The sequence below is a fragment of the Ochotona curzoniae genome, unplaced genomic scaffold (assembly GCF_017591425.1).
Source record: "Ochotona curzoniae isolate NIBS_2020 unplaced genomic scaffold, NIBS_Ocur_1.0 scaffold_2587, whole genome shotgun sequence".
In the NCBI taxonomy this organism is placed as follows: Eukaryota; Metazoa; Chordata; class Mammalia; order Lagomorpha; family Ochotonidae; genus Ochotona; species Ochotona curzoniae.
Window position 1 is genome coordinate 16,763,590 of NW_024467096.1, and position 111,572 is coordinate 16,875,161.

Consider the following 111,572-nt stretch of genomic DNA (forward strand, 5'->3'; position numbering starts at 1 on the left):
TGGTGGTGGTGGCGGCAGGTATAGTGTTTGTAGATGATAGAAATGTATCCCACCACCAAACCGCCCCCCTTCTCCTTCAACAGCATCCTTGGCCAGGGATCCAAAAGCTTTCTTTAGGTGTTGCTTAAGATGCAGACTTGGGGGGGGGGGGGGCGCCCCAGGAGGCTCAAAAGGCAGAAAATGAGCTTTGCATCCTGGGAAACCACACTCCCTTAGTGGTCTCGGAACCTGCTGGAGCAGTTGGGAGTGGAGCTGATGGAGCACAGAGATTTCTCTCTGTAATTCTCAAGATGATTGCAGAAACCCAGGTTACCAAAACCACTCGTTCCGGATGTGACTGCTTCTGCCACTGGACCAGGTGGCATGAACTTGGCCAGGCCACTTGAGAACCGGCTGTGGCAGACAGCAAGCGGTCGGGAAACAGCTGTAATTGCGGCTGGCCACCTTCGAACGCCTCCGTTGTGAGGGGCCAGCCCCGCTGCGCGGGCTGTGTGGCATCCTGTCCCGGGGAACTTCAGGTTGGTCCCCAAACACCCGCGGGTGACTCCTTCTCTAGCACCTCCCTTCTCTCGCCACTAGATGGCAGAAGAGTCCAGCAAGAGAAGGGGTCTCGCCGCGCTTCCAGGGCAGGTGGATTTGGGCGCGGGGATGCGAGGGGAAGCCCGCAGGCTGCACCGAGTGCTGCACCGAGTTCTGCACCGAGTCGCGGCTCCTCCGGGTCAACCTGTCAGGCTTACCCCGGGAACCACCTGCAGGCTCTTTGCAACAACGCGCTGCCTGGCCCTGGTGCCTCTTCGCGTGTCTGCTTTGGGATTAGCGAAAGGAAAGGAAGAAGTAAGATACTAACCCTAAGCCCCCACCCAGCACCAGCGCTGAGCGCCGTCCTCAACACCGGGCTCCCTGGCGCTTGTCCTCCCACCCCCGGCAGCCAGCTGAAAAGGTCCTGGCCTCCTCCAAGGATGTGAGCGGGCAGGGGTGCGGGTGAAGGCAAGAGCATCTCTGAAAACCGGGTTGTGTTTCCGAGGGACGGGCCCGTTCAGAGCCACCCAAGGATTACAGCCAGCCGTGCTTCTTCGGAATCAATACATATAAATACGATCGAAAAGTAAATTTTCAGGATTTTTTTAAAATTGGGAGCGATGTTCAAGAGAATAGAAAAGCAAAAAAAGAAAAAGGAAGCCAGTAAAATATTTAAGATGAAAGGAATGGACAATTAAATTATTGCAGTCAAAAAAGGAATCTCTTCACTATACTATTGTAATAAGATGGGGGAAATCAGGCAGAGGAGGGGAATTTGGGGAAAGGGTAAGGGAAAAGCCCAGAGCCTATGGAATTGTATCATAAAATTAAAAATCAAATGGAAAAAAGTCCCTTCAAAATTTAAAATCTTGAGAAATTAAAGAATTTTTAATTTAAAAAAATGCATTCTGTCTTAAGTTAAAACTGCTGGGTGGCACAGCATTGCATCTTGCTGAATCCCAGTTGTGTAAGCTCCACATGTACACAGTGAAGTGCTGGGAGGGAAAACATTTAAAATGCTGACAGTGTTCACTGAATAGTGGAATTAGGGTTCATTTACATTTTCTTCTTTTAAGTTTCTCTTTTTACTTAACATTCCATAATAAATATCTGTTATGTTGAACTTTCTAAAACCCATTCCATATTGAAAAGGCAGGCTTAAGAAAAAGGGGGATTCCATTCTCTGGTTCACTCCCCAAAGGGCCCCAACAGCCAAGGGCAGGCCGGGCAGAAGCCAAGAGCCTGGGACTCCATCTGGGTTTCCCGTGTGAGTGCAGGAGCTCAAGGGATTGGCTCATCTTCTTTGTTTGCCAAGCACATCAGCTGGGAGCTGGTTTGGAAATGGAGTAGCCTCACTTTGACCCAGTGTCTGTTTGGGATGCCAAGGTTGCAGGCAGTGACTTAACATCCTGTACTATAAGACCGGTCCCTATGTTGAACTTTAATGTAAAGAAAAGTGAATTAAAAATTTAAGAAATACACATTGTCCCCATTCTTCCTTACAGCCATTATAATGATGATTATTTACAAATGTTTACTCTGAATCAGCTACTGGACGGAGAGCCAGACTGCACATACTTTGATTAAATATCTTGCTGATGCTCTAAGCAAGACTATCTCTTATTGTACATACACATATACTTCGGAGATTTTGAGTAACTTAAAGTCACAAAGCTATTCAGCATAGAACTGGAATTTAAATCAAAGTCTAGATTGGGCATTTGGTGCGATAGATGGGGTACTATGTTAGGTGCCCTCCTGCCATTTCAGAGTGTGGGGGTTCTGAAGCCGTCTCGGGCTCCTGCCCCCAGTTCCTGCACATACAGCTCTGGGAGGCAGCAGGTGTGTCCAAGGGCTAGGCTCCCTGTCCCTCAGGTGGGAGCTTCAGCTGGGATTCTGGACTCCCGGCTCTGGTTTGGGCCAGACCTCGCAGTTGCAAATGTTTGGGGAATGAAGCCATGGATGGAAAAATTTCTTGTATGTCTCCATCTCTGCCTTTCAAATAAAAATTAATCAAGTTGCCAACTTAATGTTAAATTTCGCTTTTGAAACAGTGAAGCAGGTATTTCTCCCAATTCCATGAGCCTTTCATTATATCAGAACCTGAATCAATGCAACTCTCAACTTATGAAAAGATTTGATATTGTATTTATTCGGAATTCATTTATTTGAAAGTCAATCACAGACAAAAGAGAGAGCGAAATGGACAGCAGGAGATCTTCTATCTGCTGTTTTATTCCCCAGATGGCCACAATGGCCAGTGCTGGTCTAGGTCGGAGCCAGAAGGGGGTTCAACCAGGTCTCCCATGTGGGTGGCAAAGATTCACGCACTTGGACTGCCTTTTGCTACTTTTCCCAGGCCATTAGCAGGGACACTGGACTGGAGATGGAGCAGCTGGGACTCCAGTCAGCATCCACGTGGGATTCTGGCTTTGCAGGCAATGATGTTATGTGCTGTGCCACAAAGCCATCCCCTCTGTTAATAAACTTTGTATTGTGTGTTTTCATTGTGATCACTACAATCCTTTCACTTCTAATCTAGGAGTCCCTTTAGGATTATTTATATATACAATATGAAATATGATTCAACCATAAAAAGAACAAAATCCTGTCGTTTGCAGCCAAGTGGATCAGGCGTGCCTCTGGGAGCAGACAGGGCTGTGAGGTCCAAATGGCTGATGGGGACGTGGAGGACAGAGGCTGTGGGGCTGAGTACGGAGCTGCATGAAAATCTAGGGAGCCACCGAAAGCTCCTGGGGCATCGACCCCACGCATCTCCTTTCCTTTTCTTTCTCTCTTTCTTCTTTCCTTTCTAAGAGGTCGCAGTCTCTCTTTTTAAAAAAATTTTAATTTTCATGATGCAGTTCTATAGGCTCAAGGACTTACCCTTCCACCCTCCGTCCCTCCTGCCCATTATAACAATAGTATACAATAGTCACAAGCCCATCATTCTATTTATGCTGAGACATTGTAGGTACAAACAATGGTAGAAGGCCCAGCATTCTACTGTCAGGATACATTTAACAGTTTCATTGTGGATCTAGCTTTTATTCAGGAGTAGAGCTGTGTCACTGTATCGTCACTTCTCAGTGCGCTAGGCTCTGTTACGCAGTTTGTGTATGAACAAATGTATATATGTTTACCTATATATCTATGAATCATATACTTTGCACGAAGGTTGCCTTAGATCAGAAAGAACATATGAAATCTGCCCTTTTGAGATTGATTTATTTCATTGAGCGTAATGGTCTCTAATTGGGACCATTTTATTGCAAAAGGTAGAATTTCGTTCTTTTTAATGGCCGAGTGGTGAATCATAGAGGAGATGTGCCGCGGTTTCTTTATCTGATCCTCTTTCTATGAGCATCTGAGTTGTTTCCATGTCCTTGTTATTGTAGATTGTGCTGCCGTAAAGATAGGACTACAGGTCACACTTTCATATGCAAACCTTATTTCTTTTGGACATATTCCCCAAAGTGGGTTAGCTGGGTCATGTGGTAGATCCATTGTCAGTTGTCTGGCATTCTCCATACTGATTTCCATAGTGGCTGCACTTGCCTACATTCCTATCAATTCTCATTGACCAGGGCCTAGCACAGTAGCCTAGCGGCTAAAGTCCTCACCTTGCATATGTACCAGGATCCCATATGGGCACCGGTTCTAATCCTGGCAGCCCCGCTTCCCATCCGGCTCCCTTCCTGTGGCCTGGGAATGCAGTCGAGGACAGCCCAAGACTTTGGGACCCTGCACCCAGAGGGAGACCCAGAAGGGGCTCTGGGATCCCAGCTTTGGATTGGCGCAATTCCAGCTGTTGTGGCTGCTTGGGGAGAGAATCATCGGGTGGAAGATCTTCCTCTCTGTCTCTGCTCCTTTCTGTATATCTGACTTTCCAATAAGATTTATATTTTTATTAATTGTATTTGATAGGCAGGATGGTGGGGGGGAGGCTGTAGGGTGAGATATGCCATCTGCTGGTTCACTTCCTAAATGGCTGCAACAGCCAGGGCTGGACCAGGTCAAAATTAGGAGCCTGGACCTTCATCTAGGCCTGGCATGTGGGTAGAAGGGACCACATTTTGAGGAGACCATTTGCTACCTTCACAGGTGTATTAGCAGATACTGGACCAGAAGTGCAGCTTCTGAGATATGCATCAGCATTCCCACATGGGATGTTGGCATTATTGGCAGTGGTTTAATGCACTGTGCCAAACCTGTCCCCTAAGAGGAAATCATGGTGGCAACACAGAAACCATCCATCCTAACTTGTCACAGCGATTTTTAAAATAGTGCTTTTCTGACCTCTGAGTTAACACCTTCAGATTTTGTGGCAAGGTCAGGACTTGGTGAAGCTGTGGATATTGTGGTTAGAGGACCTGGTAGGAGAACAAGATGTGAGAACAAGGCTTCCAGGTCCCCCTTGGGACAACGGCCAAGGGGGTTGAGGAGCTTGACTGTGGCCAATGCAAGCAAAGCATTCCTTTGTTGTTTCTAGCCAATGCCGGGCTATGAGAAGGCAGCAGAGAAGGAGCAGTTGTTAAGAGCTGCTCAATTTCATAGTCACCACTTCACAGAAGCCTGTCATCTGTTGGCACTGCAGGTGTATGTGGCAAAGACCAGCTAGGTGTTCGGCAGTCTGTTCCTCTTCTCGTGCACACAGCAGGACCTCGCTTTGGTGTTCTGGGCAGTGCAGCCATGGGACTGGGCTCCAGACACTGGGGGAGTGCAGGTGACAGGGGGCACCTCCAGCCAGGTATGAGATTTTTCCTCTCACTGGAGTCTCTTATCTGCTTCTCCTCCATTTGTATCAATGTCTACAAGCCTGGTGACCCTGACAGCCATGTTCAAAAAATGGGGAAGTCTGGTCACCCAGATGTTGTCTTGAAGGAGGGTGACTCACAGACTAATGGTACCTGCTTTGAATTTAGGTAAATCAGAAATACACTTCTATAATGCTGGAAGCAAGTGACTGTGTGTGTGTGTGTGTGTGTGTGTGTGTGTGTGTGTGTGTGTTTAGCAGCTAGCATCATCTTCCTCCCTCAAGTGTTTTAGACTCATTTCAAACAGAAGTAAATTGAGGTTCACAGACCTTAACCGATTTGCTCAAGTTCAAGTTCACACCATTGTGAAGTAATGAGTTTGTCCAGCTCTCCCACCAGAGCTCTTTTTTTTTTTTAAGGTTTATTTTTATTTATTTTTTTTTTATTGGAAAGGCAGATATACAGAGAGGAGAGACAGAGAGGAAGATCTTCCATCCGATGACTCACTCCCCAAGTGAGCACAACGGCCGATACTATGCCTATCCGAAGCCAGGAGCCTCTTCCGGGTCTCCCACTTGGGTGCAGGGTCCCAAAGCTTTGATCCGTCCTCGACTGCTTTCCCGGGCCACAGGCAGGGAGCTGGATGGGAAGCAGGGCTGCCGGGATAGAATCGGTGCCCATATGGGATCCTGGGCGTGCAAGGCGAGGACCTTAACTACTTGCGCCACCGCGCTGGGCCCCACCAGAGCTCTTTTGATCACAGCATCCTACTTTCAAAATAATCAGTTGGGCCCGGCACGATGGCCTAGCGGCTAAAGTCCTCACCTTGAATGCGCCGGCATCCCATATGGGTGCCAGTTCTAATCCCGGCAGCTCCACTTCCCTTCCAGCTCCCTGCTTGTGGCCTGGGAAAGCAGTTGAGGACGGCCCGAAGCTTTGGGACCCTGCACCCACATGGGATACCTAGAAGAAGTTCCTGGATCCTGGCTTAGGATGGCATAGCATCGGCTGTTGTGCTCACTTGGGGAGTGAATCATCGGACGGAAGATCTTCCTCTCTGTCTCTCCTCCTCTCTGTATATCTGATTTTCCAATAAATAAATAAAATAAATCTTAAAATAATCAGTTCATTATGTCATGTGATTTCTTATCCTACTGTGACCACTCAACCCCCAAATGGATGGGAACTCCAGAATATAAGCAAGTGAGAAGAAAGAGCTGGAATAAAGGGAGTGAAAATTCAGATCTCACTCGTTGGGACCAATCCCAGGACCTGCTCCTGAGGCCAGGAAAGGCCGGGCAGACAAGAATGGGCCTGCAGCTTCAGCCCACCATCAGGAGCCTGGAAACCATTGCGGAGGGGGTATGCTTGCCGGAGCTCTCTGACGGCCCTCTTGTTCATTCACATCTGTGTCCCTGCAATTTGGGCATGGGCTTGAACTCTGTGAACTGCTCATAGAGGCTCTTGCTACCTCTTTGTTCAGCCAGACAATGGTGGCAATAACAAAGAGGAAAATCAGATGCAGGTGAAAGTTTATTTTTAACATTTCCGAGGCCAAATGGGGATTGAACATGAAGCTCAGAGCTGCCCCTACTGCCCGCTGTCTCCAAATGTGGCTTGGGGGCCTCTGTCCAGCCAAGACACCACCACCTTTGAACCCTTTTCAAACAAGTGCACCCTTCCATGAGCTCAGCCTTTGCTGGGAGCCTTCACTGGCAAGAGGTAGACATTATACTTGGAAATGAGGCTAAACTCTGGCCCAGGGAGTGTGATCGGTGGAGGAAACCAGGCTGCTCTGGCCACCCCTGAACAAACATGTGATAAGACAGAGATTACTCAAAGCTACTAGACTGAAACCTGTCTCAGGGGTGGCTGCCTAGCCTACTCTCTCTTGGGGATGCCCTACATCGGAAGGACCCGAGGGTGTATGGGTGGTGTAAGAACCTCCCAGGAGCTCCCACGTCCCCTAAAGCGCTAGGCTGCTCTACTCAGCGCTACACCATGAGCTAAGGGTACCAGGAAGGCACAGCCAGCCCATCAGTTGTAGTGCATACCTAAGGTGATTCAACTCCAAAGTTCATTTTCTTGGCACTATACCAGAGTGATAATGTAAGTGAGGTCTCCCCCCTGATGTGCCATGTACGGGTGGATGGGGGAGCTCTGTGCTTCTTCGGATATCTTATGGATTCCAGCAGCTTTGCTTGCTTTCCTGGTCCAGAAATGAGCTATGGGTTCACAATGGCCTGCTTGTCATAAAGCATTTCTAGAAAACAACCTAAAGCTTAAGCAGCTTTCCTACATTCAGATGGCTTTCCTTTCCATTTCAAGCCTTGCCCTGGCAGATTTGGGGGGGGCAATGTGATTGAGCAAGAAAGGAAGCCAGGAGAACAAGCAACCCCAAGGGCCAAGAGCTGTGTTTTTCCCTTGGAGACATTGAATGTACTCTTGCTTTTTTCTTTTTTTAAATGTGTTTCTTTGAGTAGCAGGGGGAAGTTGGGACCCTGAAGAAAAAAGAAAGAGCATGGAAGAGCAAGGTGAGGATATAGAAAAAGCAGGGATATTTGAACAAATGGTAGACTGTGAAGCCAGGTACATGAGACAGGTTGGGACTGCCAGGCTGCGAATAAAAGTTTTGTCTGCCCCACAGCTCCTCCAGGGTCCTTGGACTGGTCAGCTCCATCACTCGCTGCACACTTACCTCTTCCCAGAAGAAACGCTCCTTGAACTCAACTGGATTGATTCTTCTTCACCCTCCCCCAACAGCTCCATCCAGCACTAGCCACTGCGCATGAGCCTGGAACACCCTGTTCGGATCACCAGCAACAACTTCTATGAAACTCCACAAGGACAAAGCCAAGTATGAATCTATTCTTTCAAACCAAGCTCCCCATTCTTTCTTCTCATGTTTATCAAGGCATCACCAGTGCCTGGAGCCCAGGCTTGGAGTCAGCATGCACCTGTCCCCTTCTTTCCCCCAAGAACTCCCATAGTTTCTTGCTCACAAGGTGCTGTGTGCCCCTTTTTCCAAGTGTTTCTTCACCCCCATCCTGTCCCAGAGCCTTGCATCTGCCTGTTGGCTCATCTCCCTATAACTGTTTAGCTTTTGAACCATCCTTCCCCTCTATTCATTTATTCCTTCAGCAGACTGTTTACCAAGCATCCGCTTAATTGCCAGACCCTGCTCAAGAAACCAGAGGCACCAGGCGCAGCTGGGAACCAGCCAGAGGGCCAACTACAGTGTCCTGGGATGAATAAGGTGAGAGAGGAAGCCCTCCGGTAAGGTGCTAATCCAGACAAGGGGAGGCCTTCCAACACCTGCCAGATTTGTCGTCCTAAAATAACACTGGTTTCCTGCTTCCACTGACGTTCACTTCCTATTAGCCTTGCTCCTCTGGATCAAGTTTTGCAACCTGATATTCCAAGACTTCTCTCACAGGCCCAGTCTCATCCCCGGGACACCCCGGTGGCAGAAGTCATAGCTGCAATAATAGCGATGGTTGTAAGAACAAACATTCATCAGGACGTGAAGAGCCTGGGCCCACTTCTGAGCGCTTTCTCCTGCTGCATCTTCGCAGCACCTGCTGCAGCAGGTATGTCAGGGTCACCCCCACAAAAGAGCACACTGAGGCACACAGCAGCTAGAAGGCAGAAATAGGTTGGACTCTAGGTGGTGTGGCTCCAGGTCCAGTATGTGAGACTGTGACATCCTGCCATGTCATTGTCACCAGCTGTATGAATGTTGACCTCAACTTTGTGCCCCATATTTTCCTGAGGACCTTGCCCTGGGTTCTCTCCTTCTGGCAGTGCCCTGATCTTTTTTCATGAGTCCCCACATCCTTCACAGAGCCTCCCACTGTGGAAAAGGAACTGAATACTGTGTTCACCTTAATCTCCCCTGACAAACCACTGCTGAGAAAGAGAGAAGACAGACACAGAGAGAGACAGATCTTCAATCTGCTAGTCCACTCTCCAAATGCCCACAATAGCCGCAACTGAGCCAGGCTGCAGCTTGGAGCTCCATCTGGGTCTCCCACATGGGTGATAGGTCTCCGAGCACCGGAGCCATCACTGCTGCCTCCCACGGTGCACATGAGCAGGAGGCTGGGTAGGAAGTCGAGATGGGACTTGGACTCCGGTGCTCCATGGTCCCAAGCGACAGTTTTACAATTCCTGTGCCACCATGCCTACCCAACCCTACCTTTTATTTTTATTTATTTGGAAACCAGAGAAAGAGGGAGAGAGATAAAGAGATTCTTGCGATCTCCAGAGGTGATTAGACAGAGGTCTCCAGAGGTGAATGACAATGCATTCTCGGAGCTCCTGATTTGATCTGGAGAGGACACTGCCATATTTGTTTAGCAAAAAAAAAAAAAAAAAAAAAAAAGCCTCCCTGCTGTGGCTGTGTCCCCCTTGCCCACATCCACCAGCAGTCCATAGCCGATTCTGAAGCGGTGTAATGTGCTCTGTGCGGCGTGGCTTGGAGGCCTGCAGAACGCTTGTTCAGCTGAAATTGCTTGTGTCTGGCACAGGCCCCTTTTGATTTGGCAGCGCTTGTGGGGAATGAGAAAGCCAGGTTAGTGCGAGGGCTGGGATGAGAAGTTGGGACTCAGCAGATCCCACTGTTAACACTTCTGCTCTTTGCTAACTTTATGAAGTTCAAGAAATGCTTTCTGGGGAAAGACACCAGTTTATTTGCCAAAAGCTGAAATGGGCCAAGGAAGCTGGAGTCAGCATTTGGCATCTCTGTGCCTAGGAATGTAACAGCCAGGGAGAGACAAAGGAGACTCGGGGGAGCAGAGCCGTGCAGAGCAGGGTGCTCAGCAGCCTGGACTCCCGTGCCTGCACCCTCTACCCCACCTTTTGGGGCTCTCCAGCCCTCCTGTCCCCTGCATCCTGACCCTCTTCAGCCTCTCCCCTCTTGTCAGGACTAAGAAGACTGCTGGTTTTACCTCTGTGCTTAGAAATGGCCAGGGTACCTTGTGCTAACCCCACATACAGGCGTCGCCTGTAACACAGCCCAGAAGGACAACACAGCTCCGAGGTGTCCCTGTCCTCCCTCACCACCCTCCCCCGCCGTCCACAGAGCGTCTATCCCAGCCAGGGAGACATGGACCTGCCCTGTCGGCTCTGGGCTATGGCTGTTGTCCAGCCTGGTTCCTCTGCCTGGACTGCTTGCCCTTGGCTTTTGGCCTAGTGGCTTTCTGCTCAACCATAAGGCCCCAGATCAAATGTTGCTCTTGCGAGGAAAGTTTTTTATTATTATCATTTTTAGTAAAAGGGAAAGCTAGATATTGGTTCATTTTTCATCTGCTGGCTCGTTTCTTCAATGCCCTCAATTGCCTGATCGGTGTCAGAACTCAGTCTGGGTCTCGTACATGGGTGGCAGGGACCCAAGTACTTGAGCTGTCACCTGCCGCCTCCCAGGGTCTGCAGTAATGGGAAGGTGGCATTGGGAACAGAGCTGGGGCTCAAGCCTAAGTGTACCGATCTGGATTTAGCACTATGCTAAATGTCTGCCGTACATGAAAACCCTTCTGAACTCCAGGTGAAGTTGAGGCCTCCTGGTAACTATGGGAACAGGCCTTACACTGTTTCATGCTATTTTGTGCTTTCCCCGCCTTGCTCAGTGCATATTGCTGTATTAGAATTTGTGGGGAGCTGATGGGATCGACTCTGGTTGAGCTGGGGCAGTGGGCTGGGTTTTGGAGCCTGGTAGGCTCACTGATCCTGTTTCTTGATCTTCAGAAAGTGTACATGGAATGACAGTTGGCTGAGTGTCTTCTGGTTGGCCATGCTCCCTGCAAATGTGTCTGTGTCTGAGAAGGTGTCCTAGCTGGCAGGCACATCAGTCAAAAGGTTTTTGATAGTTATCTCCGTTAGGTGAGAGACCCCGTGTGGAACTCTGGGGGCATCCATGTGACCCTGACTTTGTCCCTGCCAAGCAGATCCTTGTCATAGTGTGGGTAAGACATAGCCAAGACACAAACTTGAGGGACTTAGCCAAGCCTGAGAGCATCAGAGTAGGCTTCTTGGGAAAGGTGACAAGTGAGCAGGGTGTGAAAGGACAGACAGGGCCAGACAGGCAAAAGGCAACAGGTGTAACTAACACAGCCCTAGCCGGGAGCATTTAGGGGTGGGGAAAGGGATGTGATGAAGAACAAGGTACAGCAAAGGAAGATGATGCGTCTGATTTGGGTTTTGAAAGATGAGGGTTTTGGCTATCTGCATGTAGGAATAGGGTGCAGCATAGAGGGTTGTCCAAGTAGAGGAACCATGCTGGAGCAAAGTGATTGAGAAGTGATGCTGCTGTAAGTGTGTCCATGAGCTGCTCCACGCTGGTTACCCCTGGAGCCTAAGCTCAGGGATGGGTGGTGGTGAGAGGGGGCACTGGAGAGAGCCAAAAGGTCCCAGTCACAGAGGGTCTATTGGGTCTCCAGAGGTGAAGCTGCAGTGATAAGGCAAGACCTACATTTTGGTCAAACTTTGATGATCTCTTGCTGTCGGGAAGGTCTGCAGAACTGGAGTCAGCTCTAATATTAAGCAGCAAAGCTCCAAGAGGCTCATCACTTCCTTCATGTTTCCTCTGCCCACATTGATATGATCAGTGTGGTAGGAATTAAAGCAACCTAGGCTCTCACGAGCTGAGGTTCTGCCTGAGGGCAAAGTGTACATCTCTGTCTCTGTGACTTAATTGACTCAATAGTTCCGCCCTGAAAGAACAGCCTGGACAAGACTTTCCAGACAGTCGTTTTCTTTGAAAGTATGGTTTCCAGTAGTTGAGCAATTCTGGTGTGGCCGAGTGGCCCCCAGCCTCTTGCACACAGACTGAGGAGGCTTAGGTGGGGGCCCAAAGGAGAAGAGTGTGATATTGCACCTCTGCTTTCAAGTGAGCTCCAGCTGGTCCAGAAATTCCCTCTACCTTGAGTTGCAGGCTCTGTGGGAATGTAGCAATCCTGACAGGTTCTTGTACACAAAGATACATGGCAGTCCAGGACCCTGTACCTCAGCTTTCATATAGGACCTCCTGTCCAGCTGCAAAAAAGAAAGAAAGAAAGAAAGAAAGAAAGAAAGAAAGAAAGAAAGAAAGAAAGAAAGAAAGAAAGAAAGAAAGAAAGAAAGAGAGAGAGAGAGGGAGGGAGGGAGGGAGGGAGGGAGGAAGGAAGGAAGGAAGGAAGGAAGGAAGGAAGGAAGGAAGGAAGGAAGGAAGAAAAGAAAGAAAGAAAAGAAAGAAAGGAAGGAAGGAAGGAAGGAAACTCTTTTGGAATCACCTATGTTTCATGGCCTATTGGGAGAGCGTAGGCATTGAAATGGGTGAATCCGACCCCTATGGCTCCAACTAGAATCTTCCAATTTCAGACTCAGTAATAACCTATTCTGTACTTTTCCTCAAGTTCAGAATCTTTAGACCTCTGCTAAAGATTCAGAAAGGGTCCCAAGTTTGCCTCTCCAGAGAGCAACAAGACTCTCCTGACTTCTCAGAGCTCTGGGCCTGATTAGAAATGTCGGGGAGGCATCCTCTAGCCCGAGCAGAACACTCTGCTTTGGAATCTACTTAGATGCTGGGCACTAATGCAAACAATGGAGATACAACTGCAGATGAGATCTAGTTTGGGGGGTGGTGTTTAGCCCAACTAGTAGCTGAGACACTGGCTAAGATAGCTGCATCCAGTACAGATACATGGCTTAGAGGATAAGTCACTGCTTGGGGTGCTGTCATGCTATAACAGTTACTCATCTGAGTCCCAGCGACTCCATTTCTAATCCAGTTTCCTGCTAATGTGCATCCTGGGAGACCACAAAAGATTGCCCAAGTACTGGAGACCCTGACACCGCATGGAGTTCCATATTGCCTCCTTCGGCCTAGTTCAGCCCTGACCGTTGAGGGCATTTGGGATTGAACCAGCAGATGGAAGATTCTGCCTTTGTGTGACTCTGACTTTCAAATAAATACTTGTTATTTATTTGTTTTTATTTTAACTGAAAAACAGAAAGTGTGTGTGAGAAAGAGAGAAGCAGAGAGAGGGAGAGCAATCTGCTTCCCACTAGTTCACTCCCTCAGATGGCTGTAATGGCCGGGGCTGGGCGAGATCTAAGCCAGCAGCCAGGGGCTTCATCTACATCTCCCACATGGGTACAGGAGCCCTAAGGACTTGGGCCATCTCCTCTGCTTTACCCAGATCATTGGCAGGGAGCTGGAAGGAAGCTGGAGCAGCTAGGACTTGAATAAGTGCCCCATGGCTGGCATTACAGGCAGTGATTTTACCTGCCATACAGTGGTGCCATCCCTATATGTACTTTTTTTACAAGCCTTCATCTCACCTCAGGATAGAGTCTGATGTCTGGCTGTGGCTCCTGACTCCAGTTTCCTGCTAATGTGAGCCCTGGGGCGCAGCAGGGGTAGTTCAAGTAATTGGGTCACTGCCTCCTCTATGAGAAATTCGGATTGAGTTCCAGGCTTCAAACTTCAGCCTTGGCCCAACCCTGATTGTCAAGGGTATTTGGGGACATGAACTAGACGGTAGGAACTCTATCACTCTCTGTCTCAAAAACAAAATAAAACAAACAAAACAGTATTTCCTCCTCCCCTTCAAAGAAGAAAAAAACCTACCCAAAGCCTAGTTTTTGCTTTCAAAAAGCATACTGTCTAATTGCAATGGGAGGAGGATTGGGGACTTAACTTTTACTGTTTTGCCTATCTATAATAAAAGAAAAAATGTTACCTCCACCTGATGGAAGCAAAGAAAGAGAACAGACACAGCAAGGGGCTTTGTTGCTCCAAGGTAGCTCCTAGCAGCTGGTAGGCTACCTATCAGGATGGCATGTGATGGAAAGTAGAGAATTTTTTTCCCATGATTACTAGCAAAAGACACATCACTGGCTTTAATCAGGTCACATTCCCTTTTCTTTCTTTTCCAAAGATTTATTTCTTTTTATTGGAAAGGCACATTTAAAGAGAGAAGGAGAAAGAGGGAAAGATCTTCCATGTGCTGATGGCCACACTTGTTGGAGCTGAGCCAATCCAAAGCCAGGAGCCAGGAGTTTCTTCCAGGTCTTCCACATGGGTGTAGGGTCCCAAGGCTTTGGGCCATCCTCTTAATGCTCTCCCAGGCCACAAGCAGGGAGCTGGATGGGAACTGGAACAGCCAGGACATAAACTGGCGCTCATGTGGGATCCCAGTACATGCAAAGTGAGGATTTAAGCACTAAGCCATCACTCCAGACCTACATTCCAATTTCTTAACCAAGCAATGCCGTAATAGGAAAGAGGAGGCAAAATTGATTAATTTAGGGGCTGGCACACTGGCATAGACAGCTAAGTCTCCAATCTCAACACCTACATTCCATATTTGTGTCTGTTAGTGTCGCAGCTCCACTTCCAATCCAGCTTCCTATTAATAGCCTAGGAAGGCAGCAGAGGATGGCTCAAATCCTTGGGCCCCTGCACTCCATGTGGGAGACCTGGAAGAAGTTCTTGGCTCCTAGCTTTGGAACAGCTCAGCTCTGGCCATTGCAGCCATTTAGGAAGTAAACCAATAGATCTCTCTCTCTCTCTGTCTCTCTCCATCTCTCTGCAACTCTACCTCTCACTTAAATAAATAAATAAACCTTTAAAAAGACTTTTTTAAAAACCGATAGGCTTAGGTCTAGGCCACCTGTGAAGAAACAGTAGGAGGCCACATAGGCTATGTTTACCTGAAGGATGAGTGGAAGTTAAAAAGAAACAAACAAATTAAAAAAGAGAGATACTTCAGTAGAGACTGAAATAATCAGTCTAAATTGCAATGAACAGCTACCCCCTCTACTCTTGGTTTGACCAGCCATGGAATGAGGTGAGGGAAGAAGAGAATAGACATTGCTGTTGAGGGTGGATATCTTATTGCATCTTACCAATTAGTACAATGGTTTCCAAAGAATAGTATGTAGACTAGCTGCAGTTGTAACACTAGGAAGATTATTAGAAATATACATTCTTGGACCTCACCTCTGATCTCCTGAATCAGAAACTGAGGTGAGGTCCAACAAGCAAATGTTCTGATGCCCGAGAAGGTTTCAGGGCTATTGGACTACAGTAACATAGGAATCAAAACCAGAGGGGCTAGTGGCTCAAAGAGGAAGCCGTACTGTTTGGTCAGAGAAAGGAAAGTCCTAAGAAAAAAGGAAGTCTTTGAGACAGATTTTGAAACCTGGGTAGATGGCTTGAAATTGGCATAATCTCACCACTAATATTGTGTAGTCAATGAAGAATTGTGAACATCACCCGTATAGACAAATCAATTGTTTCCTTATACCTAAGGTCTTCTCCATTCTTGGCCCACTAGCATGTAAACATATGTGTTATTTGCAACTTAAAGATAAAATTTTACTTCTTTAACATAATATTTGTCTTCATAGTACAATATGATTCCTATTTCATGAGGATTTTAACCATTTTTGACATATTTGAGCAAATGCATTAAAGGAAATGTCAGGTGTAATCTATGAATCTACCACCCTAACTCAATAATTATGATAATTTTCCTTTAGTATTTTTCTTAGGAAAATTACTCACATATTGGGGCAATGGCGGACATGATACACACACACACACATTACTCGATAGCTTAAACAGTCTTCTTCATTGCTCACCACTTTTCATAGGTACAATTTACATTACGCATAGAAGATAGGCAAGTAAACTCAACATGGTTTATCTAATCAGTCTCTCATTGTTGGACATGCTAGTTGCTCCCACTTTCTGTTGCAATAAATACCTTTGTGTGAGAAGTATTTTTTTCCCCACATTTTGAGTTAGTTCCTAAGAACAAATTTCCAGAAGTGTAATTACAGGGTCACAGGATACATTTTTTTTTTAATGCTTACTGCATTTTTGCCAAACTTCTTCCAAAAAGTTTATACCAATTTACATTGCCACCAGCAATGTGTGATGGTGCCAGCTTTCCCACATCCTTGGCAGCTTTGGGTATTTTAATTTTAAAAAAGTATTTTTTTGCCCATTTAATAGAGGAAGAACTCTACTTCATTTTAATTTGCATTTTTATTACTTTACCTAATATTACATAATAAATTTTCCCTATGTTGCTTCAAAATTCTTCATGAGCCCTTTTATGGTTGCCAAATCCTTCTATGGTTGAGATTTAATGAAGGGATGAATATAAGAGTAGGGCAATCCAATTTAGAGACCACCAGGTCCAGTAACCAGGGTCAGGAAACTTCAAACACAGCCTATGGGGAGCTGACTCTATGTTTTCAGCATCCTTCTTCTCTGGGTTCTTCTTTCTAGTGAAGAGTTTCACCGGACACTTAATGGTTCAAGCAAAATCTACCTGTCATTATTGATCTCTACTCGCTTTTCACTACCTTTATCCAATCTATAATCAAATGCCCAAATTGTCCTTGCCACTGTGTCTCTATCCCCATTGCTACTACCTGAATTCAGGCCCCATTATCATTTTCTGCAACTGGTGCACAAGCTTGCTAGTAGACCTTGCTTTTCTCTGCACCAGGCTCTGTACCACAGGTAGAACTCTCTGAATCCAAATATTACTCAATCAGGTGTTTTTTTTTTAATTTAAAACATTTTCCCATTGCTTTCAGGACGAAAACTCATAATTCTTTAGCTCATTGTACAAGCCCTTTATGATCTAAACCTGCCCACTCACTCCTTCCTAAGTGATACAGCTGGGGGTTGTGTACTGCTGATTTTCTAGCAGCCATATAGTGACCTTACTCAAGGCTTTGGGGGTACCTAAGTGTATTTTCAAAGCGGGGCCTGCAAGGGAAACATTATCTGATTCCACAGGCAGCCTGACTACAGTGTATTCTTGTATTTGGATCAACCGCCTGGGTAGTGCTTTGCCCAGGAGCTACTCAAATACCTCCAGGGTTGGTCCGTAAGGTGTTTATTACAGGTGCAGGAGAGATAGGTGCAGGAAAGGGAGTAGGCATTTAGAACCTAAAACAGCAAAATGATAAGATAATTTTATGCTAATAGTGGAATAACTTTAAAATTTCTATTTTGTGTCTTACAAAATTTTATCTGGGGTCAACCTATGGCCTGGTAGGGAGGATGCTGGTTGGGGTGCTCACATCCCATAGTGGATTGCCTGAATTTATTTTTTTTAAGTTTTATTTATTTGTTTTATTGTTATTAACATTGTATTATGTGATACAGTTTTATAGGCACTGGGATTCCCCCCACTCCTCCCACAACCCTCCGCCCATAGTGGATTCCTCCACCTTGCTGCATAACCGCAGCTCAAGTTCAGTTGAGATTCCTTCATTGCAAGCATATACCTAGCATTAAGTCTAGCATCTTATTGTCCAGATAAGTTCAGTGGCTTCTTGGGGAGACCTTCTCTGGTCTGAAGGTAGAGCTAACAGAGTAAAGTTCCGGTCAGTTAAAAGCCCCAACAAAACATCAGCATCAATATACAATGTTATGGAATTAATTGACATAGTATTGAGTAAATAATATGTTAAAAATAATGCAAGTTCAATTCTTCAAAACATCTGGGTTGAGACAGTATCAATGACAGGTTCAAAAAGTAACAAACAACCAAACAAAAATTACAGGTTAAATCAAGGCAAACATGTGGTATCTAACCTTTTGGGATTCGCTCATTTCCCTTAGCATTATAGTTTCCAGTTGGGCCCATTTAGCCACAAAGAACTGCATTTTGTTTTTTTTTAATAGCTGAGTAGTATTCCACGGAGTAGATGAACCAAAGCTTTCTTATCCAATCTTCTGCTGATGGGCATTTCGGTTGCTTCCATGTTTTTGCAATTACTGATTGTGCTGCTACGAACATAGGGGTGCATGTTGGTTTGTCATGAAACAGGTGTTTGGGATATATTCCTAGGGATTGCCTGAATTTAAATACTAGCTCCATTCCTGGTTCCAGCTTTATATTAATGTATCCTGTGAGAGAGCAGGTGATGGCTCGAGTACTTGGGTCCTTGTCATCCACGTGGGAGACCAGCTTCTGGTATACACTAGGCTCAGCCGTGGCCACTGCAGCTACCCAAGAAGACAACCAGCAAATGAGGACATCTCTTTTTCTGTATGCACTGCATTTCACAAAAATCTTGGTCTATAATGTGATGAATTAGAAATGGAAAAGAAAAGATTCTTTAACCAATAATAGCATGATTTGAATTCTTAGGAAAAGTTCAGTCTAGACCAATTATTTCTTAAGTTTGTCCATGTATTTTCTGCAGTAAAGAGGTGTTTCAATTCCCAGCTGGGTATCTGTGTTTCAAAGCTGGAAGAAAGTCACAAAGATGGAAGAAAATCACAACTTTGTATTTTAGCTGTTCATGATTTTTGTGACAGAACTGGTTAAAATAGAAAGTTCTGGCTTCTGACCATCAAACTGCACTTCATATATTGAACAGGACAGTAACTTGGAACATTTATGAGCAAGAATTGGTTTCAAGCATTTGTTGGACTTCCTGGCCTGAAAAATGAGGAGTTAAGATGAAAAAAAAAAACAATTATCAATAATCCCTTCAGCTCTGCAACCATGTATGTTCATAATTCTGTGCTTGACTATTATGTTTAATGCTTTTAAAATAAAGGTGTTTGCTTACATGAGACACAAAAGCATGAGAGGGCTTGAGAAGTAGATGAACAGTCACTATTCCTAGCCATGCTTATTGTTGTTCTTTACTGCCTATAAGTTTAGCAAAAACAATTTTAATGGAAGAAATGCCACATACTGAATTATTTGTGAAAGCTTGGGTCCTAGTTGTTTGTGCCCTCTGCTTTGCAACAAGGGTATTGAACTTTGCTGCCAGCATCCTGTAAGTGTCCAGGTATGCAGGACAAAAGGAAGGAGAGCCAAACAAATTGGGCACTTCTTGAGAATCCCCCTATGGTCAGCAGGCACAGCTCATGTTTTGTATTCAGAAATGGATCTTTAAGCATCCTTTATTAGAAGAAATACTGCACTGCTTTCAAAACCTGGGAACATAGGAGTGCCATCTAAGCGCTGTATGGTGGCCGATGTTTCCGCTGACTTTGTGTCTGCTTATATGCATTGTGCCATACAGTGGCAGATGTGAAACGCAAGTGTACTGTCTAGGTGTGAAGGTTGAACATTGCAATTTATACCAGACAGATAAGCTATGTCAGTAAGTGAAGAAGGCTCTGGAGATTTCAGTAGGGAGCCATGAGGACTGTGACGAGGTGGGAAGTGTATGCCCTGTCTCAAGGGGCCCCTGCCCATGGTGGCCATGCGGGGCTGTGGGGCTTGTGCCAAGGCCTGCATCCAGTGTGTTGTTCTGGGAGCTAGTTGTGACACCTCTGCCTCCAGACTGTAGTTCACCTGCAGGTCTTAGGATGTTTAGTACTAAATAAATATCCCACATGAATTAGCAGATTAGTGAGCCTCATCATCTATTTTCCCAATTGCTTTGCTCCATATCTGGCACATGGTAAACAGACTATGGATGTTAGCTGGGCTTATTATGATCATCATCATTATTACCTAATAATGATGTTGTAGACTTGGAGCTGTGAATAATTGCAATGGAATTATAACAGAATTATGCAATTTTGTGCTATTCACATTTAATCCCTTTGAAAGCCATATCATAAAATTGGAACATTTTTGAGAATTTCTGACAACAGTGAAAAGGAGATAAATGAAGCCTCACTGTGAACTTGAGTCACAGCCAAGGAAGGTCCTGTGCTACTCTGCCAAGGATGGCTCTTCAGACTCATCATGGCTCACAATGAAAAGCGTGTGGGTGTCCAGCACCATCAAACACTTGGATGTACTTGCTCTGTGTGTCTCGCAGTCAACCCTATTCCAATGATAATAAAACCACACAGTCACACTTGGACTGGTGCCTGGATCTGTGACTTCTTTCTTTCACATAATTATTGTAACTTTAAAAAAAATTATAGTGTCTGTGGGATAAGACTCTGTTCCTTACTTATCTTCCAAAAGTGTCTTGTCTTTCAAGTTTACAAATAGCCTCACTTACTTCAGATAAACTTACTTCTTTATTTGGGATGTAAATGTCCAGAGATACATTTCAGATAACCATGTTCAGATCCAGTGCGGAATTGGCTCAGTCTTGAGAAGAAGGGGGAAAAAAAAATGTGTGAAGGAAAACATAAAAGGAAAATTTTAAAAAATGCAACTCTCAGTTCTACCAGCCTAACCAAATTACTGTCATTCTCTCATTGTGCTACATTCCCTCTCATGCAAGCTTCTAAGTCAAGATAAGTAAATAAGTTATGACTTCATTGAACCAGTTAGAAGCAAGTAAAAGGGTATGCCCTTATAAAAAGAAATAAGACATAGTTTTGACATGGGGAAGGAGAGAGGACTCCTGAGAGGTAATCAACAACTTTATAAAGGAATTAAGAAAGCAGAGTAGGGGGTAGGAAGGAAGAAGGGAGAAGGGCTGTTTAATCCCCAGGAAGGCAGGAGGTGATGGCTAGGTATTTGGGCCCATGCCATCCATGTGGGAGACTGGGATTGAGTTCCAGGTTCCTGGCGTTAGCCTGAGTCAGCCCTGGCCGTTGTGGGCATCTAGAGAGTGAGCCAGTGAACAGAATCTCTCTTTCAAATATATAATTAAAAATAATAATAATACAAATCTTTAAAAATAGTGACTCTTCAGCAATAGTTTTTATAGCCATATGGGTTGACTGTCTTTTTTAGATCTTGGTTCAGTTGATTTGCTGCACTTCCTTGTACTAAGTTCATATCTTCATAAGGATGCCCATTAGGCTATGCTATAATTATCAACTCACTCAACTCTTCTGTTGAAAACCGAACTCCTTTTCAGAGACCTTACGCAGGACCTGGTAGGTCAAACAAGTGTTCATGGAGGTTTTAAAGAAACATGAGTGAAAGAATCAGGAGAAGGTGGTCCATGAGACCACCATTTTGAGTTCCAAGAACTGCAGGAAGACTTGATTTTTCCCTTCTTGCTTTCAGGGAGGTGTAAGGCAGCCCCCGGCTGACCCCACAGGGGAGCCCCTTTGGAGAAAAGGGTTTGCTCTTTCCTCAGGGGCCTCATCCACCACTCAGACCCTCATGGAGATTCCCTGGGGGCCTGGGTGGGCAGATGCTTTCCTATGGCTCCACTTTCTGGGCAATACATTCCAATGTTGGGATTTTATTAGTCAATAAAATTAAGGGGAAAAAACATTGGGAAAAAAAAGTCCTAGTGCACTGTTGTTAACTCTTGTGAATGAAAAACATAACTTGCAACCAGACTATTAATGTCTAAATGGATTTTCTGTGCTCTGAGCCAAAACACATTTCATGAAGTTACACAGAAATGGGCAGTGTCCTGGTTAATCAAAACAGTCGTGGGCGAAGGATGCCTGGTCCAGCCAAGTGGGGCTGATGCATGGTTAGGTTGCTGGAATGCTTGCACTTCATGTGATTTTACTTTTAAAACTAGTATGTTTTATTAAATAGTTGAATCTATTGGCATCAAACCATGTCTCTCTAAAAAGTATACTTACTGAACAAAGCTTTTGGTGATATAAATATGTAGGTGAAATTTTATGAGTTATTTTGAGTAATTTACAATGTTTTAATGTAAACTTGTGTAGTCCAACTTTAGCATGCCCCTAATTGTAAGTAGGAACACTTTCTGTTTAAATCACATATAACTTATTTGTCAGAATAATATCCCTCCAAGATTGACATACAGCACTAAAACTGTGGAGGGGGGAGTCCCCAGATCTATAAAATCATACCATAGAAAATAATACTAACAATAAAAAGTATTAAAAAAATATTTTAAATAACTCTATAGGTCCTGGTTCTTAGGATACCTTAGCTCCAAGATTTCTTCCAAAACAACAATCCTTCACAATCTACTATGAAAACATTATTTCAGAGTTCACCTTCCTCAGGAACTCCATTGCACCCAGCCAAGGAACAAAAGAAAGAATGCAAGTCTCCTTCAAAAGGCTGGAAGACCAGAAGGTTCATCTGAAAAGGGTGACTTTGCCTTTGAGTCTCAGAGATCTGCCCTCCTAATCCCTTCAGTGGAGATTTCACAGCTGGCAACTGCGTACCACTTGCAATTGCTACCACTCTTTCACCAAATAAGTAGGAAGCATGTCACAGACACACACTGCTTTGACAAAGTAGGAAGACTTCTATACGCTTTCTTCACACATCCAGTACAGCTATAATGTAGGGAAAAATGAACAAATACCAAAAAATAAATGTGATGCACGTGTGGAAATGTACCAGATGTAAACAGTGAGTTAGTTCTGGGTCACTGAATAAAGAGTGACAGCTACTTGTGTATTATTTGTTTGCTGCATTTTTTCCCCTGAATAATCCTGCATTTATGTTACAAAAAAAGATCTGTTTTTTTTTCTGTATGTACTTTTTTATTATTATTTTGAAAATGCAGAACTAATACAACAGTGAACCTAAACTAACGCATCTGAACAGTCATCTAGATTTGTGCTCCAGGTTTCATGCGTGCTCAGGACTCCTGACTCCATTTTCCCTTCCTATTTGTTTCAGAATGCCTGTCCCACGCTTGTATTCCAGAGCAGATCATGGTCCTTTCTGATTTCACAAGTCCACAGACAAGCCAAATCTTATCCATAACTGATTGAGTTAACAAAATTTGCAACATTATGAGTCAATGATATTTAGATAAGAATTTGGGCTTAGAGTTGATGTTTAAATGGCTTAAAACTTGGGATGAGTGAGTGCATTTTGCCTGTGAGATGGAAGTGAATATTTTGGGGTCAGAAGACAAACTCTATTGGCTAGTTGGTGTCAGTCACCCCCCTCCAAGTTCATGTCTTTTCTGGAACCTCATAATGCAGCCTTATTTGAAAATAAGGTAGTTAAGATATTAGTTGAGGTCTTATTTGATGGGGGTAGGCTTAATCCAATATGACCAGTACCTTCATAAGAAGAGAGAGAGACAGAGAGAGACAGGTAGGGAGAAGGTAAGGACTAGAGTGACACAGACCAAGAAATCATGTATTGCTGGCCACACCAGAAGCTGAAACAAGGCAGGGAAGAGGTTCGTCTAGAGCCGTCAGAGAGACACGGCCTTGCCGACATCCTGACTTGATTTCTAACCTTCCAGACTATGAGCCAACACGTTTCTGATGTCTTACCTCATGTAAGAAACAAATACTCACATAGCTTATATATCTGACAGCATTGACATATGTAGTATAAAACATGCCTAGAAATGGGTATTGAAAAATGTATGAAGTTGAAACATAATTTTATTTATTTATTTATTTATTTGTTTGTTTATTTATTTATTTATAGCATACAAAGGATTTTTATGGCAATGATATAGACTATGCACTATTGCAAAATGGTCTTATTTTAGAACAGTGTTGCAATCACAGAGAAGTTGCAAAGATGATACAATTCTCTACACCTTCCTGATGTGAGCAGGGGTAGCAGGATGCTAGAATGCTTGGTAGCTATGACACCGGGGCAAGTGGTTCCGGCCACTCTCCATGTCACAGCTGCCTCAGTTTTCTCATCTGTACACAGGGATGAACGTGTGAATATGAAGCAAATGCTCGTTCTGCCCTGTGTTGGCCTAATGATGCTGGTGAACATCTTGGACTCTTGAAGGCAGTGACCAATTCTGGGAAGCGAAGCAACTTGTCCCTTCCCTCCAAGCTGGGCCACTTGTGCAGGTCTAGGGCACCTGGTCTCTGTTCCTCTGTTCTTCCCTGTATTTACCCCTCAGGGCAAATACAAGGCTTCTCAAGCTGAGCTCCTGCTTGTAGTTGGCAAAATGTCAAAAGGTAGATCAGGGGCAATGGTGCATGACACAGCAGCTAAGTCTGTGCCTATGGCACGGGCACCCCTTTGGGCACTGGTTTGAGTCCTGGCTGTTCCATTTCCAATCTACCTTCCTGCTTATGGCCTGGGAAAGCAGCAGCAGATGGCCCAAGTACCTGGACCCCTGCACTCAGTGGTCAGTGGTTTTGGATCAGCTCAGCTCTGGCCATTGTGGCCATTTAGGGATTGAACCAGCAGATGAAAGATCTCTCTCTCTCTGTAAACTCTGCCTTTCCAAATAATACTAATAATACTACTAATAATAAAGTTAACAATAAAAGATCAGATAGCCAAATGGTATGTATGTTCAGGCACCCTGAGAACACCACTACAAAACATGCCTGGTGATTCTATGATTGCTGTGTCCACTTACATAGAAGACAAGAGACCAGCAATCCCTGATAGACCTTCCATCTTGAAATTCTTCGCGTGAAAATAGGCGGGATCCAGGAGGGATGCTTCTGCAATGGGAGGAGGCCTCAGCTCTGTCTGGAAAACTCCAGGATGAGGCTTTTGGTACACATGTCTGAGAAGAGCTGATTTGTTCTAAAACTAGCAAGTGCGTGGGTTGCTCCGCATCACGGCTCCCCACACCCTCCCCTCTCCCCCGCTGCTGCCAACACCAGTCTTGCCTTCAGCCTAGCAACCTCTGCCACCACCTCCCCTACTTCCCAGGCTCCTTCAGGAAACAGGGTACACCCCAGGGGCCCAGGGGGAACAAAGAAATCACAAAACACCCAATTTACAGCCTGCTCTTCTTAGATCTTTCAGACAACATTTTTTAATCCTGATGACACTTCCAAAGGATGCAGGTTCCTGGGTCCTACCCTCGCGGATTGAATTGGCACAGGGGGAAGCCCAAGCAATACTGGGGAGTGTGTGTGTATTTTTTACCCAAAACCCCCGAGGTGAGTTGAGAACCATTTGAGCTCAGGAAAGTGCAGACCTTCTCTAATAAAAGGCAGAAATGGGATCTCCATGATTCACTACTAGCTCCTTATCAGGGCAACAGTTTATGGAGCTCTGGAGTGCCTTGCATGCTGGGAAGGTGGGGGATCAAAGGGCCAGTTTGCTGGACTCTAGGCCCCTGGCCTTGGTCAAATAGGACAGTTCATTTTATTTGTCAGTTATTTTTAATACTCTCAAGTAGGGGGCACTACACCTCCCTTTCCCCTGTGTTACTGATAAAATGTAGAGTTCCCGATTCAAAGAATTGGAGAAGTTTCCCCAGATGCAGCCAAAGGGCCTGAAGAGCAACCCTGCTGCAAATCACATGCAAATGTTAGTTATATGGTTTTAAAATAATTTAGTGACATAATTGTGGAGTTTTAGTCTAGATTATGACCATTTTCCCTAATAGATTTGATTAATTAATTAATTAATTGTGCATCTTTAGATTTGCAGGAAAATTATAAAGGCAATAGAGTTTCTGTATACCACATTCCCACTTTCCCCTTCCAAGGACCAGAAGTGACACGGTCTTACTAACAAAAGTCCATGTTTTGCCCTGATGTTCTTTTTCTGGTCAGGATCCCTTCCAGAAACCACATCCTGTCTTCCTAGGCTCCTCTTGGTTGTGATAATCTTCCTGGGTTTGAAGACCCTGACCGGGGTTGAGGAGCGCTCGCCACGTTCTTCACAAACTCCTCTCAAGGAGTTTTCTTTGGCTGTAGCTAGCCTGGGCTTGTAGGTTTGGGGAGGAAGACCACAGGAGTCAAGGCAGCGTGTTGTCCATGGGACTTCTGCCTGCTGACATCACCTGAGATCACTGGTTGGGTAGAATCCGTCAGCTTTCTCCCCTGAGAAGTGACATCGCTCCTGTCCCCCCTTGCATACTGTATGCCTCATGAGGAAGCGTCCATGAACAGCCCACACTTAGAGGGTACAGACTTACACAACCTTCGTTTGAAACTCTCCAGAGAGTCCCTCCTCCCCTCCTTCTTCTGTCCTCCCCTTCCTTTATTCTTTCCCTCATTTAGATCAGCAAAGACTGGATATTTATCTTATACTTTGGTTTACAATCCACTATTTCCTTATTTTGTGGCTTAAGTCATTCCAGCTATGGCCATTGGGAACCCTGTCAGTTAGTTCCTTTATCTCTAAAATTTGACCACCGTTTTTTTTTTTAAACACTTCCTTCCTTGTGGTGCTACTATTTCCTGCCCCCAGATGGAAGCCATTTAAAAAAGCATATTTGAATTATTCTCACATAGTTCTTTTTTTTAAAAAAAAAAAAGATTTATTTATTTTTATTTGACAGAGAGAGGAGAGACAAGAGAGAAAGAGAGAGATCTTCCATCTGCTGCTTCACTCTCCAAATGTCCTCAATGACTGAAGCCAGGAGCTAAGAACCTCTCCTGGGTCTTTCACATGGGTGCAGAGGCCCAGGGACCTGAGCTTTCCCAAGTGCATTAGCAGGGAGCTGGATTGGAAGTGGAGCAGCCAGGAGAAGAACTGGTACCCTACGGGATGCTGGGACAATAGGCAAAAAGTTAAACTTTCATGCCATGGTACCAGTCTTGCTTATCAGTGCTATCTTACTCATCATATGTATAAGTCAAATCTCCCTTATCCAAGGTGCTTGGGACCAGAAATGTTTTGGAGACTTTTTTTTTTTTTTTAGATGTTGAGATCTGTGCACATAGTGGGACCTTTTGGGATTGGGACTCAAGCCTAAGCATAAAATTCATTTGTTCATAGCCTGAAGGTAATTTGGTTTGATATTTTTAGTGCACTTGCACTTAAGAACTTATCAATTCGAGAGGAAATGTGAGAAAGAGAACACGTGCTCCCATCCTGTTTCACTTTCCAAATGCCTGCAGTGGGAAACAGTTGGGCCAGGGGCAGCAGTGAGCTGGAACTTAATCCAGGCCTCCCATGTAGGAGGCAGGAACTCAGTGACCTGGTCATCATTACTTCCTCCCAGGGTCCACATTAGCAGGAAGATAGAGTCAGGAGGCAGAATTAGCAACCAGCTAGCACTCACGTGAGATGCAGACATCCTAACCAATAGACTACCATCCACCCTCTTGCACCAGCAGTTTGAGCTGTTATATGATATTAGATGTGAAAATTTTCACTGATGACATCCTTTGGTGTTCAAAACCTTTAGTTTTTGGATTATGGATGCTCAATCCGCATCTGTGATTTGTACGCTAAATGTATATCAGAACAACTTCCTTGTGTTTGGGCAACTTAAGGATGTGGCCAGTTTCAAGGGCCCTACGGTACAAAGGGAATGACAAGATAGAAGAGAATGTAGATATGTATCAACAAAATCCAACAGGTTCTCTGAAGATCTTCAGGACAGATTTATTCTCTTTACAGTGACAGAATAGGATGGGCTTGTTTGGGTTGAGTCTTGACAAATGAGACATCTGCCAGGCAGGGAAAGAGTCATCAGGCTGGGGAATGGTGTTGGGCTGCAGGAGGAAGGCCTCATGTAGTCAAAGTTCCTGGCAGGTGCACAAGGGATCGTAGGGAGGCCAGACAGCCCAAATTGGAACTGTGATTGCCTCAGTGTCCTTTCCTAGGTTCACAGTTCCTGTGTTGGATTCATCTTTGTAACTCTAACGTCGACAGGTCCTGGTGAATTGTAGGAGCATGAGAGCTTTTGTTGAGTGATTAAAAGAAAATGTAGCACTCATTCTAAGTTGATTTCTTCAGTGTTTGTATTTACTGTGAAGATGGGCAGGCTAACATGAGCTATAAGAACAAGAACCTGTGGGGCCCGGCGCGGTGGCGCAAGTGGTTAAGGTCCTTGCCTTGCACACCCTGGGATCCCATATGGGCACTGGTTCTATCCCGGTGGCCCAGCTTCCCTTCCAGCTCCCTGCCTGTGGCCTGGGAAAGCAGTTGAGGATGGCCCAAAGCTTTGGGAACCTGCACCCGGGTGGGAGACCCGGAAGAGTCTCCTGGCTTCGGATAGGCATAGCATTGGCTGTTGCGCTCACTTGGGGAGTGAATCATTGGATGGAAGACCTTCCTCTCTGTCTCTCCTCTCTGTATATCCGCCTTTCCAATAAAAAAATAATAAAAATAAATCTTAAAAAAAAAAAAGAACCTGTGGGGCCTGTGTGTTGGGGTAGCAGGCTAAACTTGTACCTGCATTGGCAATGGCTCATGTGGATAGCAGCTTGAGTTCCAGCTTGTTCCACATCTGATCCAGCTTCCTGTTGGGCCCTTCCACCCAGTGTGAGGCCAGAGAAAGCTCCTGGCCCCCAGCTGCAGACCAGCCCATCTCTGCTCATGATAGCCATTTGAAAGATCTCTTTCTCTCTCTCTCTTTTAAGTAAAATTAATACTTAAAAAAAAATAAGAACCTCAAAAGAACTTAAGTTTCCAACAGAAGTGGATTATTAAGAAAAGTATGATATATTCATTAATACAATAGAATTCTGTTTAGATAGTAATATTAACATTAAGCATATTTATGAATATGTATAACATTGAGGAATGGAAGTAGGCAATTAAAAATACATATAGTATATACTAGTTTTGTGGATTTTTTATGTGTTATGCATATATGTACATGTATACACATAACTACAAATGCATACACAGTTTTGACCTCTTAAATAACTTTTGAGTATGGATTATTTAAATTTTTTCCTTCTTGTTAATCCATTTACTCCATTTTTTGCCTCACTTAACTTTTCATAATGCATATACACTAAATACATAACAATAAAATGTCTTTAGACAACTAAAATATTGAGAAAAAGTGCTTCATAAAAAACCCAATAGTAGGCTTGGTATGATAGCCTGGTGGTTAGGGTCCTTGCTTGCATGTGCTGGGATCCCATATGGGTGTCAGTTTGTGTCCCAGCTGCTCCACTTCCCTTTCAGCTCTGTGCTTGTGACCTGGGAAAATAGTCGAGGACAGTCCAAAGCCTTGGGATCCTGCTCCCACATAAGAGACCTGGAGGAAGCTCCTGGCTCCTGGCTGCTGGTTTCAGATTAGCTCAGTTCCAGCCGTTGGGGCTGCTTGGGGAGTGAATCAGTGGATGGAGGGTCTTTCTCTCTGTCTCCATCTTTCTGTGAATCTAACTTTCCAATAAAAAAAAAATCTTAAAAAAAAAAAAAACCCAGTAGCCAAAAATGTTCCTATTAAGCAAAACACTAGTATGTGCATGAAAGAGTGTATGTATGCGTGTGACAATGATGTCATTGAAGGGTTTTTGCCTACCAAGGTGCCCTTTGATTTTCACTTTAGCCTGGGTTAGAGATGAGGCTGGCGTTGGCATTGCTGTGGGTGAGAAGCCTCAGGATTCTTGCTCTCACAGCTGGTAACTGGCTTAGCCAGACATCATTCACAGACCTCTCTCTTTTCTTTTTCTTCTTTGTTTTTTTTTGGGGGGTGGGGCACCTTGTAGTTTTCAAAAACAATACATAAAAGAATATTTGAAAATGTGTAAAGATGCCCAGAAGACATTCCTACCTTAAAAAAAAAAGCAAGTTATACATAATGTGAACCTGTTTTTGTAGAAATGGAAATGTTTGCATAAACATGTAAAACAATGTACAATAGGGTGCGTTGTCAAGTGCAAACACTGAAGGATAGTATGCTGCCTCTTGTAGTCAGAAAAGCATCCACTGAGGATTCATGTTCATGCTTATGTCTGGATTAACAAACATTATATACAAACAGCCAAAATGAGTTCGCCTGAAAAGGTAAGAGTGGGTGGCAAAGGTGATGGTAGGAATGAGAATATTGACAAGACATAGCTCTGTAACACTACTTAGATGTTGAACCATTCCAAAAAGTAAGATTAAGCTTTGCTTATTTAGAAATAGTGTAAGGTGAGCACCTGGACCTTTCTCAATGTTGCAGACGTGCAAAAGGAGGTATTCTGCCATGTTTTTCTGAACTTGTTAGTCTTTGCTCCCGTGGTTGAAAGGAGGAACGGAACTAGATTTCTTAACGACAGCAGAGATGCATTCCGTAGCATCCTCCAAAAATGGATCCTTTTCCCCTACCCCCCTACTTCCCCTCCTGAAACTGTTTGTTTCTCCAGACTTGCTAGGCTGTCAAGATGTGTTCTGGGGCCTGCTTTCCATTTTAAGATGGGCCGACTCTCTGGATTCACTGTGGAATTGCCTTCAAGAGACAGCTCTGCTAAAAGGTGAAAGGCAGGTTTCCCACTGCGAGGCCAGCCCTTGACCCAGGGGTTGCTTCAGAGACCACTTAAAAAAGGAATCCCACAGCACCTACTCACTGAGAAATGGAAAAAGTCCAGTCCAAAGATACTCTCTGCGGCTTCAACCGTTTTGATTGATTGTGAGTTTAATATATTTTTAACTCAATTCAAGCACTCTCTTCTCTAGAGACCGCCTCTTCTCTGGCTCCTGGCTGTGGTGCGTGGCGATGGTCGGTGACGTTTGGCTGGGGGGATTGGTGAAGATGTTTTTCTGGGCAAGGCTATTTGAGAAACACTGGCATTTCCCCTAACTTCCTCTCCAGGCATCAACCCAGCTTATCTCCCCCATCCGTATTGAGGGCTCCGGTCCTTTTCTTGGAAGAGAGAAGAATCTGCTTTAGCCTTCACAACCACTTTCAGAGGGGTTTTTTTCCCCCTTTCTTCTTTTTCTTTATTTCCGCCTCCAGACTTGTCTCTCTTCCCACAGCCTGGACTTCTGCCCAGCCAGCTTCCGAACCAGGCTGTCTCCCTGAGCGCTCTGCTGGCAGATTTGGAAGGGACCTCAGAGATTCTTTTAGTTTTTGTCAGTCGGGCACCTCCTCTACCTCGTCTTTGTCATATGGTCACCCACTGTCTTCTTAAACACTCAGTGGCAGAGAGCTGCCATCTTTTAAACCACTATTGATGACAGGAGGTTGGTGCTCTTAAGCTGAGAGCAGGCTGGGGGTTCCCCAGTTTGCTCTTTGGCTAGTTTTCATGCGGATAGAAAGAAATGACCATGGTAAAGAGGATGGGGAAGACAGGAGACCAGCATTTTCTCTGAGGGTGATGGGGTGGCTGGGAACGACTCCATATTTGGCTTCAGAATGCAGTGCTTGGTCCCAGCCCTACCTTTCCTATACTGACTTGGTCATCTCGGGGTAAGGCATTCATACTCTGAGTCTAGTTTTTCTCATTCACAAAATAAGAATCATCATGGCTACAGAAGGACTGGAAGGACTAAAGAGGACTGGATGAAATGAAGCTGGTTCCAATGCTTTCTAACTATACAAAGGATTGTCATCTAGAATGTCTTTGGTGAGTGACTCTGTGAACCAGCCCAATCCAACTGAGAGTTAGGAGAGAGGGGCAGGGCTGGGGCTTTACCCTGCCTGCTTCTGTGTTATTGGCAGAATCAGTTGTGGTCAGTGCTGAAGCCCTCTGTGGATCATCCAGGCTGTGATAACAGAACCCTGGGCTCAGGAGGTGACTTCTCATGACACACAATGCTTATTTTCAGGGTGAATGAGAAGGACTGGTGACCTGCCAGGTCACGTGGCTCAGGAAATGGTGGCCTGGACCTTGACCTCGTTAGCCTGATGGTGAGAGTCAGCAACTGGATAGAGGGGCAGTTGGCCATTAGGACGGTACATCATCCATGGTGCGGGCTTCCTGGGTCCTCACCCCCTTAACAGCAGCAGTCCTCCTTAGTCTGACAGTTGTCAGAAAGGCTCCCCTCCCCCCGCCCCACACATAGGCCATTGCTCCAGGGCTGGGACCTGTGGGGGGCCCACCACTGCCAGCTTCAAACAGAAAGAGCCTAGGCTTCGGAGTTGCCCTTGACCTGCTCCATGATCTAGACAGAGTGAGCCATGGCGTCTTCATCTGCACAGGGCAGGTGCTCATTCGGAGCCAATAGAGATCTCATGCCTCCATTCCCCAAGCCACTCTGTCTGATCTGCAGGTACCCCATGTGCCTGTTACCGAGCCTTCCTTCATGGTGGGTCTTGCTATTTGTGACGGATGATTTTTTAAAAAGATATATTTATTTTCATTAGAAATGCATAGTTATACAGGGAGGAGAGAGAGAGAGATCTGTGTGCTGGTTCACTCTCCAAATGGCCACAACAGCCAAATCTACACCAGTCCCAAGCTAGGGTCTTCTAGTGGGTGCAGGGGTCCACTTACTTGGACCATTCTCTGCTGCTTTCTAGGCGTATCAGCAGGAACAGGATCAGAAATAGAACAGCCAGGACTTGAATCAGCACCCATGCAGGACACCAGGACCACAGGCAGAGGCTTAGCAAGCTGTGCCAGCATGCCAGCCCTGGAAGATGTGTCTATGTGTTTAAAAAAATAATATTCTATATTTTATTTTTCACATTGAACCAATACTGGTTTCTGTTAGCATTTTAAAGTATTCACTTTCTCACACTTTGGCATTCTGTCTCCCACCAATTATTTATGCAGCCCCACCTTTCCACTGGCATTTCAATACACTCAAGTTTGTCCCTTTAAAAAAAAGTTCTACCAACTGACCTCTCTTCCTCATTGTAATCCAAGTTGTTTTCTTTCCTCATAATGTCATACCTGCAGAAATTTGTAAAAGTAGCACAAATTCCCACATACTGTACTTTCCACCTAGACTTCCCACACATTCATATTTTGCCACTTTGCCTAGGTATCTTTCCAATTGTGTAGTTCAGCGTAAACAAGTGAGTGTATCTATATTTTTTCCTGTACTTCTGCACATAGAATTAAATATCCAAGTGAGTGTATAATTTCTCTATAAATCTAAGAATGTTGGGAGCCAGTGTTGCGGCGTGGCAAGCTAAGCCTCTGCCTGTGGCACTGGCATCCTGTAGGACATCAACTTGAGTCCTGGATGCTCAGCTTCTGATACAGCTGCCTGCTGAAGTGCAGGGAAAGCAGCAGAGGCTGGCCAGCACTTGGGCTATCTTCTGTTGCTTTCCCAGGTGCATTAGCAGGGAGCTGGATAGAAATGGGTGGGATGCTGGCACTGCAGGCAGCAGCTTAACCCATGCACCGCAGTGCTACCCCCTATTGGCTAAGATTTCCCATTGTAATTAATAAGTACCTGGAGAGATAATTCTGAAAATATGCAAATATTATGTTTGTTCACAAACTTTTCACCTTTACCTTTAGTATTCATTGATGATACTTGGCTTAAATCAATTCATTATTATTATGGTTGCCAAATGACAGTCTTCTGATTTCCCTATTCTTTCTACATTTATGAGTGATTGAAATGTAAGCTTTTAAAATTGTGTCAAATGCCTTCTCAGTGTCTGTGGAAATGATCATATTATTTTTGTCTGAGATCTATTAATATGAGTTATACTGCTAGTATCGAACCATCTATGCATTCTAAAGCATTACTTAGTCATTACTTTTTAAATGCTATTGGAGTCTGCTAATTTTCTATTCAGAATTTTTGCATCTATAAGTTAGATTGAGCTAAGATTTTGCTATTGATATCTTTGATGTCGCTAAAATATCAAGGTTTTATTTTTATTATAAAAGCATGTGCAGGGGTTGGCATTGTCTCACAATGGGTAGAGAGAGCCGCTACCTGCCAAACTGGTAATCCCTTAGGGCACAGGTTTGTACCCCGGTTACTCCACTTGCAATCCAACTTTCTGCTAATAGCCCAAGAAGAGCAGTAGAGCATAGCCCAAGTGTTAAAGGTCCTGCGACAACATGGAAAGCCTGGCTGAGCTCCTGGCGCCTGCCTTTGGCCTGACCCTGGCCCTGCCTCCCTGTTGCTGCTACTTAGGGAGTGAACCAGCACATGGGAGACCTCTGTCTCCTTCTCTCTCACTGTAACTCTGACTTCCAAACAAATAATTTTTTTTTTTAATGTGCAAAGTTCTCCCTTCCTAAGCAGTGGGGCGGTTTACAGAGCACTGGCATTAACACCTCTCAAGTCTGGTTAGAAATTTCCAGGAAACTCTGAGCCTTCTGCTTTTGGAGAAGCTCTCTGACAAATTTCCCAACTTTTTTTTTTTTAATAGAAATCCCCCTATTTTTATTTTCTTCGTGTTCTAGGATTGATTTGGGAAAATTATGTTTTCCTATAAACTTAGCCATTTTGTTCAGATTTTCAAAGTTATTTGTATACAGTGAGTAAAATCATGGCAGGGTTTTTCTTTTTCTCTTTTCTTTTCATAACTTTAGGTTTGTTTCTCCCTTATCATTTTTTATAAAGTTCAAATTTGTCCTTGTATTAGTTTTCTATTGCTGTTGCATCAGATTACCATGAACCTAGAAGCTTCAACGATTCATATTCATTATCTGACATCTCAGGAGATTGCAAATCCTACATGAGTGTCACCGGGCCAACATCTAAACAGTTTGAAACATGCTAGCTTCTGCCATGTAGGCATGTAAAATCAATCTTGTTGTCATCTTCTTGGCTGCAATGATTGGGTCGGGGTGGATAGTGACCCAAGCTAAGCCAACCAGAAATAAGGACACTGAGTTCTAATTTTACCATTAGAACTCATTGTTCAGTTTCAGAAGAGAATATCTTCCTCCAATGGACTTGAAGCTCTGAAGGAGTGAGTCTGGGGGTTGCTGGCCAAGAAGGAAATCAGCACAGTGAAAAGCAGGCCCTTGTGCATAGACAAGGAGTGAGTCCTCAGAAACCGCCTGAGCCTCTGGATTCCGCCATGTCACATCCTGGATATGTCAGCGGTATGTGTCAAATCCCTTCCCCACAAAGCCACTAAAAACAAATAAAAAGGCCTACACTGATTTTACATGCTTTTCTCATGTGTAACATTCTGATGCTATTGTTGTTTCATTGTGAGTGGCAGCTGGGAAGAGAGCTCAGCTTCTTCAGAGATTTGCTCCTGGCCTAACAGGATGTTGTGTCCTCAACTCCACCATGAACTCTGTTCGCAACTGATTTCCAATGGGAGTGCAAGGTGATTGTCTTGCCCTGAAGTGAAGCTGAGTTGGTCTTCCAGAACCTTCTTTCTTAGCCTTTCTTTGTACTACACTACACCTGAGAGAACTTCTCAATGAACCAGAGGAGGAAGAATCTCACACAAAGGCTCTGCTTCTAGGGAACCTGACACAGATGGGAGAGGAGATCTTTTCAGCTCTATTTAACACTCTGTCACTAACTAGGAGGAACAACAACCGGAGCAATGTAGATTAAGAATTCTGATTTTAGGGCTCAGTGCTGTAGCCTAGTAGCTAAAGTCCTTGCCTTGCATGCACCAGGATGCCATATGGGTGCCAGTTCTAATCCCAGCAGCCCTACTTCCCTTCCAGCTCTCTGCTTGAGGCCTGGAAAAGTAGTCGAGGACGGCCCAAAGCCTTGGGACCCTGCACCCGTGTGGGAGACCCAGAAAAATCTCCGGCCTCCTGGCTTCGAATTGATTCAGCTCTAGCTATTGTAGCCAGTGGGAGAGTGAATCAGCAGACAGAAGATGGAAGATCTCTGTCTCTTTTTCTCTCTGTAAACTTTCATTTCCAATCAAAACAAATGAATCTTTTCAAAAAATCATTCTGACTGGGCCCGGCGGCGTGGCCTGTGGCTTAAGTCCTCGCCTTGAATGCGCGCCGGTATCCCACATGAGCGCCAGTTCTAATCCCGGCAGCTCCACCTCCCATCCAGCTCCCTGCTTGTGGCCTGGGAAAGCAGTTGAGGACGGCCCAAAGCTTTGGGACCCTGCACCCATGTGGGAGACCTGGAGGAAGTTCCTGGCTCCTGGCTTCGGATTGGCACAGCACCAGCCGTTGTGGTCACTTGGGGAGTGAATCATCAGACAGAAGATCTTCCTCTCTGTCTCTCCTCCTCTGTATATCTGAGTTTGTAATAAAAATAAATAAATCTTTAAAAAAAATAATTCTGACTTAAAAAAAAACTTATCTGCAAAGTGTTCTGTGTCTGCTGCATTTTCAAAACTTAACAGATAACCAATACTGGGAGTGACCTTATTCAGGGAAAAAGCATCAGAGGAAATTTAGTTGGAGAATGCCTTATTGTTAATTACAAATTGGAAAAGGTGTTCCTCCTCCTCCTCCCCCCCTCCCCCGCTTGGGGCAGATAGAGAGAACTTTAATTTGTTGTTGGTTCATTCCCCAAATGCTTTCTTCAATGGCCATGGTGGGTCCAAGGCAGGTCAAACCAGGAGCTCGGAACTCAATCCGGGTCTCCCATGTGGGTGGCAGGGATTCAAGTACTTGAGTTGCCATCTGCTGCTATTCACAGGAAGCTGAAGAGGAGCTGAGACCCTAACTCAAGCACTCTGACGTGGGCTGTAAGTGTGTTAACCTCCATGGCACCTGTTAGGCCAAATACTCCACCTGAAGAGATCGCATCATTACCCTAGAGAAATCAATCCAGAATCAGTGCTATTGGGGCACCCTGACTTGTGCAATGTGATAGGAACTGTACAGCAACACTTAAGCAGCATTCCTGCCAAAAGCATTGAAACCTGATTCCAACCATGAGAAAATGTGAGACATATCCAGCTGGTGCGGCATGCTACTAGGCAGTAGGCCTGGAGAATGTGCTTGCATTTCATTAGAAAGTACATAAAAAGATAGGAGAATAGATTAAGTGAAATGTTTACATGTGTTCATTCTATTATTCTTTATTTTCACAGGTTTGAAATGCAAAAAATTAAATTTGAAAACAAAATGAGGTATTATTTACATATACACACAAAACAGATAACTACATAAGAATCTCATGTGTTTTCAAATTTGGTGTACATCATTTAGTTGAAACCTACTTTATCAAATCATATTATGAAATGTGCATTACAATTATAGTCAATACCCATCTTATTTCAGTTTTATAATAAGATTTCCTACCTCCTAGTAACAAAAAATAAAATTACATGCTAGCTGCTGGACCAATTACTTTTGGCAATATATACCTTTCTTTTTCATTAAATATGTGGGAAATTTAATCATACTATCTAATGGAATTAACAGGGCTATTTTTGGTTTTTTAAATATATTACTTAATTGCATTGTTTCCAAAAGCTGTCCACCAGAATTCAATGCCTATATGAACACACAGTTACTGACAGAGTGACTTGCCTTCAGTAATACATTAAGAGTAATTGACAAGCTCAGCCAATTTTATAATTCCGAAAGCTGTAAGTCATGAGGACCACCATTAGTGTGTTTTGGTCGCTTGGGTATGATTAGTTATATCAGATCTATCTCATCTTTTCTTGACTTGTTAGTAGCACTCTGAATGCTTGTGATAGTTCTCAGAATATGTGATGCAAAATATATTATTTCAGTTTAAAAATTTTATTCTTTAAAATTGCTGCTAGCAGTTGGCATCCTAAGCTGGAGTGCTGGTTCAAGTCCTGGATGCCCTGCCTCCAAGCCAACCCCCTGCTAATGCATGTGGGGGAGGCAACAGAGGATGACCTAAGTATGATCCTACAACCCACATGGGAAATCTGGGTGAAGTTCTAGCTCCTGGCTTTTGCCTAACTCCTGCCTAGCTCCTGGCTGTTGAGGCTACTATGGGAGGTGAACCAGCAGATAAAAGATCTTTCTCTCTCCCTCTTTCCTTCTTTCCCCCTCTCTGTCTCTGCCTCACTTCCTATTGTGCTGCCTTTGAAATAAATAAATAAATGTAGCTTTTTAAAGTTGGTGCTAACACTTTTGGAATTGGAAAATGACAGGAGGCTGACTCTCTCTGTTAGAAATTATGTCAAGAGACTGATTTGGTCGATTGATTGACAACAAGGCCGTCTTTGCCAAAAATCTTCTAGCGTTTTCCAGAATGTTGATTATTGAATGATGAAGAATCTTTAAAGTTTTTGTGAAAATAAGATTAAAGCATGCAATAAGACAACAATTTAAAAAAAAAGATTTACTTCATTTATTTGAAAGTTAGAAAGAGAGAGAGAAAAAAAAGATAGCCTCTATTTGCTAGTTTTCTCCCCAAATGTTGGCAATGGGGGCTGGGACTGCAGGATCCTGCAACCCCTCTAGGTCTCCCACATGGGGGGAGAGCTCAAACATTGAGCCTCTGCTGCCTTCTCAGGCACATTAGCAGGTGGCTGGGTCATCCATGGAGCAATGGTGCTCATATGGGGTGTTGGCTGCACCACAGTGCTGGCCCCTACAAAGGCATTTAAATTAAAAAAAAAAATACTGAGTGATGTGATGGTCTTTTGTGGGCCCCCTGATCTTTGCTTCCTGGCATTCTTGCCTTGTGGAATCCTTTCCCCTGAAGTGTAGCTGGTACCTCACATTCATTCCTAAGCAAAAGATAACGGGCTATGTTTGATCACATGTCTGTGCTTGTGTCCTATAAGATCACAGCACCAAGTTAATAGCAAAGAAATGCCTTGCAGGCTCTGAAGAAGTAAGAGGCCTTGCTGAGGAGACCCATATTGCAAGGAGGACTGGGCAGCCCATGGCTAAGACCAGCGAAGATCTGGATGTTACCCACAATTGTGTGAGCACTGAAGTGGAACCTCCTGCAGTCTAGCCTTGGGAGAGACTTCTTGTGCAGCTGGCATCTTGACGGTAGCCTGTGGGATCCTGACATTGGGAGTCCAGCTCTGGTGCCCAGACTTCTGACCCACAGGAATTCAGAGACAATAATGCATATTGCCTGAAGTCATTCAGTTTCTGGTTATACTTTTTTTTTTTTTTGGCACCAACAGAATTAACAACAAATGGCAAAGCCATATTGAAATGAACATTCACCTACTTTTGGAAACAATCTCACTCAGTGGAGGTACAAGTGAAAGGCTCACATGTGAAGGAATGACAGGTTTAACGAACGGTCATGATTCTCACACTTGAACAGGCATCAGAACCACCTGCAGGCTTGTTAGTAAAACACGGACTGAGAGCCCAGTTCTACCCAGAGTTTAGGGGAGAACCTGAGAATTTACATTTCTTGCAAGTTTCCAAGTGCTGTTGAAGCTGCTTTTCTGGAATCTATGCTCTGAGAATCAGTGACGCAGATTCATTGCGTAACTAAGTCTCGGTAAAACCTTTTTGGAACTAGAGAAAATAATAATATTCTAAAGCCTTGCAACAAATCATTTGCCACTTAAACTACTTACGATTTTTTACTTGCAACAAAACTGAAGAAGTTGTCATTCGCTAGATCACTACAAATCATTTCTGGGGTGGACATGTGACCCAGCAGTTAAGCCATAGTTCCATATCATACAGAGTGCCTGGATTAATGTCCTGGCTCTGTTTCCTATTCCAGCTCTTGCTAATGTGCAGGTGGGGAAGCAGCAGGAGAAAGCTCAAATATTAGGGTTCCTTCCCCCCATGGAGGAGACCGCTCCCAACTTTTGTCCCAGCCAGGGGCTGTTGCAAACATCTGGGGAGTAAGTCAGTAGATGGGATCTCCGTATTTCAATTTAAAAATTGGTTAAAAAATCAGCATCTCTGTATTGCCTCACTGGTCCCTTTGCCTTCCAGATAAAACACGAATGTACAGTTTCCTCCATTCCTGAGTGCTTACTTAAGTGAACAACGGTATTTATTAGTTTGTTAGAAATAGACCCAAACATAGTTCAAACAAAAATGAACATTGTTTTTTCATTAGTCGGTACCCTCCTGCTTATGGTGTTTTAGAGATCCTGGTTTCCTTCATCCTGAGACTCCAGCATCCCCCTGGGGTTTATCACAATCCACATCCGCTTGTCAGAAGAGTACATGGGGTAGGTACACCTGCTCTTAATGGCTCTTGCCTGGACCATAGATTATCTCCTATAACCTCTAATGAGATAAACATTGATAACTGGAGCAGAGTGTCCATCTGAATCCCAACAGGAGAGAGAAGCCGCAAAGTAATTTAAACAGGGAAAATGTATGATGAAAAATGGCCAACTATAATGGGGAACTGAGTTAACAAGCAAAGGGCTGACAAACATAAAGAACGAGAGTGACCCCCAGGGCTGAGACAGCGTCCACGGGACAGTCTCATTTCTATCTTTCCTAAGACTCACACTTTGTAGAGGCATGCTTGTGGTCCCAGAACCACATTTAGGTTCAGAAATGATTTCTAAGAAGGATGCAAAGAACCCAGAACAATTGCTAAACCAGGGTTATTCCAAGCAGAGGCACAGAATAAAGCCAACAAAGGGAAAAGGCACATAGCAAACAGGCTTAAAGGGCCCAGACTGACTTCACAGAACAAAGAAAGAACCAATTTGATAGAACCAAATTGCAAGGGAAGCCTTAAAATGCAATCCAGTCACAAATCTGTGTACCATCCGTTTTTTCTTCTTTAAGATTTTGAAATTTGTTTACTTATTTGTTTATTTGAAAGAGTGAGAAAGAGAGAGATTTTCTATTCTCCGATTCACTCCCCAGATGACTTCACCAGCTGGGACTAGACCTAGGGCTGGGCCAGCACTAAGCCAGGCAGAGGCTAGGAACCAGGAGCTTCTTCCAGGCTTCTCCTGTGGGTGCAGGGGCCCAAGCACGTGGGTCATCCTCTGATGCTTTCCTGGCACATAACCAGAGAGGTGGATCAGAAGCAGGGCAGCCAGGACTTAAACAAGCACCCATATGGGATGCTGGCATTGTAGATAATGTTTTTACTTGCTATGCCATGGTGACTGCCTGGGCTACAGTCTTCTTACCAAGGGAGAAGAGGAAAAATGATTTTGATGGGCAACTAGCATTCTCTGCCTCATGATTATCTTTTAGTATTCAAAGTTGAAAAACAGGGGTAGACTCTACCTTGCTCTTGCAGTCCACTAATGGGCAACGCAGTAACACTCTTGTTTCTTCCTGAGAGATTACTTTCTGATGATTTTTTAAATTTTTTATGTTAAATATATCAAGATCTGTTTATAAACTTATGGTTTGTATCAGTTATGAATTAATAATAATAATGCAGAAAAAATTTTTTTTAAAAGATTTACTTTTATTGGAAGAGATTTCCAGAGAAAAGGAGAGGCACTCTTCAAATGTGAAAAGGTCTCACTACCCAGCAGCTGCAACAGCCAAAGCTGTGCCCATCCGAAGCCAGAAGCTGGGAGCTTTCCCCGGGTCGCCCACGTGGGTGCGGGGGCCTAAGGCTTTAGGCTGTCCTCCACTGCTTTCCCAGGCCACAATCAGGGAGCTGGATGGGAAATGGGGCAGCCAGCATATGGACGGACACCCATTCGGGATGCCAGCACTTGCAGGTAGAGGATTAGCCATCATGCCAGCCCCGTGGCATGTCTGTAAGATTCATCCATGCTGCTGTTCTATAGTTCACTCCTTTTATTGCTGTGTGACATTTTATTGTATGAATACCACAACCTGTTTATTTGATCTCCTGTGCTAGATATTTGGGTTGCTTTCAGAAGACTCTTGTAAATAAAATTCCTATAAGTGTTTCTTTTTAATAACTATTTTATTTAAAAAGATGATGACTGTATCTACACTACTCAAACTAGCTTTGAAGTTTTTATTTGTATTCATTTTATTTGTGAGAGAGTGCAAGGAGAAGAAAGAGATAAAGATCTTCCATTTGCAGGTTCACAAACGCCTACGACAGCTGGGGCAGAAGCCGAGAACTGGACCCAGGTCTCCCGTGTGGGTGCAGTGATTCAAGTCCCCGAGCCTTCACCTCCACACCTGCAGGAAGCTGGAGCAGAAGTGGAGGAACCAGAACACAAGCCTTGAAGTCTGACATGGGATGTGGGCATTTTAAGTGGTGGCTAAACCACTGTGCCAAATACGTGCCACCCTAAAAATTATTGTATTGGGGCCAACTTTATGGCACAGGGAGTGAAGTCACATCCTGCAATGCTTGTATCCCATATGGACACTCATTTGTGTCCTGGCTGCTCCACTCCAGCTCCCTGCTGAGGGCCTGCTGCTGCTGACCTTCCTGTTGATGACCTAAATGCTTGAATTCTTGTACCCATATGGGAGACCTAAATGAAGCTCCTGGCTTCTGCTCTCAGCCTGGGCTGGCCTGGTCATTGTAACCATTGGGGAATGAACTCTTAAAAGGAAGCTCTTTATTTTTTCTGTCTCTCCTGCCCTCTCTTTAAATAAATAAATCTGTAAAAATAGGTTTTATTAAAAATGTTCCATTAATGTGCAATTCTTATATTTATAAATACTTATATTTTTGTAGGGTACATGCAATGTTTCAATACATAGATACAGCATAAAGCAGACTGGGCCAGTAGCCTTTCCATTTTCTCTTTTTTCCCTTCGTGTTTGGAGTCGATCAGCTCCTCTCTTATAGTTATTTGTTTAGTCTATCATAGATTATAATGAACTGTAGACACCTGACTGTGCTGTGGATACCAGAACTTGTCACTTACAGCTGACCAAGCTTTGGTATACATCATCCAACCTTCCTCTATCTCCCCCGCCCGCTCCCTAGCCCCTAGAAATCATAATTCTAAGTTCAGATGGATTATTTTTTAAAACCTTCACATATGAAAGATAACACATGGTATTTGTCTTTATGTGTCTGGCTTATTTTATTTAACACAATGATCTTCAGTTCCATTGTTTTCACTGCAAATCTCATGGCTTTGTTTTTATGTGATTGAATAATATTGTATTTGTTTATGTACCACATTATTTTTTCAATCATCCATCAGTGAACATCTAGGTTGATCTTGCATTTCGGCTACTGTGAGTTGGGCCGCAATGAAGTTGGAAGTGCAGATATGTCATTCACATGCTGATTTCATTTTCTTTTGCTGTAGATGCAGAAGTGGGATAGCTGAGTCATATGGTAGATTTATTTTTAGTTTTTTGGAAGGAAGTTCATACTGTTCTCCATAATGGCTGAAGGACTTTGCCTTTTTGCCATCAGTATGTGAGTGTTCTTTTTCCACCTGCTCTCCAGTTTTAGGTGTGTGTGTTTTTTGATAAAACCATTCTGATTGGGCTGATATGACACTTCATTGTCTTTTTCTTTGTAGTTCCATGATGGCTAGTGATCCTGAGCAGTTTCTCATGTGTCTGTCAGCCATTTGAAAATTTCATTTCATCCTTTGAAAAATGTCTACTCATAGCCTTTGCCCATTTCTTAAGTGCATTGTTTATTTTGTTATGTTTCCATTTTTTGAGTTCTTTATATCTTCCAGATATTAATCTTTCCTCAGATGCACAGTTAGCAAATATTTTCCCCATTGAGTTCATGGGCTCTTCACTTTGATTCCCCTGCTGTTCAGAAGCTTCTTAGTTTGATATAATCCCATCTGTCCCATTTACTACCTGTACTTTTGCAGTTAACCCAAAAGTCTTAGCCTGGGCCAATGCCTTGCAGTGTTTTTCCTATATTTCCCACAGGAAGTTTGATAGTTTCAGAAACACAGGTTTTATGTTTATATCCTTGATCCATTTTGAATTGAGTTTTTTTTTTTTTAAAGATTTATTTTTTTATTGGAAAGGCGGATATACAGAGAGGAGAGACAGAGAGGAAGATCTTCCATCCGATGATTCACTCCCCAAGTGAGCGCAATGACCGGTACTATGCCTATCCGAAGCCAGGAGCCTCTTCCGGGTCTCCCACGCGGGTGCAGGGTCCCAAAGCTTTGGACCATCCTCGACTGCTTTCCCAGGCCACAGGCAGGGAGCTGGAAGGGAAGCGGGGCGGGCCGGGATAGAACCAGCGCCCATATGGGATCCCAGGCGTGCAAGGCGAGGACCTTAACTACTTGCGCCACCGCGCGGGGCCCTGAATTGAGTTTTGTACAGGGTGAAATATGAGATGGGGTTCATGGGTAACGGTCAAGTTTCAGTTTTTTGGTCTTTGACCATCCCATTTTCCTGTATAATTTATTCCAGATGTTTTTGGCTCCTTTATCAAAAATCAGTTGACTGTACAGGTGTGGATTACTTTCAGGATCTCGATTCTTTTCCACCAGTCTCGGTATCTATTTTTCTGTTGTTGTCACGGTGTTTTAGTTACAATAGCTCTATAACAATGTCTTGAAATCTGGTGTTGTGGTTATTTCCAACTTTCTTTATGTTGAAGATTGTCTTGGCTATTTGGGGCTCTTTTAATTTTTTTTTTTTTTTTACAACTTTTCAGTGAGTCTGTTATTTGGTGAATAAAAACACTACTGATTTTTGTGCATTGGTCTTGTACCTTTCCTTTTTATAGTCCTAACATTTTCACATTTGTATGTCCTTTATTTTTTGCCTAAGAGCGCTCATTAAAACTTCCAATGTTACATTGAATAAGAATGATGAGAGTGATTAACCTTGTTTGTTTCTGGATCTTAGAGGCAACCCTTTCAGATTTTCCTATGCACAGTGATTTTTCCTGTTGGTTTGTCATATGTAGCCTTCATTGTATTATGCTATGACTCTTCTCTACTCTACTCTGCTCAGATTATGCTTACATGAGTGTTGAATTTTACTGAGTGTTTTTTCTACACTACTGCATTAATAATGTGATTTCTATCCTTCATTCTATTGATTCAACAGATTACATTTGTTGATTTGCGAATGTTGAACAGTTCCTTGATCAGGATGCTATGTTTTTTTACATATTTTGCTAGTATTTTGTTGAGTTTTTCTATCCGTATCTTTGTCAGATATATTGCTCTATAATTTGTGTGTGTGTGTGTGTCCTTGTTTGGTTTTAGAATAGAGATAATGCTGGCCTTGAAGAATGAGTTTGACCTCCTTTTTAATGTCTGAAATATTTTGAGAAGAACTAGTGTTCCTTAAAATTTGGTAGAATTCAACTTTGAAGCTGCCAGGTCCTGGATTCTTCTGTGTTGGAAGATTTTTAGTGACTGACTCAATCTCATTACTTACTATTGGCTTTTTAGATTTTTTGTGTTTTTGTGAATCAATTATAATAAGTGATATATATCCAGAAATTCATTCATGTAGATTTTTCCCATTTATTGGCACATAGTTGTTTGTAATTATCCTTTGTATAGCTGCTGTATCACTTGTGTCTACTTTTTCACTTCTGATTTATGTGTTTATGTTATTTCTCTTTTTTTCTAGGTTAGCTAAGGCTTAGTTATTCTATTTATCCTTTTAAAAATCAACTGAATTGATCTGTACTATCTTATTTTTATTTCATTTATCTCTAGTCAGATCTTTTGTTTGTTTGTTTGTTTCCTCTACTAACTTTCGGTTTGGTTATTCCCTCCATGCCTCAGGTCCTTGAGACCCATTGTTAAATTGTTTATTTGACATAGTTCCTTTTTTGGAGATGTAGTCACTTATTGCTATCAACCTCCCTCTTAGCTTTTGCTGTATCTTATAAATTTTGGTATATTGTATTTCCATCTGTATTAGTTTCAAGGATTTTTAAATTTTCCTTTTTGAGTTCTTCAGTGACTCCTTTTCCATTTAGGGGCATGTTGCCCAGCCTTCATGTATGTGTATGCTTTCTAATGTTTCTTTCACTCTTCGTTTCTGATTTTATTTCATTGTAGCTTAAAAAGACTTAGTATGAGTTTGATGTTTTGAATTTATTGAGACTTGTTTTGTGGTAGTGAATTTCCTCACTTTCGCTTATCTTGAAGTCTTTATATTTCCTTATTCTATGAGAAATAACTTCACTTGATAAAGTATTTTTAGTTGGCAGTCATTTTCTTTCACAACTTGGAACATATCACTCCATTTCCTCCTGACCTATAAGGAATCTACTAGAGAAATCTGCTTTTAATCTAGCAGAGTTCCTGAAAGGTTGATCTGTTTCCTTTTCTCCTGCGCATGTTGGAATTCTCTCTTAGTCTTTGATGACAGTGGGTCGTCATGAGGACCTTTTCTGGTCATGCTTGTTTGAGCCTATGGGGCTCCTGTGCAATGTTCTTACCTTTCTCCAGGCTAGGGAAATTTGAAACTTTTACATCATTAAATGTGTTTTCTAGATTTTTATTTCTCTCTAGTCTCACAAAAATTTACAATTTGAGTATCTTTTTTCATTTAAGGATATCTCAAATGTCTTGGTGGTTGTTTTCATCCATTTAAAAATCTTTATTATTTTCTTTGTTGCCTTGCTGGAATAGTTGAAAAAGAAGTGTCTTTAAGTTCAAGGTGTTGTTTTATTGGCTTGATCTAATCTGTTGTGGAGGCTTTCAACTGCAGTTGCTATTTGACTTTAGTTATTCACTTTGTTGTTTGGTTTTTATTTCATCTGAATTTCTCATTCATAGTATGCATTGTTTTCCTGATTTCATTGCACTGTTTTTTTCCTGTCATACATCTGTGGGTGTTCCTATTATCATGTTGCATATGAATACTGAATATTCCTATGCGAATATATGCATATGCATCTCCTTTTCTTTGGAATCTGATCCTAGAACATTATCATATTCCTTTTGAGGGTATCCCACTACACTGATTTTTCATGCCTTCTGTGTCCCTGTGTTGATATTGTATATCTGAATGATTACAATTCTTTTGGTAACCTTTAAAAAGATTTTTGTTTTTTGGTTCTTTTGGTAACCTTTAAAAATTACTGTTTATTTGAAAGGCAGAAAAACACAGAAAGAGACAGATCAACACATTCCACTCACCAAATCCATGCAGCAGCCAATCGGGGTCTCTTATGTGGGTGGCAGAGACCTAACTATATGACTTGTCACCCATGGCCTCTCATGATGTGCATTAGTCAGAAGCTGAAATCAGAAGCAGAACCAGGATATGAACCAGCCACTCTGATAGTGGGACGTGGGCATCCTAAGTGGTGTAAACACGGTGCCAAGTGCTTGCTGCTCTGTAGCTTTGAATGCATGGCTTTTGTAGTCTTTTTCCTGGAGATGTGCTTTCAGGAATTGGTTTGGTAGACTCTTTTGGTTTTATTTTCATGTAGATGCATGCAGTATAGTCACTGTATATTTTCTTCTGCATTAATTAGTGGCACTGGCACTGGAATATGGGTCTCAGCAGCAGCCCCTGGTGCAGGGTTCTGGGTCATGGGTTGCCCACCCTCAGTCCTGGACTTGGGGTTGTGGGAGCAGCATCCTGGAGTTCTGGAGAGATTTCCTGGGCAGCCACATTGGCCTACCCTGGGATGATGAGAGACACAGAAGTGCCAGCCCAAATCTGGCAAGGCTAAATCTCTACAGTATTAGTGTCAGGTTTATATGTGATGTCAGGCACTTATCCTTTCTTCTCCCAAGCAGAAAATTACTCTGTCTATGTCACAATACTGGGGTTAGGGGAAGAGTGAACAGTTCTGCAACCATCCGTGGCATGCTGCTAGATCCCACAACCTGCAAAGAGCAGTGCAGCATGGAGGAAGGGCCACTTGATCACCTGCTGCTGAAGTGGACTTGCATCCCAAGGCTGCCACAATTACCCACAGGTAATGCTGCCCAGGATGTAAGTCCAATTGACGAGGTCCAGTTCTTCACTTGGGACTGGAACTGTTCATGGGCTCTGCCTCAAGGTATTGACCTGAGGACAGAGACCATAAGTGTCTGTCCAGTGATGGTTTTACCAGATCTAAGATGCAATCCTTTTCTTTATCCCCTACTCTGGTTTATTGCTGTTTTCCCATGGTTGGCAGAAAGCTGACAAGCTGGGTTGCATCGAGTCTCACAGCCCCAGTGTCCTCTGCCATTTTGTGGATGTACAGCAAGCCCGTGAGGAGAGGGAGGTGACGTAGGCTGGAACACCTGTTAGTCCTACAGTAGGAGCATAGGTTTCCACTGGGTACCAGGGAATATCTAGGGATTCTTATGCAAGGATTGGTCCATGGGTAGGGGTCTCTGGTCTCTATCTGGGATTGAATCTCACCACAGTGGAGCTAGCACTGAGCTTCAAGAAGCCAAACTCTTGAGCTAACTTTCTCATCCATTCCCCTGTAATTACAATCTTTCTCCTTGCTGAACGTGAGACTGGAGAACTGTTGGAGGCAGTCTAATAGCCATCTAGAATGACACTAAATCACTGTGAGTCTCACTGTCACCAGACCCTGCAGGCTCTGCAAGATCTGTGAGACACCAGTGGTCACACAAGCTGATATGAGTCTATCTGGCCAGGGTGCAGGGCTCCACCTGATGCCAGGCCTGTGAGCACTGGCTTGGGGCTTTACCTGGTGATGGGTCTGAGTATCAGTCACAGTTTAAGTTCACGTTCCCCTCATCCTCTCCTGCAGCTAGAATCTTGCTGTGCTGTCTGCTAGAGGTTGAATGGTGGTGGCAATGGCAGTTCCTTGGTCCACCGACTAAGGAAAGCCAGAGGCTCAGTCAGCAGGATTAGCCTGAGGACAGTCATGGGGTCCTGTCTGGCTCTAGGTTTTACTATAGCAGGTCAGGTACTAGGTTTTAACTCTAAGGTCTCCATTTTATTCCCTCTTTCTCTGTCAAGTGGAAGGTATCTCTCTGCAGGCTGTGCTGACTAGAGTTGGAGGAGGGGGGGTGACACAGCGACTCTTCTTGTAATGGTTTTAGCATAATACTGAGCACTGTGGTGTCTCACCTGGTTCCTGGGCTCTTCTAACAGTGATTTTGGCATGTGAATAGTTATTCACATTGCTGTCTTTGGGGAAGAGATTGCTGGAACTCTACTCAGCCTGTCTTGCTAAGCCCCTCCTGTAAATATTCTGGCACAGGTCTTTTGTAACATTTGTATTTTATACTCATAGGAGCACAGTGTCCCTACTATCACCTGCTGTTGTCTTATACCTTAGCCGCTCCAGAGGGCATCACTGAAAAATCTCAAACAGGGAATGTCTTAGGCTTGAATTAACTCACTTTGACTGCAAGATGGAGAAAGATTTTGGTGGAAGTGGAGTGAGAGATTTGTGGTGAGGTCTGTTGGGTGGTGTCTGCAAGGTAGTCCAAGTGGGTGAATGGTGGATTGAATTATCATGCTAGTAATGGAGATGGACTTGAGAGATATTTAAAATTTTCTTTAATTTTATTAGAAAGGCAGATTTAGAGAGGAGAGAAAGAAAGGTCTTCCACCCACTGGTTCACTCCCCAAGTGGTCATAACGGCCGGAACTGAGCTGATCTAAAGCAAAGCCGGGAGCCAGGAGTCAGGAGCTTCTTCTGGGTCTACCACACGGGTGCAGGGTCCCAAGGCTTTGGGCTGTCCTCCACTGCTTTCCCAGGCCACAACCAGGGAGCTGGATGGGAAGTGGGGCCACCAGGATATGAAACAGGGTCCATATGGGATCAGGTGCCCATTTGGGATTCCAGCACGTGCAAGGCAAGGACTTTAGCCACTAGGCTACCGCAATTGGCCCTTTGAGAGACATTTAAAGATTTATTTATTTTTATTAGAAAGGTATATTCACACACACACACACACAGAGAAGGAAAGGTTTTCCACCTGCTGTTTTACTCCACAGGTAGACACAATGGCCAGAGCTGAGCTGATCTGAAACCAGGAGCCAGGAGCTCCTTTCAGCCCTTCCAAGTGGGTACAGGGTCACAAGGCTTTAGGGCATCTCAACTGCTTTCCCAGGCCAGAAGCAGGATGGGAAGCGGAGCAGTGAGGACACAAACTGGCATTCATATAAGATTCAAGTGCTTACAAGATGCGGATTTAGGCCCTGAGCCACTGTGCTGGGCCTGAGAGATATTTAGAAGGTAAAATTATTAAACACCTGTTGCCAATTAGCAACAATTAGAAAATGCTCAGATTATTATTTGCCATGTGTTTGATTTGGAGATATAGATCATTTGTTCTCATTTTGGACACCTTATGGCACCTGTATCCCAAGCAAAGAGGACTGCTTAAACACACGACGTCATATGTGCACTGTGGAACATGTAATCATTAAAATGGTTTAATAGTGGACTATCTCTTCATTTGGAAAGGATCTCAAAATATATGGCAAAAATTATGTTATGATACTCCATGCAATGTTTAGTATCACTCTTTTTACATTCTAGAAACAGTATAGAGAAAAGTCATCTGGAAAGATACACAGTGAAGTGTTAACTGATCTTTAGGTGAAGTTTTCAAAATAGTTTTTAATTTGGGCTATGTTGTTTTTTTCTGTATTTCTACAAAGAACATATGCTAATTGTATAATCTAAAAATGTTATTTAAGAAACACTTAACATTTCGAAATCAGACATTTATTTTAAAGCACAAAACAAGAATAAATAGAGTCCCAAAAAGATGGGAAAGGTAGAGTAACAGCATCTTGTTCCTTCCTCCCTTGTCCTCAAGTGGCTCTCCCACCTTAAGCCTTCTTAGGACACCTGGCAGGGATTCCCAGGCTTCTTTCAGATTCTGGGAGTCTGACAAATGAAGGGAACTCAAATCTAGGACTTTGAAATCCATGAGGGCTTTTGGTTTCTTCTTCCAAACTGAGTGTAAACTCCAATCCTCTACTACACCATACAACGGCTTGTGCAAGTCATGCCCGATCTCCATGTTACTAACCCAGTCCTAGTCCTCACCTTAAATGACACATTAAAAACAGCTGCCTTAGTTGGTTATTCCTTCCTCATGGAAATACCCTCCTGATCGTCCCTGCATCACTGGCTATTCCTTTCCAATCTCCTTCGCTGGTTCTTTGTCTCTCCGACCTCTTTATCTTGCAGCATCTGGAGACTCGGTCCTTGCAATGTTTCATTTGTCTTTAATGATTTATTCCATCTTGGCTTTGAGTGATCTGTTATATACTGACAACACCTCATTTCTATCTCCAGCCTGGATCTCTCCCTTGAACTGCAGTTTTCCTGTCTCAATCAGTGTTCTCATTTGATTTTTAGTTAGCTTCTCAAAGTTGGTACGTTCACCCAAATGCCTGCCCCTCCACCGACTCCCGACGCCACCCCAACTTGCTCCTCCTCAGTCTTCATCCCAGGAAATGGAGCCAACATTGGCCGCACATTGCCTCACTCCGTGTCCAAAGCTTTTTGGTTCCACATTAAAAATGGATCTGGGGAGTCTGGCATAGCAACCTAGTGGCTAAAATCCCATCTAGCTCCCTGCCTGTGACCTGGGAAAGCAGAAGAGGATGGCCCAAAGTCTTGTGACCCTCCACCCACATGGGAGACCTGGAGGCTCCTGGTTCTTGGTTTCAGATCAGCTCAGCCCCGGCTGTTGCAGCCACTTGGGGAGTGAACCAGTGGATAGAAGATCTTTTTCTCTGTCTCCTTCTGTCTGTATATCTGCCTTTCCAATAATAATAATAATAATAAAGGATCTGGACATGCCATCTTTTTGAGCCTAGTCCCAAGCCCCCATCTTGCTACACTTGAATCCTGCCTCAGCCTACCACTCAGCCTTTCCTGCTTCCCTCCTTACAGTTTATCTTCTTTTAGTCATCAAGGTGACTCTTTAAATACATTTCATATAATGTCACTTCTCAACTCAAACAAACAATAAACAGGAACAGAGCAAATGCCACGGAAATTAGAAAGTGCACATGACCCAAGAGGACACTCATTACTTTTCTTTTTACTTTGTTTATGTACCCAGTTCCCTCTGCTCCTGTTCCACACTTGGTACTGTCCCTTAGTATTCCAAGCGTGTGTAAAGCATCAGAATCTCACATTTGCTGACAACTCCTTCAGCAACCTGAGGACTTCTGTGACCTCCCTATTAATAATCAACAACTTTCCAGGCCCCTCCTTCATGAGCTCCCATCCTAACCCACATCCCTGCATGGTACCCCTTCCGTTTTTTTTTTTTTAAAGACTTATTTTTATTAGAAAGGCAGATTTACAGATGGAAGAAGATGCAGAGAGAAAGATCTTTTGCCTGCTGGTTCACTCTGTAAGTGCCTGCAACAAGCGGAGCTAGAGCAATCCAAAGCCAGGGGCCAGGAGCTTCTGTTGGGTCTCCCACGTGGGTGCAGGATCCCAAGGCTTTGGGACATCCTCTACTGCTTTCCCAGGCCACAGGCAGAGAGCTGAATTGGAAGTGAAGCAGCCAGGGCACAAACTGGTGCCTGTTTGGAATGCTGGCACCTGCAAGGCGAGGATTTAGCCACTGAGCCACTGCACCAGGCCCAGTACTTGGCACTAACATACGCTATCACTCTTCTTCAGATGTAAAGTCCTTGAGAGCAGAGGCCTGAATGCCTTTTTCCCCTTCTACTAACCCAAGCGCACTGTCTGGCACAGGACAGGCACCATTTATTGGGTAGGTACAACTCAGCATATTATCGCCTGTATTCTAGTTACAACTAGAGCCATGTTTTCCCTCCTTGACTGTATACTACCTAAGGAGAGGATGCGATTGTCTTACCTGTCATAGAAGGTGATTACTAGTAACTGAATGATGGAAACCAAGGTTCACCCACCTTCAGGATGGAGACAAGGAAATAAAGGTCACCTAGAAGAACTGTGGGTCACCTGCTAAAAGTCGGTGCAGCTGAGACCACTGATAGCCACCACAGTGTGTCCACTCAAATCACCTCATCTAATGAAATCTGTGAACAGATCCCAGCTCATGGGTATACATGCCTACCTTCATCTCTTCTTGGTGGGAAGTACATTTGCAGAGGTAATATCCTTGAGGACAACCTTCAACCACCTGGGGACAGGAATTGGTGGGTGAATGAATGCCCTAGCCTCCCATCAATGCAGTCAGACTAAGGCTGTGCCACTGCTGTGTAATTATGGCAGGGCATTTAAAAGGTCACCACGTGTATTCCCATACCACAAACAGCATTTTAACTTGAAAATGTCATCTAAATCATTTATTCCCAGCAGTTTTGCATCTAATAGGCACCCAGTGGCAGCCTGGCAAACAAATAAACATGGGCTCTTAATGGTGAGACTGAGCAACTCTCAGAGCTTATTTAACAGTAAACCAAGAATAACGTTCCTTAACTGTTCAAACGTGTACCCTTCTACACAAACATCCCACGATTCCTCCAGGAAACTCCTTCCTTACACCTCACGAAAGATCTGTCCCTCACTGAACTAGGCAGGAGCTAGAATGGCCCCAAGGACATCTGGTCATTTTAAGACCAGGGCCAGAACCCATATAGCTCTCCTCCCCAAGCCTCCAGGCCCCTTCTCATAGCAGCCCCTGATCAGTCCAAGTAAGAAAGGAATGTTGGAGGCTAACAGCCATGAACATTTTCAAATTCAATTTCAGCAAAGTATTCCCATTTAAGAAAGCTTGCCAAAAAGATAATGCAGATCAAAGAGTGCTCTGTAAGCTGTGAAGTGCTATCCAAAGGTTAGCAATCTGTGATGCACTGCCAAGGTCAACAAACTCAGGCCCGAGTGTAAGGCCAGCTCCTAAACTAGAGGAGCTAGAGAAGACTGGTCATTCAAGGGCCCCTTCTCTGTGGGACAGCAGTGTAACTGCTGGGATCAGAAGGTCATGACTGTTTGCCTAAGCACCAACCTCACTGCCAGCCCCTATTCCAAGCACTATACATCTACTGATGAGAATGTTCCCATTACACACTTGTATTAAAACTGATGGTTGTCCCAACTCTCCCCTTTGGCTTATTTCAGAGGCCACAGGGAAGCCTCAGGCACCTGCACACCACTGGGCACTGGGGCTGTCTGTCCAGGTTTTCAACTGCCTGAGTGCATGAGCATTCTTCTTCCACATTAGATTACATTCGTCCCAGCTGCAGGAGCATTTAGATTCTGCACATACTCTGGCTCTCAAAACCGCATTCTCTTGCCCTCACACTACCTCTTTGTCATCCAACAACTGAATAAGCATTGTTCCCCAGGCTCAGCCTGTGAAAGAGGACCCTGATGCAGAGTCAACTTCCCATTTTCTGGGCTTCCTTATCCTCGTGGCTGATACTAAAGGGCGGCAGTGTTTGGTGACCTCCTGTGTCAGGTGAACGATCTTGCTCTGGGTCCCGGCTGGATAATGAGCCAGTGAAGAATGGGGGGCCGATTGTCAAGGACTTATCGGGGTGACGCCGACGGCCGGAGCCTGCTTTGTCCCGCGCTCCCTCTGCCATCCTTTCTCCAGCTGTACACACTGAGCGGGGTTTAGGTGGCAATTGCTGCTCAAGAGCTCTGGGCCAAGCGGCTGTGCACCAATTCAGTCTTGGACGTTTCTACATTTAAAGGCTTGTAAAACAGTGAAGGAAAGATAGTAGATAAACTTCACAGAAAGTCTTCTGTTCTGGGATTGAAAAAAGGCTCTACTTCATCTCTCTACCGTAATAGGAGTCCTGAAAGGCCCAAATTAAAGGTGTAGAAAGGGTGAAATAAGAACACTCAGAGCCATCATGTTGCACTCAAACTTACTCTCTTCCACATGTTTCCTGAGTGATACCTTCCGAAGAGGAAGAGACAAACTTGGAGGACAGATTTTTTTTCCCATCAGAAAAAAAAAATAATAATAACCTGCAAAACTTCCCTAAGCTTTCTTGAGGGACAAACTAAAAGTTGTATGCAGGAAAAATTAAGAAGGAAATGTTTGTACTGATTTTAAAGGGCTAACGACAAATAATTTGGGGATTCAAAAGCCCTGACCTAAATTAGTTATCTGTACAAACAATATGAGGCCTGAACAGGAATAACACTTCTAAGAAAACTGTCACATAGAATTGGTGACAAGGTGGCATCAAGCTCACATTGGCTTTTACTGAGAGGATCCCTCATTCCTACCCCTTTGGATCCAAGTTTTAACAGCAGGCAGCTATGTAGGTCGATTTCCAGGTAATAGCAGAGAGAGGGGAGAGGAACGCAGTGCTTTACAATTAGACTGCGAAGACAAGAAAGAGGTGGATTTCAGGCACTTGGGAAATGAAAAGCAAACTTCTTTATTGTACACAGTACAGAATATAACGCAGCTTGGCAGGATGCATACGGCCCTGCGCGGGGGTGGGGTGAGGGGAAAGTAGTTTAAATCAACTGGCGAGTTGAAGTCTTTCTGCACTGGTTATCCTTCCACACTCTGGAAAAGAAGCAAACAAACCAACAAATCCCCCGAGACCCAGAAATGAAACAGAAACCATCTGAAAGGCGCATGAGTCCAATGGGAATGCAACGGTAATGTCGCCATCCTATGTCCCACGATAGCACAGGCCACATAGTTGCAGCAGGGGAGAGGGTAGCCCAGGCTACAGAGGGTTATTTTCATACTTGCTAAGAGAGCATAAGCTCATTAAAAACAAAAATAAATCCCAAACCAGGGTTAAGTAAAGAAAGGCAAACCAAATCTATACAGCATTTACAACAAATAAATCTCTATAGCCAGCTGGAGGTAACGTATGCATCTATATAGACTATGTGTAGGTTAGAAAGCTATAAATATGGTTTAGAAGGAGTCCTTTGATTAGAGTACAATGCTAATTACAGCCCAAGCTAGAGGTGCGACACCTTTGTGGGCTCATTAGCTTCCAGCAGAGGGGGGAAAAAAAAAATCAGATTTTCAGAGTTTAAAATGCACCCCTTATCAATGGGAACCTCTTTCCCAATATGCTGTTGGTCAGGAGGGGCCCTGGTGGAGACCACGGAATGCTCCAGCACTAGAGGAAAGCAAAGCACGTGGCCGCACATACAGCCGGCGCTGGCTCCTCCGCGCACCTCCGAGAGCAGCAGCCATCCTGTCCAAGCTGTCTACCCACCCCACAGATAGCGAAGCACCACCCCATTCCAGCAACTTTTCCTCTACTCAGGCTCAACTTTCACGGAGCTTTAACTTGGCTGTTTAAAACATTTCCGATATAATACAGTAATTAGAATAAACTTAAACAGGAAAAAAAAAAGGTTCGCAGGAAACTAGAATGCTAGCACTGTTTTCATCTGTCAGTATCACACGTTAAGTCTCAAACCCTACTGAGTCATAGGATTTAAAAGTCCAAAACAGAAAGGAAAAGAAAAACAAAATAAACAAGTGAAATGGAAATTGTCATCAGTCATGCCCAGGAAAGTCTCCAGGGCTCCCACCAGGTGACCAGGCTTCAGGAGGGCATGACATGTTATTATGTACATATGCTTTCCAGAGAGGGCGTTGTTAGTGAACACGGGGAACTATACACAAAGAATTGAGCTCGTGCGCAGGCCGCTCTGCGCACAATCAGAAATGTACAACTCAGGTGCAAATGTTCCATCAGGTTGTCTGGTGCAGAAAGCACAGAGCAGGCAACAAAGTGGGCTTAGATGTGGCTAAGGGCGAGTCCCCAGCAAAGCCCTTTCAAGCTGCAGCGTCTTCCTCAGTTGGCACAGCCCTGGCTAAAGGAGGCAGTGCTCAGTTACCAAAAGGTCTGTGGAGTTTCATTTTTTTTGTTTGTTTTTGCTTGTTTTTTTGGTTTTTTTTTTGTTTGTTTTTGCTTTTTGTTTTAAATACCAAAACTAGAAAAATCAGTCTATAAACTGTTTTCCCAAAACAACCACCAAAACAAAACAATCCCCTGAATCAAAGCAAAACAAAATATTGTCAAAAGTGTTAAATAGTCTTTCTCCTAAAATGAAAGCCATCCACACTCAGCCACATAACTAGGAAGAGAAAGGGGGCTTGCTCTGCTTAGTGACCACATGGTTTGCAAGAGCGGCAATGGTTTTCTGATTTGACAACCATGGAGTAGGTTAATGGCTGCTCTGGCTCCTTCCCCGTTTTTCTAGACCCAAAGGGACCTATTCTGGATGGAGCCAGAAGAGCTCTCCAAATTTCCAGATCCACTTTCTAACCCTTAATGCTTCGAGCCTCCCGACTTAGGCTACCTACTCTTCTATGGGTTTGTGATTTCTTTTGTTGATGAATTGTGCAAATCAGAGCCCTTCTATGTCAAGGCATTTAGTAGTCCGTGATAGAGGCGGATTGTCACACACTCTGTCCCGTCCGGCGGGCACTGACCTGAACAAGGTATTGCTTTGCATATATTGTCCATGGCAGGGAGGCTCCATTCCTGATCTCTTCCCAGTAACCTCACGAGAATCAGAGCGGAGGCACCAGCCTTTGGGGCTTTTTGGCCCTGTTCCCTGTTCCTACTGCCCCGCCAAGGGATCTGTCTCATTGAAGGGTGCCGATCCAGACACGGCAAGGATTCTCCAGATAATACTCAAAGGGCAAGCTTCAGGAACAGCCAAAAACACAAACAAAACCACTGCCCTCGTTTGCCTGAATGGGAACTGCTAGCTCTAGGGTTTGGCTGCTCAGCCAACTCAGAAACTTAGTAAGCGAAGCCTTCAGCGTAGGGGAGGCTGCCGCAGCGTTCCATATCCAGGAGGTAAGCAGAGTTTTCTTCAAAGTGGGTCAGCGGCAAGGTGTCTTCCTCACTGAGGTGGCACTCGGACTCTGCCTTCAGGAAGGGACGCTGATTGTCCGGGAAGGCCATGGAGAACAGAGCGTCTGGGTCGCAGACAAATTTGTAGACATATCGCTCTCCAGCCACCTGCCAAAGAAAGCACATCTTACAGGGCCCGGCTAGGACAGGACACAGAGATCACGGGAAACATCTACATAATTTCTAAGTGACTAACCTCTTGGGCAGCCAGGGACCACAGGTGGTTTATTAGCAGCTTACCATCCAACTCAGATTCACAGAGAAATCTTGGGGACCTATGACCCGTTGAGCGTTTTGCTGACACTGCAGCTCAGCAGTTGAAAAAAGGAGACACCTAAATTTCAAATTCCTAGTGGATAGTCCCTTTTCAAAGGACATCTTCTCTCTGTCTTGATCCAACAGCTAAGGGAGACCTTGTTCTGTTGAGTCTAATATTTGGTGTCCCCAATAAGTTCCAGGGAATGCAAGGTGCCAGACACAAGTCCCACTTCTGGTTACTTCTCAAGTTTACAATTTTTGATATGGCCTTGGCATTTTGCAGCATCAGGAACTGGATTAGAGAGAGAGCCTGTGTGGAAATTTTAAGTATGTCCCAAAGCCAAGTGAGCGATTTTTGGCTACCTGTGGCTATGAATCACTGCCTTCTTCTACTAAGCTAAATGAACTGCTCACTGTCTTTACTTGAATTTTATGCATTGTAACAGTAGAAACCAGAAGGTCTTAAGGACTTGAAGGGTCTTAGCAGGTAACTGACAGGCCGGCCCCGTTAACAGGTTCACATGCTCTCTGCTTGTGGCTCCATAACAGTACCAGTGGGCCCACACCACTGACCCTGGAACCCAGGCATTTGCAGAGGGGCAAAGGAAAGCAACTTAAATGTCTGAGAAATAAACACCCCAGACCAAAAGATCTGGATTGCCGAGTTCACTCTTGCTCTTTAGTCATTCTGTCATAATTATAAAACCTATTTTTAATAGAAGAAGCGTGGCTTTGTTTCCAAATTGTGGGTTTTCAGAAGTCTGTTGCTCTAGTGGCTGGCTACAGAGGCAGCAGTGTAATTATCCCAACAGGTCTTAAAAGTTTATTGTGTGGTGACACTTTCAAGACGAGTTATCACAGCATGGGCATCTGCACCAATGTCCCTTTGAACTCAAACACTTTAAAATTGATTTGGTGACGGTTGCATAACTCTGCCAATATACTTCTTTTCAAAACGGCGTAAGTAGAGCTGGGTGCTCAAACCTTAGTCTTGCACCAAAGGAGCTTACTCTTGCAGCAGATACCCGCTTTAGAGCAATTTATAACACAGAGAAAAGGGCAGCGAATGAGTCGAGAATCACCTAACCCACCCAGGAAGTCCAGATTTTTGATATAAAAAGGTGATTTAAACAGGAAATTCTTTATTCTAAAGGCAATTGGCTAGGGATGGGCTAGGCTGATGCCAGGAGGCAAGAACTCCATCCAGGTGGTCTCCCAAGTGGGGAGCAGGGACCCAGACACTGGGGCCGTCATCTGCTGTCTCCTAGGTGCATTAACAGGGAGCTGTATCAGGAATGGGGCAGTCAGGGCTTGAACTGCCATTCAAACATGGGATGATGGCATCATAAGCAGCTCTTGGTGCCAAAAGCCTGTTCCTGCAAACATGATTACAGAGGCAGAAAACAAGCAGAGGCCGATCAGGTAATGGAAGCATTAGGAATGTTCTTCTTAAGTAGGATAAGGAGCAGTTTAAAGGTGTCACTCCATTGGATAATAAGCTTCATACCTTACACCATTGTGACATGGAATCTTAGCCAAACACATAGTATATTAAGAGACAGGGTGGCCATGCTAGTGAAAGAACTTTAGTATGAGTAGAGTTAGATGGCAGCCAGACTGAGAGCAGCCTTATAGCCTGTATGAAACACTGGCTTTTATCCAGAAGAACATAAAAAAGCTGCTGAATCTATTTTTTTTTTCTCCAGTGGTGGTGCTGGAGCAGGGGAAGAGGGGCACATGACCAATGAGAAGCTCAGTCTGGCTTCAGTGGAGATGCTCTCAGCCTGTATGCCTCCATCATGTTCACCTTGTTATAGGTTACTATTATGCAGCCTGCCTCAATGTGTGAATGTATTGAAGTGTAGACTTCGGGGAGTCCTAGAATTGCATCGCGTACGGTGGCTAAGAAAGAGCAACAAGACATTTACCATACCCATCTTCTACTTGTCTGTGGGGTTTTAAGGTTTTACTGTTCCCAGTAAGGGTTTTGGTGCTTGGTTCCTCCAAGTATGTTTTATCATCTGTTGTCTCAAGAGCAACCTGTTGTCTCAGGTGGACTCTGTTGCAATAAACCTTTACCTTGAGTTCCAGTTTCTGTAGACTCTGAGACAGAAGTAAGATTTCCTTATTCCTCTAACCCTGCTGACATGGAAGTCTAGGTGCTTCCCACTGAAAGCTTTAGTTAAGCTCCCAGGAGAACAGAGATCTTCAAGCTGATTCCTTCATGTACTCCTTTCTGTACACACTAATTGGCTGAAGCTTCTGGATATTTTCACCATTAGAGGCAGTTAACATAAAACAGAAGAGCCTGTTTTCCCCATTGTGGGTTCTCCATGTACCTTCTGATTTCCAGGTAGCTAAGAGTGTTAAAAGTGCTCTGAATCTCTCACTTGATTCTCCAGTTTATTTATTAAAAAGTCTTTCCTACCGCAGACTCACTTTGGTGGCTGATAATTTCTCCTAGTCAAAGCAGCCTTATTACAGAAGCCACGGGCATATGCTTGGGAAGCCACCAAACTGGCCAGAGAGCCTCCAGCAACACCTTACCTTCTGCATGATGCCCTTCTCGTAGTAATAGCGCAGAGATCGGCTCAGCTTGTCGTAGTTCATGGCTGGCCGGTTCTTCTGGATGCCCCAACGCCGGGCAACCTGAGGAGACAAGCAAAAGGCAATCAGCAATGGAGACGCCCCCCCAACCCGGGCCTCGTGGCTTTCTCACAACCCCAAGAGTCAGTTCTGTAAGCTGAATGCTTTGGTTTAGGAATCACTTCTCTGACCTGGAAGGGAAAGAACTGAATCCGTCAATGCCTACGACTCAATACAAAGGTGATGATTCAGTCACAGTGACTGGGAGGTGAAATCTGCAGGAGGAAGAATCCTAGCAGTTCAAGATTGAGGAGGGCCTGGCAAACATCCCAGAGGATGCAGGCTCTCTACCGTAGCTTCACATATGAATTATTGACCAATACTCATAGACCATTAACATGTTGCCATTAAGTGCTATGGTTTCTGTAGCAGTCAATAAGGAATAATTAGAATGGTCATTCCTGAAACATTAGAAACACACTAGTGAGTTGCTAATGGGCCAGCAGAGCAAAAGTTCAATTCTAATAAGATTGGAGAGGGGCTGGGAAATGTTTACTTATTGCTGCTCACGGACTATGGGGGAATCAGATCATTTCAGTTTGCTGCCATCCAATCTCCTGATCCCAACAGACTTGCAGAATGGACATTAAAGCATGTAGCACTATTATCTACTTGATGAAAAATTAACAGGGTTTCCCACACAGTTCTGAAGCACATAATATCCAGCCCAGTCCACCTGAGGTGCAGTGATGGAGATGTAATCAGAGCTTTGGGCAAAGAAGCCTTATGAACAGGAACACTCCTGCACAGAGTTTACTCAATTATCAGAGCATCCAAGCAATTTTTGTTCTCAAGTATCTCAGCTTCCACATTGCTGCTTTATGAAGATGAACGTCAATGGAGTAGAAGGATAACCCTAGAAGTGGGAGCTCTCTCAAAGCTTTCTAACGTTTTGGGTAAGATTTGAAAACTTAAAGAAAAGTGAATTAATTACATTCTGTTGATCTTTTGAAAACCCAATATTTATCACAGAGTAGCACATAGAAGGAAAACAGTATGTCTCAGAAAATCTCCTTAAACCGTACTTGAGCAGAATCAAAGCAACAGTGCTGGAGTTGGGGATTCTAAAGTGACCTATAATGAATACCACAAATGATCTGAGGACTAACAGCACATCTGTCCGAATTACTTTAGAACAATTCAGGAGCCGTGACTCTCTCTACCTTGCAAGGAACCCTGTGAACATATAATTCCCACTCAACTGTCTCCCAGCCCCTTGCGCAGACAACGACTCCCTAGTCTCTTCCTTTCTCCATTCTGTACCCATTTCAACTCTACCTTTGAAACTGCCACAAAGGAAAAACAAACCAAAAAAGTAAACAAATTGGATAGAGCAGATTTACATTTTAAACCAATGTAAACTTGGTACAAGAGGAAACCTGCTGAGTCAGTCTGTGTGTCCCTCTACCCTTATTCAGAAGAAAGGACTCTGAGAGCCTAGTCTTTAACTGCTGTCTCCTGCAAGTGACACAGGAAAATCTCAAAGAAGCCTAGCCTCATCATTTTACCATGCACAGCAGTAGAAAGCAATTCTCGGATACTCTTCAATTTCAGCGGCGACCTCTCTTTGCTGTCACTTGCATATGCAAGTGTATTGGAGAGGTTTGGTATACGCACAGACTTCAAAGCGGCTCTGTAGCCATAGTTACTGACTCATCCTCTCGGGCCAGGGCCCTGTGACTCGATGGCTCTCCCCACGTGGCTCTTTCTACAGCAGTATATGATGCAGTACAGCTCTGCAGCAGCTGCCAAATTAGGGCTGCCCCGCTTCTTGGATGGAGACGGGGCCAAGAAATTGTTTGCTTTCAGTTCTTTCTCTTCTTCTTCTCTCCTATCCGTTACTTTGGTAGGACACACTTCTAGGGCCGAGGGAGTTTAAAAGTCCCTCCCCCCATTCCCTCTTCTCTTTTAAACAGAGAGCAGCCACAAGCACAAGGAACAGTTCTTTCTAACAACCCATCCTTTCAACCCTCCCCATGGCATCAGTTATCTGCCACATGTTCAACAAACAACCCTACCCCCCAAAATATTCATTAATGCAGATTCACAACGAAAATGGCTCCAGATTAAAGCCGAGTCAGTCATAATTGAGAGGGTGCTAAGCTGGATGACTATCAAAAGACATTTGATTAGGGGGCCTGCCAAAACGCAGTTCTAACACCACAATTTCCATGCACAGTGTAATGGGTATTATGGATAATTACCCAGAGTGCACTACTCAGCCACACAGCTGCCTACAATTACGTCCCCAACAGCTTCCTCCTCCGCTTCGCCCTTCAAGCTCCCCCCATGACGACTCCTTACAGCTTTTTCCACGAGTTGGTTATCTCCTTGACATTAACCAGAATAGGGCCCTCCTAGTTACAGAAGGAATGGGGAATGAGAGGAGGGGTAGGAGAGGGCAGAGCCAATTCAACAACAAATACTGCCTTTCCTGAGGCCAAAGTGCACACAGGAAATCCAGGCGGAGAATGGAACATTTGGAGCTTCTGGAATGCTCCAGGACTTGAAGGTGGGGTGGAAGGAGGCAGAGCTTCCTGAAGAAACAAATCTGCCCAATCAATGAGAGCGGCCCAAGGCCACCACAGGCCTCTCACGCGACTTTGCCACTTGGCATTTACGAGTGTTCTGGATTAATATTAGTTTCTTTATTAAGTAAGAAAGCCAAGGCCCTCTGCCATCTGTTCATCATTTTCCTTGCCACTTGTGGGAGAGCAGAAGATTCAATAACAGCTTGACAAAGGGTCATAACCAGGTTTACCTGCAGCTGGACAGCATGTGCTGAGGCCCGAGGCAGTGGCAATAAAGTAATAAAAGCTCCTGTTTGTGAAACAAGATAAATCAATAAAGGCTGCCCACTTCCAAGGACCTACTTTCTCTCACAAAACCTCCATGGGTGCAGGCGACATGCTTTTCTGAGGCCTCACCAGAAAGCAGGCCGCATTTTTAGGAAAGCAGAGAGGAGAACAGGACTGGTTTGGGCGCAGCTGACTCTGCAGGAGGGCCGTCCATCTCCAACATGGCTCCCTTTCCACATGGCTTCACCAGAAAGGAATGCTTGGAGCAACACAGTGCAAACAGGGAGTCTGCAGGGAGACAGAGCCTGACAGAAAGCATCTAACGGTATTAGATGTTGACACGTCTCCATTCTTGTGGGTGAATAGAAGACATGGAACACCACGTGAATATCGTCTAGGACTGCCTGGAACCAGGCCTGCTTTGTTCTGCCATCCATCAAGATCCTTCTCACGTTCCCAGCCCTTCATTCTCCTCTCGTCTCACCTGGCGGCCCATATCCCTCTTTCAAGCCCAGTACCAGGCTGTTCTCTTCTGCTGCTAACCCATCTTGCTGACTTATCCCTGTGGTGGGCTATGCTGAGCCCTGGGGTTAACTCAACAGCAGCACCCACCAAGGTTATTGCTCTAGGCTGTGTGAGACTGTAGATCCACCCCAAGAGACCCCCCTTTTCTCTGCTGGTTTAACACCTGTTCCCAAGTACTGGTAACTAGAAGCATGGATCAGTCTTTCGTTTTCCAGACAGTTATTTCTTTGCTAGTTATGATTTCTAAATTCTAAATCATATACAAATTAATAATCACCCTCCTTTAGAGGACGCTCAACTGAGAACCTGATCTCAGGACAGGGCATCTACAGTGTTGTCTTCCTCACTGAAGGAATGGTATCTGTTCTAAAGACCTTTCTGCCAATGATTCAGGGCAAAAAGACAATCATGTTTTGGTTTTCTGTTAAGATAATAGAAGAAGTTTAAAACATAATAAAAGACAATGTAGGTTTGTGCCTTCTCTCACTGCTGCGCTGCCATAAAACATCCTTTTAAAAATCTACTAAGACTGACTCATCTCGGAGCATTTATATTTCTCCAAGTTAGAGCCATTTGAAATACCCAGCAGGGCAGTTCCATTCTGTGATACTATATATATACCAAAATATCATACAATATGCTCATGTAACCTCAGATGTACGTTATGACATATGTGGAATCTTCAAGTGTTAAAAATACTTTCCATGTATCCTTTAGTGGAGAACTCTGCCTGAACATGGTTTGCAGACTGTTCTATTTATAGGAAAGGCCCTGTCAAACCCACTGGCCCAGTTAGAATGTGAATGAGAAGGAGGAGGTGTGTGAAAGGCCTTACTGGAATTCTGAACAACAAATATCACTGTCACCAACAGATCAAATCTGAGTTGAGCATCTAGGGCTTACCTCTTCGGGTTCAATCAGCTTAAATTCCATGCCTCGGCCCGTCCAGGCAATGAAGTGGGCATTGGCTGGGTCATCAAGAAGAGTGACAAGGAACTGCCACAGCTGAAGGGACCCTCGTCTCTGGTAAGGGGGCCCCTCCCGATACATGGTCGGCTCCTGTTTGACTTTGCCTGTTTGGGACAAAGAAACATACACAGTAATTTAGTCCTCAGTTGCTCACACGATTTGGATAAAAAGGAGTTTGTTAATGCTGACTTGATCACTTTAACTTAGCAAAACTGCCCGAGCTACCCTGGCATCTCTAACCCTCAGCCTAGCGATGAACTCTGGTTGGGGGTCAGGCTTACCTTCCAGTCTCTCAGGCACAACACAAGTGTCATCGAAGTACAACCGGGGATCTTTTTCATATGAGAAACCTGAAGGGGAATTAAAAAGAAAGATCATGTTATTCAATCAACTCTGTAGTATAGCCACATGGATTTAAGGGCTAAAATGTGATCTTATTATTATTTCAGATTCTAAGCCTGTGTATCTGTGCCAGACTGAATTCAGCATACATCTACAGGATTCAGGTGGTCATATTCTGACGTGGTCACCTCAGCCTCGGTCACAGCAGCATCCAGTCCTATCCAAGGCAGCCAAGACTGCTGGGAAGCACTGAGTCACCAGTACACTCCCCCGCATCTCACTTAGCAGGCCTGCGAGCATCGAGGTTGCTATGAACTAATAAGCCTGTTCATCGGAAAAGGCATCTTCTCTCATTTGGTTGGCTCGGCTGGATGGAATTACTGCTCTGTCTATAGGCTCACCATTTTCTTTTTCATGAATGTTTTGTTTCAATCCTTCCTACAAATATCTTAGTTAATTATAAAAGAGCTCAAAGGCCCAAATGACAACGGCATGGGCTTGCTGAGGACTCTGAGGAGCAAGTGGGGGTGTTACCAGAAGATGGGGGAGGAGGAATCTGCAGACTTTACAGCAACTAAACTCATTCATTGCTTAGATGGGCGAATGGGTTGTCACAAAGACAAGCTGAAAGGCCCAACGACAGACACATGCAGAGGCAAGAGAAAGAAGGTGAGAGGAGAACCTTTCAAGCGGTCAGGGAGAAGGAAGGGGGCCCAGTAGCTTCCACCCACACATCCTGAAAGCATTTAGCGCTGCCCACCATGTCATCAGGCAACACTGAATTCTGCTGTTCTCTGTTCCTTCCTCACCAGCCCAGATCAAGGAGGTTCGTGGCTAGACCAATACCATTTTGCAGAGATCTGGGACTGGAGAGACAATGGCCAGCCTGGAGGAGACTGAAGCTGTTTTGAGGTCTGTAATACTCACTTTTATTTCTCAGCCACAAGTACCATTTCACTGTTGTTTAACTACATCAAAAAAATGTCTGTTTTATTGGCATTTTGTTGTTTAATCCAGTACATATCTAAGCCAAGCACTGTGCTAATAGGAGGTAGATTGCAAGGAGAATGCCACATTAGGGCTCTGTGTTCAAGGTAATAAACGTCTCAACTAGAGGAGAGAAATAAACAACACGCGGTGCGGTGTACCGGCGCAGAGGTGAGCCTGATGGACTGCAGTTACCTGTGCTGAATAAATTAATCTCTGTGCTGCAGTTTCCTCACTGGAAAACTGAGGAAGATAATAATACATATATTCTGCTCCCTGATCTATTTCTCTAAATTTGTTGATTGGAGAGAGAGACAGCAAGAGACAGAAAGCACAGGCCTCCATCCAGTGATTGGCTCACCTGTTCTCTGCTGCCGGCCCTGCACCAGGCAGAAGCCAGAATAAAGAAGGCCATCTAGCTCTCCCACGGTGGAAGCAAGGACCCGACTACTTGAGCCACCACCCCTGCCGCCCCAGGTCTGCATTAGTAGGAAGCTGGAGTCAGAAGACAGAGCGGCATTCGAACCCAGGTCCTCTCACATGGGACACAGTTGTCTTAACCGCTAGGCCATCTTTACACCAACATACCGAGAGTAATTCCTAATACACCAAAGTATAATAAATGTTTTTTTTAAATAAACAAAATTAACTACATACTGTATGTCCTATTAAGAAATGGATAATGTGAAATGTGAGAGCTTTATATTCTGTTCTGTCTAAATTTCTTGAAATACATACCATATTTCTGAGCATCCTAGCATCTTTAAAGGATCTTACACATAATAAATGCTTAATAAACATTTGAACATTCTGTAGTCTCCAAGAAACAAGATTTATGAATATAATGCTTAACGTCCAAGTCACAGTTTCAGTGGCTTCTGATAAATTTACTTTCCTATTTCGGGCCAAGAAACTTTTATGAAAAACTGGTAGACCTTATATTACAAACAAGACTTAGATAACCTACTATACTTCATGCTTTTTGCTGTGAAACTATGCATTTCCTGACCTTCTATAGGTATTTTAATAATTCAGTAATGTTTTCCTGGTCTTATAAAATCATTATAAGTAAACTATTTAAAAGTTTACATACCTGCTAAACATGCTAGCAATTTTTATAATGTTTATTCTGCTAAGGTAATAAATTCACAGTACATAGGCAAAACTCATAAATCACTATTATATTCTCAGTTTGTTTTTGCAAACTAATCAGACAAACTCCTGCCTATAAGAACTACCATTCTGGCATTATCTTGTGGTTTCTAGTCGTTGCCACATGTGGCCCTCTAAAGCATCTGGAAGATGCTATTGATTTAAGTAATATTTAATTCAATGAACCTGCATTAGTGTCATTAGTCGTGGTCATAACCACTTACACACTCAAAAAAGGTGGCAGGAAGGAAGAACCTGTTGGAGGGACAAAGTGGAAATGTAACATTCACAAGGATGAGCAAGGATTCCAGGTGAATGTTTAAGGCAAGACGGCTATCTGAGCAATCACACATGCCAATCAGAGACACTTGTTTCACTAACATCTTCATAGGCATCTGTGGTCAAGCCTGTGTAAGCACAGAAAATCCATATCATGGCAATTCAGAACAATTAAAACGCTGGTCTCTTTGAAACTGACTTCTTCAACGTGTGTGGAGTCAGGAAAAGCACCGCAAGAGTGGGGAAAAACCCAAACTCATCAGCTAGTGTGCGTGTAGTAAGCAACACACTGCCTTACTAAAAATATTTCCTTTAAGAGCACACTCCTTACTAAATGTTGTAATTATGCAAAACGTTTTCCTCACTCTGATCCACCCCTTCCTCCTAGGTTAGCCTGCTACAGATATGAAGTGCTGCTGTAGCAGCACTCAGCACCCTGGGAGACAGTCGCACGTAGCTGTGCCTACTCTAGTCCTACCTCCTCAGGGCTGGACTCTCGGTCTGTCACAACCTGCACAATGAAATACGAGTTGGCCTCCCGTTTAAACATTCAGTGGCAAACAAAGTCCCACAGAACCCACTCCTGTGACCAATCAAAACCAGCCAATACTCCAGATACCAGTTCTTTTGACTTTCATCTAAAACGCTGGAGCCCGGCTGTCTGCAAGCAGGGACGCACATTGGAATCACCTGGACAGCTTTAAAAACAGTGACTTCTGGGTCCCACCGAGTGTTCTGGGTGAAGACTGGGCATCAACAGTTCTTAAAGATTCCCAGGTCATCCCATGTGGAGCCCAGTTGAAGGTCATGACCACGTGGCTTTCAAACTTAAAGGTAGACCAGAAGCTCCTGCAGGACTTGTTAAATTACACACCCCTGGTCTCTAAACTTGGGGTTCCCCCTAATCCACCAAACATGCACTTGTAAGAAGTTTGTGATGTCACAGATTTGGGAAATCATACTGCTCTAGAATCTTAAGATCCCCGTACTTGACAGAAAAGACACACTTCTGAGGAACTTGTTTTAAGAGGGCAAAACCAACAAACAACACCTTTCCTATCGCAGTGTTCAGAACAGGCCTGAACCTACCGTCTCAAGTCGTGCAGCTCAGCTCGGGACCTACCTCCCTAGGCCTCTCATGCCCCACAAACTCCATCTTGGCCCCCAACAGGGTTCCATTCCATCAAATGAACCAGCTGATTTGCTATTGTCATCCATTCATGCAGGAGCTATTCAGTAAATGTTCCTTGCAGTCTGAAGGCTCAATTATCTTCTCCCAACAAAAGACCCCCTTCTTCCTTTGAGTCACATCTAATTATTTCTTTAAAGGATCCTAAATTTTAAAGATCTGCACTAAACACAAACAACAAAACTAAGGCCTTTGCAAAAACTGGCAGTGGATGCCGTAAAAATGTCATACTCTTTTAAGCCAGAAATTTCAGGAATTTGGCTTCAAGAATTAAGCAAGGCAATGAGAAAAGAGTTTAGCAAAGATTCATTCTGATTGATTTTATGCATAATTTGGAAGTACCTTTATTTTTAGCTACAGGTGATAGCAAAATGTATATCCATGTAATAAGTACTGTGCAGCCAGGGCAGAGGAAAGCATGGAGGAAGTTTGAAGCCGTGGAGATGACACGTGTGGCGTATCGGAGGGAGAGGAAGCGTGTAGGCTCTGCAGCCCACAGGACTTGGCTCAGAATCCTGGGTCTGTCTTCCCAGACATGTGACCTTGGGCACGTCTTATAACTTTTCTGAGCCTCAGTTTCATAAATACAGAGGTAGTAAGAGCAAATTACAGACTTCTCTGAAAATTAAACGGCCATGCACACCAAGAAGTCAGAACAGTGTTATCAACATGCTGTGAGGTAGTGACTACTGTCCGGAAAAAAACAGCCTATGAGGATGTTTCCGCTCATGCATGGAAAATGAAATAAAAAGATAAGTTTATTTTAGTGTAAAAGATTTTACTTGAAATCTATGCTGTTTTTTTCTTTTATGTACATTGCATGAAGTTTGAAGAAGCTTTGCGTTTACTTATGCACAGAAAAAAATGGCAAAATCAATATAGAAGGTATGATTGTCTGGACAGCAAGATTTAGTTTTCATTTTTCATTTTTTTTTTACTGTATTTTTAAAAGTTTTGTATAACCATTTTTTTTTTTTTTTGCTGTGGTAAGAATAAACTACAAAACTTTACATTTTAAAGAAAAACCAGCTCAAAAACAAACTCCTCCAGGAAACGAGATTCTAGCTTCATTCCTAGAAGCTATATACTGCAGAACATCAATGCCTCTTATCTGTTCTAAACTACTTTCACTCAGTTTGTAGGTGTTAGTGAAGGCAAAGCCACAGGTTCAACCTGCCCACTGTTACTGGTCCTTACTATTTTGAGATTATCTCACAGATTCACTGACTAGTTGGTATCAAAGGGACTGGGCACAGGAACTGGAGTGGTAACACACCCTAGACGTAAGACCGTCATCTGCACAGTCAAATAAACGTCAACATATATGACAATCCAGGCTGTGGGTAATCTGGTTTATATCTGATCTCATGGTTCTCCTTTGAGATTTTTAAAAATTTATTCAATTAGAAATCATTTCCTTCGTAATCTTCAATAGAAATTGTTTTGTACACAACAGAAAGGATTTTACAACATTTATGGAAAATGAAACTAAAAGACAATGTTCATTTTCTACAAACTTTTTGAAGTCCCTTGTATGATTCATATTTCATCAACCTTTCCAGTCCAACCCTGTCATTCTCATTCCTCCTCCCTGCTCACCCCTCATGGTCAGCACAAGCACTTCAAATCTTCTCATCTTAAAAGTAGCAACCACTTATCATATGATAATAATTATAATACAGTTACTACCTGCACACTGAAACTAACTAGAAGAAATACAATTTAAAACAGTTTTCTAAAATGCTATGGCTTTCAAATCCTAACCTGGAAACTGAGCAACATTAAGCTTGACTATTACTAAGGAAAAGAAGACAAATGAACATGCTCCTTACCTTCGTGGCTGCTGGAGAAATAGCCCCCTCTCATGTAAGATGACTGGCAGTTAGGCACTTCTGAAAGGGAAACCCAGACACAACTCTCATCAATGGTTTCCACAGGGAGAACAGCACATTCCGCTCTAAATCCCCAACCCTTTTCTTGCTTTAACTTCATGTCTTTGCAGCCTTGTTCTTGGTTCTGGTACAACTCACCTTCTGAAAGCAAGACACTCCTAATTAAAAGTCATGGTAGGAGAAACAGATGCCCATTCTTACAAGTCCCTCACTGCAGAGTCACCACTCAGTGAGGGGCAGACAGCTAATGGTAGCACCAGCAATTGGTGTTCAAAAAGACCAAGCCTGGCTTCCTGCTTATCCTGACTCCTGCGTTTTATAGCCAGGGCGGTCCATGGGTTGGGGTGGAGGGAAGGCTTACTGTTGACCTTTCCCAATTTCTCTCCTTCACTGCTGATGGTCACAACCAGTTTTGCTCCAAGAGTAAGGGCACGTGCAGGTCACTGGGATTAGAGGATCTGGGGTTATAAATCTGACAGGGTGGGAGATTGCAATTTGGCAAGCACATTTTCACCAGGCTGGAAATATTAATGCTGAAACCAAACCACATTCAAACGATCTATTTGGCTCTTAATGTTACTCAGGAGTCCACTGAAAGGAATGACAGTGAAGTAAGTTACCCTAGTGGCATGAGCCTTCTCCGAAGAACAAGCATTCAGATCAAAGAATGGCAGATAAGGTGACATCTGTTAGGTGTCTTTAAGGGAGCGGGAGTGGGGGTGAAAGAACCATCAAGACATTATCTAAAAATGTCACTTCCAAAGGGAAAAAAAAAATGTTACTGGCCATGCCTGACTCAAAAAAAAAAAAAAAATCCAAAACTTCAAAAGAAATGCCAGTGGAGAGTTTTACAAGTTAACATGACCTAATTTTTTGGTCACAAAGCAACAGATGTCTTCCTTTTGCCTACTTCCCAGCTGTTCCTATAACCAATTTTTTCCCAAATGGAGCAATCTATGTATTGTCTTAGATCTGCAGAAGACTTCCAACCCTGGGCTCTTTCAGATAAGCATGCAAGGGAAAAGCTGAAAACTAAACGACCCTTAAATTCCTTTAACATCAACTAAAACAAGCTCACGTCATTTCTGAAAGGGGAAGGGGAAATAAAGAGGCAGAAACAGTTGTTAAATGTGCAAGCTGCAAAATTATCCTTCCCCCTAATGGTCTCGTTTCTTATGCCCTACCTACAAAACATCAGGAGTGCAAGAGAGGATGAAGAAAGAGAGTGCTCCCCAAGGACAGTTTAACCTTTACACGCTTAAGTTCCTCAGCAAGAGATATCCTAGTGCTTAAGAGTAGGTGCCATACCAAGTTAGAGCTCTCATGAGGTTGACCAGTAGCTCCTGAGATATACACACTTTTCTTTCAGTTACAAATACTATAGTAGAGCTGTGAATCTCATTCATGAAGCGACTTGGAGCTTCTCCAGTACCCCCAATACTGCACTAGATGCTTGCTCAGAACACTATTCATTTCAAAAATCAAAGAATCCTCTCTTATACTCAAGCTCGACGCAGTGTTGTCAGTCTGTTGTACGAGAAGAAACAAAACCACAAAACTAGGGACAGAAAAAAAAAAAACTAGGAACAGGACTAAAATGTCACAGTAACAAACATTACATTCCTTGTGCCACGTGATCATCCCAATGCTAGGTCTTAGAGACACCACCCAAAACCTTCAGGCTTGGACCTGGAGGTATATTTTGCAACCCTTTGGAATGCCCATTGCACTCCCTAGATGTTTCACATTTCTGTTTTGTTTTATATTCAGCTATGCATACACATGTCTGCTTTTCCTAGCTCATAACCTGTCAGGTGACAAATCTTATAAAACTAGTCTCAAGCCTTCCACCCTTCCACACGAAGATAACACTCAGTAACAATCAGATAAGTGAACTCAAAACATGAAGAAACAACACAGCACAGCAAGAAGCCAACCTGAATCAACGCAGTAATCCCGGGGCTCCTGCTTGATTCCCATTGGTGACTGGAACCCATGGGCTGGGGGGCCTGGCATCCCCGGCACCCCATGTTCATAGAGCGGGTCGTGGTATTCTTGTTTGAATCCCTGAGGGGGTGGAGGAGCTGCAGGGACGATGGGTTCAGACATTTGCCGGTGGTAACTGGGGCGATTATCTCCAGGAACTCCTGATTGCGCAGGGAAGGGGTGGCAGGGTTCAGACAGCTGTCTCTGAAATCTGTAAGACAGAGGGTAAGTGTTGTTTACCAAGGCATGGGAAATACATCCTGTCATTGCACATGGAAGACTCAAAGTTCAGACTAAGGAAACTATTTGCCAAGAAGTTATCAGTGCTTATTTCTGGGCATGATACTTACTTTCCATCCAATCATGCCCTTCAGCTCTCCAGAATCAGACGTGGCAGAAGAAACAAGGACACAGCACTCTGTGATCTCTTATGCATGTTTTATTTCAAGTACAGATGGCATTATAGGTATCTAAAAACTTAAGGTCAACTATTTGAAATTGGCACTAAGATATACATACACAGTTTTTCACTAGTTCATTCACTCTCTCACCTACAGACAGAAGTTTTGCAGGCTGACGAACCTAAGTCAATCGGCTAGGAAATATACTACAGAAAAGGAAACCCCATTCATAGTAATAATCAAAACCTTAAAATTCTTGGAAGTAATCAGAAAAAATAAAATCTTAGAATTTCTGTTCGAGGAAAAGAAAGATCTAAGAGAAAATATTTATGAGCGTGAAGCTGTTGATTCACTGGAAATTATTCTATAAAAGCAAATACCTTTCCAACCAACTGGACAAAATGAAACTAACTTTATCCAAATACCAATAATTTATCTGTAAATATTTAGCTATTTCAAAAGGAGAGAAAGAAATCTCATCCACTGATTCATACCCCAAATGCCAGTGACTGAAGGTGGGTCAGGCTAAAGCCAGGAGTGGGGTTCCCGAGCTAGGCCTGTTCCCGGCATGAAAGGGATCCTAGCACTTCAGCCACCACCTGCTGCTTTCCAGGATGCACATTAGCAGGAAGCTGGAATTGGGAATGAAGCAGGGACTCAAAGTCACACACTGATGGGGCATGCAGGAGTCCTAAGCAGCACCTAACCATTACGCCAATGTCTGCTTCAGATTTCTCAAAAGAAATAATGGCATCTTACATATCAATTGTAATAATTAGAACAGTAGAACAGATGAGCCAATCAAAGGAATTGAATGGAAAGTCAAAAATCATCTGGTATTTGGCTGGACACTTAGGAAACAAAGATGCCAGCATGCTACATTGCAGTGCCTGGATTCAACTCTTAACTCTACTCCCAATTCCAGCTCCCTGCTAAAAAGTCCTGGAGGCAGCAGGTGATGGCGAAGTAGTCGCCTTCCTGCCATCCCTGGTCAGTGAGCCAGCAGACGGGAGCTATGTCTCTCAAAATACATAAACAAAAAAATTCAAATCTCCTATTTCAAAATTTATTATTTGTTAAAAGGAACATCTCAAATTAGTGGGGACAAGAGTTAGATTCTGCTAAATAACACAAGCCAGTATAAATTTTAAATGGAGTAAAGATGACAATCTAAAAAGTGGAAACCATATAGCAAAGTTAAACATACATAAAAACTTCAGTCATTTTGAAGTGAAGAAAAACTTATCTAAGCATCATACCAATAGCAGAAAGCACCAAGATAAACATGGGTACAGCTCACTGTCTACATTTCTACAAGAGAAGTGAAACTGAAAGTAAATATCCAAGATGTGTGTGTGTGTCGGTCACAGTGGGCAATGACTGTGAGAAAACATCAGAAAGATAACCAAAGACAAAACTAGGGGACAATCTCCATCAAAGATGGCAATATTAATACTGTTGACACAACTTTTAAGACTCGACAAAAGGGGCCCGGTGCCATGGCTTAATGACTAATGTCCTCGCCTTGCATGCGCCGGGATCTCTTATGGGTGCCAGTTCTAATCCCAGCAGCTCGCTTCCCATCCAGCTCCCTGCTTGTGGCCTAGGAAAGCCTAGGTAGGCCCAAAGTCTTGGATTCCTGTACCCACGTGGGAGACCTGGATGAAGCTCCAGAGTCCTGGCTTCAGATCAGCTAAGCTCTGGCCGTTGCGGTCACTTGGGGAGTGAATCAACAGATGGAAGATCTTCCTCTCTGTCTCACCTTCTCTCTGTATATCTGATTTTGCAATAAAAATACATAAATCAAAAAAAAATCAAAAGACAAAAACATTTCAATATGAAAAATGTCAAGGGCCTATGTAGGAAAATCACTAAATACTAATGGTCATAAACAAAACGTTTTTCATTACTAATCAAATAATGAAGTTAGAAAAAAAGAGAGAGAGGGTGAGTGTTTTTTCCCAGTTAACTTGGAGGATGAGCAGGTTGTGGTAGTAATTCTGAGCCTGGTACATAAAGAGCTCTTGAATTACACGATAGCTCCAGCATGTCCCCACACAAGTGTCTAACAAGGAAGCTAACTAAGGACATTGTGCATAGATTTAGTTAAAAGAAACTGTCAGATATGATGTAACATGTATATAAGGACCTTGAAAAGTGCTTTTAAAAAAATATATATGTGTATATATTTTAAGGCCTGTTGCTAGACAGTACAGAGAGCATCAACATTTTGTAAAAACAGAATTCTGGTGGCTATATAAAATTGTGGGAAGATTCACATTTGTTTACATTGCTTACCTTTAGAGTGGTTATAATTTTAAGTGATCTTTTTCCTTTTTACTAATCCACAGTTGAAAAATGTACATTATTTTTATAACAGGATAAAGCATTAAGTCTTCTATTATTGTCATTAAATCAACATCCTATAAATCCTATAAATCTAGTAGATATATATCTAGTACTGTATATAGATATGTCTAGTATATATACTAGATTTATATATACAGATTTATATATATGCTATATAATATATATATAAATATATATGGATATATAGCAGTCAGATAAATCCAGATGTGTGCCAACTGCCCCTTACCCACTTGGATGGGTGGCACAGTAGATGAGAATGTCTGAGATCCTTGAGTGATGCCACTTATTTAAGTGACCAAAGGCAAAGTATCTGAGACATTAAGATGCATTACCTTCAAGTGTTTCTAACAATGATGAGTTGTGTCTATTACATGATTTCTGCCACCGTTGTAATCTATGACAGACTGGGATAGACTTTAGGAGGGTGGATATGGAGGTCAGAGATCAATGATACATGACTAGGATATTCATTTATGTGTCTAAAGAGTAGTATTTGTGAACACGTACCTGTAGGCAGAAAATGGGAGCTGGGACTCAAGCGGCAACGAAGGATTTAGAATAATTTCAATGATGTTTTTAAAAAATAAACAATATAATCCTCTAACATTCAAGTCTTAATCTGCTTTTAACTTTAATTATATTAACAGCTTTAATTTAAATTTAAAGATTTGGGAAAACAGAGACAGGAAAAATTGCCACATACTGATTCACTCCCTTAAATGTCTGCATAAAGGTCCAGGATTGGGCCAGGCTGAAGTCAGGAGCCGGGAACGCCATCTGGGTCTCCCAGTGGGTGGCAGGGACCCAACCACTTAAGCAATCAGCTGTTGTCTCATTAGCAGGAATCAGGAATGTGGAGCGGAGCCAGGACTTAAGCCTAGACACTCATGGGATGTGGGGGTCTCAACTGTATTAAACTGCCTTAAACACTAGGTCACATGCTCCTGTATTTGATTTGAATCCATCAGTGGTAACAGGTGGCTGGAGCATCAAGATTAAACATCTTAAACTACATTTAAAATATTGCATCCGGTTATATAGCACTGTGTGCTATGCACTTCTGAGAATCATTACTGTTCTGCTGAAAACAGCACCTTGGGATCATTTTTTAAAATATCATTAAAAAATACTACATATACTTTATCCTTTCACTCTAGATTGTAGAAGCATTAGGATTTGCCAGGCCAGTGTCTTGAACAAACAAGTGCCACATACTATGTAAGGTTCAGTGGGTTGAGGGCCTGTCATTGGGTCACTGATGTATGCTATGGGGGGACTTGATCAGGAACTCAGTTTTCAAGATTGCTTGATGCTGCTTAAGGAAACCCTTCAGTGGTCTTTGAAGCAGTGTAAACTTGCAACTTGGATTGAGGCTCAACATTCAGGACATAAGCGGTGGCAGTATGCCTCAAATCTGAAGAGAATTCTTTCCAAAAACAAAGACGGGAATAGTCTCAAGGCCGTATGCCTATGAAGTGCCCAAACTTCATGCCACTTGGAAGAACAATTACAAGGGCAACCACCTTCCATTTCCACCCCCTCTTTTTGCCCTTGGCTACCAACTTGGTACCTTCAAAGATGACCTCCACAAATCAGTTCCTTTGATGGCTCCGAGATGGCTTGCACCACTCAACTCTGTAACTAGAGCCTCAGCAGCTGGGGGGGCCTCAACACCCCACTTCAGCTCAAAGTGCATCATCTCAGCTTCAAAATGAAACTCTAGAGTGTGGGCCTGGGATGGCCTCATTGGGACAAGGTGCTGACTTCCCCGTGGACACACGTGGCAGCCCCAACTCCTCCCCCAACCCAACTTTCAAGGGTGAATGAAGCTGAGGGCTGATGGAAATTGTTCACTAGGAGTTGAATCTGAGACAGTGGAAATGGAAAAGAGAAGCTCAGGGCAGGTCACAAAACCAACAAGTTTGAAAGAAACATGGCCTCAGAGCTTGCTGATGAAAATGGTTTTGCTGGCCTAATTCAGTTGTTGTGCTCAAAATACATTCTGTGGAATTTACTCACTGACCTCCAACTGAACCCCAGTCCCTGCGTGGCAGTCCTTTTGAAGTTCCTAAGAAAGTGCTGCATACCTAATGCAGCCATGACAAGGCTGCCTCTCATTTGTGAAGGCAGGCAAGAATTTCCAGGGAAGGAGCAGCTCAGTTCCAGCATCTCTCCTTTCTTCCTTGCTCCCCACTTTCCTCCTAACGCACCTGCGATTGCAGCAGAGTGCATGCGTCATGAACTCACAGGTGGTGAGCAAAGGGACACCAACCACCAATCCAATAGGTTACAGATTAAAGCCTCTTCAGTGCCTGGTCACTGAAAAAACCAGTCATTTATCTGTCAGATTTATTTAGTGCCTCTCCTCCCCAACGCTCACCCACGCTACCAACATTTGGTTTATGTTATGAAAACCGTCAGATGCTTTCCCTGCATTTCCTTTTCAATTGCTGCTGCCAACACACTGAATAAACACAAAGCTTACAAGAAAAGGAAAAATCCAATGAAGGCTACATGTTTGCTGTGGGTGCAGGTCAAAAAGTACAGGTTCGGAGGTCAGAAAAGAGATGAAACATAGTGTCTGCAAGGTAACTAACACCAATAGGTGGTGATTTTAGTAAGGCTAAATAAGAGAAGACGATGGAAGACAGAGAGTCAGTGGAGCTGGGTGAGAGATTCTGGCTGTTAACTCAGAACATCCCGAGCTCAAATTCAACCTTAATGTGACCTTGAGTGAGTTGTGTAACTGCCTCAGTTTCCTCATCAGTAAATCAGGCCAATCAGAATTCCTGATCCTCAGATTACTTAAGGTGATGCTTGTGAGGGCACCCACCACTGTTAAGTTCTCAGTACACATTACCATCAGCTGCCCCATTTCAACACTTTGTAACCTAAGCTAAAATTGGAAGCCAGGTAAACGCTAAGGAAGATCTCCAAAAGCTAGAAGGAGGAGAGATGATGGGAGGAGTATGGGACACACACCATCATTCATAAAAGCCTAATGTATGCTAAAGAGTATCACTCCTGTCACCTTCCCAGTACCCACGTCTCAAAAAAATAATGTGGACTGGTACTGCAAGTAGCAATATGCCACCCAACTTCACATTAATGTTTATCTTACTGTCAGATTATCAAGAAGCAGACACTACCTCTAAAAGCAAACCAAAAATATGAAATAATTCCCAGGATTCCATGAGGCTCATCAACCCTGCTTAGCCTCAAATCAGCTCATCTAAACCGTGATAAAATACGAGGTACAAAACCAGAGTCACTTCAACACCCAGTTGACGGTTCAATTCGCTAATGCTCAGCCTGCCAGCACCAGTATCCCATATGAGCACCAGTTTGTGTCTAGGCTGCTCCACTTCCCATCCAGCTCCCTGATTGTGGCCTAGAAAAGCAGTGGCAGATAACCCGAAGCCATGTGAGAGATCCAGAAGAAGCTCCTGGCTCTGCTCAATTCTAACTGTTACAGTCATTTGGGGAATGAACCAGTGGATGGAAGATCTTTCTCTCTCTCCTCCTCTCTGTAAATCCACCTTTCCAATAAAAATAAATAAGTAATTCCTAAAAAAAAGTTAACATTAAACCAGGAAGCAATGCAGCTTTTTTTTTCAAGTAAGTTTTTATTTCAGTTTATTTGCAAGACAGAATGAGAGACGCAGGAATGGATAGGCAAAGAGTTCTTCATTCACTATAACTTTCTAAATACCGTGGGGCTGAGCCACGCCAAAGTCAGGACCCTAGAACTCAGTCTAGTTCTGCCACGTGGGTGCCAGGACATCAGTCACCACCTGCTGCCTCCACCAGCATGTCATCAGCAGGAAGAAGAAATTCTAAGTGAAGCCAGAACCTGAACCAACACTGTAATGTGGGATGTGGGTGACCCAAGTGAACGTCTTAACTGCCCATCCAATGCCCATCCCAGCAACTGAAGTGTCTAAGTGTGTGGCAGCTGTATCAGTCTAGAAATATTCCTTTAATGCAATGTATGGAGAATCAACACGATTTTTTAAAAGTAGACTTATCAAAGAAGCTAACATTTACTGACTACATTTTCTGTCCCAATGTGATTTAATGCATCTGATGATTCTATGGGATGAGTAGCTACTGTTTTCCAATTTTCCAGGAGGGATGAATCAAAATTTACACGAGTCCAAAGCTGGGCTTTACTCCAGGCTGGCAATCTGTCCAACTCCTTCCAGAGCCACCAGTCAGCACTGCTTCTACCAGGCTATCTTAGAGCATGAAAGGGCAAGCTATGAGCAATTACTTCTAGATAAGGCGTAGACCACAGGCAACCTTGGACAACCGCACTGTATCATCATCCCGCTTCAGAAGTTAGTTATACACTTTATACAGAAAAAGGACTAAAAAGCAAAGAGCTAATCATCAAACTAAAGGACTCTGTTAAACAGTATAAACCCAAAGAAAATAAGATTAAAATTGTTAGCCAGAGCATAAGCTAATGAAACAAAAAATATTCAATAGGGAATAAGCAACGTCAAAAAATGATACAGTAGCCTAGTAGCTAAAGTCCTTGCCTTGCATGTGCCAGGAGCCCATATGGGTGCCAGTTTGTATCCTGGCTGCTACATTTCCCTTCCAGCTCCCTGCCTGTGGTCTGGGAAGGCAGTTGAGGATAGCCCAAAGCCTTGGGACCCTGTACCCGTGTGGAAGACCCGGAAGAGGCTCCTGGCTTCAGATCAACTCAGTTCTGCCCGTTGTGGCCACTCAGTAAACCAGTGGGGATGGAGGATCTTTCTGTCTCTCCTTCTCTCTGCAAATCTGGTTTTCCAATTTAAAAAGACAATAAATCTTTTAGAAAGACAAAATTGTCTACCAAGACTGAAAAAGAAAAAATGGCTAGATATTTAAAAAAACTATGAATGCAGCTATATTAAAATGACATTGTAATCAACTTTTTTTACAATTAATTTTATAAACACATAGTGAGAAAATTCCTCAGAAAAAATTAAGAAATGTATTCAGCTAAATAGAAATCAAGAGTAAAACTAAAAAGTGATGACATTGACCCAGTAATAAAATATCCTCTCCACAGAGAAAATATCAACATTCAAAACTGTTAAAAATTCAAACATCATTGAAACTCTCCTAAAAACTCCAGGAATAAAGAATTCCAGTTTCATATGAAATGTTCCAGGATACAGGAAGTCAGAGTACCTTTTATTTGTCTGATGGACTAATAACCTCACTGCTAAAACCCAACAAGAACAATGCAAGAAAGGATGTGCTATTCTCAATCACACATGTAGATGCAGAGGAGTCCAAGTTCAGTAGTAAAAAGAGTAACACTCTATAAACAAAGTGGCATTGTTACAGGAATGCAAGGTTGGTTCCATGGAACTCATCACACTAAGAAATTAAAGAAAAATCATTTGATCATCTCACTAAAGGTGAAAAAAAGTGTTGAAGAAATTTCAACATCCGTTTATGCTAAAACTTTCAGTAAGTTAAACATAGAAGTTTTTTTTTTTCTTTAACCATGTTAGAAGTCAAGTCAACGTGGTGAAATTCAAAACTGGAAAAATTCTGCATTTGTTTTTTCTTTTAAGATTTATTTATTTGACACAGAGAGATAAAGAGATCCTCCATCCACTAGTTCACTTTCCAGAAGGGTGGCAACAAATGGTTGATGACACCACAGGCAGCAGCTTTATCTGTTATGCCACTGGTTCCAAAGTCCTGCGTTTGTGGACCTAGGGAAGTCCTGTCAGTCTTGAGCATCAGCAGGGGCTTGATTTTAAGACTCTCAAGGGAAACCAAAGTTTGAAGATGATCAAATCCCTGATACAAAACAGCATGGTACTTACATAATAACTTAGGTAAATGTTTTATATATTTTAGATCACCTCTAGATTGCTTCTAATTCCCAACACAAGGTAATCGCTGTGTAAACAGTCGTCACAGTATATTCTCCAGGGAATGATGGCAGGCTAAAAAAGGGTTCACACCATCAGTACTGAGGTTGACAGACAGCACTGCCGTGGGACCCAGAAACACGAGGGCTGACTGTCATCAGAACAACGCCCCATCAGGCATGCGTGGAGCTCAGCTTTCAATCCCTAAGTAAATCTGTGTTGCAGTGCACTGTACACTATCAATAGGGGCAGGTGGAGGGAAGGCCTCCGCTCCCTTCACTGTATGCTCTATTCCAGGTTACAAACGTTAACTCACGAAAAAGTTCCTTCCTCTCTTAAAAGCCACAAAATTTGAAGAGGCAAAAGGAACAGCCAAGTATTAGGGATAAATTCTAGGCGAACAAGTAGAAATAAAAGAAAAACGAGCACTGATTAATTAATCAGAATTCCAAAAGAATTACCTTGCCCCTTTATGTTTGGAAGCCTCAGACATATTCACCAAGGCCGGGAATGTTCTCTTTCAGAAGATCCTGTGTACATCACTGACCCTGTCTTGGGGCCCCATGGATGCCACACCCAGGTTGCAACCGACAGTACTGACAGCCTATTTCCATACTGATGCCCAGAGCGACAACGCAGAGGCTGAGCATGTCTACCCAACCTCTGAGGATTTTCTTAAAATTTGTCTCTTCTTGTTCTGTTTGCTTCTTTCTGTGATGTGAAATGACAGTGTGGTATACTCTGAAATTCGTAGATGAGCTATTTTAGCAGTGCCTCTTAAATTCAATAGTGGGCCTTTGCTCAACATAAGCAGATGTGGTATCATCAAAGACCAAAATAGATAATGGCTATCAGTATGGGCATAACCCAGGAACGTTTTCCAAATTCTCCTATCCAGCACATGTAAACATCATAAATGATAAGAGAAAAAAAACCCTAAGTGATGGGGCTGGCTGATGGAAAAGCACTCTGTGAGGAGCAGCTGGCCTTCTGGGATAAATGGACTATGTCTGAACATGCCAAATTACATGTTTCCCCCTCCTTCCCTGTGGGGAGGAAATCACCAATATAAATCACAGCCTTCAAAACTCAGTATTTATCTTCTAAAAATAAATTGGGTTGTGAAGAATTATATACTAAGATTACATAAAACGTTAAGAGTGTACTTTTGACTAGATTACATTTTCAGTAACGACCATCACCATCAATAAACATATATGGAGGACAAGTAAGATATAGAGCTAAAAGTCATCTAAAGAAATAGGTCCACAGTAAAGTGCTTATTCTCTGAGCTTATTACTCTACTCAACAGAATGGATAAAACACATGGGAAAGCAAAACAAGAAAGACAGGTGTTACAGCAAGGGTTTAGATTAAATGATGGAGGAATTTAGTAGGATTTTGTTGTTCATGAGGTGGATAAAGTTTTGGTGGTTTAAGAACAGGATAAAGTTCAAGGTCCCCATGGATTTATCAAGGTCACTTACCCAGCTTTTAGTGGGGTTTAGTGGCTGTTGGTAACTCAAAAGAAATCAAAATCTATCAAAACTAACAGTGCAGTTGCAAGTTAATGTTTTGGTTTCTGAGAGTAGGACCCAGTATTTGGCTATGTGGTCTTTACAAGGTTTTTAGCTGCTCTAAGACCTGACACTTTATTTGTAAACAGAGTTCATTTTTTATTCTGTGTTGGTTATGGAGCTGTTAAAAAGTTCCAGAGATTATATTTCCTTCAATTTTAGCAAATACCACATCCACGCAGTAGGGTAACTTCTCAAGTACTCTTCCCTCTAATTTTAACAAAACCATGGGGAAAAAACCAAGCTACAGCTATTAATAAGCCTGTCCACTTCAAGGCAGGCATAAAAGTTACTAAATGTGTGGTTATTAAGTCTGATACCATATATGACTGATTATTATTACTTGTGCAAAAATCAAACCAGAAATTGTGGTCCATCTCATTTTCTATGTGCTATTATCGACACGCAAATGAATAACCCTCACTGTTGGGCAAAGGCAAATAAAGACCAAATTTGAGAAAGAGAAAGAAAAAGAGAAAGGAAGGAAGCAAGGCAAGGAGGGAGGGAGAGAGAAAGAAATAAAGGCTGGAATCGGGATGATGGTAGAGAGTGGGATCCTGGTTTCTCCAAGCGTGACACTAATACAAAAGACCCTGTCCCAGATTCAGTCTCTAAGATGGAGCCAAGAATCCCAGTGGGGACCTTTGTTCATGCCCAGTTTGGGACTACAGAAGCCTGCATGGCCCAGACTTGCTTTTACTTTACTGACTCAGCAGCCTGCATAATACACCCTTCACCCCTTTTCTCTCCAGGTTCTCTGCATCATCGGTCTCCTCCCCCACCCCACAAGCATGAGGTCTTGTTACATGAGACCCATCACCCCTACAGGCAGAAGGGAAGGAGAAGGAAGTTCAAGACACCCAGGCAGTCTCCAGGAAGGAAGGAATGAACCTGAAAAAGAAACAACCTGCTTTCTAGCTCCTGCCCCTCTGTCTTTTCACACCTGAGGGCAGAGCCTCAGAAACCTCAGGAATTCAAACCTCTTCCTCCCCCTCCTCCTTTCTGGAGAAGGGGAGCCTGGGTACAAACCTGCTTCCCAACCGCCACCCTGTCTAGCAGCCCTGCTGACAGGTTCTTCTCCAACTCAGGTCATCTTGACACATGGACCCCTGGATGATACACAAGGACCAAAGCGAAAATACCAGCAAAAGTCTGGAAATGAATAAAATGTCCTTCTCATTTTGACGGAAATGTGCCTCACCCACTCCCTCAATCCATAACCCCTGCAGAAAATCAGACAGATGCTGCTGAGAAACATGACACCAAAACACCATTGAAACGAAAACGGCATCTAGGCCAGAGCTCACAACTTGGCAGGCGTGCAGGGTGCTTTTGCCCATGGAGGTTTTGTTTAGTCTGCAAAGTGTTGTTGTTTTTAATTAGTATTAGTTGTCATCTTAAAAACAATCTGTACTTCTTTAAAAAAAAAAATCCAAATTTCCAAATCCTCTGGAAAAAGTACAAACTGCTTAATACAAGGTGATGGTTGCCAAAAGCTCAGTTGCAGCTGTCTCTTCTAGCTGAGCTCCCATTGCACCGGGAGACCTCCTCCAGAGCTGGCTTCCCAAAACAAGGATTGCCTCTGGGCCCCAGCCGCATCAGGCAAGTTCTATATAACTTATAGGGTAAGGAGGTAAAGGGATTCTAGACAAAGGTGCTTTGCTTCTTCTGCCATTTCTTCTAGAAAAAAGGGACTATCCGTGTAAAGACTGGCAGGCATCTGGGCTGGGCCATGCCGGAGGAAAGGTATTCTCATACATTCTCCCTTCTTCCCCTGCCACGTTGCTCCCACACCCAGCCAGTACAGCCAAATAGGGAAATGAAATTCAACTGTCACCAGGGTCACAGTCCCTGGAAACACCATTGACAATTTAGGACCCAAGGTAATCTTATTCCAGAGACTTGAAAACACACACACACACACACACACACACACAGGCCACAAGTGTCCAAAATTCTAGAATACTACAGACAACAAACATGGAAGGCTGGAATGTAAACAGTCACATTGGTTCCATGAACACCAGGCTCACACATTTTTTTTTGTATTGGATAAATGAATGAGTTTGGTCAAGTGACCTCTGATGTTTCAATCTCCTTATTAGGAATGCAAAGCTGCCTGGAATGCAACCAGCAGATGTGTCTCGAAAGCAGATAATTAGTTTCTTAACTATTTTTCTAGTGTTGAGATACATGAAAATCAGAGGAGTAAAAATACCTCCTGCAACTCAGCAGTCTTCCTGACCATGGGAAGTTAAAATGGTAATAAAGTAATTATGGACGGCAGAAACCAAAGTTCACTTCTCCCAGGCAGTGCCCACGAGGAGCTAGGCACCTAGCTGGAGGGTGCTCTGGCTCATTAACCACACTGTACCAGCTTCTTAAAGATGATGATGATGTCATGTCTGCAACCCATCTGGAGCACCTTAGGAACAGGGTGGTGTACAAATAGGTCAAGTTCATATCAATGTTAGTCTGACCTTGTGTCTAGGTCAGCCTGGCAACACTTGGGCTGACCACTCATCCCGGTAGGAGAGGAAAGGCTTCCAAGACCAGCACCTACCTCTGTTCTGATGGATACTGGTTTTCTGGCATCATCTTTGGCATCTGCAGGGGCTGATGTGGCGGCCGTGGGACAGCAAACGTTTGCTGCTGTGGTCCAGGCTCTGGAAGCGCATGGGAGGCGGGCGCAGGGCCCACAGCTTGCACTGGGCCAGCTGTGGGAGCATGTGCTGAGGAGGACAGAGCAGCCTGAGGTGGGGGAAAGAGGGGGTTCTGCTGGGTGGGAGACAGGGGAGTGGTGGGAGGGGTTAATGGCTTGAACCCGGAGGGAGGCTTCCTATCATAGGCACTGTAAACAGAAAGACAAGAAGGAACCAGCCGTTAGCTTGGTTACCAAGCCTGGTGGATCTCTAGTTTGCAACCCATTGTTGCCAGGAAATGACAGCATTAACATAGTTAAATTGCCAGCAGCCCCGAGGGAATATTTGTACCTCTGAAAAGTGACAAACACACTGCGTCACAGGGACTTGTTTAACACTTCTAGTGATTTTTTTCTCAAAGATAATTTTAGCCTCTGCTTCCGGTTTCCTTTTTTCCCTCCTTCTAAAAGAATTCTCCCAATAGTGCCTGTAGGGGTGGATGGATGAGGGGCAACATGTTGCGTCTTCAGCAAGGCCTCCTCTGGTCCCCCCACGCGTGAGCACTCAGGGTTCCCGGGAATTAGTCAGCATCACTGGTGCAGGTGAAATTCTGACGCAACCTCACTGCCGTTAACAGCTCTCCTCTCCTGTACCGCCCCCCTCTCCGCCCCCTCTTTCAAGCAGATCTGTTTGTCTTCCAAAGCAAAGATTCAAAATTCAAGCTTCATTCCTAGGGCCTGGATATTCTTAGGTAAAGGGCACCAGCATGGAGACTTGTACATAGATTTTGATTTGAAGATTACTTCTTGGGTCTTAAAGTTCACATTAACATATGATAGATGCGAAGAACTATATATGACCTGTCACAAAGCCACAGATCAAATAACCCAGTATTACAGGTTCTTCCCCTAGGAGGGCTCAGTGTTCCCTTGAACTTAAGGCCACTGTAAGAGTTTTGCATTTCAGAGTTTTGCATTTCACAGGCAGCCCAAAGGCCTCCAGTGGACTGGACTAGGCCAAGAGGATTAAACTCAGGTGAAAAAAGGGAAGGTCCCCAGCCCAGCTAACACCTGGACCGCTTGCTCACCTGGAGGCCTGCTTCTGCAGCCTTTCTGGCACTCCACTTACCAATAGTTGTAGAGGCACTTTTCTCCATAGTTAGCACCAAGAGCCTGCTCGTGACTACAGGATGACAGCTCCGAGGAGGGGCTGTGCAGCTCGCGTTTGATCTTGGTTGGAGGTGGGGCATGAAGCACCACTGAAATCAAAAGAGAGATGGGGATAAAGAGGACAGCTGGTTAACAGGGAGCACAGTATCTCCTTCCTAAAACCTTGTAACTAGCTGATGGTTCTTCGAGCTAATGGCCAGTTACAAGCCAGACAAAACAAGACACATAACATCCCATGAAAAGCCAAGTAAAGTTTTTCAAAACCACTTTTAGTTAGCCAAATCTTTGTTTCCTCTCGTTTTTGAAGGCATAGGCCTTGTTATTTGAAGACTTGAAAGCCCTTAACCCACTTGCAGCCCTTCCCCATGCCCCTGCCAGTAGGTATAGAAAACAGGTGGTGGCAGAGTACCAAGAGTTGCACCCAGGGAAAATTGTTCCAAAAAGGGATCAAACAGCCAAAAAACGTGCAGCAAACCTTACATATTAGTTTATCAAAGGCTTAATATTGCTGAGACAAACGTTACTTCTCATTCAAACTCATCTTTTCCAATTAATTGCATGATTTTTAAGGTCCCTTCTCTATTTAATCTAAGGAACACAGCAGCGTAAGCTAGACTCAACTTTAAGGACATAGCAAAAAATTGCAGACGTCAAGAAATTAAGCAGTAGACAGACACACCTCCTAGGAAAGGCTGAACTACACCAAGTAGAAGTCCTGGAGACCTTTACGCTGCCACCAGCTCCAAGCCTGCTATGGTGGCCTCTGAGCACCGAAAAGGTTTCATCAATATAGAAGGAGCTCAACTTTCCCTGAATTCATGAAGCAAGCACATAGTGCTACTGCTCTATGTAGGGAAGCCAATTGCTTATTTCACTCATAATGCTAACAGAGCAAAGCCAAAAGTTTTCCAAATCAAAGTAACTTACTATAGTAGCTTTAAAAAAAATCCCCAAAGAGAAAAAAAGAGAGAGAGAGACAGAGAGAGATACACCTTTGTTTTATCCAGGATCTAAACAGTTTCAGAGAGGGCATTTTATCCAAGGTAAATAAAGATGTCACACGAGGGTTGTGTCTGCTTCCATGTAAGAATTAGGACAGCTACTTCCTCTGTCCAGCCACCATGAAGGGTGGTAACAGCGCCTCGGCCAGCCTCTATGCTGAACCAAAGTTCTCATTAAATAGTTAACCTTAGTCAGTGTCCTGATGACCTGCTAGAATTTTCTGCTTGACGTAATGTTTACTCCCCAAACACTTCCAGAAGTTCGATTAATTCTTAGTGATTAAACCGGGGATAACTGGCTAAATCATTATCCCTCTTCTGTCTGCCAAGACTGAATGATCTTCCCGCCAACTAGTTTTACAGGTGCCTCCTCCAACCCCAGATCCAGGGCTGCGGTGTGAAAGTGTGAGGCAAATGATGCAATCACAGAAGACAAGGTTATAAGGCAATGTCGCCGATAAGTCTGGCCAGTGGCTGACTGGCAAAGGATAGGTTTCCATAATTCCTTATATAATGCCAACTACTTTTCCTAAATACATGGAACTAAGTTGTGAATTGCAGTCTATATTTAGAAGTCATTAAGAGTCTTTCTTGTGATTTTTTGATGGTGACATCATGGCAGCCAATGCTTAGTTGTTACCAAATGTTTTCAGACACTTAAAAAAAAATAAAACAGCTAAGCTTTATTGTTGTTTTGAGTGACATCAGTAAATGTAAAGGAACATGTTGAGCCACTCCTTGATAGGCCTGCAGGGCTCAGGGCTGTCCCTCCCTGGCCACTGCCTTACCTCTCCCTGATTGGCTGCCACATACATTTTGTCAAAATAACGAGGAAAGGGAAAAAGGATCTGATTTAGGAGAAGTTACATGTCTTTGGAAAGCTGACTTTTCCTACTTTAATGGCAATCATTTACAATCACTGCTTCACTGAATTTTGGAACATTAATACAGTACTACTTAATTTTCCCATTTTCCAGTTTTAAAAATGTCTTGACATTCTCAGGATATGGTATTCTTATAAAAGTTACCAGGTTAGCTGACATGACTAACACCAGAGGGTAAATGATTGCTATAGTCTAGAGAAAGAAATTTCTCAATGGTTTTGGGAACAGCAGATATCCAATTTAAAGAACTTCAATGGCCAGGAAACTACGCTGTCTTGATTTCTTCAAATCTAGATGATACTTTTAGTGCACACCACATAATCTGACTCAACATACATGGTATCTCCTTCAAAATCAACTTATAAAAGGAGTTTGAGAAATACCTGATGAATGGACCATCTTTCCCAGTGGCTCTTAACCAGGAAGGTAGGGCTCATATCTATCCCAACACAAGGCCAAGCACACTGTTAGCCCCAAAGACTGCTAGACTAGAGGAGGAGAGAAGGTGCCCAACCATGGCCTTGGTCAGAGAGAGGGGTGCATTTAAAGCAACAACTCAGAAGCCAGAGGCTGCACCTGGTGTTCAGCCTGTTTCCTCATTTGTAAGAGGAGGTATGGGACGCTGCCTCAGGAAAGACAGAAAATGACTCGGGGCCTTGCTGGTGCTAGGACCAACCCTGGGCTTTCAAAACTAGAGGAGTTACCTTTGCACAACTGGATTTCTCCACGAGGCTAGAAACCTCAGACTAGAAAGCATGGGTGAGAACTGGATGTGAGAAATGACCAAAAAATGCTAAAACAGTTAACTACTTGAGCTGACAAACATCTTCAATTAGAAACTGAGTTCAAGTTCAGAGTTCTAAAATATGGGCCTACCAAGTCGAGGGTGCCTCGATAGTAATTCCAGATGACCAATACCACCTTCTTTGCCATAAAGGTTTCTTCTTTTCTCCTCCCCATCCCGGGCCCCTTCATTTACTTCTGTGCGCCACGTATTCTGGAGGTGTAGGGGACAGGATCCTTAACAAGAGACATGGTCCTTTCCCCTGGTGTCCCTAATTTAGTTAGAGCTCACTGTGACCATCTTCTCCTAGATGTAGTTAGACACATTAGGACCTCTACACTTAAAACACTACCCTTCCACTTGCAGCTTAGGATCCTGATACCCAAAAGGAGTAAAGGATCCGCTTAGGATCTCATGGATCCCCTATGTGAATTGAGTAGTCTTGTTGCTGCACAGACAGAATTGACATGCATTCCATTCACCCACTTCATACATTAAAAATAGAGGATGCCAGTCAGTCTGTCAACAAAAACTACAAAAATAACACAATGTACCTGGTGGAGAAAAAGTGGTCTGGAACAAAAGGAAAATGGACAAGAAATAAAGTCTCCACAAAAGAACCAGGAAGACCAAGAACCAGGCAACCAGGAAGACCCCTAAGCATTTATTTTTTCATCAGTTGCTCTTACTTATTTGATTTCATTCCCTTCCCAACTCATTTAGAAAAGAAAAAACAAAAAAAACCCACACTCCATTGTTTCTATTCTATAGGTAGGAAAACAAGGCCCCTATGGGAGTACTGCCATCTTAAAGTTAGCAAGTAGCCAGGGTTTCCAGCCAAGCACAATTCATAATTGTTCCATTACAGTGTCTCCCAGAGGCAACCTTAGGGAAGACTGAAAAAGCTACTGGAACAGGGAAAGTGAAGGAGAAGGAAGACAACCTAGAAGACATCGGGAAAATACAGTCTGCCAAATCAAGGCACAGGACTGTGCCTTGTGATTTCCTTGGCACTCTCCAGCAGCAGGCACCTCAGACACTAGAACCCACCCAAGCTCACATGCCTTACTCTATCTTTAGTATCTCCAAAGGCCCGCCCCAAATTCCTCCTTACCCTATGGGCAACTAACTTCCCCGACTCCAGCAGTCTGCAATTTTTGTAATCATGTTCCAAGGGTCTCCTTCTCCCTCCTCTACTCCAGCTGATCAATATCCTCATCTCACCTAAATAACTCAAATCACTGTGGGAGACCTGGAATCTCCTGGTCAGTCATCGTGGCAGTCACACTGTGCATTGTTACTGTCAGTATGTCTCTCTCCCCCAGAAATCAGGCCCCAACCTGAACCTGTTTCTGGATGAATTTTCTCAGGGTCCTCTCTGATTATAAGAACTCTACGAAGAACTCATGCAGAACCATCTGAAGGCCTGCTTGTCCAGAGAGACAAAGGTAAGAGTGGTTGTTGGCTGATTTAACTTCACAGTTGCTTTTCTTACCAGACAGGGAGACCCCTTGAAAGATTCTTGATACAATTCAAAAACTAGTCCCAGTCCTAGCCAATGCAATAAGGCAAGAAAAAGAAATATAATATCAAAGGAACAGAAGGGAAGAAATATTTACGCAAGGTCTAGCTGCATACAAGGAATATACAAAACTGTCCACAAAGTGTAACAACCAACAGGCTTGTCTGGCAAGGTCCCTGTGTATAAGATAAGCAATAGGAACTATATCTGTGTATAGCAACTAAAAGTATATTAGCAATAGCCACAGAAAGATAAAATGCATGAGAATATATCCAATAAAAGACATATAAGATGTCTACACTGAAAATTACAAAACACAGGAAAACTAAGGGACTCTCAATAAATGGAGGGATTTATCCTATTTTGGATTAGAAAGTGCTTTTCCCAAATTTAAGTTCCAATTAGTCCCAAACCTTAGCACTATACAGTAACATGGACTGAGACTGACATGGGTAAATCTCACACATATGCTGAGCCAAGGAAGCCAGACACAGATGGTGCACCATGAGAATCCCCAGCAGAGTTCAGGAGGGGGAAAAACTATCCACAGTATTTAAAGTGGATGGATGCTACCATAGAGAGGGCAGGGTCTGTTAAGGGACCAAAGACATTCTTCTGTATCCTGATCTAAATGCTTAAACCATTTGTGAAATACGCCAAGCGACTTTAAATTTCTACTAGGAAAAAAAAAAAACTTGTCTTTATCAAATAGTATCATTAACACCAAGACCACACAAAGTTTTAGAAAATGTTTATTTTGTGATGATTTAGAAACAGCCTTCTAAAGAAATAACCCAATTATTTTAAAACAGAAAAAAAAAAGATAAACTGGTCCATTCACAAGAAATAATTCCCTCTGCTGACAAAAATATGTTTCCTGCCCACAAGCACAGACCTGTGGACTGTGTCCAAGGCAGCTACCCCACGCCAGGGCCGGCAGTGAAAATCACTGTTACAGCATCAAGGATCAAAACAAAGGAAAACACTTTTGTTGAACGTTATGATGAATGACAGCTCCATTTAAAAGGAATTTGTTTTCAAGACAAAACCACCTTGTTTCAGAAGGTTTTCCTTTAGTGTTTCCTAATCATCAAAGTTTCAGTTTGCTGCACACTTTGTTTTGAATACAGAAAACGTTCACGTAGCTGCTGAATGAAAGAAGTGACCCATCAGTTGCACTGTGAACTGCATGGGGAGGAGGGCTAAGCCTATGTCACCAGCAGGCCTCGCCTGTCTCTCCCCAGCTATCACAGTTCCAGTTCTGCCCTGGGGCTGGCTTCCCCCCTGCTTTGGTTTCATTACCTTCATCTGGGGCACACTCATCTTTCCCAAATCAGCTGTGCATGCCTGACCTCGGGAGAGAGCCTTATTTGGTCACTCTCCAACAGCCAAGCTCCCCTTACTTTACATGGGGAAATGAAGCCACATAGCCGAAACGCACACCTGCTTCTGAATGGCACGTCCCTGATGTTAGGTCTCGGGTGGCCAGCCTACTTCCCCAGGGGGGTCCCAACACTTAAGAAACAGGACATGGAATGCACCCAATAATGGCTGAATATCCTGGATTCCAGAGCCATAATCCTGCAGTGAAGTCCACCTCCTAAGCTTACCAACTTGCATACCAGCTTTGGGTCACTGCTCCTTTCTAACAACACTGCCATCCCTCTAGAGATGGAATATGTACCATTTATTTCATGAATTGGGGTGGGGAAGAAGCAGCATTATGGCACAGAGGGTGGCAGCCACCTGCTGGTATCCGATATAAGTATAGTTTTAAGTCCCAGCTGCTCTAATTCCAATCCAGCTCCTTGCTTACCGGGAAAGCAGCAGAGGATGGCTCAAGTCCTTGGGACCCTGCATGTCCATGGGAGACCTGGATGAGACTGCTGACTTCTGGCTTCAAATCTTTTTTTTAAAAAAAGATTCATTTGAAAGGCAAAGAGAAACTTCCATGTACTGGCTATACCCCAGATGGCTATGAACAGTCAGTGCTGGCCAGATGGGAGCTGAGCCAGGAGCCAGGAGCACCCATGTGGAAGACCTGGAAGAAGCTCCTGCTTTCAGACAGGTTTAGCTCTGACTGTTGCCGCCATTTGGAGAGTGAACCAACGGATGGAAGATGTCTCTCTCTCTCTTCTCTGGGAAAAGGCATTTTGCCCACCCTAGGCTTTAGTTGGGGCAGAGTGGAACATATGGAAGAAGGCACAGAAAGGTTATGAAGCACAGAGGCAGGTGAATGTAAACACAGAACTGGTACAACCCAAGTGCAGTATCCCTCCTGCCTCCAAACCAGCCCAAACAAGAAGCAGGTATGGGTTCTTCCCTGACTTAACCTTAACTTATCTAAGTATACAAGTGACAGAGGCCAGAGGGCCCAAAGAATATGCAAGTGAACCAAGTGTATACTAGGCATGACCTTAAGAGAGAATGCACCCATGGATGCTGTGCTTTGAATAGCATTAAAACACACAGCTGGAAGAGGAGACACCTACTTCCAAAGCAAACTTGAGGCTGACTCAAACTTGTATGAATGGTTCACACCAGGCCTGTCTAGCAACACTTGCCAAAAACAACTAGAAATGCTAGCAGATTTTAGTTAGGGGATACAATTCTCACTCTCTTTTTTTTTTTTAATTATTTATTTTTATTAGAAAGGCAGATATAGAAAGAAGGAGAAAGATCTTCCATCCACTGGTTTATTCCCCAAGATGCTCCAACAGCTGGAGCTAAGCCAATCCGAAGCCATGAGCCAGGAACCTCTTCCAGATCTCCCATGCAGGTGCAGGGTCCTAAGGCTTTGGGCCATCCTCTACTGTATTCTCAAGCTACAAGCAGGGAGCTGGATGGGAAGTGGAGCTGCAGGGACACAAAATGCTGCCCGTATGGAATCCCAGTAGATGCAAGGCGAGGATTTAGCCACTAGACTACCACGCCGGGCCCAGAGGACACAACTTCTAAATGCAAAATTGGAGTAGGCATGAGAGGATGTGTCGTTTTCTTCAAGATCAGAGGCTACTAAGCTCTATAAGCCTAATTTTCAGATTGAATACAATGAAAACCATCATTCATAAATAACAAAATCAACTATTAAGTTCAAGTTATGCTGAAGTGTCTGGTGAACTCCCCAAAGTCCTTCCCCTCAAACATACACAAACTGCCTTACCTGTTGACCTCCCTCTGATTCTCTTTGTTCTTCTACCAGTGCATTAAGCTCAACACAATAACATGGATGTGAGAAGAGAATCAACATTACAGATTTTCAGGCCAGATACCAAAAACATGCTCTAAAAAGAAAGCCAACAACTGCAAAATAACTAGCAAGACTTTTCAAAATTGTCAACGTTGACGGGGGGGGGGGGGGGGGAGGGAGAGGAAAAAAATTAAAAAGGGGAAGTATAGGTTAAAGAAGACAAAGTATAAGAATAAATGTGAAGTGTAATTCCAACCTGAATCCTAGATCAAAAACAGGATCAACACCAGCTACAAAACATATCTGAGGGTAACTGGGTGATTTTGAATATTACAGATTAAAAATTAAAGTTGTTATGCTGTGTAAGGAGATGTTTTCAATTGGAGATACGTGCTTATGTATTGGGGAGTGAAGTTTCATAACGCTTGCAACTCGCTTTCAAGTGAAGCAGATCGAGGCAGAGATAAAGCAAATTTAGCAAAATGTTTCTTAGGAGCAACTAACAAGACAGGCATTCTATACCCTGCCTCTTGACACATTGGGAGGGGAGGAGAGAGGAGGAAAAAGAAGAAACAAAATTTTTTACCTTGTGTCTGATAATACTAAAGCTAGAAATGCTAAGAACTTTGAAACCATGCATTCACACATGAACACAGCCCCTCTGGCCTGCAGCCATCACCAACCTGAAAGGGCTGGCAGAGTTAGAAAAGAATTAGGGAACACTCCCCTCTTAAAAGCAGCTGGTTTGTGGCAGAAGCAGGGAGGGGGCTGTGACACATTAGGCTAAGCTTCCGAATACAGCGCCAGCATGATATGGGCTTGGGGGTTCATGTCCCAGTTGCTTCACTTTCAATCCAGTTTCCTGTTTATGGCTTGGGAAAGCAATGGAAGATGGCTCAAATTTTGGGACCCTGTACCCATATGAGCGATCAACCCAGAAGAAGCTCCTGGCTCAGCCGCAGACACTGCAGCCATCTGGGGAGTGAACCAGAGAATAGAAGATCTCTGTACCTCCTTCTCTCTGTAACTCAGGCTTTAAAATAAAAAGAAAATAAGTAAATAAAAAAGCACCTAGCTGGTCTGGCCTTTTCTGTCCTGAAAACTGAACAGAGCCAGGACCAGAAAGGGGCAGCTTGAAATGGGACACTTAGGCTGGTGCTACTCTGAGATAAAGTGGGACACAGAGTCTCTCTGGGTTCCAGCCCGATCGATGTAACTTATGAAGCTAGGAGACTGGAAGGAATGGAGTAGGGTGAGAACTAAACTGTGCTAAAGGATGCTGACTGGCTTGGAGACTCACCAGTGCAATGATGTTTTGAGAGGCAGGGATGGCAGTAGGAGTTTAGAGTGGAATCAGATCCCCTCAACCACCTCCACAACTCCAAGGAGGTGTGACAAAACCTGGTATAGCCCACAGCAAGGCGAGTACACCACCCAGGAGAAACCTTCATAATATCATAGAAAATGCAATTAAAGGGCCCAGAATGGTAGCCTAGCAGCTAAAGTCCTTGCATGCACATGCCAAGATCCCATATGGACACTGGTTCTAATCCTGGTGGCCCTGCTTCCCATCCAGCTCCCTGCTTATGGCCTGGAAAAGCAATCGAGGATAGCCCAAAGCCTCAGGACCCTGCACCCATGTAGGAGACCTGGAAGAGGCTGCTGGCTCCTGGCTTCAGATTGGCTCAGCTTTGGCTGTTGTGGCCACTTGGGGAGTGAATCATCAGACATCAGATCTTCCTCTGTCTCTTCCTTTCTGTATATTTGACTTTCCAATAAAAATAAATCTTTAAAAAAGTGCAATTAAGAGGACAATTTTCCATTAATTTTTGGTTTCCTTGTATAGGGATTGAGGGTTCAGTGTAGGAGCTTTCTGCAAACTCAAACTTCAAAAAAAATTGCACTTGTGCCAGGTCAAGTGAAGCAAGCAAGGCCCGGCTGTAGGATAGGATCTGGTACCACTAGATTAATGAAAGAATGCCTCAGGACTGACACATCTGCATTGTTCAGGATTTCAAACTAGTGATCAATCATGGTGATGGGAGGGGTATAGCTCATTACATTAAAATACTTGAAGGAGCGGCAAGCATCACAGCATAGTAGACTATGCAGCACCAACATCTCATACAGGTGCCAATTCAAGTCCTGGCTGCTCCATTTCCCACTCAGCACCTTGGTAAAGGCCTGAGAAGGTGGCAGAGGGCCTAAATCCTTGAGTCTCTGCATCCCTGTTGGAGATCTTCCACCTGCTGCTTCACTCTCCATAGAGCCACAACAGCCAAAGGGCCAAAGGACTGGTTGCCACCCAAAGGACTGGTTGTACCTGGTGGTACATGAGGGTGCTTCACAAAGATTGTGGAAAAAGGATGTTAATTTTGCTCGTTTAAAAAAATGAAATTTAGGCAAAGTTTTTTTCTTACTATTCATTTCGTCTGAACTGTTTGAAGATGCCTCATTTATTTCAAAGCTTCGGGTGTAAGATCAACCATGAGGTAGCAAAGTTCACCAACAATTACAGAATAGAAATCCTACTATAGCCAGTATTGTCTTTCATATAATACATAAGAGTCAAGTAAGGAACTATGCAAGCCAGTTCCTGGAATGTCTGGCTCCAGGAATCAGATTTCTCCCATATAGTGGAGGGGAGGGGAAAAAAAACCACTAGAGTCAGCAGAAGAGGCCCCAGGAATGGATGTTTAGACAAACAACTCCACTCTATTGACAGCATTTAGACCTAGGAACTTGCAAATAACATAGTCAGTACAAGTGAAAAGCAAAGGTTTTGAACCTATTACCACAGCATGGACTATGGAATAAACAGATCCAACAAATATGGCTAGGGTTACATTGGTCTAAGATTTCTTTTTTATTTTAAATTCTGATAACTCCTGCAAGAAAATACCTAGGGAATAAATAATAACTAATACAGCTAGAGGTGGATCTTAATACAGAAACATCTAAAGTGAGGGAAGGAAATAACTTTGCTGCCCACGAGAGTATATGCACTTATAACCAAGTGTTTAAGAATATAAGATTCAGAACCATTTTTGGATGACTTTTAGGCTGTTAAACCCAACAATTTTGTTGGTGGGCTGCTAGTAAAAAATGCTAGTGGAGGCAGGCACTGTGGTACAAGAGGCTAAGCTGCCACTGGCAAGACTTGGCATCCCTCCTTACTGAAGTGTCAGTGAAGCTCTGACTGCTTTTTCTGAGAAATTCCCTACTAACACACTGGGGAAATCAACAAATGATGAGCCCAAGTTCTCAGGCTCCTGGCAACCACGCGGGAGGCCTGGATGAAGCTCCTGGATCCTGGTATTGCAATAGCCCTGTCCGCTGTGTGCACTTAGGAAGTAAACCAGCGAAAAGAAGGTCAAAATCTCTCGCTCTCTTCATCTTTTAAAAATGGTAGGTATCTTCACAACCGAATTTGAACTGTGGTAATGCAACAAGGTGGAGAAATCCACCATGGGGAGAGGGTTTGGGGAGGGGAATTCCAGTGCCCATAACAGTGTCACATAATGCAGTACAATTAATAAAATTAAAAAAAAAATGGTAGGTATCTTGTTTGAAGATGTGCAGACTCTGTCTCTGGAGAATTCACTCTCGCGTTATAAACAGGGAGGTAGAAACACAGTTTTCAGGCACAACAGTAAATTCTAACTGAACATGAAAACCCAGAGGCCTTGAATATAACGTCAGAAATGAAAGGAAGGAAAAAGAGCTTAGAAGAAAACAACAACAACAAATAAAAACTTAGAGATGCATACATTTGTAGAGAGGTATCTGAAGTGTCTCCAAAAAGCTACCTGCAAAGGTAGTGGAATTTTCCCCAGGACACAGGAATTAAGAATTATTGATAGAATGTCCCCTACCTGGGTTTTAAATTAAACGAGAGAACTGATACCACAGAGAAGTTAATACCAGGAGGCCACGCTCCATAACCCTCTCTTCCATTTCCTGTTAACCTCAGATAACCTTAAATCTCTGACAGCAGCAGTGTGGTCTAGGTTGTGACTAGCCTGATGTGACTAGGCTCATACAGCATTGTGTCCTATAAGGGGAGGGGAGTGGGAGGAGAGCTGTTGGCCCACACCTCGATGACAATGTGATGCAGAGTGCACACTGCTTCCGGAAAATGCAGTACTTCTAAGTTGCATGTGTACACAGCCCCTCGGGATGTGGACTCCATGAGACAGATGGTGTCAACACTGGAGAAACACAGCTCTGAAAGTGCCCAAGAACACTAACAATTTTGGCTTGAGGGTTGGGACCTCCATGAGACTCCAGAAAAAAGCTCTTCTGGCCAGAGTGAAACAAAGGAAATCATTATTTCACACATACCAAGGGGCTTCATTTTTTTTTCCCTTTATTTAATTTTAAGAGGCAGACAGATACAGGCAGAAAGACAGAGAGCTCCCATCTGTTAGTTCACTCCCCAAATGCCCACAGGTAGAGCCAGGCCAGGTTGAAGCCAGAGCTGGCAGTTCAGTCCAGGATCTTCTAGGCTGGGAACAGTAACCCAAGTTCTTGAGGTGTCACCTGCTCCCTCCCCAGAGTGGGTCTGCACTAGCTAGCAGGAGGAGCCAGAACTGGGATTGAAAAGCAGATTCTTTGGCATGGGACATGGCATCTTAACTGCTAAGCCAAACACCTGCCCCTTTTTCTTCATGGGAATGGGGATGATTTGACAGGAGCGTTACCCTCTACGGGAAATGGAGCACACTGTGACGTTTATATCTATTTAATGACTTCCTAGCACGCAAGCAAGGGAGGCAGTTTGGAGGGGCTCAATAACTACAACATCCAGCCAAACATTTCCTCCTTTGCCTTGCTCTCCTTCCACAGACAGCCTCTCCCAGGCCTGAGAACAAGCGCACAATATCTCACCATCAAATCACCAACTGAAACACTAAGTCAGGGCCTGAAAAGCTAAACTCCACCTATAAGAGTCAGCTTAGGGAGGCCTCTGTGGCATCTCCAACTGTAACCCAACTCAAAGCATAGGACCACTCAGGCTGGCCAGTCCAAGTGTGGACCTTTCCTAGCCTAGATGAAGGGTGGCACCTGTGCCACAAGGACAGATGGTGGAACATTCAGCGGAGGCATAGCTCTGATTGCATGACTGTCTACCTCTTCTGTCGCATGAGGTGGGAAACACTCCAGCCCTCCACGTGTCTGTGCACAGGGAGGCACACACTGACTTGCTATAGACCTCTAGAGCAAACAGTCATCGAGGGCAAGCTCACCATCATGTTGGCAAGTCATGGCCTTTGGTTGCTCAATGGGATTTGGGATCCTGGCCTCCTCCTTTCTTTACCTCCATCCATGCTAACAGTAATGACAAGGGTGATTTTCAAAGGCTTCTATTCTAAGTCTGGCTAAAACAGAAGGAAGGCAATCCTTTGTACTGGTACCAATTCTTTCTTCCTCCCCAAAGAGGTCATGAGTGAGGAGACTACAATGAGCACCTGTGCTCAATCAGGAATGTCTTGATCCACGGATGGCAAGCTGGGAGCAGGAATGACTATTACTGAATAATTTGTATCTCAGTCTTGGAATAAAACTGCATCTTTGGCCCAGCACAATAGCCTGGTGGTTAAAGTCATCTCCTTGCATGTGCCAAGATCCCCAATGGGTGTCAGTTCGTATCCTAGCAGCTCCACTTCCCATCCAACTCCCTGCTTATGGCCTGGGAAGGCAGTTGAGGACGTCCCAAGGTTTTGGGACCCTGCACTTGTGTGGGAGACATGGAAGAAGTTCCTGGCTCCTGGCTTTGGATTGGCTCCACTCTAGCCATTGCAGCTACTTGGGGAGTGAACCAGCAAATGGAAGATCTTTGTCTGTCTCTGTAAAAATCTGACTTTCAAATATATATCTATATATGATATATGAAAAAGATTAAATAAAACTGCATTTTGTAAGGAGTCCTGTCTAAACAGAAACTATCTCTTATCAAATAAGGAAGAAAACTGAATGACAATAGAGAAATCTTTCTTTTGACACATTCAAATGAACTAATTTCACATTTGCTTCCTAGCTCAAACTCTCTCCAGATTTCAGCTTTATTTCTGAAACAGCTTAGATCTGTGCAGTTCCCTTTTTCCAAAGAACTCGTTTATCCTAACAATCTAGAATTGTTGCTGTGGAATTCTAAAAATAGTCACCCAGGAGCCTTGAATGTAAACGTTAGAAATTAAAACGCAGAAGAGAGAGGTAGCATTCATGGATTCACAGCTATGGGGACCTTTCTTTAGGAAAAGATTTTGAACAGAAGGAATATTTCTAATTGCCTAAGTGTGTCACCTCCCAGAACTTGTAGCTCGTAGAGAAACCAAAGCATTTTACAATAGTCAGGGAAAAGGTTCGTTCAACTCTACAAAGCTGACTTCAAGAAAAGTCCAGATGAAAACATGGTTCATTCTGGTTTCTAATGCACCTGGCATTTCAAGCAGCATGGGCAGGGTTAGAGTCAGAGACACAGAGCCAGCTGTCCACTCCTTGGGGTGTTTGCTGATTTTCCCCACTGTAGGACCCAAAAGGTAGATTTGTTTGAACCAACACTTGATTCCTTTCCCCTTGACCAATATGGTAGATGTCTATGTGATTTCAAGATCAAAAGTCTTGTTCTCCCAAGAGGATGCTTCCTTCACCAGAGGCTGACATCTGCCATGGCGGACTTCACCATGAAGGGCTGTTCATAGGGGAACACACGCAACCAGGAAGAGGAAATGGGGCATTTTTTCCTGAAAGGAAATAAGCAGCAAAAGGAAACCTTCAGCTTTAACATCCTCTCTAGAATTTACTCCCAGCTGATAGAATTCTCATCTAACCTGGCACTGCAGAGGAACTGGTCCTTGAGACAGGCTTTAAGCACTGGGGCAAAACTGTTATCTGCCAACTTCCAATGTAAAAATCACCACGGAGATCTGACAGGAGTCGAAACAGACCCTAGGGTAATTAGCTTCTCCCCAACCCCCAATCACTGCCTTCTGTCCTTAGCCCCACCTTTCCAGAAGCAGAGGAGACCATGCAAGTGTGTCCAGGGTGCCTTCACTGCCACTCGTTTCCTAGCACATGCAAGCTCCTTGGGAAACATAGCATTAGCTGCTCAGTCTAAATGCAGCCTTAGAACAATTGCCTGGTAGATGTGCTTAAAAGAGGAAACAGAAATGAGAAATAGCCCTAACTAGGTTTTTGGTGTTGTACAGTTTGGGATGTTTTTCTTTTGGGGGGGGTCTTTTTTCATTTTACTTTGTTTTACTTTCCCCCCCATTTATCTCAAAGGTCATCCCAAGGACTCTCAGGTTTGGAGATTCCTTCAGAACTGCTCTTTCACCCACTGGAGGCTAATGTCGGGGCTGCTGGAAGCCAGGTGAGCAGGGACCAGAATGGGGAGCGTGGTGGTGGTGGGCAGCACAGATTCACGGGGTGCTGACGGCGTGCAGACTGGCCTACCACAAGCTGACAGAAAACAGCACGTGATGGGGCCTGTCTGCCTTTGGAGATACTCAGAGCCTAAGGAAGATGCTTTGTTTCTTATTTCAGCAAAACAATGGAAATTGGGAAGCAGGAATGAAGTCTTAAGAACTGTCAAAATATATGTCAAACATTTCTTGTGAAACAAAATTCCACGACCGGTGGAGGAAGAAAGGAATGAAAAGGGAACTGGGGAGTAGCCGGAATGTTCTCCGATTCCATGCATCCCTAGGACTCAGCCAAGCTGTCACCAATTTTCTAGTAAATTCAGACTAGCAAAACTTGGGTTAGAGCCCCCCTACAAGGAAGTGACTTCCAGTCTCCTGTTCTACCTTTTCTAAAAGACCCTTGAGTGTTTTTGCAGGCCATGACAAAGCTTCTGGAGGCACTCAGCTGAGAAGTGTTGATGTAAGCCCACAGCCCGGGGCCCCTCGGGAGAAGGCGGCTCTCCGTGGCTGGCTGGTGGCTGGCTGGTGGCGGAGGCGTCCTCTTACACGGCTGATATCTAGGGTTACCTCCTGAGAGGTTTCAGACTCTCACAAAAGGACAATCTGCCCAGGCCTGTTCTTTTTTTAATAGGGAAGGGAAGACAGACTTGCAAGACCAATTTACAGCAAGGGAAGTATTTCAGGGGAAGAGTAGGAAAAAAAAAAACCCCTACGGCACAACATGAGTGCCAAAAAAAAAAAAAAAAAAAAAAAAAAAAAAAAACTAACCGGCTGGGAGGATCAAGAGGGGAGCGAGGAAGAGCTCTTCACAGTCCTGGGTAATTGCACCTGGCTCAGGCTCCTTACTAGGACCCTGGGTCCTTTTTGGCTCCTCACCCAGCCTTGGGCTAGCCCAGGCAGCCCTCTGGGGACTCCTGGGAGCTGTTAGCAAAGGTGCTGGAGCATGTGTAAGGGGAAACCCTACTGCAGCACAGCAATCCCTAGCACCTGGTCTGGTTGCTGATGGAGGAGGCCGCTTAGTTTGGAGGGGAGGGGGGGTCATTCCGGTATGTCCAAAGATGTTCCTTTTGGGGAGGCAAAGTAGTCCATTCGTGTCCAGAGAGGAAAGGTGGAAGCCACAGCAAGGTTCTCTTGTGACTGAGCCCGAATTTGGAAACTATTATCTGAAAACCTCACTTGTTCAACCAAGGTGAGAAATTAAACAGCAATGAGAAGGAGTGGAGAAAATTCCAGCTTTGTCACTCCCACAATAAAGCTTAAATGTGTGTGTGCTGGAAAGGTGTGGGGTGGGGGGCTCCCAGATGACAGGCTCTGTGGCAGAGTGGGTCAAGTTGCTTCCTGCAAAGCCAGCATCCAACATATGTGCTGGTTTAAGTCCTGGCTACTCCACTTCCAGTCCAGCTCCCTGCTAATGCACTCAGGAAGGCAGCTGAGGATGGCCCAAATCGTTCATCATAGGAAAACCTGATGAAGCTCTCAGCTTTGGTCTGGCTGCTGCGGCCATTTGGGGAGTGAACTAGCACATGGAAGATCTCTTTCTGTCTTTGTGTAACTCTGCCTCTCTTCAACAAAATAAACCTAAAACACAAAAATCAAAACAGGAAGGAAGTACCTATCCTCTTTGGGCCTGAGCTACAGAGAGTAAGTCAGAGAAGAAGGGCAGGCAAAGACCTTCAATGGGAAACTAAAACTGCGCACACACACACACACACACACACACACACACACACACACACACACCCCCACGGGAAAAAGATAAAAGCATAGTGTTCTCAGATCAAGTCTCAACACTTCTCTCTCCTGGGCAAGCTAAACCAGCATGTCCTCTCATCTCCCTCCCTCCAGGCACCCAGGATCTAAAGTGGGAGACAAGAGCGGCGGGCCTGGTGGGGCAGCACAGTCCTCCCCATAAACCCAGGCAGATCAGCCCAGCAGTCGGAGGGTTAAAGCCAGTACTTAAAAGAAAACTCAAACCCCATTAAGCTGGAGCTTGGAGAGCAGGGAGCAGCAGGGAAGCCAAAGGAAACTAATTCTGGAGGCACTCCAAGCTGCCAATCACAAGCATATTTCTAACAGTCCCAGTGTTGTTTGAGTTGGTTGTTTTTCCACAGGCCGCACAATGGGGTCTGGTTATTCATTGAAAAAGTCTGCAAGTGCGCCCCGCCCTCCATTCACAACCAATTTGGAATGCTCCATTCAGGCAAGAGGGGGAATCTGCAGCTTGGCTGGCTGGAGCAGACCTCACAGTGCCCAGCGTCCAGCTGTCGCCTCAGGGATACTTGCTTGCCCAGAGCACAGTGTTTATATAAGACACTGACACACTGCAGGGGCCCCTGCCTTCTCCCAACAGCCCCCCTATCTCTCTAGCCCTTTTCTCCACTCCCCCTGACACTCCCAGATTCAAATGGCCAAGACCCTGGCTGAAATCTGTAAGGGTGTGCAAATCTGAAGTCTGCTAGAAAAGCAAAGCTCTCCAGTGCTGCCCCAAGCAAGACAGACTTCATCGGCAATTCTCCTACTACTACGGGCTGGACTTTCTCTAGCATTAGACCTCTCTCTCAACCGCCTCTCATCACTGGCAACTCCTCCAGGGGACGGGACAGGGGAGGGGGGAGGCAGCCAAGGGGATGGCACCACTAGATTCCTTGGCTGCAGGCCACTTTCACGGGACCCAGAATCTCCAGCATGTCTCTGCAACACCAAAAAGGGAAGCATGTGGAGCTCTGGAGCTAAAGGGTGCCATTTCTTCCAAGACCCGACAAGAACCAAGGCCCCAAACTGACTCAGTTTCCTAGAGACTTTCCCCAAACCTTGGAGAGTCACCCCAGGGGCAGTTGATCTAACAACCAGGCTTTCTCTCAAGGAAAAGCACCCTTCCTTGTTGAGAATCAAACACAGAAGATAGAACTTTAGCTCATGGGTCATTTCCTTCCGCACCACCCCCAACCCCAGACTTTTTTGGCAGAAAAGTCCTGTTTACTCCTCTTGGTGCCTGCCCCTTCCCGTGCCCCCTCCTCTCCAGTGACCTCATTAGATGGTACCATTGGAGGCACCTCCCGGAACTCTGATCACAGAATCCCCATTCCTTAAGCCTCCCGCTCCCTCTGCTGCAATATTCCACCTAGATGCCTCTTCCTTCTAAGAGGGCTGTTTTATTAGCTTAGTGGGGCTCCTCTGCCTTTAATTTCCAAGTCCACTGTCTTGTCCCTACCAACTTACAGTTGCACATGCTAGCAGCCCAGGATCCTGCTGCTACTCCTTTAAGCAGAGCCTCCGCCGATGGAACAATGATAGAAACTGACGACCAAAGCCTCTGTTAAATGAGCTTGATGAGTTCACAAAATGAATTTTTAAAAAAGCAACCTAATCCGGTAATGGCATCAGCATGTCTGGCACTTGTCCAAGAGCTGGGAGCTGGGAGTTGCAACATGACAAGACTCTGAGCTCCTTGGATCTTGAGTGGAGAAGCGCTGTGTGCCAGGGCACAGATGGGGCCCAAGCTGCCTCAAGGGCAGCCGCATGCCCAAGGCGGGGCTGTCAGCCTCTAAGAATGCAAGTACTTTGCCACCATGAAAGCCCGAGAACCATGCCGAGAGAACCATCTCCCAGAAAAGAAGTGCATATCCCACCCTGCTCCCAGCAACATTATTTCCCCCTAGGACTAGAATCCAAACAATGCTACTACCAGAAGGTGGGAATGGCAGACAGCACACATTTGGGCTTGATCGTGTTACCCACGTCCTAATCTTGTAAAACTGAAGAATGCTGACAAGCAGGAGACAAACAGTAATTTCCTGGTTGATGCCAGGATTGTGTTACTTTGGGCACCTATGCAAGTGATCTGCTTGGTGGAGTGATCTGCCTGGTGGATGTAGAAGTCACTCTCCAGCCTAAGTCTTTCCCCCAGATACAAAGGAGTGGAGAGCTTACTAAATTTTATTAGAGCAGAGGGACAGTATGTATAGAAGCGTAAGAGAAAAAGCCACTGTTCTAAGCCAGCCCAATTGAAGTGAGACAACCACACGTTTTGGTACACATCTGCCTCTTTTTAGACCCTTGGCCCTCAGGAGTCCTGGAATGTCCTTTACCACCTCTTGGTGTAAGGTGGTGGGCTGACTAGCCAAGACTGACACCAGGGGTCACAACATCTGGCCTCCCAGTCTCGCTCAGGATTTCTGTCCCTTGCTTCCTTCCTTGCCACCTTCAGTACTACTGGCTCCTGGGATGTATTAACTAAGAGCCTGGACTCCCTCATTCCTCCAAAACTGTTGCAGTCTTCTCTCTTACCTTTCAAAACAAAACCACTTTAGGAGGATCCATTCCAACAGAAATGATCTAGGGCCACACAAGGAACAGTGGGAAGCATTTTTCGGTTTTTCTTACACTCCATCTGGGACCAAGATGAGGTGACCTCTTTCCTCCACGCACACCTTTGCCACCCCCAGAGAAAAACCACTGCCTCTAGAGCATCAACCTCACATTCACACATTTTTTTACACACACACACCAACAGCCAAATAACCTGCTAGTGAGGCAGAAATTAAGAGCAATGGTTTTCAGGCTCTGGGGCTGTCCTAAGAGTTAATCTCATTTCCCCAGCCTTCTAGTGTATTTATGAAAAGTTGATTTTTATCAGCTAATTAGTCCTTAGGAAATCACTTGTACTTCCTCTAATCACTCTACTCTTTTGAAAACATTGATCTAGAAAAGAATACTTCAAGGGGAAAAGGGGGCCATTGTATTTTAAAGCAACTCTCTGTGTTTGGTATGGAGACCATGATGGTAAAGATGTTATCACGCCCTCTCTTCCAGCCTAAGATTTGTTAGTCATTCAGGAGGCTGATAGTATTCACAAATTTGCAACTTAAGTGAATGAGTGAGGTTTCTTTTCTTTTCCCAATAAAAACAATCAACTGAAATCAACATTTTAAAAAAAAACTGTTATTGGAGGGCCAACATTTTGGCATAGTGGTTAAAACTGCTATCCGCAAAGCTCACATGCTGGATCCAGGCTGCTCCATTTCCAATACAGTTGCCTGTTAATGGCCTGGAAAAAGGACCCAATATACCCAAGAGAGGACCCAAGTGCTTGGGCCTCTGCACCTAGGAAACCTGAAAGAAGCTCCTGGCTCCTGGTTTTGGCCTAGTTCAGCCCTCGCTGATTCAGCCATTTTGGGAGCAAAATCAGTGGATGGAGGCTCTCTCTGTCTCTCTCTGTTGCTCTTTCAATTAAATAAAACTTAAAAAAAAATCACCCTGTTATTTATATGGGCAACACGCTAGTATCATATCATTAAGAATCCAAACAGATAAATCAGAAAAATTATCTCACACTGATTCCTACCCTGTGTAGGGTTCAAGATCTTGTTTGGCTTTGATTTGTATCCAAAGCTGTGAATATGTATAGTAGAGATGTGCACATCTAGGTACTGGCCCTGATTTCCTAGCTCTGTGTGCTCCATTTCTTACATGTTTAGTTACACACACATTCACCTGAATATGTGCACATACACACATTCATTTATGTGCACTACACATACACAGCTCAACCTGTATCAGTACACATATCTCAGGTTTCATGACTTTTTCATTCAATAATTTATTTCAAACACTAAAAACTCAAAGCATCAAGCTATTTAGTAAATTGGTCCGGATCACAGAAGGATGAGAACAGGTGTGGCCAGCTCCCCAAGGCTTCTCTGACAGCCATTTCCAGGTCCCTGCAACAGCATGCTGCTACCCCTGCCTCTGCAGCTTCGTGGCAGCATGAGGGTATTATTTTATCATTTCTCCTCTTCATCTTACCTATCCCTTTCCCTGCTTGCCCCATACTGCTACTCAGTCTCCTCAGTTACCTGGCTCTTACACAGGTTGGGCATCTGTAAAATGGTAAGTCTGAAATCTTTTCAGTGCTGCCATCACCTTCAGAAATCTTCAGAGAGGGCAATTCGGTGATGCAGTCAGCTAAGCTGCCACCTGTGACACTGGTATCTTACATATCTCACATGCATTCCAGTTCAAGTCCCGGCCACTCCACTTCTGATCCAGCTCCCTGATAACGTGCCTGGGAAAGTAGTGGAACATGGTGTAAGTGCTTGGACCCCTGCACAAGGGAGTCCTGGATGAAGCTCCTAGCTCTAGGATTCCACCGGGAGCAGCACGGGCTGTGGCAGACTTTCTGGGAGTGAAACAGTAGAAGTCTCTCTCACTCTGTGACTCTGCCTTTCAAAGAAATAGACACATCTTTTTAAAGATGTGGATTTCAAAGAACTTGGGCATTTCAAATTTTCGGATTAAGTATGTTCAACTTACATGTAATAAAGTCCATATAAATATGACAAAATCTGAAAAACTATAAAATCTCAAACAAAACCAAGTATCTTGGTTAAGGGATTTTCAACAATATCACCTCCATGTGTAAAAGATCACCTTTTTAAGGGATTTCCACCTCAACAATCTGGGATCTTTACACCTACTTCAGGGCAATGGGGACATTGTCAGAACTCTGCTCCATGAAAGTTTCACTTTCTATTTCCTTAAATTTGACCTTTCAAATAGGGAATACGTTTGCTAATGTACTGTATATGGCAAGGTGGAGGTACAATCTATGCAATGAACAGCAGGTCAAGCACCTCCACAGACTTGTAAAGAATGATGGATTCGAGTATTCAAATCACACCCACAACTGGATGCCTTTGGGTAGGAAATCCAAGTCTGGAAAATTTACAAAAATCTCTCTAGAGGTTTGAGTTTATGGTGTTTATAAAAGCAAAAACAAACCCCACAAAGCTCTAGTCTTCAAAGCTCATGTTCCAAAACAAAAACTGCACCCACATTATTTTGTATCTCTTTCTGTAGACACACTCTCACCCATGCAAGGTGGAAAATTAATCACATCATTGATAATAGGAAAGGCCATTTCCAGTGGCTTCTGGCAAGATCTGTTACAAAGGTTTCTGATGAATGGGTGAGGTTTATTCTCCTGACTCCTGCAAACAAATGTACATTTAATTTGTAATTCACTCATTGGGTGATTCAAAACAACTCACAAGGTTTCATTAAATCTTAGTTTCTTTCCCTCCTGTAGAATAATCCTAGAGAAAATAGGAAATGACAAATGGAACGGAAGCTGCTCCTCCACCCGAGCCTGGGGGAAGCGCTAGCAGAGCAGTAAAGAGTGGGTTGTCCAGCTGTGGGCGCTGCCAGCTCCCCACCAGCTCCCCGGCAGCAGGCAGAACTGCACTCCAGCACCACAGCCAGCATGGATAACTTAGGTCTGCAGCAGCCCACGCTCGTGTTCTTGACCAAACTCTCACACAAGTCAATCTATCTCCATCTACCCTTCTTCCAATATCCACACCTCAAACAATGAGAATCACAGAAAAAGCAAGAATTATTAAGAGGCTTTTCTAGGCTGCTCAACACACTGCTTTATCCTTAAAAGACAGGAAAGCTCAACCTGAAGAACCTAAAGCAAGAGCAAACAAAGTGTAAAAAAAAAAAAAAAGCAAGCCCACATACATATGTGGTATGCAGAACCATTTCCCCAAACACCTCCATTTAAGGTCTGGTATTTTAATTAAAGAACTTAGCATATCCCATTTGCCAAGTAGGAATTATTTCTAAAGAACCAAAAACACTTATGATTTCTTCATTTTAGCCCATTCCCACACATAAACACCTCTTTAAATATAGATCTCATTTGCTAACACCTTTATAGAACATATTCTGGCTGCAGGACATACAGTCCAGTTTGAAGGTAGCCATCACACCTCCGTGTTCCTTTAGGTTCCCAAGACACAAACCAAAGTGTCATAAAAGCAATTTCAAAAATCTCTGCCAAGAAAGCCACCTCCCAGGCTGCAGTTTATACTGCTCTGAGGGAGAACTGGCCAAACAGCCAACAGGGAACAAAGCTGAATTACAAATCCTGTCTTTCATTGTGACCATGTGTGTCCGCGCACACAGGCGTGCACGCGCGCGCACACACACACAATTTGGGTTATCTTTATTTAGCCTTCCAATGGCAAGCATCCCAATTACTTGAAAGCAATCAAAAGGCAATAATTAAAATTCATTTACTTTCCTATAGAAAACACCCAGAGCAAGCTGTGACAAAGCTAAGGCAACCAAGGCTCTGTGGGTTACAGTTTAATCCCTTTTAAAGTCTCATGGCATTCTGCCTTGGACATGAGGCCTATCATTAAGGAATGTTTAGCTGGGACTTCCGTTCTTTCATTTTTAATAGATTTCAAATACCCAGCTCTTCTTACTTAGACCCAAAGCTACTCCAGACTCCTTCTGGCATTTTTATACCCACACTCCAGAGATAAAACAAAGCTGGGAAGAATCTGTTGGTACAAAATGAGAAATCGAATCCATGCCTGGCTCAGGTGCTGGCTATTATAAACTATGACTAAGAGACATGAATTTCTCTATGATGCAACTCTCCAGAGAGGCAGCATTTTCTCCAGGCCTCTCTTAAACCTGCTCATTCGCCAGTGACTAATGCTCTCTAGAGCAGCCCTGTGCTGCTCAAATTTCATCAGCCATCTCTGTCCTTGATAGCTCTGGATGGACCACAAAAGCTTCCAAACCTGCTGAGGACAGCCCCAAACAATCAAGGTAACGACGGATTCCCCAGGCCGGCCCTGAAAGCCATCTTTTGAGATCCCTTCTTCATTTTATTATCTCAAGTAACAAACATTTATGACCATTCCAAAAAATAGTCTTCACTCTTGGAACAGCAAAGTCAGGTGCACTACTACAAGAGAAGTGACAGCCAATCAGGTTGCTCTGTGGCCACCTTGATCAGCTTAGAAGTAGAAATGAATTGGACAATAGGCTGGGTAAGACCATAATTAAGTGGAATTTTCCATTAACTCTTTTCTGTACCTTTAATAGAAAGAAAAACCTCAGGTTCATGATTGCATCAACAACTAGACTTACAACAAACAAAAAAGATAATGTTTAATCAACAGATGCTTGGTCCAACATGATATATTTGTATGAGTTAAACTCACTTTCACTTTGAAGGATCACCAATACACTACAGGTCAAAAGAAATGTAAGACACAATTAGGTTTGGCCAATCTTACCTGCAGAGGAGTGGAGACACTTTAGGACTCATTTCAGAAAGGAATGAAACAGGTTTTCCAGGTTAACTCCGTCTGGTCATAAAAAACTACAGCTACGTACACCACTGCCCAACTCTGCTAGTTCCAGCTGAGACGACTATCCTAGACCTGGCTGATCCACACCAAACGCGTATTTTAGAAAAAGTCCGCCAGCCAGTCCCATGAAGCTACTTACAGTTATCAGACTGGAAATCTGGGACAAACTGTTCATCATCAGGAACTTGTGCTGGAAAAGAGATTTTTGTTGTTTTAATTTTAGACGTTCAAATCTCACTGAAAAGCACAGTGAAATGCTTGAAGACGGAAAACAATAGCCAAGGAACTTGCCTTCAGCCAACCAAGCCTCTTGAAGTTGACTGAGATCTTGAAACAACTCTGCAATTAAAAACAAAAGACACCAGAATGAGAATGCTTCTACTGCTGGGGAGAAGAGGGCAGGGGAGCAGGGCTGGAAGAAGCCACAACCCAGGAGAGGAATGCTTCGCTACCTTCAGAATCATGAGCCAGGTCTGTGTCCAAAAACTTCCTCTTCCTGTCAATCACAGGTCGCCCTCGACACTCCTCAGAGCGGGACTTCTGAAAGAGGCCCACAGTGAAAACGCGAATCTGGCCGACAGGTCCCAAGGGGTCCACGCTCTGAACCCACAAGGGAAAGATGCATAACTGAACAGGGAGGACAAAACAAACAGAAAGCTGCCTAAACTTACCCCTGGGACCATAAAAGGGACTTGCTGATCGTAAAATCCATCCATGATGCTTCCAGCGTCTCTAATGTCACTGTGAAAGGTTTCAGCATTGAGTACTTTCTGGGGGAAAAGAAATCCTCCAGTTACACGAATTTGTTAGTTTTAACTTGTGTGGGGGGCTGGGGAGAGCGGGGAGAGAAATAAAGCAATTTTAAGGCCTGTGCAAAACCATTCCACTTACGTGCTTAAAAGGCACGTGTATGGTTTGCCGGTCACTGGGAGGCTTGAGGAACAGGCACGCTTCAGACTAAAGCCATTTACTCACTCATCATTTGCTTTCTTCATTAGCAAGCCTCTACATTTGTCACTGCCTGTCCCTTACCCCAAAAAGATTTTAGCTCATTATAAAAGGGTGCCTTTCAAGATTCTCTTCTCCGAAAGATCCTCCAGGGTAGGGTTTTAAAAAGAGATAATTTAATTTCTGACAGCTCAGTGACAGGAAGTAGAAAAACTAGGTTTAAAGGATACCAAGTTATTGGCAATTAACAACCTGACATACATGGGGTTTCTAAAAGTCTTTTGTAGGTCAGTGGTAAAATGCTATACACAGTTCCAGGTGGAAATTCATCAGAGGTATGCTTCTCTTCACATACAAGTCTTTATTTAAAAACCCAAACCTTCTGCCCAAGCAGGTGTACTCTTGCAGTGTCTATAATGTCACAAATTATCTCCATGACAACTTAGTTTTCTGTGATATCAGCAACTTCCAAAAAAA

At 43.9% G+C, this 111,572-nt stretch overlaps 1 protein-coding gene across 1 annotated transcript; it reads right to left on the reverse strand.

Annotated features, from left to right (window-relative positions):
• Positions 1-56,596: 56,596 nt before the first annotated feature.
• ETV5 (ETS variant transcription factor 5) lies at positions 56,597-110,934 on the reverse strand. Its single transcript, XM_041002981.1, has 12 exons — positions 110,819-110,934; positions 110,600-110,687; positions 110,439-110,486; positions 110,287-110,337; positions 86,126-86,255; positions 84,919-85,206; positions 72,077-72,336; positions 70,080-70,139; positions 64,580-64,648; positions 64,233-64,402; positions 59,908-60,009; positions 56,597-57,210 (listed from the first exon to the last, which is right to left on the reverse strand). The coding sequence occupies exons 1-12, from the start codon at positions 110,861-110,863 to the stop codon at positions 56,989-56,991; spliced, it is 1,533 nt and encodes a 510-aa protein (XP_040858915.1). The 5' UTR covers positions 110,864-110,934; the 3' UTR covers positions 56,597-56,988.
• Between the last annotated feature and the right edge of the window lie 638 nt (positions 110,935-111,572).

Bases quoted from the DNA above. Each gene is read 5' to 3' on its own strand.
- ETV5 (XM_041002981.1), bottom strand. From the start codon at position 110,863: ATGGATGGATTTTACGATCAGCAAGTCCCTTTTATGGTCCCAGGG. The intron at 72,337-84,918 runs GTAGGTGCTGGT...TCTGTCTTACAG, and splicing joins CAGTATCCATCAGAACAGAG to ATTTCAGAGACAGCTGTCTG. The intron at 60,010-64,232 runs GTAAGCCCTAGA...TTGTCTCCTCAG, and splicing joins AGCTGATTGAACCCGAAGAG to GTTGCCCGGCGTTGGGGCAT.